Source organism: Desmodus rotundus, chromosome 6 (assembly GCF_022682495.2).
Source record: "Desmodus rotundus isolate HL8 chromosome 6, HLdesRot8A.1, whole genome shotgun sequence".
NCBI classification, from domain to species: Eukaryota; Metazoa; Chordata; class Mammalia; order Chiroptera; family Phyllostomidae; genus Desmodus; species Desmodus rotundus.
The window spans coordinates 89846990-89968885 of record NC_071392.1 but is presented as its reverse complement, the minus strand read 5'-3'; the positions used below and the strand labels follow the sequence as shown (position 1 = coordinate 89968885).

Genomic DNA, 121896 nt, shown 5'->3' with positions numbered 1-121896 from the left:
GAAGAAGGCAGAGATACAGGCATATCTGGACTCAAATTTTGCGGGCAATTCTATTGTGGCCTCCATATTCCTCCAGTGAACAATCTAGGAAGCACTCTGTTCCTCTCTCCAGTTCATGGATACTGGCCCCTACATGTGCCCTTGGCCGAAGCCCAGGAGGCCTGACACCTGGGTGGCATGGCCTTCAGTAGGAAACCTGGTGAATCAGGGCCTCAGGAATGGTGTTGGACAAGCCACTGGACCAGCCGCCTGGGCCTCCTCCTCCTCCTCCTCATTGACGTGACAACAAGGAACTCAACTCAGTTCATCTCTGGCCACCGAAATTATCATTCCAAATCTCTGACCCCCAGCTGCTCTCTGCTGAGTCAGTCCCGATGCTTCTGAGGGGCCTCCAAAGGCTGGGTCAGGACTTGGGGGAGAGGGTTTCAGGGTTCAGGAGGATAAGGAAGTAAACATAATGGAATATCCAAGGAACTCTGCTTTTCTACTGTAAGCTCCAAACCCCACTATTCACATCCAAGAGAGCTGCCTCTCCTTTCTTATTTTCCCTCTGCTCACTGCCCCCCTCCCGGATGCACAGCCAGGCTGCCCCCCGCCCCCCCACTTACCCTCTTGAGTACTGCTGGACAGACAAAATGAACAGCCTCTCCCTTTCTTTCTTTCTCTTCCTGTTTTTGGTCTTAAAGCATTTCTCCATTGATGATTCTGTGTGTGCGTGTATGTAGGGAAGACAAGACTATAAGAAATCAAAGATTTAACATCTTGGCCTCATAGTCCTATAATCCTTTGACAGGGTTTTCTTTTGGCTTTTGTTATTTTGGCTGCTAGTGTCTGGGCTCCCCTTCAAACCCACTCGAGGGCTGATGAGGGGACGATAGGCATCGCTTCTGGTCGGTTCTTCAGCCTCTGCCTCTCCTGCTGGCGCCCCTCCCAGACACGGAGGCGGGGCCCTGAGTGCCTTGGCTGCAGGTTGCCCAGGAAGGGGGTGTGCGTGCTTAGACAGGTGACTGACTGGGAGCTGGGACGCCTGGGGCCTGCCCCAACTGAGTCACTGTGTTGTTGTTGTCACTGTCCTGTCGAAGTCCCTGCTCAGCTCCTCAAACCTCTGAAGAAACAGCCGCAACTCCCAACCTTCCAAACTCTCAGGAGAAGCTGCCAACCTGATGGTGAGGCGAACGGGCTGGGGGGGGAGCAGAGGGCAGCTGGGGCGGTGGGGAGACCTGGGGCCTGGATCAGTGCCCCTCCTCCCCATGCCACTGCCTCCTCTCCTGCCTCCTCCGTGTCGGGGGCCTGGGGGAGGGAGGGTCTCTGTCTTCTCTCTGTCCCCTGCCCCTCACACAAGAAGTATGCCTTCCTCAGTTCCTCCTCTGGCTCTGGGGGCCCCCTGCCCAGCTGTGCAGGCCCCAGGGGCTTTTCAGCCTCGACACAGTGCCCTCCCCACCCCAGCCACACCCCCAAAACAGGTAGGGCCTGTGATGACACCCATCTCTGCTCCCCCCGCCTGGGGCTCCCATTTCGCCCCACCCCTGGCCTCGGTGACTCCCCCTCCTTCACGCCGATGCCCCCAGGGCAGTCCTGGGCTGCGGATAGGCCCTCTGATCCCTGAGCAGGATTATGAGCGGCTGGAGGACTGTGACCCTGAGGGGTCCCAAGATTCACCCCTCCATGGGGAGGAGCAGCAGCCCCTGCTTCATGTGCCCGAAGGGCTCCGAGGTGAGCGCGTGGGTGCGGGGCTGCAGTGGAGTGGGCTGGGGAGGGCCCGGGGGCTGAGGCAGCAGGTTGAGTTCGGGGAGAGCTCACACTGATGACAGCTGAGTCCCCACGCTCTCCCCTCTGTGCCCAGGCTCCTGGCACCACATCCAGAACCTGGACAGCTTCTTCACCAAGATATCCTTTGTGCTGGGCCTGGCGGCGGTGGCACAGGAGGGCCCCTTGGGGCTGGCACTATTCATGGCAGGGGTGACTCTGCCCTGAGGATGCAGTGGGTTGGGGGGACTTGTCAGTGGAGTGAGGGGGTGGTGTGCTTAGGAGAGGCCCGTCCTGCTGTAGGCTTATTTCTTGACACACGTGCCACATCTACAGCTACCACCAGCGGAACGGCTTTGCCTGTATCCTGCTGGAGGATGTCTTCCAGCTGGGGTGAGATGCTTGTCCTGGTAGTGCCTGCTGCTTCTAGTCCAGCCCGGGCCTTCCCAGGCAGCCAGGGGCTCACTGGGTGGGGAGGAAGACTGAGCTGGCCTGGAGGCTGGGTGGCAGCCCAGCCAGCTCTCAGGCCTGATCACTGAACTCCCGGCTCGACAGACAATTTGTTTTTATCATCACCTTCACGACCTTCCTCCTTTGCTGCGTGGATTACAATATTCTCTTTGCCAACCAACCAAATAACCGGACAAGACCTGGGCTGTCGCACAACAAAGTGACTCTGTCAGACGCCATCCTCCCGTCCTCCCAGTGTGCCCAGCGGTGAGTGACAGCTGGTGGGGGGAGTAGGTCGGGGAGAATAGCAGACAAGAGCCACCCACCTTTTGTCCCTGGACTAGATCACTGGTTCTCCAACGTTTGGGTCTCAGGGTAGCTTTTACACACTTAAAATTGATTGAGAAGCCAAGAGTTTTTGCTTATGCGAATCATACCTTATTGGAGAGTAAAGTGCAGGACAGCTATGAAAAAGAAACCTCAGAGCGCACATTCTGTTGGCTGTCAACGTGACGTCATGTGGCCTCTGGACAACTCGACTATACGTCCAGGAGAGAATGAGAATAAAAATGGCAGAAGCATTAGTATTATCTGGAAAAAGTTTTGACCTTGCAGACATTTGCAAGGGTCTTGAGGACCCCCAGACACCCCACACTTTGAGAACCGCTGGTCTTGCTAGACCCCCTCCATGACTTTACCATTACTCCCCAAGTCTCATCTCCCTCTCCATGGGGGTCCCACTTTCTCGCTCTGTTACCTCCGCCCCCAGGATCCGCTCCAGCCCCCTGCTGGTCTTCCTTCTGATCCTGGCTGCAGCCTTCTGGCTGATCCAGCTGCTTCGCTCAGTCTGCAACCTCTTCAGCTACTGGGACATCCAGGTGTTTTACAGGGAGGCCCTGCACATCCCCCCGGTGAGCTAGGTGGATGTGATTGTGTGGAGGGGTGCCATGTCCAGGGGCAGAGGACAGGGGAGGAGTAGGGGCTGCACAGACGGAAGGGCCCACTGAAAGGTGGACAGAGACCTCATCGACGGTGATCCTAGCCCCCGAGTAATGTCAGGAGGTGGAGTACCACCACTTACACAATACGGTCCCCATCCTAGTGGGGCTCTGTATCCCATCTAGATGGGTTACAGAAGACGAAGGGCAGTCATCTGGCTTTGCAATGCAGGAGGAATTGGGGTGGGGCTGGGAAGGACAGGAGCTAAGGAGGCAGGGAGACAATGAGCATCTGTGGGAGGAGATCGATCCACCAGCCCGCAACTCAGTGCTGAGGCCCCGTTGGGTGATCCCACCCCCCTTTCTGGCTTTGCCCCCTATTGCAGTCAGTCACCGCATGGCCCCCTTCACTGTCCCCAGGTCCTGCTTTGCCCTTTCCTCCCTCCCTGTCTTGCTCACGCTCCTTGCTCTGTACCTAAGTTCTTCCTTTAAGGCACTGCTCTAAGGCTACCGTATTCTGCCTTGTATAATGCGCAGCTTTTTGCCCAAGTTTTTCAAGGAAAAAATAAGGATGTGCACTGTACATGGGTATAATAATCCCGCGTATAATACGCACAAACCGTGGATGTGCATCATACACAGAAAAACACGGTACCTTCTGCAGCTGGCTTCCCTTGCTCCCCTTAGAAGTCTAGAGCCTTCGGCATGTCCTCCTGCATAGCCCAGGGAGACATTCTAGAAAGTCATTTTGAGGGGAACACTAGGCACAGTGTAGGACGGATCAGGGGGCCAGGGAAGCAGAGGCAGTGGAGAGCAGGAGTCAGACCACTGGCTCTGCAGGAGGCTGCTACCCTCCTCATCCTCCTTCCCCTTTCACTCCCCCCCCATTCCTTCCAGAGGAAGGGGATCCCATTCCTCTGGGATGGCCTGAGAGACTGGCCCAGAGGGACTTGACTAGGCTGGACTGGGGCAGCTGGGTGAAAGTGGGCAGAAATGAGGTTTGCAGGGGAGACCCACGTGAGATCCGACAGTCCCCACCCGTGCTGTGCACTCAGCCAGTGTCTTCGGGGGTCACTGCAGGAGATGGCCATCTCAAAGCCTGCGGGGGCAAGAGGCGTGAGGCGTCTGGACCCACCTAGGCGCCCTAGGAACTGCGGCTGCTCAGCGTCTTCTACGTGTGGGACTGCGGGTGGCTCAGGAAAATCTGCTCTTAAGGAGCTGAGATCAAATACCTGAAGAATTTAACTTATGAGGTGTCGCTGGAAAGCACATGACTCATGGCCTCAGGAATGGCTGGGCCACGAGGAACGATTCAGAAGAGGATGAAAGGAAGTAGGAAGTGCGTGGGTTGGTGACACAGTTAGGGAAGGGCAAGGAGGATAGAAAGTGGTGCCAGGTTTCTCACCTGAGGGACACTGGGAAGGAGGGTGGGGAGGAGGCGCCAGGGATGTAGCTCTCTGGTCATGATGAATTTGGGGTCCGTGCAGAGGAACCCAGGTCGCTGGCGCTCACCCACCCCGTGTCCTCAGGAGGAGCTCAGCTCTGTGCCCTGGGCGGAGGTGCAGTCCCGCCTCCTGGCGCTGCAGAGGAGCGGGGGCCTGTGCGTGCAGCCCCGGCCGCTGACCGAGCTGGACGTGCACCACCGCATCCTGCGCTACACCAACTACCAGGTGGCGCTGGCCAACAAGGGTCTGCTGCCGGCCCGCTGCGCGCTGCCCTGCGGAGGCAGTGTGGTCTTCCTCAGCCGCGGCCTGGCGCTCAACGTCGACCTGCTTCTCTTCCGAGGGCCCTTCTCGCTCTTCCGCGGGGGCTGGGAGCTGCCCGACGCCTACAAGCGCAATGACCAGCGGGGCGCACTGGCCGCGCGCTGGCGGCGCGCAGTACTGCTCCTGGCCGTCGTGAACCTGGCGCTGAGCCCGCTGGTGCTGGCCTGGCAGGTGCTGCACGCCTTCTACAGTCACGTCGAGCTGCTCCGGCGAGAGCCAGGAGCGCTGGGGGTGCGCCGCTGGTCGCGCCTGGCCCGCCTGCAGCTGCGTCACTTCAATGAACTGCCGCACGAGCTGCGCGCCCGCCTGGCCCGCGCCTACCGCCCCGCCGCTGCCTTCCTGCGCGCCGCAGCACCCCCGGCGCCCATATTCGCGCTGCTGGCCCGCCAGCTGGTTTTCTTTGCCGGCGCGCTCTTCGCCGCGCTGCTCGCACTCACCGTCTATGACGAGGACGTGCTCGCCGTGGAGCACGTGCTCACCGCCATGACCGCGCTCGGGGTCACCGCTACCGTGGCCAGGTGCGAGGGGAGCTTCCCAGGGAGGGGTTTCATTCCTCCGACCTGGGGCTGAGTTCCACCCTTATCTCGACCCCTCTGGCCGCCAGCGCCCCCTAGCCTGCCTCCGGCATCCGCACTTCCTCCTAACCGCGGGCACCTGCCCCACCCTATCTGCCCTCCAGGTCTTTTATTCCGGATGAGCAGAGCCAGGGCCGTTCACCGCAGCTCCTGTTGCAATCGGCCTTGGCCCACATGCATTACCTCCCGGAGGAGCCCGGTGCTGCCGGTAGGGCCAGCGCTTACCAGCAGATGGCGCGGCTGTTGCAATACCGAGCGGTGAGGGTCGAGTCGGGAGGGGGACTGCTCCTGCGGGAAGCTGCGCAGCAGCCTGGTCTCGGAAAGGGCGTGGGACCAATGGACCCGGGACTGGCCACCCTGGCAGCCGGGGAATGACTGGGTTGGAGGTTTCCTGCTCTGGCCAGCATCCCTGGGGACCTCCTGGTCCTGTCCGCCCTCAGCAACCCCTCAGCCTTGCCCCTGCCTCGCCAGGTCTCCCTCCTGGAGGAGCTCCTGTCACCTCTCCTCACCCCGCTGTTTCTGCTATTTTGGTTTCGCCCTCGTGCCCTGGAGATTATTGACTTTTTTCGTCATTTCACTGTGGATGTGGCCGGGGTTGGCGACATCTGTTCCTTTGCTCTTATGGATGTGAAGCGCCACGGCCACCCTCAGGTTAAAATTCTTCCCTGGGTGTGCGGGGTGGTGGTTGGAGAGGGGTTTGCCTCCCAGCTCCCTTGCTGACCACCTGTGACCTTGAGCTCATCACTTCCCTTCCCTGAGCCTTAGTGTCCAGTGTCCACAGGGCCGTGTGCGGTTACACGACACGGCCTGTGTATAATCCCAGTACCAGTAAATGGAGTAAAGGCCACCAGAGAGGCCAAGAAATGGGTTGGAGAGTGGATGGGGCTGAAGGAAGACCCACCTTCCCCAGCAAGGCCTGAGGCTAGCTCTGGGGGTCCTATGTGAGCAGGCCGGCAAAACACAGAGCCGCTGCCCGCTTCTAGTGCTGGGCCTGGACCCAGGTCCCGCTCTGCTGCCGTGTTTTTGGGTGACCTTGAGCAAGTGCCCATCGTGGCCTTGTTCTTTCACCTGGAGACTGGGGCTCGTGTTTCCTGTCCCGCTGACCCAACGAAGCTCCCTCGGCAGCTGTAAAAGCAGTGTCTGGAGCTTTTTCTTTTCTTTTTTCCTCAGTGGCTCTCGGCGGGACACACCGAGGCCTCGCAGTCTCAGCGTGCAGAGGACGGAAAGACTGAGCTCTCCCTGATGAGGTTCTCCCTGGTGCACCCACAATGGCGCCCCCCAGGGCACAGCTCCAAGTTCCTGGGGCAGCTTCGGGGCCGGGTACAACAGGATGCAGCCGCTTTGGGTGCCGCCTCCGTTCGCAGCCCTCCCACCCCCAGGGTGCTCAGCGACTCTTCCTCACCTCTGGTGAGCCCAAGCCTGCCTTGCCCCTGCCTTCACCGGTGGCCCCGCCCCTCTCCTCTCCCTCCGCCTCACCTTTTGAATGAACCTGCTTACTCACTGGTTCAGTCTTCTCCCCTGCCTTGATGAGACCTCCTCCCTCCCCTTCCACCCTCTCTTTTGATCCCCATCTTCTCCTGCTCCCAGCCGGAGACCTTCCTGGCCAACCTCTTGGTGCACCCCCTTCTGCCCCCGAGGGACCTGAGCCCCACAGCCCCCTGCCCAGCTGCAGCCACTGCCAGCCTCCTGGCCTCTATTTCTAGAATGGCCCAGGACCCCAGGTGAGGAGTAGGGGCCTGAGGTGCAGGGGAGCAGGAGTGGTGGGGCCGACCCTCTAGGAGGAGGGTGCAGGGCACTGGGCGGGATTAGGAAGGGGAGGTCTAGTCTGGCCTTCCCTGGAGGCTGCAGGGGGAAGGGCTTGTCTTTGATCTACACATCCTCTGTTCAGCTGTGTGTCCCCAGGAGGCACTGGGGGCCAGAAGGTGGCCCAGCTACCTGAGCTTGCCTCTGCTGAGATGAGTCTCCATGCCATCTACTTGCACCAGGTGAGTAGAGGGGCGGGGAGGGGCTGCCTAAGAGATTAGGTGGAGCCAGGGGATGGGAACTGTGGTGGGCATTTGGGGAAAAAGAGACACGTGGGGAGAAAGCAGCTGCCCAAAAGAGAGGCTGAGGAGAGGGAAGGAAGTACCCAACAGTAGCTGGGATGGAGGGTTCAAAGCCTTCTGCACCTAGCCCAGGGCCCGGGGCCTGAGAGGGCCCTCACTCCTCTCCCTTCCCTTTAGCTCCACCAGCAGCAGCAGCAGGAACTGTGGGGTGAGGCCTCAGCCTCCCCCTTGTCCAGGCCCTGGTCCAGCCCCTCGCAGACACTCTCGCCTGATGAGGAGAAGCCATCCTGGTCAAGTGGCGGTGAGGCGGACAGGGCGTGCAGGGGCAGACCCTGGGGGGTAAAGGGGAGCAGGGCACCACCCCACTGATGGCTCTTCCCATCAGGCTCCAGTCCTGCCTCCAGCCCCAGACAGCAGTGGAGAACCCAGAGGACCCAGAATCTCTTCCCTGGAGGCTTCCAGCAGACCACGGACACTCCGAAGGAGCCTGGCCAGGGCCGTGGCACTGACTGAGGGGCCTCCTCAGGGTTAGTGCTGTCTCACTGGGGTGGGGGTGGGGAGGGGCTGCCTCAGAGATTAGGTGGAGCCAGGGGATGGGAACTGTGGTGGGCATTTGGGGTCCGGGGGTGGGGTGGTGGTCATCTCTAGAACCTAATCCCCTGGACTGCTTGCTAAGGGCCTTCTCCTCCCTCAGATTCCCCAACTTCTGCAGCCGCAGGAGATCAGAAGAGGTGGAGTGGAAGCACAAGTCGAGTCCTTTTTAGGGACCGCCCCACAGATGCTTTAGTTGGGCACGATTTGAGGGTTAATGACAGATGAACTCGCCCCAGAGAGCAGAGAAAGGGCAGGAGAGCAGATCCAAAGGCATCTGGAAACAAGTCTTAGAGACAATCCCCAGAGGAAGGGGAGAAGGGGACACACTCCCCCCCACACCCTCCGACATCTAGCTGTCCTGGAGCCGTTTGCCTGGGAAGAAGTCCCCAGGTATCCTCGATATGGGGGTGGGGAACCAGGGCCAGGGCGGAGGCCAAGCTAAGTGTAAGGGAAACAGTGAGGAACGCGACTGAGCGGCAGTTGGTTCTCCAGGTTCCCATGGGATTTGTGGAGGGGGGCCCTGGGGAGTGGAAAGACTAACGAGGGCTGATGTTTTTGGAGTTCGGCATCGGCGTGACGTCTGAGGAAGTGGGTGTGGCTCCTCATCCTGTCTGAAACAAGCAGTAAAGCTTGCTCGCGGCCGCTTTGCACCGTCTTTGTGACCTCGTTCTCGGGCATTCCCATTCCTGGCAGCAGAGGGCGATACTTGATACTCAACCCAGAGCGAGGGAGCCGTGCTGCAGGACTGCCTGCCGCGGGCTCGGAGCCACATTGCTGGAGTGTGGGGTCAGAGTGGAGTGTGTGGGATGGACTCCTCCCAGAGAGTTACCGCCCCACATCTGCACAAGCAAAAGGACAGAGAGTGTGTCGTGCTGTCATTTTAATGCACAGGGCTGGCTTAGGCATCTCAGTGGCTCTCACAACACCTGGTCCAGTCTCTTACGGTGAATCTTCAATAATAAATATTTGAATGAGTTGGCGATTAGGTTTCAAGATAAGATACTCCTAAGAGAGGTAAGGGAAATCTAAAATTCACCTAGAGAACACGGAAGGGGTGACGGGAGGCCCTGGAATGCCATTGTTGGGAGGGGCCTTCCAGTTTTACACGTGGGTTGGGAAAGGGGCCTAGACAGAGAAGGATACTTCGCTCTTTCCCAGAGTTAGGCGAGACTCAGACAGATGTGGAAGGAAGGTCACCTCGGGAGGTGAGGGAGAGGTGGCTGGTTCCGGGCAGGCCGACAGAAGAGCGGCAGCACCAGTGTGGACTGACGGCCCCTCTCCAGGTGGAAAGCAAGGAAAAGGGCTCTCAGGGAGCCGGGGTGTCTGAGCCGGGCGGGTCGAAAGCCCAGGGCACTGCGCCCCGCAGATGCCGCTCCTGCAAGGAAAAGCTCTGGGTGCGTATGCGGCTCGTCACCTCCTGGGTGCGCAGCGTGAGCCCGAAAATGTCCTCATGATAGCGTTGCTGATCCTGCGGTGAAAATGAGACAGATTGGAACCTGAGGGGGAGATCAGCACCAGAGTGTGCCCCGCCCCTACCTGGACTCCGCCCCACAGGGGCGCTCCCAGGGAGACTGCCCCCAAGGGGACCGCGCCCCTCCAGGGCCCCGCCCAGCCCCGCCAAGGTCCCGCCTCTCGGCACCCGCAGCACGCCAATGACGTCGCCGGCCTCCTCCAGCTCCATGTCGCCCTCTGTCGCCAGGATGCGCTGCACCGTCTGCAGGACGCTGGTTGCCATGGTGACATCGCCGCAGACAAACATGTGTCCTCCTTCCAGGCACAGCACGCGGTGCACCTCAGCAGCCAGCTCTGTCCGAAGGACGTCCTGCACGTAGGTCTGCGGGCAAGTAGAGTTTCGGGAGAGCCAAGGGGACCAAAGTGAGTGGGGGCGGGGTCTAGAGAGGTGACTGGAACAGGGGCGGGGCTTGGGCGAGTGTGGTTGAGACTCAAAAGGGACATTGGGCACACCATAGGGCCGAGTGGGAGCGGATGCCTCAGTGCTGCTGGGTGGGAGTTGAGGGGTGCGTGGGGGCTGGGCCTGGGCCTGTGTCTACCGCTGGAGTGTGCATCGGTCCTTCCCATGTCCCTAGGTTCAGGTTATCCCTGCTCCCTTAGGGTCTCGCACCTTAGGGCTGTCGGGTTCCCGGGAGAAGGCAGTGAGGACTCGGCCAAACACCCCGCGCTGTTGGGCATCCTGCACCTCGTCGCGGTAGAGGTGGTCGAGCTGGGAGCACCGGCAGCCAAACACCAAAGTCATGGGGGCGGGCTGCAACCCTGCAAGTAGTGCGGCGGTTTGGGAGAGCCCCGCCTATTGTCTGCTCTGCCCAGGCGGACGTTCCGCTTCTTCTGGGCAGAAACAACCATGCTCCGCTATGTGGCCACTAGAACGGTACCCGATCCTGACTTGGGAGAAGCCTAAGCTCCCAGCAGGTGGTGCCTTTGCTCGTGGACCAGCCGGTGGTGGCTCGAGAACATGGGGCTTCGGACTCAGAATTGCCTTTGCACCCTCTGTCGCTGCATTTCTGGGGCTATCTGGCTCCTTCCCTATTCCAACCCCATATTCTCCCACATCTTCACCTCCCACACTTCCTGCCTCCCTCCCAGTCACCCCCCCTCCCCTTCTTGTGACTTACTAGCAACCCTGGGCACCTGTGCCCAACCTGAACACCTGAGGCTCTTGGGTCCTGGACTTAAGTAGGGGATGTCTGGCACAGACCAGAGTCCTCCTGAGGCATTTCTGCCTTCCGAGCCTCAGCCCCACCCCCTCCAGACTTCCACTTCCCTTCGTCCTTCATCCAGTGCAACCCCGACTTTGTGCCCAGCACCAGGCAGCCAGACCTGCAGGGCACTGCCCTGGCCTCCAGGTCCTCCCCTCCCCTCCGTCTAATGAGCTTCTCTTCACCTTTGTGGCCCATTCCTTGCCCTCTTTCCTACCTGGTTTCTGCATTCCAGCCCCCACCCATCTGTCCCTAGATTGTGTGACTCCCTCCTGCCTTCCAGTTCTTCCCTTGGCCCCCAGCCTCACCTTTGCTCTCAATGTCGTGCAGCCGCTCTTGCCAAAACCCCCGGAAGGGGGCGATGCCGGTGCCCGGGCCCACCAGGATGCATGGCAAGCTGGGGTCAGGTGGCAGCCGGAAGGAGGGAGCCCTAGGGCAGAGAGACACTCCATCAGGCCCCTTTTGCTTCCCCAGCTCCCATTCTTAATCAACCCCTGGGGAGGTGGAGAGAGGGGAACTCAGCTTCTGTCCCTGAGTTAATAACATGTCAAGTGCTTACTGCGGTGGCTAGTTCACAGTAAGCATGCCGTGGCTAGGAAAAGAACTCTGCTAGCAGGCAGAAGCACCTGGGGCCTCTGGTTTCTGGAAGACGAGCAAAGGAAACACAGTTCAAATCTGAACTGCACAATAGTTTGCCATCTCAGTTGAATGTGGAAGCTAGGGGAAGGGAAGGACAGTCTCTTGGTTTCTAATGAGTTCGCTGAGTGTGTTTGTTTTAAATCATAGCCTCCATATTGGTGTGTGGTTTGTATTCATTCAGCAGGCCGCCACAGCTTATTGTAAGTTAGCCCCCTGGATGGGTGGGGTCACTGGGCCTCGCTGGTGCCATCCTGGGGACTATTCATCCCCACCCCTGCCAATACTTTCGGCTCCTGGCTGCTGGATGGGGCAAGGCCTCGGAGCCCTGCAGGAGGGAAGGGTATCCTGAGTCCTCATTGACCCCACGGTACCCTGACCAGTTCCTCCCAGCTGAGTGGGGGCTTGTGCTTGACCGGGCTCAGTTCCTAGGTGCCATGCCTCCCAACATCAGACGGACTCCAAGGATGCAGTGAGAGGCACAACACATCTTCTAAAAGCAACAGGGCCTCCTCGTCGAACCCCAACCCCGTCTCTGGGAGCTGCGGTTCCAGCGCAGGGCCCTACATCCAACTCGGTGAAAGGCCCTAAGCTTAGCCCGAATTCTGCTGTGGCTTCGCTGGACACGCATCCTCGATACGTGAAGAGGGTCTTCCCTGCTCCCAATCCCATCCCTCATCAAAGCTTCCACCCTCACCCCGTGCAACTGCCACGAGTCCTCCATCTGTCCCGGCCATCCATGTGGCACTTTCTCAGCCCCCGAAGTGCCCACTTACCCTCGGATGAAGCAGGGTACAGGGTCCCTGGCCTTGAGCTGGCTCAGCCACGTGGAGCAGACTCCATAGTGCAGGGGACCCAGCCCATCTAGTGGGGGAGGAGAAGAGGCCAGTGAGAGCCCATTCTGGGGTCACTACGCGGCCCTGGCCCTGCCCCACCGCCCCAGCCTCACCCTGGGTCCTGTATGCCAGCACGGCCACTGTGAGGTGGATCTCCCCCAGGTGGGCGCTGGGCGCTGAGCTGACTGAGTAGTACCGGGGCTGGAGCAGGGGCAGCTGGGTGAGAAGCAGCGGGGCAGGCAGCGCCACCGATGGGAACTGCTCCAGCACCTCCAGTAGCGTGGGGCAACGGAACCACTTCCACTCCTCATAGTGCAGGGGGTCCTGCAGGGGGTGGGGGAGGCAGGGTGGGCGCGCTTGGAACCTCCCAGCCCTGCTTGCTGAGCTCCCTTCCTGACCCCACGCGAGCCCAGTCTTCTGGAGCAGCTTCTCAGTGCCCAGCTCCTTCAGACCTTGAGAATTCTGAGATGAATCAGCAAGTCTCCAGCTGGGTCGTAAAGCCCTGTTAGCCAGGTGGGCTCCCCACCCCCAGCACAGCTGGCTTCGGTAGCCCCTGCTCCCCACCCTGGGCGGCCCCCAACCTGGCTGAGGGTCTCGAGCTCCTGTTGTTCGCCGGGCTCTTCAGCCAGGGTGCTGAGCAGTCGAAGGAGCTGAGGGCTGGGCGGGGAAGTGATGTCCAGGAAGAAGGTGAGGGCCTGGCGCAGCGTGCAGGGGGGCAGCCGGGGGTCCCGCACCCAGCCGGGGGGAGGGCCACCTGGGGATGGTGCACAGGGGGGCTCTGAGGCAGGGGCCAAGCCAGAACTGCACTGTCTAGGGTGATGGTTGCTTCTTGGAGAGTACATGGGGACTAACCCGCCTTGTTTTACCGGTGACCTTGCCCTTGAGCAGTGGGGCTGGGCCTGTCTGCACACACCCCTGTGTTTCTTTTGGGTCCCCTGTCTGGGTTGGGTTGGTCTGGACCCCTCTATTTCCCCATCCAACTTATTTTAACCCCCAGCTCTGGTGTGGCAAAGTAGACCCCATTCTGGCTACAGAGCAAGCTAGATGGCCAGGGGAGCCTTTGAGGGGAACCCAGAGGAAGCAGACAGCCTTTGCAGAGGTGTGGGGACAGGTTCAGAGAAAGGAGCCACACTCTGTGGACTGTCCAGCTGAGTGGATGTGGCCACCCTCTGCCAGGGGATCCTGGGGCCATGGGGACAGAGCAAGCTCAGTGTCATGCCTCAGACCACGACCCCTCACCAGGGCTGCCCTTCTCCAGCTGCTCCACCGCCACTGGCTCGCCGGGTGGTGGTGGGTCCTCCACGCGGCTCAGCAGCGCCTCCACAAGGCCGGGCCGGTTGGGCGGGCAGATGCCTATGTGGTCCCCTGGCTGATACTGGAGCCCCTCCTGGCCTCCAGTGTCCAGGCGCACCAGGATCGTGGCCCGGCTGCAGGTGAGGAGAGGGGGCAGTTACAGGGGATGGGAGGCAGAATGTGGGGGCAGGAGGAGGAGGAAGGTGCCAGGGTCTGGGGAGGGAGGGGCTGGGACAGGCGTGGGGTGGGGGGTGTCTTCCTCACGTGGACTTGCTGCTTTGAAGGTTTTCCACTGAGAGGACGGTGGCCTGGAACATCTTCCTCCTGTGCACGTGCATCAGGCCTGGCGGGGAGGGGACAAGCGAAACAGAGCCTGAGCCAGGGAGCACGGCGGCACCTGAGGGTTGGTCTCGGGCCCCTGGAGAGTCAGGAGGGCCAGCAGGGTTGGGGTGGGGGAAGTCAGGGCGCACCTGGCAGCAGCTGGAGGCCCTCGGCCTGCGCACTCAGCCGGTACCTCTGGCGCTTCCAGCTCCGTTTGGGGCTGAAGATGTCCCGGGTGGCAGCCTTGGCATCCTCTCCCACGCAGAAGGTCTCACAGGAGGCCTGAGGGCCAAGGTGGCGAGGACTGAGGAACTCAGGGGGCCTGATGAGGGAGGTGGAACTGGCCCCTTGGGTCTCCAGGGGCCACCTTCCTGGGATAGTGGGAACAAAGGGGCCCGGGAGCGGGAGGTGCCATCTGAGGCTCACAGAGGACTGTGGGGTCGGCAGCTATGGTGACAGGTGGGGGACCAGGCCTGACACGGAGGCTGGGGCCCCTCGTTCTTCAGCCCGTGTCCTGCCTCGGCTGCTGTGCCAGCTGTGTGTGCCTCTGCTCGGATTTCGGTCACAGCCGCTAGATTCTTAATCTGTAGAGTTTTAGTCTGGTGTTCGGAGGAGCACAGTGGTTGGGGCGTGGCAGCACCCGGGGTCTGTGCATTCAGACCTGCATTCCTGTCCTGTTCCTGCCCTCACAGCAAACTGCCTCAGCTTCCCTGTCTTTATACCTCACTAGGTCCCACGAAGAGGAAATGAGATACTTTATGTAAAGCCCTCAGGGGAGATGCTGGCATGGGCTGTGGAGGGGTGTCTGGTGGGCCTGACCTACCCTGCACTGTGCACAGGGGCCAGAGGGAGCCCCTGCGGCCCAGCCCTGGGACGGTGCAGATTTCGTTTGTCTCTGCTCAGGTCCAAGCCTGGCAAACCGAAGGGCCAGTCCCCGGCTTGGAATCTGGGGCTCATCCAGCTGGGTCGCTCCCTCCCCTCCCACTCCACTTTGCCAGTCCTGCTAATCTTGCTTTGTGTGTGTGAAGTCTTCTATCTCTTCCTTCCTTCCTTGGCCCCCTCCCTTCCTTCCTCCCCCCCACTCCCCACTGTTACCACCCTAGTGAGCTCAGAGCCTTCCTGCTTCCAGCTGACCCTGTGTCTCTAGAGGAGGCCCCGAAACTTCGTGTGTACCCCTTCCTTCTCTCGTCCCACTCCTGACTCGCAGCCGCTTCCCCACATCAGGATTCTTTAGTCTGGTTCTCCACTTCCCCCTCTCTTCCAGTCTGAGCCTGTTCCTCCAGCTTGACTTGCTCCCCAGCACACCCCTGACCTGAGCCAGGCAGCCTCCCCAGCCCACCTCCTGGGATGCCCCCTCCTCTCCATCAGCCTACAGCTGGCAAGCTCAAGAACCCCAAACCCTGTCGGGACTGGGAGGAGCCCCCTTCAGGCCCAGGCAGGATCCCCAACCGGGCAGAGCTGCCTCTTCAGGAAGCCCGGCTTGGAGAGTCCCAGGTCTGGCAGCCACACCAGGTGCTGCCACAAGCCTGCCTGGCCTCTGGCTTCCCCTCAGGTCCGGCCCTCTCTTGATCCGTCCCCTCTCCCTCCACCCTGCCCGCCCAGGATCCCCGCCCTTGGGCACCCACTGAGGCCCGGCCCACCATGGCCTGTCTGCTGTCTTCTGCCCGGGCCATAGGGTCCACCACTCAGGACCGAGCCAAAGTGAGGGGAGCTTTTGGAAGGAAATGTCCAGGCTAGAGTGAGTCAGAGCTGGGGCCGGGGTGGTGGGGGGGCTCTGACGTCCGGATAGCCCAGGGGCTCACCTGGAAGGCGGCCTTGGCCCAGCCGCGGAAGGCCTCCTCCTGGCCACACAGCTCATCACCCTGGCCCATGGGTAGGAGCCGCTCCCCGCCCAGCTCTTCCAGCCGCGTGTCCACCGCACGGGCAAAGGCACAGAAGTGGGGGTATGCCCGGGAGCCCAGCCCGAACACACAGAACCTGGGGGCAGGGAGCCGTCACGGGAGCCCAGCCCGGCCCAGCCCCTGTGCCCAGGCAGCTGGCCCTCCCGCAGGCCTCCCCACACTAAGGCCCCCAGACCTGAGGGTCCCCAGGGCCCCCGCGCTGTCCGTGTTGCTGGACTCCTTCCTCTTCCGCCGCCAGGAGGACACCAGCGGGTCTGAGCACGAAATGCTGTTGAAGCGGATTTTGTAACTCCTGGCACAAGAGGACAAAGGCGAGGGTGACACAGGGGACTGGAGACAAGGCTCAGGCCCAGACAGAGCAAGGGGGCAGCTTCAGGGTCTCTGCACTGGGGACAGGAAGGGCCCTGCCTTGGGCTAAGCTTTGCTCTCAGGAGCTGTCTTGGGATGGAGGCTGAGGGACAGCGTCCCAGGGGGGCCTGGGGGCTCTGCTCTGCCTCCCCAGACCCTCCCCCCGACACCGATGGAGACCTCAGGAAAGACAGGCCTCTCCGAGGCCAGGGGACTGCTGATGGGCAAGCAGGTCAAAAGAAAGAGGACAGTGTGAGGCTGTGATGGGTCCCCACCTCGTCCATCTGCCCTCCTTTCCTTCTCTGCCTCCCAGTGCCTCAAGGCCCACGTGTCCCCCAAGCTCCCGTCCACTCACTTGTGCTGCTCAGGCCGGGGGGAGCTGTTGTAGGGGCCGGACATCTCCATCAGGGCCGCTGCGAAGCTCTGCCAGGGGAAGTGCCGGCGCCATGGTTAGTTTTGGTTTGTTTCAAAGTATACAGAAGGTTGGACCTTGTTATTGCTTGTAACTTTTCATTTTAATACTCTGAAAATCTCACGTTGGCTTTTTGGAAACATTCCAGAAGCGTGTAAGGTAATAAAAGAGAAAATCTGCTTGTATCTTCCCTCCAGTCTTACCCACAAGGCCTGTGTCCTGGTGACAGGGGCTTGACTCTCTAGCCTTTCCCATTGTTCTTACACACAGATCTACATTTATAGTTTTTTTTTTTAAAGTAGAAATGGGCCCTGGCTGGTGTGGCTCAGTGGACTGAACTTGGGTCTGCAAATCAAAAAGTCGTTGGGTCGATTCCCAGTCAGGGCACAGGGTTGCGGGCCAGGTCCCCAGTAGGGGGCGTGCGAGAGGCAACCACACATTGATGTTTCTCTCCCTCTTTCTCCCTCCTTTCTTCTCTTTCTCAAAAAAAAGTAAATGAATAAAATCTTAAAAAAGAAAAAGTAAAAATGGGACTACACTGTATTTACCTTCTGTTTATCACTACTCTGTCATGGACCCCCCTCCAGGTCAGCACACGGAGACTGGACGGCTACGCAGTCTCCCCTGATACGTACCTCTCACTTACAACACTTCCCCTCCGACCAGGGGCGCCTGGGTGGTCTATGGCCGAGGCTCAGACACTCCCTGCGCCTGCCCCCTCTGGTGGGGTAGTCAGGGGCCCTCCCCGCATCCAGGGCAGAGCAGCGCTTGTCCTGCACCGCTGTCAGCACTGCATCACCAGCCGGGCGGGCGGAAACGACGCTCAGTCCCCCCCCCCCCCCCCCCCCCCCGCCCCCCACACCGCCCGGACCACTGCCGGCGCTGCCGTGCAAACGGCTACAACCTTCACACGGAAAACACCCGGACACAGCCAGGCCATTGCGTGCAGCGTTAACTGTGGATGCGTTTGGCCGGTGGGTCTTCCAGGTTTGCCAGAGCTAGCATGTCCTACCTTAATTTTATTTCTCGAACATTTTACTGAAGTATAATGTACAGACAAGCACACGTCGGAAACATACAGCTTTCCAGGAACCCAACAGAATTGTGCCATCAGCATCCCATCCAGAAAAACCACCAGCACCCCAGAAGTCACCTTCGTGTCCCCTCTGGTCACCAACCCAACCACCCTCCTGATTAAAACACCACAGATCTGTTTTTGCCTCTTTCCGAACGTCATACTAAATGAATTCTACAGTGTGTGCCCTTCTGCGTTTGGCTTTTTTCACGCCACATTGTTCTGAGTCTCATGTCTCTGGCTGTGTGGTGGTAACCGGCCCAGCCTCATCGCTCTATCGCGTTTGGATATACCACGATTTATTTCTCCAGTCTCTCGCTGGTAGTCACTGGGGTTGTTTCAGTGTGGGGTGTTATGAACGATGCTGTTATAAATATTCTTGTTCCTGCATTTAGTGAATATACACCATTTTCCCTGGGGTATATTCCTAGGTGTGCTCTGTTTTTAAAAATCTGAGGTATGCCCCGGCCAGTGTGGCTCAATGGATTGAGTACGGGCTGTGAAACAAAGGGTCGCTGGTTCAATTGCCAGTGGGGGCACATGCCTGGGTTGTAGGCCAGGTCCCCAGTATGGGGCACTCGAGAGGCAACCACACATTGATGTGCCTCTCTCTCTCTTTCTCCCTCTCTTCCCCTCTCTCTAAAAATGAATAAATAAAATCTTTAAAAATAAAAATTTGAGGTAAACTTTACATACATTGAAATGCACAGAGCTTAAGGGCGCAGTTCAATCTGTTTGGCTGTGTGGCCGTTTAAAAAAAAAACAAACAAAAGTTAGTCCTGGCTGGTGTGGCTCAGTGTATTGAGCGTGGGCCTGCACACCAAAGGGTAGCAGGTTCGATCCCCAGTGAGGGCACATGCCTGGGTTGTGGGCCAGGTCCCCAGTAGGGGGCACGCAAGAGGTAACCACACATTGATGTTTCTCTCCCTTTTTCTCCCTCCCTTCCCCTCTCTCTGGAATTGAATAAATAAAATCTTAAAAAAAAAAACAAAAAAAACCACACAAAAGTTAAACATACATGTACCCGATGGCCCAGCATTTCCACTCTGAGGTGTTTTTCTAAGAGAAATGAAAACATCGGCCCACAAAAGCCTCGCACAAGAATGTTCATAACAGCTTTATTCATAATAGCCAAGCCCTGGAACCGGCCCAAGCGTCCGTCCACAGGGGAGTGAATTCCCACAGCGAGGCTGCTCAGCTGTGGACAGGAGCGTACCACTAAGACACCTAACCTCGAGATGACCCTTGGAAGCGGCTGAGTGACAGAAGCCAGAATAGCGTATGTTCCCCTCTCTGTGCCTCCCTAGAGTGCATGAAACTACCCCAGGAGACACAGGTCGGAATGGTGGCTGCCTCTGGAGGGGAGAGTGACGTGGGAGGGTGTGGATTGGGGGAATTGACGAGGGAATTTTCTAGGGTGGCACACATGTTCTAGATCCTTCCGGGGCTGTAGGTCACATAGGTCCAAATCCTTCTATACTGACGAAAGTTAGTGATTCTATTTTTCTTTAAAAGGGCTAAAACGGCCGGGGAGGCAGGGAGAGGCTGAGGTCTGCATTATGCTGCCCGTGCTAAGGTGCATTTCATCCCTGGAAGCCAAGCCCTAGGGCACCAGGAATGAATGGAGACAGAGGAGCTTAAAGATTACAGTTAATCAGGAAGGATTGAATGGCGGTGCTTAAGTTTGTTTGTTTCTTCTAAGATTTGTTCAGAAAGTGAAGGTACCTAATCTCTGTGGACATCTGAGCACCGCTCTTTCCTTTTGTTAAGAAGAAAAAGCTGAAGTTGCGTATTAAGTGGCAAATTCCTGTTTTTCCCATTCGTCAATGTCCCTGAGCAGTCCAACAGAAGTGCCTTTAGCATAAGCCCTTGCACTGGGAGTGGAAAGGACTTGGGGGCACAGTGAAACAGTGTGTGTCAGGCAGCTCCGGGTGGGCCCAGGGCTCCGGGGACTGTCATGCCTGCCCACTTGCCATCATGGGGCAGGTCCTGCCTTGCCCCCCACCCTGGCTCCAGTGTTGATTCTCCCCTCACGCCCAGGGGCCCCTTTCCTGCAGGCCTCACCTCTCCATTCTCTGGGGGATCCCCATTCCCAAATGTGCTGGTCACCACCAACACCAGCGTCTCGTGTTCAAGGGACACCACGTCATACTCATCCATGCACAGGACCTGTGGGCAAGGAGAAGACAGATGTCATCGCTGCCCGGTCCTTCCCACTCTGGCCCTCCCTGCGGCGGGGCAAAACTCAGGCCCCCACTGGGTCCCTGACTCCTGGTGGATCCCCGGGATCCGCATGGGCCCTGACTTGTCACCCGCTCTGGTCCTTCCGGGCACATCTGCAGATTCGGGCGCACCCCTCTTCCTTCCAAGACCCCTGCCTCTCTGGGCTCAGTCCTACCCGGGGGTCAAAAGCCTTCCGGAAGAGCCTCCCCAGCTGCTGCGCGTAGCCCTGGGCCCGGCCAGTCTCAGAACCGTACAGGATGGTCGCCTTCACGCGCTTGGCCATCACTGTGCCCATGAGTGAGGCGGAGATCTTCACCGCACTGAGGGAGAGGGTAGGGTGAGGGCTCCCAGGTGCATGGTCCAAGCAAGGTCTCAGGGCACTGAGTGGTGGGTGGGGTGGGGGGAGAGCCCAGAGCACAGCTGGGATGGCCCCCGGGTGTGGGGTGAAGGGCAGTGGTCCTAGGGCACCTACTTGGCCACTTCCTTAAAGGTCTTCTTCCTGGTAATGCCAGTGCCTTTGGCTGCGCTCCCCTTCCAGGGGTCTGGCTGCAGGAGAGTGGCAGGGGGGTGGAGGGGAAAGTGAGTGCAGAAAACAAAAGTTTGGAGGCCCCTGGGGGCTGCTTAGTTAGAGCCACCCTAGTGGGCAAAGCCAGTGGGGTGGTCACCTGGTAACGGAAGGCAGGGGACAGGAAATAGTTGACCATTTCCTGATGGAAGACAGGGGTGAGGCTGCCTGAGATGGGGGGCACGATCCAGGCCCAGTCGGCAGGGCAGCCCCCCCTCGCCTTCTGCTCATTCTCCAGGTGCTTCATGAAGGAAGATGTGGCAGCATGGTGGTCCACGATGGTCACTTTGGACAGCTGGGGCGAGGGAGGGGATGGGCTCGGGCTCAGTCTCAGCCCACAGGCAGCCCCAGCCCTTGTCACCCCAAAACCTGCTGTGCCCTGGGTTACCCCAAACCTAACATATGCTGTGTCCCCCCAACCACATGTGACCCCTACCGGCAGCGTGCATGGTCGAGCTCAAAGCTTAGCACACAATAGCAGCTCTGCCCCCCAACCCAATATCCTGAACTCTTGAGAACCCATAGAAGCACTCGACAGGTACTGGTCTCCCCAAACCACAATGCTCAGCGTGCTCTCGATGCTGGAATTAAGAGTTTCCAGAATTCAGTGGGTCCCACAAACTTCAACAGCCAATGTGCCCCGGGGACCAGAATTATGGAGCATGCACGAGTCAGCCAGGCTCCCGGCACATGCGAGCCCCCACCTTGCAGCACCCGCAATAGTATGTGCTAGGTCCCCAAAATGCAGGTGCCACATACCCCATGACTCTTGGACCGTGGAACTCCTTCCCGCTGTCTCTAACTCCTTCCTGCCCCAGCTTCTAAGCACCTCCCTCCCTCCCTCCCAGCCCTGGCCCTGGCCCTGGCCCTAGCCCTGGCACCTGGTAACTGTGCAGCACAGCCACGTTGATTTCCACGGCTGCTTTGTCTTTCCACAGGGACGAGGTTGTCCGGGTGTCCAGGTCCATGCAGACAGCCACGTCCTGGGAGCAGGTGGGGACGAGTCGGGGAGTGTCAGACAGCATCTCTTTCTCGGATTCGTGCATGGAAGGAGTGAGGGTGGGTGGGTGGCCTGACTGCAGAGTTCGGGGCTGGCTCAGGTTCTTGCTTGGGGAGGCACCACAGGGCGGAGGGACCCTGGGCCAGCCATTTCTCTGCCCTGGGCCTTGATTTCTCATCTCTACAATGGGTCTGTACATTTTGGGGGACAAGGTCTGCTTGGAGAATCTGATGAAAGCTGCCCTGACCAGCATGGTTCAGTGGGTTGAACGTCGTCCCTCAAAGTGAAGGGTTGATGGTTCAATTCTCACGCAGGGCATATGCCTGGGTTGCAGCATGATTGGGGTGTGTGAGAGAGGCAACGGACTGATGTTTCTCTTACACATCGATGTTTTTCTTCCTCTCTCCTTCCCTCCCCCTTGCTCTAAAAATAAATAAATAACCTAAAATATAAAAAAAAAAGGCCCTGGCTGGTGCAGCGCAGTGGATGGAGCCACCGCCTGCGATCCAAAGGGTTGAGGGTTAGATTCCCAGGCAGGGCACATGCCTGGGTAATGGGCCAGGTCCCCAGTGGGGGGTGCTCGAGAGGCAACCACGCATTGATGTTTCGCTCCCTCTCTTTCTCCCTCCCTCCCTTTTCCTCTCTCTAAAAATAAAAAAAATACATTTTTTTAAAAAAAATTAAAAAGGAGTTAAAAAGTGTCCACTAACACACGAGTTTCCCCCACTGACCCTGGCAGTTCAAGCCCCCCTTATTCAAGGGTCAGCTGTATTCCAGCACGCACGCACGCACGCCCAGCCCTGGGGCTCCTGCGCCCTCCTCCGCGGTTCTAGCTTAGGGGTCAAGGCTCCGGCTCCCACGCCCGCGGGGAGCTCACCTCCAGGATGTTGTAGCGGTGAGGGTCACACAGGTTCCGCATGCCGATCTCTGAGCTCATGTACCAGCCGCTGAAAGGGGCCGCAGGGAACTCCAGGCCCCCAATTTCCAGCAGCATGTTGGACACAGCGGGGAGGGCGTACCAGCGCAGGCCCAGGGCTGCGAACCACTCCAGCCTGGGGGCGGTGGGCAGCGGGCGGCACGGGATGCGCGTCAGGGCCCCGGGAAGCCTGGCCTGCCTTGCCACCCCCGGGCAGTCCCCTCCCACACCTGACCCAGTCCCTCTTGTGCTCACGTCGGGTGCTCCAGAGGCACCTCGAGGACTAGCTCGGGGGGCACAGTGAAGAGTTCTGGGGGCTCATCTGGGGCCTGGAGCAGCAGGGGCAGAACGTCGAAGCGGCCGTTGCCTGGGGTCCAGCCGTGCTGGATGCAGAGCTGTGGAAGCAGGGACCCCTGCATGAGCGACCTCCCATCCTGCACCCCAGGACCCCTCAGTGGCTGGATCCCCGTGCCCACCCAGGAACCCCTTCTTTGTCGTCACTCATCCCTCAACTCAGTGAGGTCCCCTCCCTCCTTCACTGGCTCCTCTTTGGCGCCCCCGTGCGTCACCCCAGAGCCCTAGCTGGATGGCGTCCCCCTCCGCCGCCTCTCTGTGCCCACCTCGGTGATCTCCACGTTGGCCGGGTCGCCCCGCACGGAGCCGTCCTGCTGCCTGTAGCCGGCGTAGCGCACCAACTGGCTGTTCCAGATCCGGAAGTCTCCGCGGCCCGGGGCGCGCTGGGGGAACACTGTGATGGCCGAGCTGGTGTGGGAGAGAGCCGGTCAGAGCCCCAACCTTTCTGCCGCCTGGGAGAGGGGCGGGCCTGGCAGGCTCGGGGCGCTCACCGGAGGTTGCCACGGTTGGTAGCGTACTTGATGTGGCTGCAGATGTAGGTGAACATCTCCTGTGCAGAGCTGCAGTCCCGGGCGTCAAACACCTGGCGGGGGAGGCCAGGGGACAGGAGGGTGAGTGGGTCTCGAGGACAGCCCCAGGAGAAGGTTTGGAGGCAGAGGAGGGAGTAGCAACCTCATCTGCATCCTGGTCCCTTAAAGACAGGGACCTGGCCTGGGGCCAAAGGAGGGATGTAACAGTGAGTGGGGTCAAATATGGAAGCTCCGATGGGGTGGAAATGGAGCTGGAGCGTTGAACGATTTCAAGGGCCATGCAAGTGTCAGACAGGATCGTTCTTATTTTATTCGAGACTCCTTCGGGATTGACTGAGTGCATGGCTTCATTCCAAATTCTTCCACGCTCAGTAAGAGTGAGGAGGCCAAGGTCAAGGATTCAGTTGCCCTGTGGGTCAGTTTGCTTCTTCTCTGAGTACCAGGGGCTGTTCCACTAGCCCAGGCTGGCTGAGTCACGTGGTGGGGCTGTGATGGGGGTGTGGGCTGAGGCAATGGGGGGCTGGAAGGGAGCAGGGTGTTTGGGGTGGGCTTTTCCGAAAGGCCGCTCATGTTGCTCTGACAACCCCCCCCCCCGACGGGTCACGGCTCCGCTGTCCCACCTGCACTGGTCCCACCTGCGCTGTCAGCCTGGGTGCTCCTGTGCTCCGGCACAGCTGTGGGGCTCCACAGCCAGGCGTTAGCTGCCGGGCGAGAGCTCCCAGGGGTGCCAGTCTCCGAGGGAGTGGGCAGGGATCTCCCCACTGCTTGAGACCCCCCAGGGAAATGTCAAGAGCTACCTGTACCCCTCCTCTCCTATTTTATGTCCCTGAGGCCCCACTCTGGATGTTTGCTGGCCAGCCACACCTGCAGCTTCCCCCACTGGATCCGGCCCACACAGCGGGGGGCATTGCGCCAGGCCTGCTTGGCCCCGAACACCAGTTCACTCTCCCGAAGCTGGTAGGTGCCTGTAGCTGCCACCTCAGCTTCCACCTCCTGAAGCCTCTGCTCGTGGGCCTGAGAGCCGCCCCTGTGAAGGAGAGGGGAGCAGAAGGAGGTCTAGTGGGGTGGGGTGCCCCCAAGGCCATGTGGGTGTTGGGGGAAGCCCGTGGGCGCTGAGCTTAGGCCCCTTGTGGGTGGTATCAGGATGGGGGTGGAAGTGGGATGTAGGGAAGGACGGGATGGATGGTGGTGTCAGGTCAAGGCCATACCTCTTGATGGAGCTGTAGTACTGGTTGATGAAGTCCCTGGCCTGGCTCAGCAGCTGCTCGGCGGGCGGGGGGCCCTGGCCGGGCCGGCTCTGCAGTTTCCGTGGAAATACCAGGGAGCCCAGGCAGCGTCGAGGGGTGCACGGCCCATCCTGGGTGGGAGTGGGGAGCAGAGGTGGAGAGAGCTGGGAGCACATGGGTCAGGACTGGGTCAGGGTGCAGGGGACCGGGGTGAGGGCGCAGAGGGAGGTATGGGTTCAAGGCCTGGGCTGAGACTGGAAATAGGCGTGAGGTTGGGTGGGTGAGGGCACGGGCTGGAGACTGAGAGTCACCAAAGTCCCCTGGCTGTCCCTTAGCTCCTCTCGTCCTTTCCAGTCTTGCTTCTTGGCCACTTTAGGACTTGGGGCGGGGCTCCCCCTTACCTGCTGCGCCTGGGCACTCAGGGTGTCGTAGGTGATGCTCCCCACTACCCAGTTCTTCACACGAGGGAACTTGGGCCCCTCTGGGGACCGGGTGTGCGGGGGGCTGTTGGGAGCAGGGGAAGTGTTTTCTTTTGGATGTACCCCAGAGAGCCCACTGACAGTACCGCCAGCCCCGTCGGTTTGCTGCTTGCCTGCCAACTGCTTCCTTACATGTTCTCTCCCCTCCCGACAACCCTAGGAGCTGGTCAATATCTGCATCCCTTTCACAGATGAGGAGCCTGAGGCTCGGAGAAGTGAAGCGGCTTTGCAGAGGCCCCACAGGCAGAGCGGGTCCGTCCGTACCCAGCGCCCCTGACTGTGGGCTGCTGGGCCACAGTGCTGGGCCCCTGAGCCCCTGGCCCGAGGCTGGGCCTGCCTGGCCTCTTCTTGAAATGGGGTGTCCAACCCCTGCCCCCTGAGGTTGCGATGCGCCCTACCTTGAGAGGCAATGGGGGGCTAGAAGGGAGCCTGTGCCCACAGGGACTCTCAGCCCAGATTCCCCTCCTCACTCACGCCCCTCCTGACAGGAGCCATCGTGTGAAGGGAAGCCTCGGAGGCCTTATCACTTCCTCCCAGAGCCGCCAGGCCGGCCTCTGGGAGGAAGGGAGGGCCTGGGGCCTCGGGTGCGCCTGTGCAGAGCCTTGCCCGAGTCAGAGCTGCCTGTGGCAGCCCCAGCCAGTCTCCCGGCCTGGCACCCCACCTGGCCTCCGGCTTTCCTCTCTCAGGGACCTCTGCCCCAGAGAGGCCTTCCTGGGAGCTGGGGCTGCCCCGTTAGTTCTGGGGTTGACGGCCACTACGAGGAAGGGCCTGGAGCAGGGGGAAGGGGCCCAGTGGCTGTGTCATCTCAGCCTCCCATCCCCATGACCTGCATCCTGCTTTCCCCTTTCTGTGAGACCTGTCGTCTCTCTCTCTCTCTCTCTCTCGTACCCCCCCCAACCCCCGCAACGTGCTTCTGTTAAATGATTATCACTGTTTGTGGAAGGCTTGTCGTGAGCTATAAACTTACAACAACCCCGTGGAGTAAGTACGCTATGTCCCTATTTTATATAAATGAAGGCTCAGAGAGGTTAAGTAACTTGCTCAAAGTCAAACAGCTCTTGGCGACACAGCAGCATTCAAACCTGGTGAGCTGGCACCCTTACCTCTGACTTTCACCTGCTGCCTGCTGGCCCTGACCTTGGTCTCTTGTCTGAGCCCCCTTGACCGTCCTGTTCAGAAGTCCACACTGACAGACCTCTTGCCTCAGTGGCCTGGCCCTCCTGGTGGGTTGCCCACTCCAGCCCTTCCAAGCTCCAGGCTTCGGGCCTGGACACCTGGCCTCCCATCACCTGGTTCTAGCTGTTGTGGCCCTCACCTGGGGTCTGGCGCAGGCGGGGGTGCGGGTGCAGGTGCAGGTGCTGGTGTCCAGCTGGGCTCAGATGTCGGGGAGGCTGGGCCCTGCTTGCCACACAGGCCGAGGCCCAGCCCCAGCCCCAGGCCGCAGGGTGGCCCCGGCTCCTGGCCCACACTCTTCAAGTTGCCCATGTCGACTTCACTTCAGCTCTGCCGCTCTGAGCAGAGCCCGGCCTTTTCCTTAGGAAGGGGAGGGGGCTCTCCGGTGCTGGCCCTTGCCCCGCCCCTGTCCCACACACAATGGGACAGGAACAAGGCCGCTGGGAGGCTCTGAAGCCTCGGCTCCCTGCCCACAGGCCCACAGGGTGGGGAGCGGACGCCAGGGTTCCGCTCCAAGAACTGGGGCTGATAAGTGGGAACCCAGGTGTCCCGCGGAGTTCTGGGGCCGGAGTGCAGAAGCTGGGGTGTGGGGGGAGGGTGCGGGGGAATGACAGGGTGGACACCTGGAGGGCCAGAAATTCCCTTCTGTGATGTCTGACCACGGGCGACCTTTCCCCTGGCCTGTGCTGGCCGTGCCCTAAGGGGTCCTGCAGAAGGTGAGCGCTGTGTCAGTAACAACAGGTGAGTCCCAGACTCAGTGACCACAGGGGCCTCTAGGGGCCTCTTAGGCACTCTCCTTCACCATCTGAGCGCCCCTGACCCCACCTTTGAGTCCTTTTGGATTCTTAGGGTTACAGGCCCAGCAGGGATGCAGTGACCTTTTGTCCTTGAGCCTGGCATTAGGGCATCCCTTCCCCTCCCGGCCCCAATTTCCTGGAACCCCCGCCCCCTGTGACTCAAGTGGGGGACACAAAATTGCAGGAAGCTGTCATCCAGGGCCTCCACCCCCCATCCTGTCATCCAGTGACGTCCGCTTCCCTGGGGGTGGTAGGTCGGCAGTCAGGGCCGGGGCAGGGACAGCTCACTGGGGAGAGCTTAGAGCCCAAGCAAGAGCATGGGGATAGGGAAACTACGACTCCCAGAATGCTGGTGACACACACCAGCCTTCTTCAAGCACCTCAGAGAGTAGTGCATGCTGGGGTTTGTAGTTCCAAGCCATCTGGGGGCTGCAGAAAGGCCACGAGCTGGAGCCATCTGGATCTGCAGGGGTCAAGCCTCATGGATTTGAGACCACAGAGGCCGAGAGAAACGGCAAGAAAGAAACGGAAGCTGAGAGACGGGACAGGCGGAGACTAGGAGGGGCAGACAGGCAGGCAAACAAACATGTAGATTTGTGTTGGCTGGACTCCTCTGGAAAGCAGTGAAGGAGAAGATTGGGTGGGCCTGGGTGGGGGGCAGCCAGTGGATCAGCCGGAAGGAATGGGCTGTGCTGTGAGCTCTGGGGTCATACCAAGGGGGGAGGGTCTGCTGGTTTGGAGGGAGGTGGGTGCTATAAACATGAACAAGCCTGAGCTCCTAGATGCCCAGAATGCTTTGCTGCTGGTCTTTCAGCCAACCGGCAGGTGAGAGGCAGAAACATGAGGTCTGTGCTTAGTCCAGACCTGGCCCCGAGGCCCCACCCTGCTCTCCCCCCTTTCCCTTGAGGCGGGAGATGGCTTCCAAGCCTCACGTCTCTGACATTTTCACCCACGCAGGCTGAGGCAGCAGACCCCATTTCTGGTCCCCATTCAGCCACCATCTAAATGTTCATGACTTTTTCCAGATTCCAGGTAATGGAGCTGTGGCTGGCCTCCTCGGGGACAAGGTGATGACAGGTGTCACATGCTGAGGCCCTCCTGACCGCCTCCCTGCACCACTGACCACTGCCCCTCCCGTGGTCTCCTGACCTCCGGGCTGGGCTCCCTTCTCCTCTGTGTTCCACACTGCCGTCAGGGTCATCTCAAAAGCAGGGCTTACCTCATGCTTTGGCTCTCTCTTTAATCCAAGCCAAGGCCACTCCAACACACTGTCCTGGCCCTCAGTTTTCCAAGTGTGCTAATCACAGCCTCTGTTTGAGACAAATGGGCTTCTTCGCGGATTCCCAAACAGTCCTTGTGTTTCCCTGCCTCCGGGCCCTTGCCCATACTGACCTTCCCATTTGCCCTCTGACTAAAGGAAATCTTTCTCTTCCTCATGGCTCAGCTTTGGCAGCTCCAGAAGTGTCCTGCCCAGCTCTCCCTTCAAGAGAGAACCTGTTGCAGCAGGTGGCAGACACCTCCCAGCTGCAATGCGTTCAGAATCTGCCCAGCGTGCAACACAAGGCCACCTGCTTCCTGGGCAGCTTTAGACCGTCGCTGAGCCCTGGGAGGCACAGGGGCTCACGGTGTCGGGCCAGCTGGGACTCCTCTACAGCAGTCTTTCTGCAGAGCTCCTGTTGGCCTGGCAGAGAGCTTCTCAGACTCTCCCCACCCGACCTTCCTCCTTTCATCCATGTCGGACCTGCATCCCTTCCCGGAGGCTTTTCCTGCCTCCCTGTTATCTTTCTCAGGCATCACCCCAGTTAGTCTGTTATGCCTCTAACTCCTTCTCCACGTGCTTCCAGATGGCCTGACCTACATACGCCCCCACACGATTCCCCTGGGGGGCTTGCTCAGAGCCCCTTCTCCACGTTCCCTAGGCCATGGAGCATCTCTTGGTTGGTTCCTCCTAGGGCGGTTTTGGGGCAGTTTGCTCTATATCTGCAATTTCTCTCCCCAGTGAACGCGTGTGCTCTGGAAGAACAGGGCAAGCGCTGCTCACTTGGGATCTTGCTGGGCCCCAGGACCCTGCACTGAGTAGGTGCTTCGTGAACACTAGCAGACAGGGGGCTCAGACCAGCTGAGGCTGGACGGGTCTGTGTGGGCAAAATGAAGGGGTCAGGCTGGTGAAGAGGTTCGCTCAAAGAGGGGGCATTCTCCGGCCACAGGGAGTCTGGGGACAGTCCGGCCCAGCCACACTGACGGCACGAACCAGCTGGGCCTGAACTGGTGTTTGTCTGAACTGTTCCTTTTCGGAAGAGTCAAAACGCAGACAGAGAAAGTTGGAGGCGGCACTTTTTGCTGCGGGGATTTTTCCTTCCCGCAAGGCCTTGGGGCTGCTGCCGCAGCACACCGCCCCAAGTGTCCTGCGCATACTCAGGGGTGGAAGGCCGTTTCGGATCCTTTTGCCTCTGGGGTGGGCTTTCCCTCCCTCCGTGGCCTGCAGAGTTCTCTCTGTCGGTCTAGCTCTTTGTCCTGCTGGGGTGCCAAGGCTCCTGCGTCTCAGTGGCTGACCAGTCTGATCAGCAATTGCATTTTAAAGAGTAATTTCTGAAAAAACGAAATTTTCAAGACCCGCAGATTTGACATCCCACTGATAGGGAAGAACTTTGACTTAGTTTTTATTTTTAAGATTTTATTTATTTTTAGACAGAGGGGAAGGGAGGGAGAAAGAGAAGGAGAAAAACATCAACATGTGGTTGCCTCTCACGTTCCCCCCACCCATGGGCACCCGCCCAGCAACCCAGGCATGTGTCCCGACTGGGATTCGAACTGGCGACCCTTTAGTTCGCAGGCTAGCGCTCAATCCGCTGAACCACACCACCCAGGGCAGAACTTTGATTTTAAAGGGTGGGATTTCAAGTGGGCAAGGGCTTTGGAGAAGATCTGTTTGGGAGCCCAGTCCCTCGGTTCCTGGCAGGGGCTGGGGAGGTTGGCCTGGACCCCAGCCCCCATCGGCCCTGGTCAGTGAGGGTGACAGACCCTTGTGTGGGTGAGTGGCCTGGCCCCTGGCTCCTCTTGCCCCCGCAGAGGGCGGCAAACCTTGCCCACGCCTCCCTCCGGGAGCACAGAGCAGTGCAGGGCCTGAGGTGGGATGCCTGGACCGTGGGGGCGGGGCGTCCTTGGCCCCAGGGGTGTGTGCAGGGTTGCGGGGCTGTGGAGGGTGGCGGGTGACGGGAGCGGAAGGCCCTGACTCTTTATAGCTCAACCCGGGGTTGTTCAGTGTGAGCTGGAAGTGCCCCACCCTCCCCACTATGAACAGCTTCCTTCCTGCCTGCTGGCAAGGCCTGGGTGGGGAGCCGAGGGGACAGGAGGGAAGGAAGGCGGGAAGTGGGCAGAAGGGAGGGGAGCAGCCGTCTTCGGCTCAGGATATAACTCATGCTGTATTGGCACATCGGAGCGGAGAGGTTTGCTCGGCTACCAGATTGCAAGGCGGGGCCGGAGGTCTGGGGAGGGGCTTCGGGCAGGGTCTGGGGTGATCAGGGCTCAGGCAGGGGAAGGTGCTGCCCGTCTGAAAGGGGCTCCTGGCTGGCACGGCGGAGCCATCAAGCAGCCCCGGCTTTTCTTGAGGTATCCGCTTGGGGGCAGCAGAGAGCCAAACAGAAGAGATTGGAGCAGAGGCCTGGGCTCAGACACCCAGAGACAGACAGTGACGGCCTGCGCGTGCCTCTGAGCCCCGTTGGGTGCTGGGTCAACCCTAGACCTCCGGGACCCTGAAGTGGTTTCCTGATGGTGACTCTGTGACCAGCCCCTGCTTCTACACAGACCACGCGGGTGCGGTGAACTGAAGACTCAGGGGAGCCCAGGGCGCCCTGTCCAACACAGCACGGGGCGGCAGCTGCTGGGGAGCCGCAGGAGGGAGCACGGGTCCCCTCGTTCCAGAGGTGGGCTCCTGAGGACAGCCGGTCCCTGTTCTGGACACTCTTCTGCCGCCTGGTCCTCAGCCTGGTGGGAAAGTCCTGGGGCCTAGAGGCCTCGGAGGACTCTCAGTCCTTGCCCCCGGGTAACGGTGCCTGCGCTCGTGGGGGTTTTCACTAACTTCCCGAGGGAAACTGGCATCTCCTGGCCTCGATGGTCCCGAGAGTTGGTCCCGTGTGCCTGCTGAATCACATCCCGAGTGGGCCCTGTGTCTGCTGGGGATGTGTGTGAGTGTGCACAGGTGTATATTTATGTGTGTGTGAGCATATATGTTTGAGTGTATATGTATGTATATGTGAGTGTGACAGTGTGCATGTAGGCACGAGTGTGCAGGTATATGTATATGTATATGTGTGTGTGTGTGTGTGTAAACACACATGTGCAAGTGCCCTTGGGCAGTGTGTCCTGGGGCTCACTCCTTGACCTGACTCCTTACCTCATCCTTTCCCTCCAAAACTAATTTGGACTGAGAACACTGGTGTAGATATGAGTATTTTCACATCCATGGGACATGAAATTGTCCTTTGCTCCTGGGATCCAGAGTGAAAACAAGGGGTTTTTAGGGTCAGGTGGAGGTCTCCTGAGTGACGGCCATGGGGACCCCTGTCTCAGGCCGCAGGGACCCTACGCAGAAGGCCACAGTGGTCAGGGATCAGTCTCACAGGCCCTGCCCCCTCCTCCTCTCCCCTCCCCCTCTTCTCTCTTGCAGCTCCTCCAGCTGGCTCCGTCTCCTGCTGTGGCTGCTGGGTCTCTTGGGAACCAGGGCTTTGAGTAACAAGTGTGCCCAGCCTGGAAATTCCGTAGCAACCATCACTGGGGATCAGCTGGGCAGACAGCCGTCCCCTGCCTCTTAGGTGCTCTGGGAGGGGCCAGAGTCCCTCTCCAAACCAGGGTGGGAGGAGATGCCTTTAGATCCCTGCACTGGTTTGTGAGATATGGGGACCCTGGTCCCAAGTCCTGATGTAAAGTCAGTCATTGTGTGGCACTTTTCCTGTTCTCCCAGGTGGATTACAAGCCCCCTTGACTCCCAAAGACCAGCAAGTAGGATGTCCCTGGTATATTTACTGCTGATAATGATCTTGACCGTTCCTGGGCTCCCCCGTTCTGTTGTCTGGTTTTCTAACCCCAGCCTAGGCTGCTGAAGGACTGGCAGACCCCAGTTCCTAGAAGATCCCGATTTAGATGGTGTTCTGCTTTGAGGATCCAGAAGGGGGAGCTTTCTGAACCTTTCTTTTTTTTCTTTTCTTTTTTTTTTTTTTTCAGAGGAGAAAGATTCTTCTCTTCCTGGACGTCCTGGGCTCTCACAGGGTGCCTGGCCTCTGCGCTCATCTTCACACCTCACCACTTGTACCTTCCTGTGGGAAGGCTCCACCCTGGGCTGCTGTTCTCCAGACGGATGGAGACGAGGTGTCCTGGCCTCTGTTCTCAGCCAAATTCTCCCAGAACCCTGCTCCTTTGTAAAGACTCCCCCCACCCTTCCAGCCTTGAAATGATCTATCTCTTCCTACTCTGCAGTCAAAGCATTCACGGTCTGCACCACTTCTTGGTATTTGGGATTTAGGCACTTCTCTGTTGGCTGCCATTAGTCATACTTGGCTCTTACAATATTGTCTATTCACAAGTGAGCATTTTTTCTTCCCAACTTATTGAAAACTTTTTAAGGCCCAGGGGCTGGATCATATGCCTTATATCTATCTCTCTAGGGGTCCCACGCAGCCTGGGGCACATGGAAAGTCTGCGAGCAGGCTGGGGAGATGATGGACTTGGGGTCTGGGTGGACGTCAGTTCTCTCTTCTGGCCTGTCATGTTGGCTGGTGAATCGTGGGGTGGGGTAGATACCTGCCGGATGTGGAACCAGCGTCGGGTGAGCATCCACATGCTCACCCCCCACCCAGGCTGCGGCAGGCTCTGAATTCTTCCTGGTGAGTTTAGCGGAACGAGCAGGGCATAGTTTTGGAGAGCTGTGGGAGCCACCTCTGTATCTAGAGCTCTGTGGGACTGCAGGGCTCTGAATCTTGTTTTCTTTCATCTAAGATATGAAAGTGTTTCCTTCTGGCTCTACTACTCCATAAAGCAACAGAACACCCTGCACCCCACCCCCCACCGCCAAGGGAAAGCCCACGACTTACAAGTGCAAAGTTCAGAGAAGGAGCTGTATCTTTTCCTTGATGACTTGGGTGGGAGTGGTGGGGAAGGCGCATTCTGGACATACAGAAGTGAGACCTTAGGCTTCTTAGCACCGGTTGGCAAAGCCAGTCCTTGCTTCACTATAAGGTCATTCCTGAAGCTACTGCCCAGCTGCAAAAGCATTTTCACGGTTTGGAGTGACTCTAATTCCCTGTGTCCCAAGGACGCCCCGGTCTCAATCACCTGAGCAGCCAACCCTCCCTGGTTTCCCGCCGGGCTTGTCAGGAAGGGCTTTCAGCACCTTGGACAGAGACGGAGCTCCCGCCCCGCAGGACCTGCGCTGCCAAGAGTCTGGGATCCCCTTCCAGGCCAGCTTCCTTGGTGGTAGGCACCAAAGCGTGGTTCTCTCCTTCATATTTTTCAGACCCTCAAAAACACCCTAAAACAAAGCATTCTACTCTCCCTTACACCCAGGTTCCTGTTCCCCATCAGTGCTCCCTTTAGAGTAATTCTAGAGCTTCAGCTCTCTAAGTTCTGGAGCCTGGCTTAAGCCCCTTCCTGTGTCTGAGGAGGCTGAGCCCCTTCCTTAAATCTCAGGGATAGGTGGCTGTTGAGTTCTGGGGCAGAGGAAACTGAAACTGCCCCACCTTCTCATTTGGGGGTAAATAGGTCAGTGGGAGGATGCCACACCTGACCCCCTCCCCTGCCCCACGGGATCTTGCTTTAGGAAGATGTTCACTCCCTTCCTCTGTGCCTGAGAAAACCCTTACCATCCAGGAGGGGCCAGCCTTCGACAGGAAGCCGTCCTGGCTGCCCCAGCCAACCCAGCGCCCCACCTCCTCTGGATCCCCTGCCGGGATTGGCAGTTACAGGGGGTCTGGCCAGATAGTCCTCAGGACATTTCATGCCCTTCCGTTCCCTCTCCCCAGCTGGATTATGAGCTCCCTGCAGGTGGACTCCATGCGACGTGTCTTCTTCCAGTGATGGGTACACAGCAGGGTGGAGTGGGAGACGGCTGAGTCTGAAGGTCTTCTAACCTGCATTAAAGATCTCCCACTTCACGTTTAAAATCCTGAAGTCAACCTGTAGGCCGGACCAGGGTGCTGTCTGTGGAGTAACCACTGGCCTCAGTGGCACCGAGGATCTCAGGGGGATCCCAGAGACAGGAGGTGGAGGTGGAGATGCGTACTGAGGGAAAACGGAGGACGCATTGATGGGCGCAGAGTGTGACTGTGGAGCATTAAGGAATCACTCACTGTTGGGGCTGGGAGGGACCTCAGAGATCAGCTTGTTGGCTCTCCTCACTTTACAGGTGTAAGGAAAGTGGCATTTAGTGAGCCTCCTAAAGTTGCACAGAAAGCCAGCCCCTTTCCATCACCTCTGATCTGGTTCGAGACTTCGGCATGCCTCTCCTGGATGACTGCATAGCCCCGTGCGGCAGCTCATGTTTTTCCAATAGGTCCCCTCACACGTGCTTTTCTTATTCTGTATTAGTCACACTCCTCCACAGAGAGGTGGCGTCTAGGTTCCTCTCTTTGAATCAGATTGGCCATGCTGGTGGCAGAAGTTATTTTCTGTGACTTTCGAGGCTGAGCTACTAAAGGTGGTACAGCTGCTGCCTGGAGCTCTCTTGGGACATTTGCCCTTGGAACCTGGCCACCCTGCTCTGAGGAAGCTGGGCAGCCACGAGGAAAGTCTTTGTGTAGGTGTTCTGGCCCTCGTCCTAGCTCGGTCCCAGCTGACAGCCGGAATCAACCAGCAGACTCGATGAGTGAACGAGCCTTTCAGTCCTGAGCTGAGTGGCTCAGACACAAGTGGTTCTGGCTGCACCCTCCCTGATGGCAGACCCTTGAGCAGAATAAATGCTGCCACTGATTTAAGTCATGGGGTTTGGTGTGGCTGATTTTATTGATTTATTTATGGACTTATTTATTTAGTTTCGGCAGGGGGGAAGGGAGGGAGAAAGAGAGGGAGAGAAACATCAGTGTGAGGGAGAAACGCCAATCAGTTGCTTCTCGTATGTGCCCCGACTGGGGATCACACCCACAACCTAGGCATGAACCCGGAATTGAACCGGCAACCTTTTGTTTTGCAGAACGGTGCCCAACCCACTGAGCCACACCGGTCAGGGCACCACTGTGCCTTTGCACACACAATAAAAGCACACTCCTCAGCCCTGTGTGAATGGCTCCAGCCTACAGCTCCACCGATATTACCCCAGACTGTTTTGTCCACAGACTCCGTCTCTCTGCCTTTGCTCATGTTGTCCTCTCCACCTGCCATGCTTCTGCCCTGTCCCATCTCGACCTTCAGGGACCTGCTCTGAAACCTCCTCTAGCTGAACATAATCAACATGTCCTGGTAACCCCATGGCAATCAGCTCAGACCGCCCTGCTCTGCCTGCCCAGCGCCTCTCTCCACCTTGGTAGACAAAGTTCCCGGAGCAGAGATCCTCGGTTACCCCCTGTCCCTCTCCACCCTCACCCCCTGGTGTCTGGCACAGGAGGCCCCCAGTAAACCGTTGCTGATGTGATGAGTAGTGGAACCCAGATGAGAAGTCACATCCCCTGAGTCCTACTTGCTGGCACACCTTACTTGCTTCTTTTGCTATCACCACGGCAAGGAGAAAGCCCCACCACTGGTGCACAGTGGGGTGGTGGGAGAAGCCCTGGGTTACGACCCTGGCTGGGGGTTCGAGGCGGGTCCCTTCCTCCCTCCTTCCCTTTTTGAGCACCCACTGCTGGAGGGGAAACATGCAGATTCTTGGATCTTTCTCTCCTCCAACCCCAGTTCCTCTCCAAAAATGCCTGCATCTTCAGGCCCCTGCTGCCTGGAAGAGCCAGACACTGCTGCACAGTCCAAGCTGCACCTTGCACATGGAGGGCTTCAGCGTGCTCCTCCTCCCCAGGGTTTCTCGGGAGCCATTGCTCCCCAGGCTGCCTCTCAGTCCCCTGTGATTGCCGCGTGCTCTCCTGGCTCGATTTTGGCTGTCTTGCCCGGCCCGGTCCTTGGGGGTCCATAGCGGGGGCGGGGGCTGTATTTTCTTTTTCCCCACCCAGGATGTCCTGGCTTGACTCCTTCAGACTGAGCAGGAGCAGAGGGTGGGGTAGGCAGGATGTTTGCCACAGACTTTTCTCCTTAAATTGTGTCTGGGAGCTTGGAGGAGACTAGTGTCTCACTGTCTATACAGTGAGGGTCCCTCAGCCACCGGCAGGGTAGGAAGAGCTCTCCCCGGGAACAGCTCTGTGAGCTGAAGTTGGGGTGGAGCAGATTCTAGTTCCGCTGGGTGTTACGGATGGGCACTTGCCTCTTTCTCCTGGGCCTGGGGGGAGTGGAAATGGGAAGATGATGGGCAGGGAGGCTTCAGCTCATCTGTTGCCCTTTACCTTTTGGTGCCTGGCACCTACAGGCCCAGGAAGGATGCTTTTGGGGAGAGCTTGTCCCCATCTGACAGCCTCTCTTCCTTGTCCCAGTTCTTGGTTGTGGGGGTGGCTCAGTGAAGCTACCTCCAGGCTCTCCCCTCAGCCTCCAGGAAGAGTGTGTGTGTGTGTGTGTGTGTGTGTGTGTGTGAGAGAGAGAGAGAGAGAGAGAGAGAGAGAGAGAGAGAGAGAGAGAGAGAGGCAGCTGCCTCCAAGGGGAGGGCTACTTTGGGCCTTGTCTCTTCTCTTTTGGGAGGCCCAAGGGCCCCTCTGATCTCTTCATCCCCCCCATGGAATGAGAGCAGAGGCCTGTCCTGGGAATGTGGGTACTGAAGTGTGGACAGCTGGTGGCCAGGCCAGATGAATAGCTGTCATGCTCCCCCCATCCTGCCCTGCTTTCCTTCAGCCTGGCTCTCCCCCACCCTCGGTCTGGAGAGAAGGGGATGCTACCTGCAGATGTCTCTTTTGTGTACTCTGTCCCCACGCCCGTCCTTACTGCAAGCCCTTTCTCATTCTCTAAACCCCCCAACGTGGAGGGGAAAACACCCCATTCAGATGGGAATCACCGTGGCTTTTGGGCAGGCAACCCAGCGTCCGGGGAGTGGTCACAGGAGGTGGAGGTGCTGGGCTAGCCATAGCCTGGGTTTTTTGCCCAGCATCCAAGAGGGGCTGATGTCCCTGATGCCAGGTCACAGAGGAAGGGGAGTCTGTGCCCCCAAAGACTCTGGGACTCTTGGAGGGCAAGCGAAGGTGCAGTGGGGAAGCTGCTGGAGGTGGGAGGGCCGAAGGGATGAGATGACTGTACAGGCAAGAGCCTCTGGACTTTTTTAGCATCGGCTGGTAGAGCCACCTCCTTCTCTCCCACTGGCTGCCTCCCTGACTCACTGCCCACCCACCAGCAAATAAAGAAGGGGTGTCACCTGCTGGCCAGTGGCCCCATCTGGCCGCAGTGTTGGCATCTTTTTTGCTCCTGGGTGGAAAGTGAGAGTTTGGGTGGGAGACCTTTTCCTCTGGGCCTTTCTCCTTCCAGACTCTGCTTCCTCCTTTGCCCTTTGTTCCTCCACTCCCCCCACATCCCATGACGGTTTTCCCTGGTGACAAGACCCACCCCCTAGCTCCAAGGACAGAGGCAGCTGCAAGCCCTCAGGGGCCCTCACATGGCCCCATCCATCTAGCCGGGTCTCTGATCCCGGCTGCAGGGGAGGGGACCGGCTGACTGCTCAGCTGCCGACTCCTCCCTGCTGCCCTGCTCAGCTGTCAACACTCCCTTTCTGCCCTGGCCTTCCCGGGGCCCTGCCTGGCTGCTCAGGCCCCGGGCCCCCGCGCCCGGAGACCCTCACTCAGACCCAGGCAGGCAATGGGCAGGCGACAGGCAGACACCCTGCCTGCCCTTGAGCATCCTTAGGCCTCCTTGCCTAAATAAGGGAGGCGCAGCTGCTGCAAGCCAGCTGGCCAGGGGGGAGGGGCCCGCGGCTAGGCCAGGGTTTTCCGAGGGGCTGGGCCGTCGCCGCTCTGCAGGGCCCCGAGCCCGCCGATTGGGCCTGCGTGGCTGGCCCCGCGCTGCAGACGGAGGGCGGGCTGCTCACACAAGGGGATCCCCAGGCTGGAACGTTGCGCTCAAGGGCTTTTCTTTGATGCCGCGGCTGGGAAGCCGCAGTTCCCGTCAAAGTGTCCCTCTCTGTTCTGGAGGGCCCTGGATAACCCCTGAGAGGGCCATGTGTGTATGTCGGTGTTGGGGGGCGCCCCCGCTGTAGGTGCGTGCCCCTCCAAAATCTCACCCACTCTTATCTCAAATCTCCGCTGACCTGGGGCCTCCAGAGTGTCTTGCCCTTCACATTTTCCGGGTCTCCCCTGACCCTGGGCTCGTCTTCCCCGGGCCTGGGCCTCCCCTGTGTCATCTGCAGCAGGCCTTAAGCGCGTGCTGTGTGCACCGCGCCGGTGCTTGGCTCGGTGGGGGACTAGGGCAACAAGGACCCGCCCTCTCCCTTCAAGTCAGGTTCCCCAGGCCTTCTAGTACAGGGGTGAGGTTAGAATCCCCAGTCCCCTCTTTGGCCGGCTGTCGCCCCTGTGCTCACGGTTATCCTACCTAAGGGTCCCTTCCCCCTCTTGGGGGGGGGGCGCGAGTCCGGGGGTGCTCCAGGGCCGAGCGGGGGTCTGGCGGGGGGAGCCTTCGACGCGGCTCAGCCAATGGGAAGGACGGGCGCGCGGGGTGTGTGTAGGGGGGTGGGGAGAAGGCGGCGCTGCGGGCGCGCGGCACCGGGAGGGGGCCGGGAGGCGGGGGCCGGAGCCTGAGGGGCGCGCGCCTCGTTAACCCTTCCGCGGCCGGGCCGAGCCGCAGGCGCAGCCCGAGCCGCGGGCACCCGAGCGGCTGTCGGCGCGGCGGGTGGGAGCCGGGAGCCCCGAGCTCGGGCGAGCAGAGCGCAGCGCCGGGAGGCAGCGGAGCGGGGCCCCGGGCTCGGCGGGAGCCGGCAGACAGGTGTGCGGGCGGCCTGAGCTCCGGAGGCTCCAGGCCCCGCCCGCGGGCCGAAGCCGGGAGCCGAGTGGGGACCCCGCGCCCGCAGTCCAGTCCCGGCCCCGCCCGTGCTCTGCTTTGCCGCGGGGTGCGGCGACCACGGCCGGGTAGGGCTACCCAAGCCTAGTGTTGGGCCGGGCTGGGCCGGGGTGGGTGGGGGCCCGCCCGGCCCGCCCATGGGCTCAGGATGCCGGTGCGGAGGGGCCACGTCGCGCCGCAGAACACCTTCCTGGACACCATCATCCGCAAGTTTGAGGGCCAGAGTGAGTGGGGGAGGGGGCCGTTGGGGAGGGGGCTGGGGAACGATCGGGTGAGCTCTCCCGAGTGTGAATGGGGGGTGGGCGTGCCCGGGGCCGTGTGAGTCTGTCTAGCGCGAGTCAATGGGGCTGGTGTCCTCCAGGCGCCGGCCAGGGGTCGCAGGGGCAAGGCTTGGTGATGGTGGCTGTGGGCTTGGGGCCAAGGGGCCTGGCGTGAGGGCGCTGGGTGGGAGGCTCAGCTCAGTCCCCGGGGACTGGGGAGTGTGTGGGACACTCTGAGTGTGCAGGGCAGGGAGATGGGACGGGAGTATGCAGGTATCCCCAACTCTGGGTGCCTGGGTGTGGATGGTCCCTGTGTGGGTGCACGGACAGGAAAATGGATACGGACCGAACTGTGGGACCCCAACAGGACTGGACATGTGCCCACCTTGACTGTACTGTGACAGGCTGACACCAAGCATGCAGGGTCAGTGCCCAACCTGCTCTTGGGCGTGGGTGTGTGTGTATGTGTCACTCAAGAGTTTGACCCTGCACGGGCAGTGTGGAGGTGCCCCAGACGAGGCTACAAACAGCGCGGTCTGGGGTGAAAGGGCATCACGGGCTGGAACCCGTTTTTGAGGGCCTAACAGCCTCCATGCAGTGCTCCCCTGTTGTGGACTTTCCTGTCCCTGCGCCTCTTTGTGGGGACTACAGCCTCTCTAAACTGTCCTAGTAGGGGAGGCTTCCCGCAATGTCCCAGGCTAGGTGAATGTTCTGGGCATGGGCTTTGCACCCGCCCAGAGGGCATGTGCCTGTCCCCAAGGCTGCATGTGCCACAGTGGGTGTGACTGCCAAGGGCCCTGGGAGTGGGGAGCTGGTGACATTCCTTGCCCATGACCCTAGAGCACGGGACAACGTGTACTTGTAACGGTGGTGGGCGGAGGGAGGGTCGATTAGACAGACCGCGTTGTCTGATGGAGGAACAAGATGATCCTGGGGGGAGGGGACTGGCTCCTTGGAGGGCCACCTGGCAGGGGCTTTCCCTCCCACAGGCTCCAGGAGGCTGTGCAGGGGTGGTGGTGGGGGTGCCGGGCTGGGATCTGGGGGCCTGGCTTCTGGGCTCACCTCTGCCCCTGATTGCCCTGTGACCTTGAGTGACTCTCTTGCCAGTCTGAGCCTCAGTTTCCACATCTGGCAAGAAGGATGGGCCTGAAGGAGGCTTTCAGGTCCCTTTCTGTTCCGTATTCCAGGAGCTCCGTGAGGGGGTGGGGGTGGGGCCTGCCTTCGAAGAAACTCACTCTTCTCTGCCGGCCTGGCAATGGGGCCAAGCCGTTTCTTCTTCCTCTGAAGCTGGTGCTCTGGACTGCCTTGGACTGAGGTGGATACGGAGGCCTAGTCAGGGGTGTTTATATGTGACAGAGAGCTCTGACTCCTAGGGTTGACCGCTGCCTGGGAGTTTTGGGGGGCCTGGGGAACTGACCTAAAGATGACCCAACTTCAGAAAGTAACTTCCTGGAGGCGGGGGGTAAGGGATGGCTGAGAAAGGCAGGAGCCTGCCTGCCTTGCGGTGATGGCCTAGGCCTTGTCCCTGGGATTGCCTAGGGCTGCAGCCCGAGGCCTGTGCTCGCTGGGGAGGGAGGGGGCAGAGTTCCGACTGCTACTGAAAGCCCCAGCATTAAAGGCCAAACTGGCCGGAAACTTCTGTGTTTATAAAAAGCTCTTATCCCAGGAGCATCTTCCCTGGCATAAGCTTCTGCTGCCTGCCTGCTGCTCACCAGCCAGCCTGGCTCTCAGGGCAAGTGTGGAGGGGGTGAGCCGAGTCTAGCTGGAATGGGTCCTTCCGGCACCTCTTCCTTGATAGGGCAAAACTGAGGCAGCCCTCACATCCCTGGGGGAGGTCCCCTTCCTGGATCTGCCTTCTTAAAGTGGGCTACAGTCTCAGGACGGCCTGCACTCCAGGTATTTCCAGGGTTGGAGCTGTAGGTCCTTTCCTTGCTCCCTATGACCTTGGGCTTCTGTCTGTGGCCCTCAGCATATTCCTTCACCTTCTGCCAGAACTGGGTCCAAAAGCTGGCTCTGTCATTTACAAGTTGCAATCTGTGGGCATGGCTCTGAAGTTCTTTGGAGCCCCACTTTCTTCATCTAGAATACGAGGATGACTACTTTCGGGGATTGTCAGTATTACACGAGATAAAGCATAGCAGGTGCTCACGTGGTACTTTCCTCTCGGGCGCACCCACTCCCCAGCCCCTGACTGCCCCCCTTCAGGGAAGTACTGATATTTGTGGGGAGTGATTTCCTGGGGATCCCCGGAGTAAGGCGTGCTCAGAGAGCGCCCCCAGTCTAGAGGGGGGGCGTCAGGAAGAGAAGCTGAAGGAGACAGTGCAAAGGGAAGGCTGGCCGCCATCTCTGGCCCTTCCCGGTCTCCCTCTCCAGGCTCAGTGTTTATGCCTCCGCCGCGGCTGCTGACACGCGTTGCTGACACCCGCCCAGGCTGGCCTCGGCCCCAGGCGCGGAGGGGGCGGCCGGCCTCTGGCCGCCAGCCCGGGGGAAGCCACGCAGCCAGTCCGCAGGCCAGGCGAGGGAGGGGGCTCGCCGTTCGCCAGGCCAGCGGAAGCACCTGGGTCGGTACAGCTGCGTTCGCCCCCTGCTGGGGACCCCAGGCCCAGCTGTGCTCCCTGGGGCAGGGAGTCCCCGGGCGGGCGGCATTGTGTGACAAGGGAATGTAGGGAAGGGCTGGGAGCCCTCGAGGTAGGGGTCCATGCTCACGTGCCTGCTTATCCCTGCACCTCCCTCCCCAGGCCGCAAGTTCATCATTGCCAACGCTCGGGTGGAGAACTGTGCCGTCATCTACTGCAACGACGGCTTCTGCGAGCTGTGCGGCTACTCCCGGGCGGAGGTGATGCAGCGGCCTTGCACCTGCGACTTCCTGCACGGGCCGCGCACTCAGCGCCGCGCCGCCGCGCAAATCGCGCAGGCCCTGCTGGGCGCGGAAGAGCGCAAAGTGGAGATCGCTTTCTACCGGAAGGATGGTAGGCGGGGCCGTGACGGGGGCGGGGCCCCACGGGGCGGGGCCAACGGCGAGGGCGGGGCCGAGAAGACCGGGTGTGGGGCTGAGAAAGTGGGGTGGGGGGCAGCTGGAGCATGGCTGGAGCCCAAGCAGGTTCTGTGGTGCCAGGACTGCAGCTGGGTCCATTGCAGTGGGCCAGGTGGGAGGCGAGGGCTGGCCAGTGGAGCTGCAGGCAGTCAGAGTCTCTTCACCTCACTCACTCACTCTGGTGGGATGGTTTTTTGGGGTAGCCAAGGGGCTGCTTGGCCGTGGGCCTGGCACCTCTGGTTTCTTCCCCCCTGGGAAGATGCTGGCACGTTGAGCTAGGTAGGCTGGAGTTTGGCGCGGCCGTGATGGCAGATGTGTGCGTGGACATAAATAATGGGTCAGGCTGGTGGCTGGGCACCCACCTCTGGTCCCAGGCGTCTAGCTAACCTAGGGCAGACCCTGCCATGTGACTGTGGTCTGGGGAAGTCACCGAGGGCCAAGGTGGGGAGGACTGCAGGACTCTGGCTCGCTGTCTGCTGCCCCTCCCCTGTCCCCTTTCTTTTCTGCACTTCAGCTGCACCTGGCATGAGGTGTGTGCCTCTCCCCAACCTCAGTTCCCTTTGTCTCATCTGTTGAGGGCCCCGCCTGCTGCCTTCCCTTCCTGCGCCAGGTGTCTCAGCTCAGCCACAGCCTCCTAGCCCAGCTGCTCTGGGCTTCCGGAGATGGAGATCAGAGATCGAATAAACAGAACTCTGGGCGGGGCTGTTCCCCGCAACGTGTCTGTCATGGTGGGGTGGGCTTTGCTCTGGAGGTTCAGCGCAGCAGGCCTTTGGGAGGTCTGCGGAGGGCCGGGCAGGCGACCGCCCGTGGTGCCCAGACCTTGCCGCTCACCAGGGTGTATCCGATGAGCGTTTACCGAACCCAGGGTCTCACAGGTGGACCAGTGTACAGTACGGGGCGGGGGGGGGGGGGGAGGGGGGCGGGAGGCGGGAGGGGGAGATTACCTGCTGTAGACAACATGTTCTGCCTCCCCCTGGGGATAGGCAAAGGGAGCCAGCAGCCCCATGCCCCTTGCCTTGCCTCTTGGGACCTCCCTTGTATGCTCAGGGTTGCCTGCCGCTGCCCAGTCATAACTCGTATCCACCGATGGCCCTGCTTTTGTAGGGGCGCCCGGCCGGTGACATCACTGCACTGTCACTGTTGGTCACTGTCACTGGAACCCTGTGGAAGAGGATTTGCTCACAGCACGTGGGAGTTCTGACCAGGAGGCAGGGGCCACGGCCTAGCTGGAAACTGAAGGCAGGACCTTTGTCTGCCTTCCCACTGATGCCTCCCAGAACCTCAGAGCAGATTCGTGTTTGTATCTGCCTGGCCATCTAGTCCTAGCTGACGTCGGTGGGCGGCTCCGATGTGCTGGACGCTGTGCTAAATGTTTCACTTGCATTATCTCCTGGGATCTTCACAACAACCCTGGGAGGTAGATACATTTTTCTCCCCCTTCCATTTATGGATGAGGAAACAAGGTCAGAGAAATTAAGAAGCTTTTCCAAAGTCACCCAGCTAGTAAGTGGCAGAGCTGGGAGTGGAACTGTGTCTGCTGATCAGAGCCCTAGCCATCCTGCATTGTCGTCATTTATTAAAAGGAGCACCAGCTAGCCACAGGGGCACCGATAGATGCACTTTACATGCGATTTTATTCTGCAAGTTGCAAACCGTTGGTGTAACGAACAGAATGGGAGCACATTGAGTCCTGGGTTCGGGTCTAGCACCGGGGAGTCATAGGCTATGGGGTGAGTGGGTTGCCACCCTGAGTCTGCTTCTAATTCTGGGATAATGTGCCTGCTCGGCTCCTTGGCATCAGGGGCCTGCATACTTTTATCTTCGCTGTAGTGCCTGGGAAACTGACCTTCCCTCCTGCTCCAGGCTGGCTCCTGTGGGAGGGGATGGCCAAGGGCCCCCTCCTGCAGAGGTACTATTATGGAATCTTGGTTGCTTTGAGGATCACTTAATCTGGCCCACTCGAGTTACAGATGGAGACACTGAGAAGCAGAGGTCTGGTTACCGGCGAATCAGTGGAGGGAGTGGGACTAGAACCCAGGCCCCTCGTCCAACTTCAGTCTCTTTTGCCTCCTTCTGGTTACAACTCCAAATGGGGCCGTGACCCAGAAAATCCTGTGCCAGCCATCTCTGCCTGTCCCCTTCCCGGCTCTCACATAGTTTCCATAGGATCAGGTATCTCCTGTTGGCCAACAGGCCAGCCTGGGTCCTTGGGTCATGTGGGTCCCCTCTTCTCCTGGCTCTGGAGGCCTAGGATGCAGACAGATGTCCTCAGCCTCCCCTCCCCTGCCATGAGACACTCAGTCCCTTGGGACGTTCCCTGTGGTCTGACCTGGGCTGTGAGCATAGACACTGGAGCTCACACCTATGCACCAGGGTACACTAGGGAGGTGTAGAACGCCAGGGCCACCTCTTGTTTCTGTCCAGGCTGTTCTCAGGTCTCTGCCTGGGCCAGCCATGGAGGCGGGGGTCCCTGGGCTTGGCCCCAGGGAGGTGGGTGACCGGGCAGGAGGCGGGGCCTGTAGCTGGCAGGAGCCAGTGCAGACAGCTGTGCCGTGTCGGTGCCTCTGGCCTAACTCTGTGCAGTGTCAGGGCCTGGAGCCAGACAGCTCCGTTACTGACTTGCTGGGACTGCTGGGAGGCAGGGGGGCTGGACCAGGGGGCGGTGGGGGCTGGAGGGAGAGTCTTGCGGTGCCAGGGGCCAGCTCGCTGCTGGCTCTGGGTCTGTGCCCCTTATCGGCAGGCCCAGGATTAAGGGGGCATTGGGAGCAGAGCCTCTGAGCAGTGAGGCTGGCAGCTGGGCCCTGGAGCCAAGGCTGGGCAGCAGGCTGCTGGTGTGCACCTGCAGCCTCACATGGCTATGGGGGTGGCCTTGGGTCCCTTTGAGAAGGCTCCTCCTCTGCCAGGCCTGGTGGAGGACCCTGCTCTCTGTCCCTTGTGGTCCCTCTGCTCTTTGTTTCCGCCATCTCTCTGCACACCGCCTGCCACAGCCTATCTGCCTGTGCCCATGATCTGTGCTGCTTCCCTCGTCCCCAGGGCTCCCTTTCTGCTGACTCTCTGGCCCCTTTGTCTTTATCTCCTTCCTGCCTCTGTCTCTCTCCCTCTTTCCACCGGCACCCCTGAGCCTTTCTCCCTCAGGGCTCTGTCTGGCTCCCTGTACCTCTGCCTGTACTGGCCTGATCTCCATTTCCCTGTGTCCCCAGGAGCCCCGTGCGTGGGTGGAGATGGGGGTGTCTCTAGAGAAGAGTCTGTCTGCTTCTCTGCTCCAGCTGCAGGCTGGTTGCCATGGTAACAGGGTCAGAGGGCCCCCACTGCAACAGCTGAGCTGCAGGCTGGGGGAGGGGTGGAGACCAGCCTGCCGGCCTGCGCCCTGGTGCCCCCAGTGCCCGTGGGGAGCCTGAGCCCCAGAGCTGGCCCCAGATCCACTGGTTTACTGTCCCCAGACTCAGCCTTTAGCCTCCAGGTGCCTGTGGAGGCACTTCTGGCACCAGCACCACTTCTACGGGCCTCCTGTGACCCTCCACACACCCCCAGGCCATTTCCTCAGCTCCTCCCTGTCCCCTAAAATCAGATTCCTGCTTGTGACACTTCCACACCCCTCCTTCTCCAGCATGTCTGACCCCTCTGCACACTCAGACACTTGCTGCCCTCCGCCCTCTCCAGGCCCTGGCCCTCAGGCCTCTGACCCTACCCAGCAGTGTGCCGAGTTGCTGGTGAGCGGTACCCAGCACCGGGTCCTGGTGAAGCGGCCCTAGGGTGTATGGAGCTGGGCAGGCGGGGCGGATGGTGGCTGGTGCCTAGGTGTGTCCTTGGCTTGGGAGCAGCCCAGAGGACAGGGTTAGTCGAAGGGAGCACTTGTCCAGGGGTGGAAGCCACCAGGGGCTCCTCCGCCTTGGCCCTTCTGAGACAGGGTAGGGGAGAGTGCCTGCAGGTGCCCAAGGCTCTCTCACCCAGCACCTTTCCTCAGAGGTTCCAAGAGGAGGCATTCCTAAGTGAGAGCAGGGTGCCCTGGCCTGCGAGGGGGCTTCCTGTCCCCGGAGGCAGAAGCGAGGCAGGCTCTCCAGGACAGCTGGGTGGGGCCGCTCCTGGCCCCCTCTGGGGTCTGGAGCCTGTCAGGAGGGTTCCTCTGTGTTGTGTCTGCTGTAACCCCCGGAGAGGAGCTATGTAAATATTTGCACGGGCTGGCTGCGCTGGGAGCAGAGTTTGACGGTGGCCCTGTGCTCTGGGGAATGGGGCTCTGGGCATCAGATGGTCCAGCATGGGGGCAGGGGTGAGACCTGGGAGACTGAGCCTCTTTTCTGCCCGGAGGTGGCTTCCAGGATGGTGTGTCTTGACAGGTTCCAAGAAAGCCCTTTCACGCTTAAACACCTTCCCCGAGCGTGTCTGACATACCTCCGTTAGAGAACCTTTCGCTTGGGTGGATAGTGAGCATTTTTCTTTACAAACACATTCTCTCCCATCACCCCGCCCCCGCCCCATGTGCAGGGAGGAAGTGGAATTATCTAGCCCCTAGTGTGTGTTGGGGGGGAGTTTAACAGAAACTTTCCCTCCTGCCCTGGGAGGAGAGCCCTGGGGTCAGGGCCAGGGTGTGGGGTATGGAGGGACACCTGGGACAGGTGACTCGTATGGGAGCCGGCCCCCACCTGTCCTTAGTGCAGGGCCCATGAAGATCCCTGCACTGTGCACAGTGGTTGGCCTCAAATGAACCTCTCTCTAGTTAGGTGACACGGAGCATGTGGAGGGCTAGCCAGGGTCTTCTCCTCGGCCCACCATGTCCCTTTGCTCACAGTTCTGCATGAGGTCACCGTGTCTGAATTCTCCCACTGGACAGTGAGCTCCGTGGGCGCAGACGGCAGTCTGTGGTGTTCTCTGTGAGTCTCTGTGTCTGGTGCATAGTAGGAGCTCAGTATGTGCTTGCGTGCTTGTGTGCTGGATGAATGAATGAATGAATGAATGAGTGAGTGAGTGAGTCAGTGAATGGACAAGGTGGACAGTGTGCTGGTGCAGAAGCCTATACAGGTGTCAGTGACTCTGTCTGTTGGTTGGGAGCGGGTTCTGGCTCCGTGACCCAGCTGCTGTGTGACTTTGAGCAGATCACTTTCCACCTCTGGGCCTCCATTGCTCCCTCCGTGAAGAGCCTCAGCCTCACAGAATGCAGTGGCCGAGGGGGACGGGGATTAGAGGCTGGGGAGGCTGTCTGGGCCAGAGGAAGGTGGGCCAGGGAAAGGTGACCTGAGGGGCCTGGGAGTCCTCCATCCCTGCTATGTGTGGGGGATGCTGTGGGGTGCAGGGAAGGCACCTGGGATTCCCAGCCTCCCCCCACTCGGAGTCAGAGCAAGGAGGCTCGGGGGCAGCGGCAGCTACATGGGCAGCACTCACAGGCACGGACGCGGTGGCCGCACTTCCACTTTGCAGGTGGGACGTGTGCTCCCTGGCAGGCAGTCCGCATGGCTCTCTGAGAGGTGGGCCTTCTCTCCACCTTCACAGGAGGGACACTCTGGCTGGGAAAGGCGAGGGGACTTACCCGTGGTGACCCAGCTGCTGGGCGCCTGAGTGGGAACTCGAACCCAGCTTTGCTCTTCCTGCCCTGGAGCCCTGCCCTGTACAGAGAACCGCCACACAGGTTATCTTGCCCCTGTGGGGTGCGATAGGCTCAGGGCCCCTGGAAACATGGGTTCCAGCTTGGTTCCAGGGCCGCAATTCCTCATTTGCTGAGTGGAAGCAAACACCTGCTCTCCCAGGTGCTGCTGGGAGAGGTGACGAAAATCAGACCGTAGATGCCAATGAGGCAGAGCCCAGTGTCAAGGCTCATTCTGCTTGCCCGAAGGTGGGTGTCACCCCGGGGGCCGCAGGTCCTGGCCAGCCCTGGGGAAGGGTCTCAGCGTCCCTGTGTCCTACAGCGCTCTTCCTTGACCTGTGTCCTGTGCAGGGCCCCTGCCTACCTCGTCCTCCTTCTCCCTAGGCTTCCACTGACCCCTGCTCCTGCCTCTCCCCCAAATCACGGAAACCACAATATCTGTGTTATTGTTTTTTGCTTTCTCTTTCACTTGATTTTTTTCTTCTTTTTCTCTCACTCCATAGTCCCATTACCCTCCCTTTAGGCAACCATTCAAACGTACTTCCTGCGAATGTGCCTCTTGCATATGTTCTTGCAAAATGTGTATTTTGTCTGGATGCATATAGGTTTAATTTATGTAAATGGCATGTGCTAGCTATTGTATTCTGGTGCTCACTTTTCCTACCCAGGAGAATGCCTTTGAGTCCCTCCAGGCTGCTACTTGACTTCTAGTCTGAAGCTGCATATTCCATGGGGTGTACCCACCTCCTGTTGGTGGTGGGGCGGCAGGGGGCGCTCCAGACCGAGAGTCTCCCTAAATAATGCTGCAGTGACCACACTCGCCCCTGGCCCCTTGGGACTCATGGGAGGGTGTGTTCAGGCTACATCCCCAGGAGCGGGATTGCTGGGTCACAGGGTCTGTGGACACTTCATTCAACTAAGTCCTGCCCGACTGTGCAGGTGGATGGAAACTCCCGGTCCCCCAGATCTCTGCCACAGCTGGCCTCAGCTACCTCTCTAATTTTTGCCAGTCCAGTAGGTGAAAGCGATATCTGGCAGCTGGAATTTGCATCTCTTTGCCTTCACTCACCCAGCGTCCACCTCTTAGGCTGGAGAGCCTCTCGGGTTTATGTGCCTGTCAGTCACCCGCCCGTATCCTTTGCTCACTCCTCCGTGGAAAAAGCCACCGTCTTTTGTTCCCGTTGGTTTGCGAGAGTCGCTTGCACGCATGGAAACACACACACACACACACACACAGAGTTAAATATTCAACATGTAAATTCTGGATATCAGTTCCTGCTGAATCAAGATACGGCAAATCTCTTCTCACGTTCAGTTGCCCTGTTAAATTTCTCCGACAAAGAAACTTAATTTTGACACCAACGTAGTGAGTGTTGGCCTCGTTTGCACCTTTGAAGTTTTGTTGAAGAAATCCTTCACCATCTTGAGGTTGCGAAGGTCTACTTTTTCTTCTAGGTGCTTCATTGTTTCACCTTTCCCAGCTGGGCCTTCAATCCACCCCGGGCCTACCTCTGTGTGCCGTGTCCGGGAGGGATCCGGTTGTATTTTTTTCCGTGTAGCGAGCCAATTTTCCCAACGCATCTAGGAAACAGCCTGTTCTTTTCCGTTGATTTGTGGGGCCACCCGTATCACTGGCTCACGACCCAGGGATATCTGCGGGTCTCTCTTCGACCTCTCTATTCTGTTCCAAATATTTATTTATCTTTCCTTGCATCAAAACCTCATTGGAAAAAAAAAAGCAGTGACATTTAGTGTATCTGGGTGCCTGGGAAAGCAAACCTTTTCTCTTTATTCTTCATTCAAAAGGTTGACGTAGGTATCTGTGGGCCTCTCTTTTTCTTTATAAACTTTAGAGAAACTTCATCGAGTTCCCAGAAAGAAAAACCCCGTTAGCATCTTCACTGGGATTAGATTGATTTCATACATGAATTTGGGGAGAATGGACATCATTATGATATTTGTCCCACCCAAGAACCTGGGCTGTCCCTCCATGTATCATATTTCTGTGACCTTTCTTAATTTAAAGTTCTGTTTTGTTCTCCCCCGCCCCCCTTAAAGGCCTTGTGCATTCTTGCTCAGTGTCTGGCTATATTACCGTTCTGCTGCTGTTATGAAGGAGGTCTTCTCTGCGACCACCGGCTTGAACCGCTCTGTGCTGGCGGACGCAAGCGCTGTCTGTGGCCGTGGGCTGATGCTGGCCCAGGCAGCCTTACTGAACTCTGTCGTTGGTTCTGCTAGTCGATCTGTTGATCTGGTTGGTTTTTCAGGGAGAGGACCCTATCACCCATGCACAATGCCAGATTTCTCTATGTTTGGGTCACCGTCACGTGTTTTGAGGCTCGAATGTTCCCTCGGACTTTTCAGGAGGCGTTCCTGTGTGCCTATCTCCGTCGGCGTGTCCCGGTGTCCCGCGTGAGGCGGACAAGTCCCGGAGGGATGACAAGTTGCATGATTGAGAAGCTCTGGCTGACCAAGAGCTGGAGTTAGGGTGGGCTGTCCTCAAGGCATCCCCAGGTGTTCTGGGGTATGCTGAGCACAAAGATGGGGCACAGTTCCAGAAGCTTGCAAAGCTGTGGGGGAGGGCAGGGCCTGCTGGACGCTGCTGTGTGTGTGGGGGCTCATGGGGAAGCAGGATGGCAGGGGTCTGAGCCTCAGACATGCCACGCCTGTGAGTCTCCCGCTCAGCTGAGTGGCACCCAGCAGGCTGGTGCAGGGCAGGGCTGGGCCCCAAGCTTTTCTAGGAGAAGCTCTTCTCTTGAGGCTGTTGCTGTGGTTGGAAAGGGGGATGACGCAGGCAGGACACACGCAGTGCGTTTGGGGGTCCAGATGCCTGTGGGTAGGCCCCCCGAGACCCTTTGCATGGCGCTCTAACCCCCTGGGAAGGTGTCAGGCTGGGAAGGGGTGGGGGGTCTGTCCGGGGACCCCCTTCTGTGTGAGTCAGGGTCTGGATCGGGGCTTCCAGCTGCTGCCTTGCAGTATGTCCTCCCTGGGGGTGTCTGCTTCACTCGGCCCCCGGAGCCAGGCCGGGAAGATGGTCTCTGTCCGTGTTACACACACACACACACACACACACTCTCTCTCTCTCTCTCCCCCGCTCTCTCAGGCACATGTACTCATTCACTGACTGGCCTCTCAAGCACCCCCACTCTGTCCCCTGGTCCTGCAACATCCCTGGCTGTCCTAGGCCCCTAGCTGTCCGTGAGAGCTGTGTTACTGACACGGTGGCCCCCGTCCAGGAGCTGCTCCTTCTGCATCTTCCTGTCGCCGCCACCAGGCTAAATATAACCTGACACTGCACAGCCCCGGGCTGCACGGAGACAGCCTCTCTGCCTGTGGGCGGAGGGGGGCCCCAGCCTCCTGCCCTCAGCATGACTTTGGGTTCAGCTCCTCCTGTGGGGTGTGTGGCAGGGAGGGGACCAGAGCTGTCTCCCCGAGGTCACCTTCCCTGCAGGGCCCTGCACCCTGTCTCATTATGGCTCTGGATGCTTCCACTCTAGCCATCTGTCATCTCACCTGGCACTCCGAGCGGGAATCACTCAGCCCTGCGGCACCCCTGGGGAGTCTGATGCTCAGGGAGGTGAATGACCTGCTCACGGTCACACAGCAGTTGCCCAGGTTTTCTAAGGGTTGGGCAGATCAGCTCTGCTCCTCGGGGTCCGTCCCTCTGCCTGGGTTCTCTCTTCCTCCATCTTGCCTGGGCTCTGAATTAGGGTCCCGCTGACTCCCTGGTGCAGTGAGGGCAGGTGCCGGCCCACTTCGTTCATGCTGCCCTAGCACCTTACATGGGTGCCCTCAGTGAATGCTCGTGGGGGAAGAGGAGCCACCTCTCAGGAGCCACAATGTCACCTAGCTTGCAGACGGAGATCTGACCTGGAGGCTTGCTGAAGGACGCCCAGCATCCCAGCTGGCTCCCACCCCAGCCCATGCTGCCCTGATTGATAAGGCCTGCCCATGACACAGCCAAGGCCAGGGGTACCAAGGGTGGGAAATCCGGTTTGGGACTGTGGGTGGGGCCCACAGCTGGTTGGCCCCAGATGAAAGTCCTCCAGCGCTGTGTTCCGATGCATGACAGAGCCCTTCGCCGGGGTCAGGAGGAGCTGTACCTGCTGCACCTGGAATGTGTCCAGGCCGGGTCCTCCCCCAGGGCCCCTCCCGCTGTCCCCTCACCCTCCCTCCGCAGTGACCTGCGGTGGGCTGCACGACTGTGTCTACTTTCCCCATCTCCATCCCTGCAGGGCCCAGGGCATCCCAAGCCCCAGGAAGTAGGCAAAGGCTGGGCACCCAGCCTCCTCACCGGGAGCCAACGGTCTTCAGCTGGGGCTGAGGGTTTGGGGGTGTGAGTGAGGTGTTCTTGGCATCAGCCACTTGAGCCAGGGGGCCCGGGGCCTCTCCGTTGCTGATGCCCATCCACCTGTCTCTCCCTCCCCGCCTCTCCCCATATCAGGACCGACCGCGAGTCCTGTTCCTGCTTCACACACATCATATCATTCATCCTTCCAGCCTCGTGGGGTGGGCTCGACCTCCCCGTGCTGCAGACAAACACTCTGGGGCTCGGGGACGGGAGGTGACTTGCCTAAGGTCATTCTGACACAACGAGCAAAGGCCACATGACCCCGCCGCCCGGGTCCCTCCACCCCTGCCCTACCACCAAGAGCGCTCGCTCCGGCGCTGGCGCCCCAGGACCGCGGGCCGCGCCTGCCACTGTGTGGCCGCCCGCGGTACTGCAGCATCATTCTGCTCCGCCGGCCAAAGCCAGCCTCCGCTCCTGGGGGAGCCTCCCTGGGGGCAGGGCAAGGGCGGAGGCCGAAGAGGCTCGAGTGTTGGGCAGGTGCGGAGCTGCTGGAGGGCGAGGCACTGCTTTGTGTGCGCGTGCCGGCGCGGGGCTACCGGAAGCACCTCGGCGCGGACTAATATCTCTGCTGTGTGCGGGTTACAGCCCACCTGCCCGCAGGCTGGGATTTGCTCCCGCTATCCCTGTGCCTCACCCCTGGCCTGGCTGACCCTCAGCTGCCTTCAGGGACCCCCGCCCCATACTCCCAGCCAGGATGGAATGGTGTCCGTTGGCAGGTCTGGCTGGAGGTGGGCGACGTGCAGCTCACAGAAGACCCAACCGTCCGGCAGAGGGGTGGGGGGCAGAGCCCTGGCTGACTCGGGCCACCCGCTCTCCTTCCTCCCCTTTCCCCTTGAAAGTAGCAGCTGGCGCCGCCCCTCCTCCTGCCACTTCCCGCAGCCATCAGGCACGGCTCCAGGTCACATATTTGGAATAAGCTGGGCCCTGACAGGGTTATTTGAAAGGAAAAATTCCTTGAATGTCACAAAGCGAGAGAGGGCCGAGGGGCCCTGCGTGCGAGTGCGTGTTGATGGGCAGGGGTGAGCCTGAGCCCCACCGGGGCTTCTAGTTGGAGTTCCTGCAGCCTGGCAGGGGCTGGGCTGGCTGGCAATTTGGGGTGCCAGGGTTTCTGGGCTGTCCCAGCTGCAGAATGCAGTTCTGGTCCTTCTTGTTGAGAAGTCTGAATGGAGTGGGCGGGGTGCTGAGGCCTCCAGGCCGGAATTCCCAGACCGTCCTGAAAGGCTGGCTCCTCCAGGTTCCAGACTCTGGACTTCCCTGGGCTGGGTTTCCTGGTGAGGAGTATGGGTCAGAGGCCTGGGTCACTGGGGCTCCCGGGGGTCTCCAGGGCTAAGATTTCCTGTCTCTGGCCTCTCCGAGTCCCCATGAATGCCCGTCCCTGTCCAGGCCGCTGCTGGCCATCACCATATTAGGGCATAAACTCTAGGCAGGCCATCTGGGTGCCAAACAGTCTCCAGCTGGGACTGGCCCCCTGCAGCTCCCGACACCACAGCTGTGCTTCAGTTGGGCCATGTCCGAGGCCAGAGGTCAGGGGACAGGAGAGGCTGCTGGTGGGAGGTCCAGACAGAAGCTCCAGCTCAGGTTCCCAGGGCGGAGCCAGAAGGACCTCAGCGTGGCGGAGAATTCCTGGCCGGCCCCTCCCCTGGCTCAGCCCCCTCATCCCAGTACCACCCTGTTTCAGAGGCTCTCCTTCAGTGAGAGGAATTCCACAGCTGTTAGAATTGCTGGTCTGCAGGAATCAGGCCCTTCACAGCTGGTCTCCTCGGGTCGTTGCCCATGCACTCCCCAAGGCTCAGCCCCCAGGGCCTGGTGGTGGCACCAAACACTGTTCCCAGCCCCTCCAGGTAACTGGCCTCTCCCTGGACTCAACTCATCACCGCCACTTCCTCTCCACCCCTCTCTGTCCTTGGCCCCTCCCTCACCATCAGCACTGCCCCAGCACTAAGCCCGCAGGGCAATGCCTGCTCCTTGGTGTGTCGTTCTAGGTGCCAGGCCCGGCAGAGGGGACGCAGACACTGGCGAGTTAGGCCCCTGCAGTTCAGAGAAGACAGGTGGGCAGGGGGAGTGAGACAAGGAAAGAAGCCTCTGCCCCTCACCCCGAGGAGAAAGGGAGATGAGGGACAAGGCTGGAGCCCACAGGACCCACGGAGAAGGAGGAACAGCAGGCAAATAGGTGTGTCAGGGTCTTCCTCAGAAATCAGCAGTGGGGGGAGAGGGGGGAAGGGGCTGTGTGCCAGACAAGGAGCAGAGGTAGATGGGGCCCATCTGGCCTGGTGGCCTGCCTTCACCTGGTGGCCAGACAGAGAGAGAGGAGATTGGGAGAGAAAAGAAGACAAGGAGAGAGAGACAGAGATGCAAGATCTAGGAGCAGCGCGCTTCGAGACTCTTCGGTGAAGGGTCGCATTTCTCCATTTCTAATGCGTCACAGACCCATACCTCTGTGAAATGCAAACTTGTGTGCTTGGGCAGCACTGCAATGTTGAGTTGCTGTAAAGGTTTGAACCTCTTGCTCTCCACTTCTGAATGTATCTTGTTGTGGGCGGACACAACAGCTGGGGGCTAATGCGGAGACAGCCTGGATGGGGACAGGGAGGAATCACTGACCCGGGGGGGTGGTGTCCAGGGCACGCCAGGCACCGCCCTAGGTGCTCAGCGGACGTTGACGTAATCTTTACAACTCTCGGGACAAAGGGACTATCATCACTCCCACTTTATAGATGAGGAAAATGAGGCACAGGAAGGGAATATCATTTAAGCATTATGCATAAATGACTAAGCAGCAGGGGTGGGATCTGACCCCAGGCACCCTGGGCCTATAGTCTGGGGGCATCACCGCCACCCTACACTAGCATGTCTGAGGGAAAGTGAGGGGAAACTGTGAGGCGAGGGGAAACTGTGAGGCGAGGGAAAGCGAGATGAACAGGTGGGGGCAGAAAGGAGCTTGAGCCAGGTCCAGAGAGGGGCACACAGGGAGAGGCTTAGAGAAACGGAAAAGCCCAAGAAGTGGAGGGACCGGCCAGCGGCGAGCTGGAGCGGGCAGCTGAGGGCAGCAGCCCCACCTGGCAGATGCAGGGCCGGAGGAGGGTGGGGCAGGAGGCCCTGGCATGAGGGTCGTGGGGGAGGAAGATGCGGACAGGCCCCTGCAGGGTTCTGCTCTGCCCACCCAGGGGCTTTGGTGCCACAGTGGCGTGTCCCCCATCCCGCAGGGAGCTGCTTCCTGTGCCTGGTGGACGTGGTGCCCGTGAAGAACGAGGACGGGGCTGTCATCATGTTCATCCTCAACTTCGAGGTAGTGATGGAGAAGGACATGGTGGGGTCTCCGGCCCGTGACACCAATCACCGCGGCCCCCCCACCAGCTGGCTGGCTCCAGGTAAGGGTGGCCGCACTCGGGCTGGTGCAAGAATACGAGACTCCCCTTTTCTGGGGACCTGAGGCTACCCAAGGCCATGGCCCTGTAGGAAGGAATGGGTGTACGGGGTCCCTTCAGAGGTTACTGAGGATGTGGCCCGGTCCCATCAGGCTCAAAAGGAGCCGACAGAGATGGAGTGACAGACTGAGTCCTGGTTCACAGGTGCTTGGGGCAGGATCGCAGCTGGTGTCCTAGCTGTACCTGCTTGGGCTTCCTCTGAAGTATCTCCCAGCAGTCCTCTCCCCAGGCCCAGGGATGGGGCATGCTCCCTTCCAGATGGCCCTGGCCACCTCGGAGCCACCCCCTTTGCTGGCCAGAAGGCCCCATCTCTCAGCAACTCAAATGTCTCTCTGGGGAACTTCTGCCCCTGGTCCTTGTCCCTGGACCGGCCAGCTCCCTGCTGCGGCCTGGGCTAACTGAGAAGACGATTTGAGGGGACGGCTCGCCATGACTGCAGACTCGGGGGCCTCACCTCATCCCCCATGACTCCGGCTGAGATACCCCGCCTCTCTGTGGGTTTAACTCTAATTGGTCCTTTAGAGTCACGGCAAAGGAGTCCACCTCGTGGTTTCTCAAGTTCTAAAACGGCAGGCTGACCTGTGTGGCTTCCTGGGTTGGGTGGCGTCCTGCAAAGCGAAAGGTCGCTGGTTCGATTCCCGGTCAGGGCACATGCCTGTCAGGTTTGTCCCTGGTTGGGGCGCTTTGAGAGGCAAGAATGGATGTTTCTCTCCCTCTCTTTCTCCCTCCCTTCCCCTCTCTCTAAAAATAAATAAATAAAATCTTTACAGAAATAAAAATAAAATGGCATTGTTCATACCGCTGGGGCCACGTGGCAGGAAGGCCAGCGGCAAGTCACATGCACATTTGTGCCTGCGTTTCCTCCCGTCTGTAGCGGGGACACAGTTGCCCACCGTGGCAGTTTGGAGTCACCCACGGTTTGCCTAGAGTCCATGGTGGTATGTGGCTCAAGAAATAGTTTATTATTTTCAGAGCCTTAGATAAGACTGTATTCTAGAATTTTTGGGGGGACTTGAGTTCTGTGCAGTGAAGGCTGGCTGGCAGGCATTCCCTCTGCCCCCCCCCCATCCTCTGCTGGGTCCAAGTGCTGGGCCTGCCCACATTGAACTGCTCCTGGCAGACCCCCCAAACCCTGGACTCCCGCCACACAACTCTTTCCCCGCAGGTCGCGCTAAGACCTTTCGCCTGAAGCTGCCCGCGATGCTGGCTTTGACGGCCCGGGAGTCGTCTGTGCGACCCAGCGGTGCCGGCAGCGCGGGCGGCCTGGACGGTGCCAGTGCCCCGGGGGCCCCGGGGGCCGTGGTGGTGAACGTGGACCTGACCCCCGCGGCTCCCAGTAGCGAGTCGCTGGCCCTGGACGAGGTGGCCGCCATGGACAACCACGTGGCGGGGCTCGGGTCAGCGGAGGAGCGACGCGCCTTGGTGGCCCCCAGCTCCCCGCCGGCCTGCGCACAGGGTCCGCAACCATCGCCCCAGGCGCCCAGTCTCAACCCCGACGCCTCCGGCTCCAGCTGCAGTCTGGCCCGGACTCGCTCCAGAGAGAGCTGCGCCAGCGTGCGCCGTGCTTCGTCTGCGGATGACATCGAGGCCATGCGCGCAGGGGCACTGCCCGCGCCAGCACGCCACGCCAGCACCGGTGAGGGCGCCCTTCCTCACCCGCCAGGCCTGTCCTGTTCCAGGACCTGCGCTGCTTTCCTCTCTGCCCTGTCCTAGGTGCCTGGGAGATGGAAATCCCATTAAGCACTTATTTAATCCCACCAAGTGGCCTTTTACTCCATTAAATGTCCATTCGTCCTGTCAGGTGCTTGCACTCCCAGAGTCCTTGAGCCCCGTGGAGCTGGCTCCCTGTGGATGTCCTGGAGCAGGGAGGGCCAGGGGGTGTCTGAAGGGCAGGAAAGGCGTCTTGGTCTCTGCCCCCACATGGCCCTCTGGCTGGTCTCTGTGCCTTTGAGCAGACCCTTAGGGAGGCTCTTCCTCCTTCGCTGTCTCCTTGTTGCATCCTGATGCACTTCCTTCAAGTGGGAAGGAGGCTGGCCTTGTTTCTCAGTGATTCTGCCCCTCTCTCCTTTGCTAGCTTCGATGGCACAGTGACCCCAGTAGCCTGGCTCTGCAAGGCCTGGTCTCTATCTCAGTTTTATGTCTGCCACTGTCTGCCACCCTGACCCCCCCCCAGGGGCCATGCACCCCCTGCCTGACACCCTGACCCTGCTTCCCCCCCCACCCCAGGGGCCATGCACCCCCTGCGCAGCGGCCTGCTTAATTCCACATCAGATTCGGACCTCGTGCGCTACCGCACCATTAGCAAGATCCCCCAAATCACCCTCAACTTTGTGGACCTCAAGGGCGACCCCTTCCTGGCTTCGCCCACCAGTGATCGGGAGATCATAGCACCCAAGATAAAGGAGCGGACCCACAATGTCACTGAGAAGGTCACCCAGGTAGGTGCCCAGTCCCTGGCTCTCCCCTCAGCTTGGAGGAGCTTGGAAGGGGTGGTTGAGGGCTGTGGCCAAAGATGGGTTGAGGGGGCCTGGTCAGTGAGGGCCTCTTGAGGGTGGGCAGGGCTGCTGGCTGGGGGTAGGAGCGGGGGTTTCAGAGCTGGGGTGAGAGGACAGCATGGGAGGTCCTGGAGAAAGGGGGACTGGAGAGGAGGTGGCCTTGGGACAGGGTAGGTACAGCAAACAGGTTATTGGGGCACAGGGAGGACACTGCAGTGGGGGCTGGGCCCCTGAGAGGGCAGGGGTTGGGGGGAAGGCAGCCATAGGGGTGTGACAGTATCTGCCTCTGGGTGTGGAGAGGGGGTGCTGGGGGGCTCTGAATTAGAAGGGGCCACAGAGGTCAAGACTGGGGGTCCTGATTCTTCAAGGTGATGAGCCAGGAAGAGGGTGGCCTGGAAGTGCCCACCCATGTTCCCCAACCACATCGGGAGGGGAGGGTGTGGTGGTGGGTGTACAGATGTGGAGGAATCCGGTCCCTGGATCCTGGGCCAGGGAAGACCACCGGCCTCTGAGGCAATGCCCCGCACTGCCCGGAGGGCAGGGCCAGCCTGTCTGCTGCCCCCTCTGGCGGCAAGATCTCCTGTAGCTCCCCCGCCCCTGCTCCCCCAGTCCAGCCCAGCTCCTTCTTCAAGCCTGGTACAGAGTGAGAAGGACAGTGGGGGCTCCTGTCCCTTGCCTGCCACTCCTCAGTCCCTGTTGCTGCCTCCAGCTCCTTCCACGGCAACTGCCCCAGTGGGCCCACGGGAGAGAGCCGCCAGCACTGGCCTCCTCAGCCCTCCTCCTGGCCCTGCTCCCACTGCCTCTGGCTCTCTGGGTCCTTGCCAGGTGTCCAGCCCCTTGGCCCGGAGTCCACAATGTTCCCCCACAGCCCAGGCCCCATATCTGGCTGCCTGTCCCCCTCCCGCCTGGCCCTGGCTGTTGTTCCCACCTGGAGCCGGGGCGTCTGCCTTGCTCCTGTGCCCACAGCAGTGTGCTTCCGTGTGCTTGTGGCCTGCGTGTGTTTGTGTGTGTGCAGCTCTGTGTCAGTGCGAGTCTGTGTTCTGGCTCTGCCGGCCCCCCGGCAGTCTCTCCATCTCTGGGTGTCTGTCTGACTCTGCCTGGCTGGGCACTGGGCCGGCGGGGCGGGGGCGTTGGGGAGACCATTAATCTGTGGTGACAGGCCAGGCTGCCCCAGGGAGGGGAGGGTGTGCGGGCTGCAGGAGCGGCTGCAGCAGGAGCCTGGAGCGGTTGCGGGGGAGGGGGCCCGCTGGCCAGGCTGGCCGGTGGGGGTGGGGACCTGGGAGGAGGAGGGGCAGGCCGGAGAAACCCAGGTTCCGACCGCGGCGCCGCCGCCGCTGGGCTGGCGCGGGCAAAGCGCAGCACCCTGGCAGCCCGGCCGTACCAGGAGGCCATGGGCGGCCTGAGCCCCGCAGGCCGCTGTCCACGCTCAGTGCCAGGGTGACCCCAGCCCTGGGGCCCAGCCCCAGCAACCCTGGCTTCACGCCAGAGGCTGCCCCAGGAGCCAGGCCACCAGTCCCTGGGGCGCAGCCTTGGCGGGGACTGCTGTTGGAGCGCAGGTGAGGCACAGGCTGGCCCTCGGGCCCCAGGGCAGGCAGGCTGGGGGGAGCCAAGTCCTCCATGGCGGCTCCCGCCAGGAAGGCAAGCGGACCAGGGGCTCTGCAGCCCAGGGCCCAGAAAGGCCGGGTAAGACGGGCAGTGCGCATCTCCAGCCTGGTGGCCCAGGAGGTAGGTGACTCCCGGCCCCTCCCTCTCCCTTCCAGGGCTGGGACACTGATTCAGGACGCAGCCCAGAGGTCTCTGTCTGACTCTGGCTCCAGGCCAGAGAGGGCTTCTGCAAGGCAGGACCGTTTGGGGAGCCAGAGGGTCGGTAGCCTTGTTCATCCCACTCCTGGCTCCAATTGGCTCCTCCCCAGGCCCTCCGGGGCTGGGTGGCCAGTGCCTTTCTGGCCAGGACTTCCCTTTCCCCGGGTTCCTGTGGCCCACAGTCTTCTAGCTCAGCACGCTAAGGGAGAAGAAGGGCAGGAAGGAACCGGGTGCCCAGAGAGGATGGCGGGGGACGGGGGGAGGAGAGGAACATGCCTCCCCCCACCACACCTCTTCCAGTGGGCATCGGCCAGACCTGGGCTGGGCGTTGGGCTCCACCACTCCGGTTCTTCACCAGCTGGGGGTGGACCTGAGGTGGCTGCTTCAGAGGGTCAGGTTTCAGGGCTGGAGTCCGAGGAGGGTGGGGTCAGAGACCACTGGCTGGTGGTGAGGGCAGCTGACCTGAGGCACCTGGTTCACCTCTGCTGGGATAGCCTGGGGTGCTGGTCGCTGCTCCATGGTCGTGGTCGTGGTCGTGGTCGCCTAGGCTGATGACTCCGTAGGCACCTCCTGGGAGCCTCCTCTCTACCCCGAGGTCAGAGAGCCTGGAGCAGCCTGGGGGAGGGGCAGAGCAGGGGGTGTTGGATGTGCTCAAGGGTGAGTCTGAGTATCCCACCGCTGCCACCAACACCTGGCACCTGAGTCCTCGGCCTTGGCTCATATTCTCCTCCCAGCTGGGGAACACATATGGGGAAGATCCTTCCCACCCACAAGTGAGGACCCAACATTTGGCTTAAATGAGCTTCAGTATTCTGTGGGCACCAGGTCAAGACACGTAACACACTTGGCCCAGGACCATGCGGCAGTAAGCTGGTGGTGGGTGAGCCGGGGCTGCCTCCTGCGGCAGCAGGTCTCAGGCTTGCCCCGCACACGGGCCGTGCCCGCATCGTGGCGGTTCTGGTCCTGCTGTGGACAGAGCCAGGGGCCGGGTCGAGGCTATCAGGTGTGGTTCAGCCTCTCAGGCACTGGAAGAACACCCATCCAGGGGCAGTTACCTTCCTCTGTCCCTGTCTGCAGGGGCAGGGGGCGGCCATAGGGGAAAGACAGAGGCTCCTGGGGCAGTGGGAAGCTGGCCTCGGCTCTTTCTAGTTTGGCTTGGGGAGGAAGAGTAGCGTGCCTGCTGCCACCTGCTCCAGGTGGCGAGCTTGCCCCTGCCTGCCTATTGAGGGGCAGGATGCGAAGGTGAGCCTGTGCTGGGTGTGTCACTTCCGGACATCTGCTTGTGTGCCTGTCCCTCTGTGTTCATGGAGGCACGCCTGTGGCTGGGTTGGGTCCTCTGTGTGCCTTGGTAGGAGTGAGGGAGGGCTGCCCTGGGCCAGGCTACAAAGGGGCTGCAGGAGCAGGGGGGAGAGTGTTTCAGTCTCTCTTCCCCCCTGGGGGATGAGGGGCCTGAGTGTGGATGGCCGGTAGCCTTGGGCCAGTGGAATGGGCTGAGGCCATGGGGTGTGCGTGTGGTGGTGGTGGTGGGGAGTGTGGGCGAGATGCAGCAGTGGGAGTCGCACCCTGAGGTAGGGGTCTGCTCTGATGGAGGGTGGCAGTACTGATGGCACCCTGGACTCGGAGCCCGCTAGGAGGCCCCTGTGCTGTGCAGGAACTGTAGCGCCCAGAGTGAGGAGCAATCATTGGCTGTGGCTGCTTGGCTGAGGGGTGGGCATTCTGAGCAAAACATTTTGGCCTCCATGACCCCGTACTCTCCTCACCCCCAACAGGGATGTTGCCTGCTGCCACCCTGGAAGTCCCACGGCCTGTCCTCCCTTGCTCCCGACTCCAGTTGGACATCATCCCCTCACCTCCATCTCCCATACCTGTCCAGGTCCTGTCCCTGGGTGCGGACGTGCTGCCGGAGTACAAGCTGCAGGCGCCACGCATCCACCGCTGGACCATCCTGCATTACAGCCCCTTCAAGGCCGTGTGGGACTGGCTCATCCTGCTGCTGGTCATCTACACGGCTGTCTTCACGCCCTACTCGGCCGCCTTCCTGCTGAAGGAGACAGAGGAGGGCCCCGCGGCCCCCGACTGTGGCTACGCCTGCCAGCCGCTGGCCGTGGTGGACCTCATTGTGGACATCATGTTCATCGTGGACATCCTCATCAACTTCCGCACCACCTACGTCAATGCCAATGAGGAGGTGGTCAGCCACCCTGGCCGCATCGCCGTCCACTACTTTAAGGGTTGGTTCCTCATTGACATGGTGGCCGCCATCCCCTTCGACCTGCTCATCTTTGGCTCTGGCTCGGAGGAGGTGGGTTGGTAGGAGAGGAGGCGAGAGGCTGAGGGGGGGGGGGGGGGCGCCGTGGAAGGGTGAGAAGTGGTGGGAGGTAGTGGAGCAAAGGGGCGGCTAGAGAGAGAGGGCGACAGGGGCCTGGAGGCTTCTCTGGTTGACCCACGCCAGCCCCCTGACCACCTAGCCACTCACCAGGTGCAGAGGTCCCCAGGGGGCACTTCTATCTCATTTGTCTCTCCAAAGAGGCCACTGTCTTCCAATTTGTGCAAAAGTGCCCTGGAAGCTAGTGGGACCTCTGGCCAGGCACCTTAGGGTGGGGGTTGCACCTTTCTGAGCTCCAGTTTCCTGATTCTCACCATGGAGGCCACGTGCCCTTGGTCACAAAGCTAGTGCAAAGAGTGACAGGACTCTGCTGGGCTCAGCGTGTGGAAGGCGCTTGGATGATTAGGAGGAGGTTTGGGAGGAAGTCTTTGGGGACCTTTCCTCCGATGCCCACCCCCTCCCCCCCAGGGCTGCAGTGCTGCAGTGCCTCCACTTTTCATTTGCCCCACGTGGACTGTCTCCTCCCACCCCAGCTGATTGGGCTGCTGAAGACCGCGCGGCTACTGCGGCTGGTGCGGGTGGCGCGGAAACTGGACCGCTACTCGGAGTATGGGGCGGCAGTGCTCTTCCTGCTCATGTGCACCTTCGCGCTCATCGCGCACTGGCTGGCCTGCATCTGGTACGCCATCGGCAATATGGAGCAGCCGCACATGAGCTCCCGCATCGGCTGGCTGCACAACCTGGGCGACCAGATCGGCAAGCCGTACAACAGCAGCGGCTTGGGCGGCCCCTCTATCAAGGACAAGTACGTTACGGCTCTCTACTTCACCTTCAGCAGCCTCACCAGCGTGGGCTTTGGCAACGTCTCCCCCAACACGAACTCGGAGAAGATCTTCTCCATCTGCGTCATGCTCATTGGCTGTGAGTGAGCGCTGGGTGGGGGCGGGGAGATGGGAGGAGCCCCAGGTGGAGCGGAGGGTGCATGTTAGAGGGGCCAAGTGGGGCCTCGGGACTTCTAGACTCCAGGGCCACCATCACTCTGTTTGGGGGCGGGGAGACCAGGGTAGGGGCAGAGGCAGGTCCCAAGGGCGTGTGTGCCTGGGCTTCTGTGTCTGAGACTAGTGGGTGTGTTCACACGGAGACGTGACTGCGTGTGTTTTTGACTGGTGCAGGGGCGGGCGGGTCCCTTGGACGCTGACGGCCCCACTCACCCCCGCCCCCAGCCCTCATGTACGCCAGCATCTTTGGCAACGTGTCGGCCATCATCCAGCGGCTGTACTCGGGCACGGCCCGCTACCACACGCAGATGCTCCGAGTGCGGGAGTTCATCCGCTTCCACCAGATCCCCAACCCGCTGCGCCAGCGCCTCGAGGAGTACTTCCAGCATGCCTGGTCCTACACCAATGGGATCGACATGAATGCGGTGAGGCCACCAGGCTGCCTGCCCGCTGGTGGCGGGCTGGAGGGAGTGGAGGGGTGGTGGGGACGCCTCCAGCTGCCCTGAGCACGTCTCACACTCTGTGGTTCAGGTGGTCACAGGGAGAGCTTATAAGGACCCTGAGAGTGTCACCCTCACCCTCCTTTTGCCCTTGGAGCTCATGTACTGGGAGAGCCCTCACTTTGGGACAGGCAGTGACCAGGCCCTTGCTTGTAGGCCATTGTGGTTAATCCTGTCAACTAGCCCCACCAGGAACTGGGCTCCACACCTGACACATAAGCAAATGGTGGCCCAGGGCAAGGAGGCGGTGTCCCCAGGGGAGCCCAGCTAGACGGGGTGGAGTGGAATAGGTATCCAGGTCCTCCCCGCCCTGCACTGGACCCTGAGGCTTCTCCCTGGATCTCTGGGTGGGGTGGGGTCCCTGGAGAGGCGTGCTGAATTCCCCGCTGCCCGCAGGTGCTGAAGGGCTTCCCGGAGTGCCTGCAGGCTGACATCTGCCTGCACCTGAACCGCTCGCTGCTGCAGCACTGCAAGCCCTTCCGAGGAGCCACCAAGGGCTGCTTGCGGGCCCTGGCCATGAAGTTCAAGACGACGCATGCGCCGCCGGGGGACACGCTGGTGCACGCCGGGGACCTGCTCACTGCCCTCTATTTCATCTCCCGGGGCTCCATCGAGATCCTGCGAGGTGACATCGTCGTGGCCATTCTGGGTACGGTGGGGACTGGGCGCTGGGCCGGAACGTCCGCAAAGGCCTGGAGAGGCTCAAGCCCTTTGAGGACACAGTTGTGGAATCTGTGGACCAGGGCCTGCTTACGCGGCCTGGGGGTCCTTTAATTCACTCAAGCCCCGTGTAGGGCAACGGAGAGGAGCCCCACAGGGGGCAGGGTGGCTGGACTCTGAGGGTTCCCAGGCTTGGTTTCCCTTCGGGATCTCCCCACAGGTAGGGATGCCGGGATGCAGGGCTTCCTTAAAGCAGTGCCAAACCCTGCTCCAAGGTGGGCAGTGGAGTCTGGTGGGTTACACATTTGATTTTACTCAGGGAACTTACTAAAGCCCCTGCAGCCTCATGTGATACAACCAAGCCCAGCAAAGCAAAGGGAGTCCCGCCCCTCTTCCCCTCTTGCCCTTTCCTTTCCACCCTACCCGTACACCTGGGCAGGTGTGCCTGGGCAGGGCACCTGCTGCCCTCTGCCTGTTCTTCCCTTGTCACGGTGGGCCATTTGAGATTTCTATTTCTCGGTTCACAACCACCCCCAAACACAATGAAGCCAGCTTCTCGACATGGCGCTCAGCCTTACTAGGTTTCTGTCTGTGCCGAGGCGAGCTATGCCGGCCTATTTTCTTTAGTAAACCAAATGCGGTCGGGAGTCTGTATTGTGTTCTGATCTGTAGTTTGGAAAACACTGTTATGAGGGCGCAGGCATTGGCCAGGGAGGGGGCATTTGGGACATGGATTTCCGGGGCGGTGGCGGGGGGTATTGAGAAGTGAGGTTGGAACCTAAGGATGCGTGGGCCATGGGCCGAGCCGGGCATCGGGCATTGGACTGGCCCTGCTGGCTGCCCTTTCCCCCTCAGGCACTGCTGGCAGCACTGCGCACCTGCCTTTGGGAGCTGAGGGGGGATGGGCCGGCTGGGGCCAAGTGTGAAAATTCAGGAAGACAGGCACTTGCTGCCGCCCCAGGGGCTGAGCCGCCCTCTCTATGTGTGGCCTCCAGGGAAAAATGACATTTTCGGAGAGCCTCTGAACCTTTATGCGCGGCCTGGCAAGTCCAACGGGGATGTGCGGGCCCTCACCTACTGCGACCTGCACAAGATCCATCGCGACGACCTGCTGGAGGTGCTGGACATGTACCCTGAGTTCTCCGACCACTTCTGGTCCAGCCTGGAGATCACGTTCAACCTGCGAGACGTGAGTGGGCTGCCCCTGCCAGCCGCACCCAGGTTGGCTGCCCTTGGGCTGTGTGACTTTCTGGGCTTGCTCCCCTGCCTGTCAAATGGTATGGAGTCCCAGCCGCAGCCCTAGTCAGGGGGCAGAGCTCACGACTCTGCGGGGAGCCTTTCCCCGGGGTAGAGCTCCCCGCCTCATCATCTCCATTAACAAAGGGGGTTGGAGCTTGAGCCGGGCGGGCGGGTGGTGCAGAAGGGCCCTGATGCCTCCCTCCTGTTGGTTCCAGACCAACATGATCCCCGGCTCTCCCGGCAGCGCGGAGCTGGAGGGTGGCTTCAGCCGGCAACGCAAACACAAGCTGTCCTTTCGCAGGCGCACAGACAAGGGTGAGGTGGGGGAGGGGCAGGGGCGGGGTCCAGGTGATGAGGAGGGTGGAGCTCCGGGTCCAGCTGTCCGCTCTGTTCAGGCTCCGCAGACATTCCTGCCCTTACCTTCAGTGGTCCTCGCTCCTCACCCCAACTGTCCAAACGCAGCCCATCTTTTCAGGCCCGCTTGAACTGGCACCTCCTCCAGGAAGTCTTCTTTTGCCCTCCGTGGCAGGGGCATGCCTGAGCTGCTTTGGCCCTCCCAGGGATGGCGTCTGAGTGGGCGCTGCTTCCAACTGATGAGGGGAGAAGAGACAGGAGGACAAAGGAGAGCAAGGGGGCAGGGGACCGTGGCCCAGGGCCCAAGCACACAGAGCCCGCCCAGCAGTGCTACTGCCCGTGATTGGGAGGCCGGTGGTCAGAGATGACCTGGTCCTGTCCCCCCCAAGTTCTCAGTCCACTTGGTGGGTGGGGAACAGAAGACACACCAGGGCGTCCCGCCACATTCCAGCTGCTCTGGTCCCTTCTTCTCCCCTCCCATCCCCGCTGCTTTGTCTCCTCCCAAACTCCTGCCCTCTTTGAGGCCCGTTCTCTGTTTTCCACAGACTCGGAACAGCCAGGGGAGGTGTCTGCCTTGGGGTCTGGCCGGGCGGGGGCAGGGCCGAGTGGCCAGGGCCGGCCAGGGGGACCGTGGGGGGAGACCCCATCCAGTGGCCCCTCCAGCCCAGAGAGCAGTGACGATGAGAGCCCAGGCCACGGCTCCAGCCCCCTCCGCCTGGTGCCCTTCTCCAGCCCCAGGCCTCCTGGAGAGCCACCCGGTGGGGAGCCCCTGGCGGAGGAGAGCAGTGACACTTGTAACCCACTGTCAGGTAGGGTGAGTGCTGGGGGGGCGGGGCCCGGGGGCTGGCATGGGTCTCAGTCTCCCTCACCCAGCTGTCTGGCTCCAGGTGCCTTCTCAGGAGTGTCCAACATCTTCAGCTTCTGGGGGGACAGCCGGGGCCGCCAGTACCAGGAGCTGCCTCGATGCCCCGCCCCCACCCCAAGCCTCCTCAACATCCCTCTTTCCAGCCCCGGCCGGCGGTCCCGGGGTGACGTGGAGAGCAGGCTAGATGCCCTCCAGAGGCAGCTCAACAGGTGAGGGCAGCCCCTGAGGTCCCGTCCAGCCCCAGTGGTGTGTGCGGGAGGGTCTGTGGGTGGTGCTGTACTGCGGTGTCATCTCTGGGTTCCTGGTGGTGCTGTAGAGAGAATGGAGAGCACCCTGTGTCTAGGCCTGCCCATGTGCCCAGCAGTGAACTCCTTCCACTCAGAGCTGAGCCACACCTAGGGCGAATAGTGGGCCTTGGGTTGACCAGCTGGCCCATCCACAGAGTCTCCTACAGTCACCGTTACCCGTATCTCCACTTTCCGGAGACCCAGAGCATTCTCCTCCTTCCTGACCCAGGCTGGAGACCCGGCTCAGTGCAGACATGGCCACCATCCTGCAGCTGCTACAGAGGCAGATGACGCTGGTCCCGCCCGCCTACAGTGCTGTGACCACCCCAGGCCCCGGCCCCACCTCCACCTGTCCTCTGCTGCCCGTCAGCCCCATTCCCCCCCTCACCCTGGACTCGCTTTCTCAGGTAAGGTCCAAAGCCCCCTTCCCACCATGACACCCCAGCCCTGCCCTTTCGGAGCCAATTCCACCCAAACCTCCTCTGTTGCCCTTTATGCTCGGCCCTGGGCCCCAGCCACCTCCCTGACTGTGCTGGAGGAGGGCTGCCTCAGGAGCTGGGGGCACAGGCAAGGCAGGAGGGTACTCCCAAACCAAAGCCCTCAGACAGCTGGGCAGAGGCACTGGCAGGCTGAGTGCCGTGAGCACCCCTTTGTCACCGGAACAGCCAGATCTGCTCATGGTGCCTAGGTCCTGACCACAAGTGGTCTGCAAGGGGGCACTGATGGAGACCGAGGCCTGGTGGCCGGTGCTGCATGCCAGTGAGCCCTTGGGACTGGGTCCTAGGTCCCTGGTGGCAATGTACCCCCAGATCTGACTGTGGCGGCCAATAGCTGTCATGCTGGCCACCTTACAGGGCTTTGACTAGTTTCTAAGGTGGCACATCTGGTCCATATCTTTCCCCTCCTGCTGGAGATGGGCCTCTGCCATCCCTTGTCCTCTCCTGAGTGGCCTCCTGACAGAATAGCTGTGTCCGGGCCCCAAGAAGGGGCTCCTCGGGTGACCAGAGGCGTCCTGGGATCTGTCCTCCTGCCTCTGGTGCCGGCTCCCCCTCCTGCATGCCGCCTGCTCCTGTTTGCAGACACAGAGCTCACGTCAGCAAATGTGCCAGTCTCCCTTCACAGCCTCCCACGCACAGCTCACAGCAGGCTCGTCAGCCCTGCAAACCCTGCCACCTGCCCTGGCACGCTCCCTGGACTGCCGGGGCCTGGCCGCCAGCCTGCCTCTGCATTCGGTCCCTGAGTTCTTTCTAGATTGGAGGAAGGAACCTCGTGTTTCTCTTTCTGTCCCAGCTCAGGGCCCCTTATTCTGAGTTGGTTTGGATTTAGCTGCCAGGGTCCCTGGGAAGGAGGGGGCGTGGCCTTGCGTACTGCCCCCCCCCCCCCCTCCCCGCAACACACAGGGGCTGGGCTGCTGTGAAGGACCCTCCCACCTGCTTGGTTTGGCTCTTGCCCACTGGCATTTCTCTACTTTCGCTGTCAGCACCTCCCTTGGTGGCTTGGGTCCTGCTCTGTCTGCCTGGGCCCTTCAACGTGCCCTCTGTAGCCCCTTTCTGTCCTGTCCTCTGTCACCAGATTCTCTTGACCCTCTCTGAACTCTGACCCTCCTCTCTAGCCACTTGACTGCCCCTCCATCCCCTGCCTTTCCCTCTGAGGGCTCCTTGCCTCTTACACTCTCTGTTCTTTGCAGGTTTCCCAGTTCATGGTGTGTGAAGAGCTCCACCCGGGGGCCCCAGAGCTCCCCCAAGATGGCCCTACTCGACGCCTCTCCCTGCCGGGCCAGCTGGGCACCCTCACCTCCCAGCCCCTCCACAGACATGGCTCAGACCCAGGCAGTTAGTGGGGCGGCCCAGGGCGGACATGTGGCTCACCCAGGGTTCAGCGCACTGCCTGGGCCCCTCCCCTCGAGGCCCCGCCCTGGAGGCCCTGGCCACGATGGGGAGAGGAACTCGAAGGCACAGCCCCTCCCCAGGCCTTGGGACCATCTCCTCCTGCAGTCCCCTGGGCCCCTGCGGGAGGGGCAGGGGTGGGGCTGGGCAGTGGCAGGGGTCTGGGGTCCCCCCACTGCCCTGGGGGCAGTAGCTGGTCTAACTGCCCGGAGGCACCGGCCCTGGGCCTTAGGCACCTCAAGGACTTTTCTGCTATTTACTGCTCTTATTGTTAAGGATAATAATATTAAGGATCATATGAATAATTAATGAAGATGCCGATGGCTACGAATAATAAATAATTATCCTGAGGAGACTCTGGTGGTGCTGGGAGGGTGCGGCCCCAGCACGCTGCTTCCTGTGTTCACGTTCACTCGCGTGTGCATGTGCCCTGGCCTCTTCAGGAATCCACACGCAGGGCCTGAGGGTGCTGCCTCCGTGTCTGAGTGTGGGGCGCCTGTGGTGGAAGGTGCTCCCTGGGTGCAGGGGCAGGTCACTGGCAGGGCTTCCTGCCCCCATGGGGCCCTGGGCTCAGGAGAGCCTAGAACCACCTGGACGGTTTTGAATGGGGAGACAGTCTGAAGGGGGTGCAGGCCTGGGCCCGGCCCCTCAGGGTCAGGTTGCTTGGCTGGCTGGTACTGGCTCCCAAGCCGGCCCTGCCCGGACCACTAACGCAGCCATACTCTTGTCCCCTACACAGTTCGTGAGCCCTGCCCGCACCGACTGTAACCTGCGGCTGTGTTTGGCCTAAGTCCTGGCCCAGACCCCCAAACCCCTGACTTGGCCTTATCTTGACCTTACTCCAGACTCACCCGGCCCCTGTCCAATTGGGCCCTCACACGGGGCACCCGGTTCCCTAGACGTGCCCAGAGCTCCCCTGGGGTCTGGCTGCAGGTGGGCCTCCCCTTGATCACCTGTGATTCTCAGTCACAGAGGAGCTGCCTAAAGAGGGGGGCTCATTCCCGTTATTGGGGTAACAAGTCAGAACATATTCCAGGGCCAGTGAAGGGTGGTGCCCTCGTGTGTTTGCAGGTGTGGGTGGGCACCCCGCCTCCCAAGGAGTGCGTGCAGTGGCTGACTCTTTGGGTAGGCAAGGCTGCCCCCAAAGGCCTCCAGAGCCCCCCACCCCAAGTCCCACAACCCCTGACCCTTGGAAGTGAGTTTGTTAACCTCTATGTAAAGCCAAACGCGGCCACTCTCATTGCCTGGGATGCGGCAGGTAGGGGAGGAGGGGCCTGGGTCTCTGAGCAGCCTAGAGGGGTCTTCGCTGTGCCCAGGGCAGGTAGGAGAGAGGAACAGACTCTCCCCTGTTCAGACGGTTGTGCACCAGGGCACAGAGATTGGGAGAAGGGTGAGACCCCGGGATCAGGGGTATAGAGGGGCAACAGAGAGAGGCAGGCCAGGCAGAAGGGGTGATAGTAACCTGTGAGCCTGGGACAAGGGATGCCTAAGGGGCACCTGGTGCCTGGGCCTCAGGAAGAGAGGACAGAAGGAGGTGTGGGGCCCGCTCTGCAGCCACTCTGCATCCCAGGACAGTCCCTGGGTAGGCAAATGGGCTGTGTCCTCTACTGGCCTGAAAGCAGTAAAATAAGGAGACAGCGTGGCTGGGGCTCGTGCGATCCTGCAGGGCCCAGAGTGGTGCCTGCCACTGGAATGTGCGCCATGTTGAATGAATGAATGAATGAATGCAAGCAGTGCCTGCCTCCCCAGGATGGAGAACTTTGGGCTGGATAGGCAGGGCTGGCGGCTGCAGGGAGCAGAGGGGCATCTTCCCAGGGCTCTGGCTCCTCATCCTGGTGACCACCTTCTTTGTGTCTGTCCTCATGTCTGCACCAGACCTGCTTCCTGGCTGCCACTGTGACCTGGGCTTACAGAGTGACAAGGACTTTGGGGGTGGGTGGGGCTGGGGTGGTGCCATAGGGCCCTCCTCTCCTGCAGGGCTGGCTCCAAACTGCTGCGGGGCTGTTGTCCAGAGTCCCCCAAGGCTTCTCCCAGACTAAGAGGGCCAGAGAGGTGGGGTGGGAGCTGGGGGTGCTGTGTTGGGCAAGGAAAGAGCTCCATGAGGTTATCGGCACCCAGGAAAGATCTGGAGCTGCCCCACGGGCTGGGGGTGTGGTCTGGAAGCACAGGAGCAGGGCCAGGCTGCCTCCCCCACCTCCACCTGTGCACCCCGGGCCTGGTAGCTGGATGAGGCCCTTGTGGGGTGTTCTGACCTCGTGACTCAACCACCACCCAAGGTCCAGGTGCAAGCTCGCCTCTGCACCTGCGCTCCCCTGCTCCCCTGGACTCCTGCCCCCGCTCAGCCCAGGAAGTCCAGCTCCACATTTCACTGGCAAATAGGAGGAATGGATACTCACTGAACCCGTCCTTTGTGGCCAGCATGATTCCCATTGCCTGAAACCAAAGCCTGAGGCTGCCCCTGAGGCTGCTGAGCCCTGCCTGAGCCCGCAGCTTCTGACAACAGAGCTGGAGCTCCTGAGCCACCACCTGTGGCGCTTAACCCTTGTGCACACACGGCCTTCCTTGCTCAAGGGACAGTGACTAGATCTTTGCATGGTTCTGGGGTTTCTAGAACCTTCTCTCCTCTGTAGATGTCTGTACCGCCTGTTACTTTGCCTGGAGCCCCCTCTGCTTGGTGAATTCCTGCTGGTCCTCAGGGGCCTCTTCTAGGAAAGGCTTGGAGCTCCCCTCACTTTGGCTGGGAACTCTGTTGAGTGACTATCCCACCCTCTGCTGTCCCCACGCTCTCTCTGTACCCTAGACTGCCGGATCTGGGGGGCTCATGGCCTCTGTTGTACAGTCTGTCTCCCCTCCCCCACCAAGCAGAGCGGCTCCTTGACAGCAGGGACTCGGCAACTTAGGAAATTACCTCTGCGGGTTTCGGTTTCGGTAGTGATTAGCAGTAAAATCCTTAACATCATAAAGGCCTGCGTGCTTGACTTTGTGTGGGGGGTCTGTGTCTTCCTGTGCAGCCAGGGTGGGGTGTAAGGGCTGAGGAAGGGTCTCTGGGCTTCTGGCAGTCCCCGGGTGCCCTGTGTGGATAGGCAAGCGTGGGGTCCCATACCCCAGGGGGAAGGCCCATGCTGTTTGCATCATCCACCTTGTTCTGCCGCTCATCTCAGCATGTGGGGCTTGGCCCTTGCTCTAAGTACAATCAGGGACCTGTCTGGTGCCCTCTGGGGCTGGAATCCTCTCAGGACACAGCCGGACATGCTGTGATGGCCAGTGCTCACCTGAGCTCGCCACCCTCTCAGATGGTGCCACCAGCCTACTGTCCCTCCAGGGCCAGCCCCTGCAGCCCGGCCGACTTCCTGGGTCTGTTCTGCCACAGTGCCCGGGGAGGAGGTCTGTGCCAGACCCCTCCTGCCACCGACCTGCCCGTGTTGCATAAGCAGATGGACCAGAGTGGCCCAGGCCCTGAAGGGGCAGGTGGACTTCTCTTTGCCCACAGGACAAAGCCCTCCATGGCACAAGAGTTCCCATCTTCCTTTCCAGTCACTCCTTTCTCCTGCCACATGCCAGACCCCCAGCCACACGGGGCCACGTCCTGCTAACTGCTCACTGTGCTACTTCTCCCTCTGCATTGGCCTCGTCTTCCCTCTTCTTGTCACGCAAATTCTGTCCTTCGTGGTCTGGAGAAGCCCTTCCAGCCTTCAAATCCTGTCTCAGTGTCCCCTCCTCCAGGAGGGCTTCTCCAGCCTTCATAGTTGATCTGAACATCTGGGAGCATCCAGCTCAGACCCTTGTTAGAGCTCTGCCCACCATTTCCCCGGTTCCCTCCTCTGTCCTCTGGAAGATGATAGGCTGAGGAGCGGTCACCTCGCACCGCCTGGAGATGCCTCTGTGGAGGAGCCGAGAGATGCCGACCCTTTGCCCGGACGTCTTCCTCCGCGTCTCCACTTCCAAGCTGGTGTCTATGTGGAGGCCTCCTGCTCGTGGCCCCGTGTGGCTGCTCGTTTGCCGAGGCTGAAAGGTTCCTCCCAGACCTTTTCTGTTCCACCTTCGGGTCCGAGGGACCCACCTTTCCCCCAGGTGGTGGATAGTCCCTGGGGAACGGAAAGGGGCTGGGCCTGCTGTTCAGGTGACACCTCACACCAACACATGGGAGGAGGCGTGTTCCTGGTAGGTGTCCTGGCGATCTGACCACAGGGGACAGAGAGAAGGACACAGGTAGTGGGTTGGTCTGCCTCCAGTGCTCGAAAATCTTGAAAGGAGTTCGAAGCCCACGGTCTGCCAAGGAGACTGTTTTGAGACATTTTTAGGTCATTGCAGATCACAAAAGCAGGGTGGGTCTGAAGATTAATGAGGATGTAGTTAAAGACTGAATTGTAGTAGATCCGTTAAAGCGGCATAGGCACGTGATATTAAACCCTGTAAAAACTCGCTTTATCTTGATCATACCATTGCGATCGCCATTTACATAAAGCGGTTCTTGATAGTCCAAGTACAGTTCAAATTGTTTTTGTTAACGCTGTGTTCCAAAAAAAAAAATATTCCCAAGCAGTTGTTTAAATAATCAGCTTTATTATTTTATAATCATACCTTATAGGTGAGTTGGAAGTCTGCAAGAGCCATCGCTAAGAAACCAGAGTAGGAGAATGTAGCAGGATGTTCTACCATTATTTTAAAATTAGCTGTAGCATAAGGTCTGGCTGCAAAAGACTTAGATGCTAACTGGCAAGCCGAGCAGTCCTCAGGGAAACAGCCTGTAGAGCCTTGTGCCCGGCGGTGGCCGTGGGAGTTGGCCATGCTTCCCCTTTGTGCCCCGCCAGGTGACAGCAGCCGGAGATTTGGAGGGACCTTGATGATGAGGGACACGGGCGGGGTCAGACGAGGCTGTTCTTTTGGTCTTGAGTGGCCTCAGTGCAATGAAACTCTTAGCAGATGGGAAAATGGCCAAGTGCTTTATTTAATGTCAAGCTGCCCTGGGCGCTCCCGAATTGTGACCTCCTTGCTTGCAAGGTTGGCATTCTGTGGGGCTCTCTTCTCAGGGCCAGTGGTGACAGGAGCGTGGGTGGACTGGGTTAAGCAGTGATTGGCACGTGGCCCAGCCGCCCTCTGCCCTCCAGCCCTGGCTCAGAGGTTTCCCTTAGAATCGGCTGGAGCCCCATCCCGTGCAGAACAGGGCATGCCCAGTGCACACCCTGTCCCGCTTCTGTCTCGGATGATGAGGCTTCTGTTCTGGGTCAGCCCCCTCTGTGTCTTGTGTCTCTTCAGGCCCCTGTCCCTTAAGCATGCTGTGGCTTCTGCCACCTCTGTCCCATGCCACCTGACTCAGGCAGGACACTCCCCACCTCCTTCGTATCCCAGAACTCCACTAACCACAGGCTGCTGCTTGCAGCAGGTGACACATGAAGATTTTGGTGGCCCCCGTGAGTGCTGGGGAAGTGACCTCGCAGCACAGCCCAGAAAAGGACCGCAAAGAGGCTCTCAGGTCTTCCAGCTTGACATCCTTGGCCACCTCCCTCTGCCTTTCTCACTGGCTGGGCTCCTTCCTCGTTCTTCCAAGACCTTCTCAGTTTGTTCCTGTCCTTGAAAAGCCCTTCTCTGCCTGCCCCCAGACAGTCTGATCTCCCACTTGCTGGATGGACAGATCCACTCAAGTTTCTCCAGGATGCTCTCAGCTGACCTTGCCCAGCATTCTACCCTTCTTCTTCTCAGTGGCCCTGCCAGGCTCTGGGGACACTAACCAGACATTACTCTGACGGACCCAGAACGTACAGTGCCCCTAGAAGGGAGCAACGCCCCAGGCCACGTTTTCTCCCTCCCTCCTTCCCTCCCTCTTCTCTTTCTTCCGATTAGCGATTAGCAAGCACTTTCCCCACTATGAGAAGTAGTGATTGGTAATGAGGCAGGAGGAGGTGGAGCGTCCTGCAGGGCTGAGGACAGCTGGGCTGCATCCAGTGGCTGCTGTCACTGTCCTTCCGCACAGGTGGTCCTGAAGGGCACGGGAGGGGGTGCTTGATTTTAGGCAGAGTGGCTCAGTCCAGGGCTTAGGCAAAGCCCTCCAGGAGCCACTAAGCTTCTCTCCCGCAGAGGCAGAGGCTGGAGGGCAGCCCGGGCGGCCCTCTTGTGACCTCGGGCACTCAGTGGAGGAGCAGGGTCTGGAAGGGACTGTCAGTGCTTATTAGAGATGCAGCTCCCACCAGACAACGCTCTGGGGATGGAGGGGCTGGGCAGAGAGTGCTGCTGGCTGAGGACAGATGCCTCATTTCCTGCTCACTTTTTTGCCAACGGTCGGGCAAGCATTGAATGTTCTGGGTAAATGTCCAATTTGTGGCTTGGAAATGAATAAAATGCAGAAGAGCTTCCAGTGACTTTGGTGAGGAGGCAACTCCTTTGGCTAAATGCTTGGCGAGCTGCAGGGTCCAATAGGACGAGGACCTGTCCCTGCACTGGTCCTCCCTGGTTAGGAAGCGGCTGAGATGCTCTCCTTGGTAAAGACACGCCCCTTTCCCCTGGCTTCTCACCTGGAGGAGGGCAGGCAAAGCCTTCCAGCCCTTCTGCATGGAGGGCATTTGGCCGGGGGTGGGGGGTGAGGGGGTGGGGGGGGTTGTCCCTGGAGGGGCGGGGGACCAACTGTGATCCATCTGGCGTCCCCTCATTCCGCCTATCCACACGCAGCGATTCCCAGTCCCCTCAGTTCCCGACTTGCCCTCTGGATGCAGAATGCCTTCTGACCCGCAGGGAAGGAAGGGCGTGGGTGCTTTCTCTCTCTCTAGCTCGGTGTTGGTCAAGTGCAACTTGTAATTTGCCCGGGGTGAGGGGATGCCCACTCTTTCTTCATTAGCAGAGGCTCGCCCTAACTGTGATGTCTCTGGTTCCAGTCCTTGGGGTCCTTTCTCCCCCCAAGGAAGCTGGAAGTTGCCCCACAGAGGACCAGGGGTCTGCATGCCTTAGAGCGTGAGAGCAAAGGTTTCCTGGACCCACACTGTATTCTCTTTGCTCCAAGGGGAATATAGTGAGTGGGGTGGGGTTGCTAGAAAATCCAGTAGAGAGCCCCTGGAATGAGAGTTCAGCCCCGGGGAGTCTTAGCCCCTGTGGGCTGCTATAACAAAACATCCTGGACTAGGTGTATTATGAACAACAGGTATTTATTTCTCACTGTCTGGAGACTGAGAAGTCCAGGATCAAGGCACCAGCAGATTCAGTGTTCATGGACTGGCCATCCTCACGTGGCTGGAAAGGGTGAGAGAGCTCTCTAGGCACTAATCCCATCCATGGGGGCTCCACCCTCGTGACCTAATCACCCAAAGGCCCCGCCTCCTAATAATCACTTTGGACATTAGATTTCAACAAATGACTTTGGGGGGCAGAGACACAAATACTCAGTTCACAGCAGAATGGACCAACCACAATAGGATGGTGCCCATTAGGCCAACCGATGTGCCCTTATTTGGACCTGCCAGCCATGTTTTCCTCGGCCAGCGGGGGAAGGAAGAGCGCTGGGAAGGAACTATAAATGATGGATTTGTTCTTTTGGTATTTTAAAGTAGAATTTAAAAGCTCGTGTCAAGGGTTATAAATTATGAAACAGACCTGGAATAAACCAAGTTATTTTGGGGCTACATTTTACTGGCTGCTGTTGTGGCATTTTTCCACCTTTGGCAAAACAAAATAGAAATGCGTGCTAGTCTTGACTTCTCAACACAAGCACTAATTGCTTAAAGGCAGGGCTGAGACTGAAGTGGAAATGAAGTGAGGGGCCGTCTGAGAAAGTCTCTCACCAAAGGAGCATGGGAAACGCACAGAACAAGGTTACCTGTCCTGTCCTTGATTGGGACAGGTATGGCTTTCTCTAGCCTGTGGTCCTCAAGCAGGGGGGACTGTGCTTCCCAGGATGTATTTGATGGTGTCTGGAGACATTTTTGGTTGTCAGGGTAGTGGGTAGAGGCCAGGGATGCTGCCCAACATCCCACCAGTCACAGGGCAGCCGCCCATGACCACGTCACCCAGCCTAAAATGTTAACAGTGCCGAGGCTGAGAGCCGCTGGCCTCGCCTCCCCCTTACCATGTACTGGGAAGAAGAACCTCACAGCCTTCCCTCTCCCACTCCATGTGGTAAGTCACTGTTGTACCTAATTTGACTCCTACTGCGATGTTTTCTCATTAGAGGTAGAGACAGCCTTCCTATCCTCCTTATGTAACAGAAAAACTATTTTAAAAAGATGGCTATAGTTTGAGCTGAACATCCCAGGAGGGAGGCAGAATATTCCTGTTAGGATGAAAATGGCTCCTTTCATATAGAAATACCTCGTTGGGCCCTTTCGGTTCGTAAAGATGAGGTCCTTAGAGAGTGGCCTGGCTGAGGGAGCGCGCGGCAGGGATGGAATGACAGAAATAATTTATGGGCATCCTGGGAGGGAGGGTCCAGGACCCAGAGGTGAGAGGGAGAAGGATCCCGAAGACAGCCAGGGCCTAGGAAGACACTGGCAGTAGAAATTATTTTGGGGTAGGCAACGGCCAATGAATTTTTCAGAAGATTGATGCTTGGCCTTCAGTGCTGCAATATTTCTTACCTGTAATAAAATTACTCTCGGTTGCTGCACAGGCCTTTAGTAAAAGTCTGCTATGCACATCACAGTGTGAGAGAGGGGCTTTGGGGAAGGAAGGAAAGGGGCATTTCTGGTAGGACACAGAGGCAAGGTGGGCAAGGCAGAGAGAAGAGAGGTGGTCAGGAGCCAGGCCACACCCCTTCCCCTCTCCTGTACTCTCCTGTCATTGGTTCTCATGGATGAAACTTAGCAGGAAGCCAGCTGGTGAGGAGTCTGAGATGAGGTTTCCAGACCCCCAGCCCTCACAACCCAAAGGCAAATGTGGGAATGTGCGTGTGGGTCTAGGACCAACACACAAATAAGTGGCTCATGGAGGAAAGCGATTTTTAAAAAAGATTTTTTTTTAAAGATATTATTTTAGACAGAGGGAGAGAAACATCAATGTGTGGTTGCCTCTTGAGTGCCCCCTACTGGGGGCCTGGCCCACAACCTGGGCTTGTGCCCTGACTGGGAATCGAAGTTGCAATCAGGGCAGAAACCGAAGTTTTCAGGGCTCAACTTTCCAGATGAGTCTCACTCTGAGAATATTTTTTGTTTTTTGAAATTAAAATATAATTTGTATATGGAAACTTTTAAACATTACAATATACAAAAGCGCTAAGAACAGCATACACATCCTTTATGTATCTACTGTGTAAATTCAACAATGATTAGTTCATGTCTCATCCACACCATTCAATCCCCTGACATCACTTTCATACAAATCCCAGAGACCATATAGTTTCATCTGCAAGTATTTCAGTATTTCTAAAAGATAAGGACTCTTAAAAAGAATCTCGAAAGGAAATAGCCACAATAGCATTACCACACTTAAACTATAATAATTTCTTGATTTCATCAAATCTCCAGTTGGCGATTAAACTTTAGTTGGTTCACACATTTTTGAAACTGATTTTTCTTTTTTAAAGATTTTATTTATTTATTTTTAGAGAGGGGATGGGAGGGAGAAAGAGAGGCAAAGAAACATCAATATGTGGTTGCCTCTCATGCGCCCCCTACTGGGGACCCAGCCTGCAACCCAGGCATGCGCCCTGGTGGGAACCGAATCAATGACCCTTAGGTTTGCAGGCTGGTGCCCAATCCACTGAGCCACATGAGCCAGGGCTCTTTCTTTCTTTTTAAACTTATTGATTTTAGAGAGGGAGAGAAAGAATGGGGGAAAGGGGGAGAGAGGGAGGGAGGGAGGGAGGGAGGGAGAGAGGGGAGAGAGAGAGAGAGAGACAGAGAGAGAGAGAGAGAGAGAGAGAAAGAAACATCAATTTGTTGTTCCACTTATTTATATACTCATTGGTTGTTTCTTGTATGTGCCCTGACTGGGGATCAAACCTGCAACCTCTGTGTCTCAGAATGATGTTCTAATCAACCAAACTACCCAACCAGAGCAAGAAACCAAATATTTATTTGAATGAGAAGCCAAATAAGGTCCATACATAGCAATTGGCAGGTAGAACTCTTAAATACCTTTTAATCTATAGGGCTCTTCTCCATATACTTTCCTTGTTTTTTTTTGGCTTTTATTGAAGGTTTGAGGTGGTTCATCTTTTAGAGTTTTCTCCAATTGGATTCTGCTGATTTCATCTGGTAATGTAGTTTAACTAACGCTATGGTGACCGACCAACCCAGTTCTTAACCCAGGCAAATCCCAAGCACACCAGGACGGTCCTTCATCCTACATTTTTCTCTGTCACCTATTTTTCTCATAAGTTGGTAATTAAATCTAGAACCTTTGTCAGGCTCAGGTTTAGTTTTCTGGCAGGATTGCTCCCTACGTGGTGGTGCGTTATTCCAACAGGGGGCACAGAAATGGCTGGCTGCCTTTCTTTTTTTGTGGAACTAGCTGCTATTCATGACTATCGCTTACATCCACTCATTCGTGAGGGGTTGTAAAATGGTGATGTTCTAATTCTACCTTCCCTTCCTACTTGTTACCTGGACTTCTTTCTAAAATCCCTTTTTATTGTGATATAATTGACGTATAACACGGTGTTAGCCTCAGGTGTATAACGTAATGATTCTACATCAGTGTATATTGTGAATAATCTCTAAGTCCACTTTACATCCCTCATTACACAGTGACTATTTTTTTGTCTTGTGGTAAGAACTTTTAAGATCTACCCTCAGCAACTTCCAAGTATACCATCCAATATTGTTACCATTAGCCTCCAGGCTCTACCCACCCGCAGGGCTTACTTATTTTGTAAGTGGAAGTTTATAAGCGGTGAGCCACACCGACCAGGGCAGAACACATACTCCTTTTAGGAGAGGAACATTGAGTAGGTTCACACTGCTATTGCTCAACCAGATTCAGAACACAGAGATGTCACTGGACCTCATGGATCTGACGTCTTTGTCGCCTGTTTCCCACACTGAGAACCCTGACTCCTAATGGGACCAACATAATTACTGATTTGCTTCATCTCACAGCAGACACACATACAGAGCAACAGTACCAACCACCACAGCTACCAGTGCGGTTACAGGAAACAGCTTGTGACATTTCCGAAGTTCTTTTTGGCCCTGAGAGTGAATCCCACTAGGGACAGATAGTCAAATTACTGTGTTTAAGTTCCTGGGAATGATTCCTGCCTGGGTGGTTATATTACCAACTGGTGGTTCTGTTACATAATTATGGTTCGTTTGTATAATTTCCCTTTTCATTTTTAGGGCTTAGTTTTTTTTTTTTTTATATAAAAAAGATTTCATTTATTTTTTAGAGACAGGAGAAGAGAGGGAGAGAGGCGTCTATGTGAGAGAGAAACATCAATGGGTTGCCTCTTGAACACATCCCGACTGGGGACTGTGGATGTCCTGAGTTCCCTTAACCAGCCCCTGTTCAGTGTCCTTTCTTCCCAGTCCTTTGCTATTATAACGAAGTTGTGCTCCAGTAAATAGCCTTGGCTATACATCTTTTCATACATTTGCTTGTCTACCTTTGGGATAAATTCCCAGGTTTGCTGGGTCAGAAGGTTACTGCATATATAATTTTTTAAAAGGATTTTATTTATTTACTTTTAGAGAAAGGGGAAGGGAGGAGAGAAACATCAATGTGTGGGAGAATCATTGATCAGTGGTTGCCTCTTGCACGCCCCCAGCCTGGGACCTGGTCTGCAACCCAGGCTTGTGCCCCAACCAGGAATCGAACTTTGGTTTGTGGGACAACGCCCAACCCGCTGAGCCATACCAGTCAGGGCTGCGTACGTAATTTTGTAAGACGACTAACGTTCCCACCAGCAACGAAGGAGTACTTCTTCCCTAACCTTGCCTGCAGAGTGTGGGGTCACAGGGTTGGCTTTGTGTCCAGTTTGGTGGATGAGAAATCACATCTCAGTGTATTTTTAGTTTGTATGTTTCTGTCGCAGATTCAATTCCCTGGAAGCAGACTCTGAGACAGAGGTTACCATGCAGGGCATATACTAAAGAATGGTGTTAGATGAACCCCCGTGGAAGGGATGGCGAGGAGGCAGAATCAGCCAGAGGAACAAGTTGAACAATCTCAACAACGGACTAGCCCGTAGGGGGTGCTGGAGTGGGGCGGGCCGCTCTGAGTTAGTTCAACCGTTCCCACATTAATTCACCATTGGAAACCGGAGCTGTTCTGGAACCAGGACTGTCCTTGGACGAGGCACCTTTCTTCCGTTTTGGGCCATCTTCTGGGGGGCACTTGCCAGAGATGGAGGATCCATTCTTTCATTTCTGAAGGAAAATAGGTGTCACACCACTGCACCCACCTGTGTCTCTTAATTTTGTCTTTCTCAGATCCACCGGAATGGTTTTGTTTTGTCAGCTTTCTACAGGAAGCCTGGTTTTTATCTATTTTATCTACTGTCTCTGTCTATCCAGTCGATATGTCCTGGTTTGAGACGGATATGCTAAATTGTCTTGTTTTTTTAAAACATGTCTTTCTGTGTATTTCTCCTGTTGCATCCTCCCATCTCTGCCTCGTGAAAGCCGTTGCTAAGTCATTGTATGCATAAATAGTGTTACTGTTAAATCTTTATCGGGAACTGCGGGCTTCAAATTGTCCTGCCTTATCTCGCTCCATGCTCTTTGGCCTGAATTCTACCTCTCTGGATAGCAAGATGGCAACCCCTGCTTTCTTTTATTTGCACTTGCCTGCTCTATCTTTTAATTCCTTTAATTTTTTTCTATCCTTTTATTTTTTAACCTGTCTCTCTTTGTATAAGGAGTGTCTCTGATATGTAGCCTAGGATTCGATTTTGCCTTTAAAGGCAATCTGAGTTTTTCCTTTCGTAGAGGAGTCAAGTCCAGTGACGTGAATTGGCCGGAAGGATGGGTTGGACCTCACCGTGTCAGTCACATTGGTTATGCAGAGACCTCGGTGGGCTCGCTCCGTATTTAGGAAGGTTTGAGTGATCGTCCTAATGAGTGCGTTTATTCTAATACCTTGCCATAGTTCCCTGCTAGGAGCAATATTCAAATGAGCTAGTAACATCTTCTCATTTCTCACTCCCCTTTGTCTCCCCCAGCGTATAGTCCGAAATAACACTCTTTTGCTTCCTGTTTCCACCTACAAGGCAGCCAGCGAGCCAATTCTGTGTTGTGCATCCTTCCCCCTCTCTCCCTCCACCCGTTGTTGACAGTTGTATTGTAGCTACAGCATCAGGGAGAGCCAGGACCTTGTCTGTGGTCTCCCACAATTATCATTTAGTCTTGGTACCGAGCCTGCTGCCCGTCCTTATCCTGCTATCTTCCAAGTCACTTCTCTTGCTTGGGGCTTGTTCTCTGGCGAGTCTTTAGTAAGAGCTCACTAGAGGCACAGTTCCCAAGTTCTTGAATGTTTATGACAGTTTGCCTGGGGCCTTTCTGCTTAAACGTTGGCTGGGCTCACATTTGCTTTTCTTGAGTATCTTAAATATTTTCCTCCACTGTCTTCTGGCATGCAGCGTGGCGCGGAAGAGCCTAATGCAATCTGGTATTCTTTCCTTGTAAGCGATGTGGACTATGTAAGCAGTGTCCAGAGAGACCTTTCTTCTGTCGTGTCCGTTTGTCTAGTGTGTGTCAGCTGTGCGGGGTGATTTTCCTAAGGGCACAATGTGCCCGTTAAATACAGTTTTAACTATTTTTAGTTCAGAAAAACTTTCAGACTTTTAGTTTTGAGTATTATTCTGTTTTATGAATTTGGTGTTCTTCTGGGAGATTCTATTCTATGAATATTTATCTGACCTTCTTCATCTATCTCTGGTTGCTTTCTCTGGAATTCTTTTTATTTTCTAATTCATTCCTTTTAACTAAAGCTTTTTCCTTTTTCATCTTTTGTTTTGCTTAAGGCATTCTCCAGTGTGTTTATTTGCATCTGTGCTTTTTCTACCTTTGTCTTTATTTCTTTAAAAAAAATTTTTAAAGAAAATGTATTGATTTTAGAGAGAGAGAGAGGAAGAGAGAGAAAGAGAGAGAGAGAAACATCAATTTGTTGTTCCACTTATTGATGCATCCACTGGTTGCCTCTCGTACGTGCCCTAACAGGGGATCGAACTGGCAACCTTGGCGTATCAGGACAATGCTCCAAATGAGCTGCCTGGCCAGGGCTTGGTCTTCATTTCTAAAATAATTTTTATTTCCTATCTAATTCTCCCCTCTCTTTTTATACCTTTCTTTTCTTCAGTCACCTCCTTTCTGAGCTTTTCTGATTCCTGATGTTTTCTAGCTTCTGTCATTTTACTTATTTTAGCTTATTTTGGAATGTTAAGTGACCAGCTTTCTTTTGCGCTCTGACCTCATCACCCTGGTCTGCCCTTGCTGGCTGTGGGGGTGTCACGACACCCCTCATCCCTTTTCTCTCAAACTAACTTAGGGTGATAGTTCAGTGAAATTCTTCCCGCTGCTCATGTTTAAGTAAAATGGATTTTCTGTCCTTCTAGAGAAGGTTGGACCAAGGCAGGACCAATTTAAGCGTCATCACTGGAGAGCTGTCGTTTGTTCTTTTCACAGGGTTTATTTATAAAACAAGCGCCCCACCCTCCTGGCGTCTTCTCTGACACTTCCTCCCCCCCTGTCCCCACCCCCGCCGGGCCAGGCTGGGCCTTCTCTTCCCTCTGTGCCTCTCTGCTTGGGGACCTGACCAGTTTTGAGAATTCGTAGGGCCTGAGTCGCTCTTCATAGTCCCATCGTCCGGGCGCCCCTGTTCCTACCTGCGCCTCGGAGCCTCGGAAACCCCCGCTCGGGTTTGGCCGCTATCCTCAGCGGTGATCCGTAGACACGACCAGGTGAATTTGATTTTCACGATCACTGGGACCATCGGACAGGTGCAGCTGCTTTTCCTTATCTGCCTCTCGAAACTCAAACTCGGGGCACCTGTACCTGTCAGCAGTTTGCCCTTAGGCGCTCATATTTTGGGTTGGTGGGCTACCTTGTCTCCGTTTTCTTTTTCTGTCTTTTTTTTTTTAAACGATTTTATTTATTTATTTTTAGAGAAGGGAAGGGCGGGAGGAAGAGAGGAAGAAAACATCAATGTGCGGTTGCCTCTCGCACGCCCCCTGCTGGGGACCTGGTCTGCAACCCAGGCATGTGCCCTGGCTGGGAATCTAACCCACGAACCTTTGGCTCACCTGCAGGCACTCAATCCACTGAGCCACACCGGCCAGGGCGCCTTTTTTCTTACAGATGTTGGTCATGAGGTTTCCGTTTTGCTTTTCTACTTCTGTTCTCTTTGTTTATGTGTAGATTTGGGATGTTAAAAATAAAACACACCCAACTATGGGCCATTAATATTCATCTTCTGTGTTTTTCATTAATTAAAATGATTAAGAAACTTTAACTGGAAATGTTATGGGACAGGGACCTGGCCCGGAGAGGGTCTGCCTCAAGCCGGCCTGTAGCATGTGGGTTCTTGACTTTGTGCAGGAAAAATTCACAACACAAGTCGAGGTGGTTGTCAGAGTATGTTTCTTAAAGCTGGGGACGGTGAAAGAAGGAAGGGCCTAGGATAGAAGAAGCAACAGGCGAGAGCCCAGGCGGGGCTGCTTTGGCTCCCTGGAAAGTCAGAGAAAAGGGGCCTAGGAGACGGGTCGGAGGGGTTAGCCCGAATGCACTGCCGCTGCCCAGTGCTCCCCTGGACGCGAGTCCCTGAGAGTTGAGGAGAGAGAAAGAAAGAAGTTCACGGCTGAGGAAAGGCATGGAGTGCTTCAGAGAGAGAGCCCGTGCTGCGTCTCTGTTTTGAGGGTTTTTATCCGTCTTCTGTGGGTGGGAATCCTCAGGGAGGTCTCAGGGGAGGGTCTTAGCAGAATATTCATTAGTTTTCCAGATGTGTCCTTCCATGTGTTAATTCATTAAAATGAGTGTACAGAGGGGTCAGGGTCATTGTCTGGTCAGTTTCCTCTTTAAAGAATGTCACTGAAGAGGGCCAGGGACCGAGGCGGGTCTGCCTCTGGCAAGGTCTGGGATGCGTACACCGTTTGCCCCCACGTGTCCTTGGTTAGGGAAGACAAGACGTTATGATTCACTAGCTGGCTGTAAATTGCTCCGATTGTTTGGCCTTGTTTAATTATTTTGCTTCAATTTCTCTCATCCGACTTGCCAAGGAATTTCCCTAGCTTCTTCCTGTCCTGTCTCAGAAGTGGTAGTAACAACAGGTACCTGGTGGTATTAATAAAATGCCAATGGCTGTATTCTGAGTGTCAGAAATGCCCTATCCGGGGCGAAGGGCCCAGAGGACAGGCACTGAGCAGGCATTACAGAGATTTAGGGGTTGCGTTCATTTCCAGGGCTGCTGGAACGAAGTTCCACACGCCTGGTGACCTCCACACTCTGCCCCATCTCACGTGGCGTGGTCCCTGTGTGTGGGGGCCTGTGTCTCTTCTGTCCCTATGAGGATACCAGTCACGGGATTAGGGCCAAGCGCAGTGTGATCTCATCTTAACTTGATCACATCCACAAAGACTCTCTTTCCAAAAAAAGCCACACTCACATGGCTTTTTGGAGATGCTATTCAACCCAGTACAAGGGTGTTAGGCTAGATTCATGTATGATGGGTCCTAGATAAAGAGGAACAAAAATCTTCTTCGTCCCCAGAAGAAGAGAGTCTGAAGATTTAAGCCCCATTCCTCCCGTCTTGGCCATCAAGCATGAGGCATGTGCCCTATGAGTCAGCCAGGGCCATGGTGACAAGTGCTGTCCAGTCAGCTCAGGGCTCCTCCTGAGGTCCAGTGTGCCCTTGGCTGTGTTCTGTAGGCTAATGCCCACATGTACCTTGCCCCAGCCCAGGCGTAGGGGTCACTTTGGTTCAGACAGTGCTTAATTGCCTGCCATCCACCCGTCAGGAGGCCCAGAGCCGGAGAAGCTGTCAGAGCCGAGCCCTCTTGCTCCAGACCCAGTGGGTGGGAGCGGCAAAGGGCCGGCTGCTCTGTGCTCCCTCTTCTGACCATTGAATTCATATAAATGAGCTGCTCTTTCAAGGCCCAAAACCCCCACAGTGATGGAGGAGGAAACAAGGAGTCAGAATAGGTGCCAAGAGCTATAAATTTTCTCTGTCTGGGGCCATTATTTTGTGGCTGCAGGTGCTCCCTGGGCTGCTCAGAGCACATCAGTCGCATCCACCAGTCTGGGTGGGTGCCCTGGTTAGTTAATTAATTGGATGTGCCGAGTTCAGGGTGCCAGCTCTGCCACGGGGCCTCCACCAAATTCTCAGTCGTCTAGAACAATCCCAAGGAACTTTTCTGATGTGTGAATAGAATCATTGTAATCATGCCTCTGTTGTTCTTCAAAGCCGGCCTCTCAGCAGTCTGTTTTAACAGCAGCATCAACAACAGTAACAACATCAGTGAGTCCATTCCAACGCCCCACTCCTGGACACTGTGTTATATCTTTAGAGCATTTGTGGCTGCTTTACAATGACTATGGGGGGGAGCCTCGTAGCTCCTCAACGTGGTCTTATGCCCTTCGCCTCCCTGTAGCATTTAAAAAGGATTCGAGGAGCTTTTTCAGGAGCTTTAACTCCATTGGAAATCAACTCTGTTTTGTCTTTGCAACCTTTTCTGTACATCTAAAATTATTCCCACATAAAAGGTTTATTTAAAAAAATACATCTTTAAGAGAGGAATAACGCTAAGCCCCAGAGGGGAAGGAGATATTTGCAATGCATGGAACCCAGACTCACCTTTCGAATACGCAGAGAATCCTTATAAACCAGTAAGAAAAAGTCAGAGGAACCAGCAGGAAAATGGGTCAGAGAACAAGCGCATTGCAAAAAAGGAAAGCCAAGTGGCCACTAAAGAGGAAGAAGCGCTTTATCTCATTTGGGACACGCAAATGGACTACTTCTGAAATACTTGTTGTTCCGTTGCTTTTCCTGTCCAGACGCTCCAATTATCTGTGAGCTGGAGCCCTTGTACTTTCTCACATCTACCACTTCCTCCCTGCATTTGCCGTTTGTCTTGCTTGCCTTTCTAATTTGTGTCCTTGTCCCTTGCTGTACTCAGAGGCGTTTGTCCCCTCTCGTGCTGTTTCCAGTGTCGTCTTCATTTCCGGGACGATTTTATTTTTGATTCGACTCTTTCCTGAGTTTTGACAACTCGCCTTTTCAGATCCTTCTGTTTTCTCACCCTCTCTGTCTTGAGCTGTGGCTTCACGAAGTTGAACAAATTCATGGCAAAATATTTGGATACAATTTTTATCTGCTCCTTGCAGCACATTTTTTAAATGTGTGTTTTGCATCTGCCATTTTTCTTTCATTTTTATGCTGCCGTGGTTTTGTAGAGGTTTTGTGCCGACCTAAATGCGATCCGTAATGTAAAGCAGGTGAGGTTTTCTTGAACCAGCTGTACTCAGAGGGCTCACGAGGATTCGGGTCCAGGGGCACTCCAGACTGGCAAGAATTAACCGTCTAAAATCTCAGAACCTCAGTTATTGCCTCTGTAAAATGGGAGTGAGGTTACTCCCCCACACGGGGCTATGAAAATTTAAAGGGTCGGTGAAACAGCCAATCATCGGTTAGGTCAAGCGATGCTCTCTGCCAGGGCGGGCGGACTCCCGGATCTCAGCTTGACCCACCACGGCTTGTTTCTTGTTGGTGCAAAGTCCAAAGGCTGCTCTGCCCCATGCAGTGACAGGGCTGGAGTTGCTGGCATCTGTGGCTCTGTCCTCTCACCGCACGGTCTGCACAGTTGCTACCAAGTGGCGCTGAAAGAGGCTCATCTGCTCTTTGTGCCTTGGGTGGAGCTGGCCGTGCAGGCCCCGCCTGGTCGCAAGGGAGGCTGGGAAATCCAGGCAGCACGAGGGGGTTTGGGGGACGCTAACATTTACTCACACAGCTCAGTGCCTTTCCCTTCGATTTTGCATCTCCCAACAATCCCTTCCTTGTCGCCCAGCATCACCTCGGCTGTCACTTCAGGAAGGGGATTTTCTCACTTGGAGGCTCGGGCCAGGACTGGGGACGGACCAGGGATCACCCAGGGGATGTGGTGTCCAGGCTGGCGGCAGGAAAAGACATTTCTAAAAGAAATTGTAAAACTATCTTATAAAAGCAAAGGAAGCAAGAACCAGGCTGAACTCTGTTTTTAGGAGAGCGGGAGAAAACTGGAGCTGGTGGTAAATACAAATTGCTTCCTCTTGGAATAGTCCACCGAATCCACACAAAATGGACACCCCACCACCGCATCCCAGAGCTCTGAGCAGGACTGAGCTCCACTTTATTGGGCAATGTCTGTTTTGTGTGTGTGTGTTTAAAGATTTTATTTACTTATTTTTAGAGAGGGGAAGGGGGGAAGGGAGAGAAACATCAGTGTGTGGTTGCCTCTTGCGCACCCCCTACTGGGGACCTGGCCTGCAACGCAGGCATGTGCCCTGACTGGGATGGAACCGGTGACCTCTTAGTTCACAGACAGGTGCTCGATCCATTGTGCCACAGCAGCTGCGTCCAAACAATGTTTGTTTTTACGATAAACCATTGTAACTTCCATCTGTCAGTCGTGTTTCTTCTTTTGGCAGCCCTGGCAGCCCAACCCCATGACAATGACCTGAGGGGTTAGGCAGGTGTTCTGTCCCCCTCAACCTTTTCCTCTCCAAGCAGAGCAGCCCCCAACCTTCTGGTTTCTGCTTGTGGGACGAGAAGTTGAGCTGCCGACCACAAACGGCACCACAGCCCTCACCAGTGGCCTGAGGGTGCTGGCTTCATTAGCTGGAGAGCTTCAGCCTGGGCCACCCCCATGGCGGGGAAGTAGGAGCCCCTCGAGACTATGACAGCTTCATTGATAAAATCAACACAAATGGGAAGAGACAGTGCACCTTGGGCCAAGTATGAGCCAAACAGATGTCATTACTGGAGCTAAAGAAATGATGTGACAGGCAAAAGGGAGATTCGGGCACAGACGCATCACCAAATGGGGAGTCAGAGATGGCCCAGTGGGGCTTCCTCACGGCCTTTCTGTGGCGAACCCGGGCCCCACAACAGCCGGTCTAGCGTCCACATGTCGTAAGCACCTAGTGTATGGGCTGAGTTGTGTCTCCCCTCAAGTTCATGCGGTGACGTCCCAACCACCCCCGTGCTTCAGAATGTGACTGTATTTGGAGACAGGGCCTTTAAAGAGGTAATTAAGACAGAATGAGATCATGTGGGGTGGCCCTGATCCAAAAGGACTGGTGTTCTTATAAGATGAGATTAGGACACAGACAAACGCAGAGGGAGGACCACGAGGGAGGACCACATGAGGACGCAGGGAACCGTTGGCCGTCTGTCCAAGCCAAGGAGAGGAAAAGCCTCAGAAGAAATCAACCTTGCTGACACCTTGAGCTCTGACTTGGAGGCGCCAGGACGTGAGAGAATAAAAGTCTGCTGCATAAGGACCCAGTCCGGGACTGTGTTACAGCAGCCCGAGGAAGGGAATAGAGACCCCCCCAACCCCCGTTTCTGGACCCACACTGAGGGGAAGGTTCCTCCTCTGTAGACCCAAATCGGGCTTGATTCGGGTTGGTTTATAAGGCAGTGTAAAACCTTCAGCTTTCCAAGGGAGACAATAGAATAGACGTCCTTAACAAAACCCCTTTATATTCCAGCAAAGAGGACATTGAGAAAAGTGGAGTGCTTTTGCCTGTACCGGAGTGGGTTCACCGGAGCAAGCAGGCTGTGCAGGAGCTCAGTGGTCCTAACTTTGGCTCTTTAATTAGCTTTCACCACAAACTCAGGAAAAGTCGCCAAGCCCAACTGTCCCAATTTCCTCTAGTCAACAAGGACAATGTTGTTGCCCTATGCTATGGGGGATTTTAAAAGACTGGGATAAAAAAATAAACAAATAAAAAGGAGCACTCTCAAAAAAAAATCAAAGCAAGCCAGTTTCCTTGTTGATAAGCAACATGTACTTCAAAATGGGGCATGACAATTATTCCCCCATTTGGGATTATCTGTGTGCATTTTATTGGTCAAGTGGATAGGACCTCCATTCGGAAAAGTTAAAAAAAAAAGAGCATGTCGTGTAGCAGTCAGACACCAGCCTCAGCGGCATTTGAGCCTCTGTCTTGCAAAGGTCTCTCTCCCTCTTTGCACAGTTCTGTAGTCCAGCTCCCTCAGCCCCCCTCTGAGGACAGATGGACCAGGAGGGGTTCGTCCGCAGGCCACCCCAGGGCTTTTCTCCAGCGAGACTCGCTTGTCCCTGCCCAAGCTGATTGACAGTGAGGACGACGGGTTTCGGTGTTTTGTCCTCACTGGGGGGCTGGAGAAGAGGGTTTCCTTTGCCCTCACACACAGGTGTTGCAAAGTGCTAGCGGGCCACGTTTTCTACTCAAACGATGTAAGACATGGAGACTGAAGAACATACAGGCCCTGTTCTATTTATTCACTTGCTGTCGTCCACCTCATGTATCTTGTGGGGCCAGGATGTTCAGTGTCTCTTAGCGATGGTTTTCGAAATGCAAACATGCACAGGTGAAGGTAACCTTGTGATTGACAAACAGCCAAGGGCCATCCCCCGATCTGTCACTTGTGCAGGTTCGCCCTACTGTCCCCGGCTCACCAACTCTTTTATTTCCTCCTGGGTAAGAGGAAAGGGAGATTTTTTAATTTGCTTTTTGTGTGTGTGTTTAAAAATGGTAGTAAAATACACAGAACATAAAATTGACCATCGTGTTTACCGCTGAGTGCACAGTTGAATAGAATCACCTACACTCACATTGCTGTGGGACCGTCACCTGTGTCTATCCTCGTACTCTTCCCGTTTCCTGAAACTGACACTCAGCACCATTAAACAACATCACCCTCTTCCGCAGCCCCTGGCCACCGCCTTTCCACCTTCTGTGTTTATGATTTTGACTGCAGTCGGACCTCATATGAATGGGTCACATCGTACGTGTCCTTTTGTATCCGACTTATGTCACTTAGTGTAATGTCTGCAAGGGTCATGCATGCGGTAGCCTCGGTCAGAATCTCCTTCCTTTTAAAGGCTCCATAGAGTTCCAGTTCATGCATTTGCCGCCGTGTGCCTTTCTCTTCCCCCACTAATGGGCATGTGGGTTGCTTGCGTGTCCGTAGCAATAACGTCGCTAGGAGAGTGGGTATGCAGGTATCTCTTCGAGATGTTATTTCCAGTTCTTCTGTGTGGACACCCAGACGTGGAATTGCTCAATCACATGGTGATTCTATTTTTAACTTTTTAAAGAAGCACTGTGTTGTTTTTCATAGCGGCAGTACTTGTTACAGTCCCACCAACACCGCACAGGGCTCCGGTCTCTCCACGCTCTCGCCAACGCTTGCTATCTCTTTGATTTCTAAGGGGTGTGTTGTGGTATCTCATTGTAGCATTGGTTTTCATTTCCCTAGTGATTACGGGTATCGACCACCTTTTCATGTACTTATTCGTGTTATCTTCTTTGGAGAAGCGTCTATGCAAGCCCTTTACCCACTTTGGAAGAGGGTTATTATTTGTTTTTCGGTTGTTGAGATTTAGGAATTCTGGATATCGATTCCTTATCAGATATATGATTTACAAATATTTTTCTCCCATTATCTGGGTTGCCTTTTTACCCTGTGGATAGTCTTTTGATGTCCCCAAATTAAAAAAAAAATTCCTAAGTCCCATTTGTCTATTTTTTTCTTTTGTTACCTGTGCCTTAGTTGTCCAAGAAGTCATTGCCAAAGCCAATGTTGTGAAGCCTTTGCATTTTGTTCCCACATGGCTTTCCCGACTTTCCCCACACCTTCCTGTGGTTCTTTGTGCAGCTCTAAGACGGCTGTTTTAAAGGCTTCGCCTAGTATGTTTGCCGTTAGGTCTTTTTCAGGGACGGTTTATGTTGAATTATTGAGTAGACTATACTTTCTCTTTGAGTAGACTATACTTTCTCTTTGAGTAGACTATACTTTCCTCTTTCTTTGTACGCCCTGTGATTATTTTGTTGCTGTTGAACACTGGACATTTGAATCTAATAATGTGACTTTGGCAATTTCCCCCTTCCCCAGGGTGTTTCATGATTTTATTGTTATTTGTATGGCTGTCGGCGGCCTGGGTGCCAAGGGTCAGCCTGAGGTGCTAATGTCCTCTCAGGCCTTTTCCGGGCACACACAGTTGCTTTCTAAATCTCTGTATTTGTGGGGGCTTTTCTATGTCCTAGTCTTTTGTGTCAGGCTGATACAAGGGGGAGATAGTCTTACTTATGAAACCTTCCCTGAATTCAACCTCAGGTATCACACATATTATTGTATGTTTTTTCCTCTCAGTTTTATAGTTACATCTTCCCCGTTTGGATCTTTGATTCACCTGGAACCCACCTCTGCATATGGTAGACAGTAGGAACTCAGCTCCCCCCAATGTAAAGACATAGTCTGCCCAACAATTATTCGCTGACCAAGTTCTTTCTACACTGACTTGAGGTGGCTTCTCTCTCATGAACCGAATTCTCGTACTACAGGGGTCTATGGCTCAGCTCTCAATTTCGGTTGATGGTGCCAGAACTTTACTGTTTTATTATTATGGATGTGGAGTGTGTCTTTATATCAGATAAGATCAATTTCTTTTTGCCCTTAAGTCCTAAAATTACCTTAGTAATTTGGGAACATTTATTCTTCCTTATGAATTTTAGAATAAGCTTAAGTTCCTAAAAAAGTACAGTTGGAATTGATTAGTGTTATGATTATGATAATACTTGGGTGGCAGTGACATTTTTATATTAAGCTGTCCCACCCAACAATATGGATTATTCCATTTACTTAGATCTTCTTTTGTCTCATTTAAGAGAATATAAAAATTTCCTCCATCAAGGATGATGCATTTTTGTTATATTTTTAGATATTTTATAGGTTTTGTTGCTGTTATGAACGGTATCCTATTTTCTGTTATATATCCTAAGGGGTTACAGTGGTCTAGAGAAAGTGCTATTGATTTTTGTAAGTTGATCTTGCATCCATCCAACAACCCTTTTATTAGTTCTTAAAATTTGTCTGTTCAAATTCTGCATAGATCATCATATTGTCTGCAAATAATGACATGTTTATCTCTTTCCTCCCAATTCCTATGCCTCTTATTTCTTTTTCTTGTTTTATAGCATTGGCCAGGATCTCCGGTTCTTTGTTACATAATAGCAGTGCCAACAGGCATTTTTGTCTTGTTGCTCATCTTAATTGTTTCTAATCTAATGTTTCTTCATTAGTTATGATATTTGCTGTGGGTTTTGATACACAGCCTTCAAAACTTGAGGTCATTCCATTCAAATTCTAGTTTTTAGAATTGCTCAGTGACTCTGTGTCGTGAAGGGCAGTCTTTCCCCATGCCCCCAGCCCCCACGGCATGGCCTCACTTCTGCCTTTGGCTCCACACTGCAGCTTCATGACTTAACGGCTTTTTAAGTAAAATAGTGTCTTCTCTATAGATGTTCCTACTCATGAGAAGCATCCTCCATCGTGGTCCTGGAGGGACATACCTCAGCCCAGGTGGAGAGTGGTGACATCTTCCTGTTATGCAAAAAAGTCACCTGGGCCACACCTGGTGTGCAGATGGGAGGGTGTCATGGACAGAACACTGGCCATGAATCAGGCCATCTTGGGTTCAAAACTGGGACCTGCCACTGACTGGTTATGTGACGATCACTAGTTATTTAACCTCTCTAAACCTGGGCTTCCTCATTTGCAAAATTGGGGAAATAATTGTACCTACTTCCCCGGGGAAGCCACATGGGAGGCTGTCAAATAAAATCACCCAGAAAAACATGTAGCCAAGGGTTGTATTAGTAACCCACCCAAGGAATATCACTGAGACATGAAAAGTCTCACAGAACTTTTAATGACATGCAAAATGCCTCTGATAAAAGATTAAGTGAGAGCTATAAACAGACTTAGTTGACACTTGTTTAAAAATCTTTTTAAATCTGTGTAAAGAAAAGACGGAAGAGAAATACATTGAAATGAGGGATTACAGGTGATTTTTAAATGATCTTTCTATTTTTTCCATGTTTTCCAATTTTTCTCTAATGAGCCCAGGGTGGCTGCTGCGATCTTTAAGACATGTTTTATGGAAACAAAGCACTCAGAGTGACTCAGCTCTGACAAGGCTGCCAAGAAAGCTAGTGGCATCTCCGGCCACCTTAGGGAACCTGAGTGACCGGGATGGGAGGGAGGGAGCGGCCGCAGGCTGGGCCCCGCCTGGATCAGCCTTTTGTTTAGCTCTGAGCACAGGTAACCATGGGGACCTTAAATGTCACGGAGGAACAAACATGTGGCCGGCGTGTGAAGGCCTCAGAATCTATGGGGAAAACAGGGAGTAGTGACATCCCATGGGCAGGAGCAGAGGAGCCCCCAACCAGGGTGTGGGGGCCAAGATGCCACATGGGGGTGGGGTGAGGGGGGAGGAGAGGGAAACAGAGATGAGGAGGGAGGAGAGAGAGATAGAGACAGACAGAGACAGAGGGAGAGGGGGAGGAAGGGGAGGGAGAGAGAAATATCAGTGGGGAGAGGAGCCCCTCTGGCCCAGGGCCCACCCACTGCTTTGCTCGCACCTGGTGCCTGGAACATACTTTCGAGCACTGACTTGCCCCATCCCAACCAAGTGTTTCTAGATCCCGCCCACTGCCCCCCGTGGTCCATGGGTCCTGGCCAAGAGCAACCTTTCTGGGGAGCCTGCAACCTGGCCCTGGCGACAGGATGGTCCCCCCTTCTCAGGCGAGGATGAACTCACCCTGGAGGGCTCAGGCACCAGGCTGCACACTGAGTTCTGGCGGTGGACCATCCTCCTCCTGGGCCTGGTCCCCTAACCCACCCGCGCGCAGGTTTCGGGGCAGGTTTCTGTTCCCTGCACCTCGACGTTCAGGCTGGGTTTTATCACTCGAAATGAGAAAGGTCCCGAGGCGCACAACGTGACAGATGTTAGTGGCAAAGAGGAGCTAAAAGGGGAGGCTCCGAGAAGGTGGGGAGTGAGAGACATTATGAAAGACGTGTCACCTGCCCCCTCCAGTGCCCGCGATCTGCCTGTCCCTCTGTCCCTGTCTCTGCCTGTCTCTCTCTGTTTCTCTCTTTTTCTGTCTCTCTTTGTCCCTGTCTCTCTGTCTACAACAGGCTCCCCCGCACCCCTCCCCCTTACCCCATGTCCCTCTCTGGGTGCTGGTACCATCCCCAGCCCAGCCTTGAAGCCCTGAAAGCTTCTCCTTCCTTCTCTACCTCCCAAGCACACCCCGGTGCTTGGCCTCTTGGATTGTTCTGGAATCTCCCTCTCCGTTCTAACCCTCCCACCCTTGTCCTGATTTAGTGCCTTATCATCTCTCTCATTAATGTTTCCAGGGTTTTAAATGGTCTCTCTGCCTCCACTCTTGCTCCTCCTAAATCCATCCTCCTGGCAGTCACCAGGGCTAGCTCACACAGTCACAGATGCCCCGCCCCGCAGAGGCCCCATCACAGGGAGTACATCTCAAGGTCACTGCTCCCACCCCCACCCCCAGCCCATGCCAGCAACTCCCTGCCCTCCGCATCCTGCTCCGGCCCCATGGCCCAGCTGCAGCTCCCTGCTCCGAGCAGGACGCTTCTCTTCTCTGCGTCTTTGTGTCTCTACATCTCTGCCTGTCACCCTCCGTCTGAGCCCTTCCCCCGCTGCCTGGCCCTCTCATTTAGGTCTCTGCCCCACGCCCTCCGCCCGCAGTAGCCAGACCCCGCCACACACGTGCGCCCACACACACGCAGGCACAGATGTGTCTGCATTTCCACCACCATTTCCAGCGATGCTCTCAGATTTCGGTGCTTCCTGCCGAGGGGGCGCATCGAGGGCCAGGCCTCTCACTGCGCCTCACTGGAGTGTGGTCCAGAGCCGGGCGCTGAAGACACTCAGCAAATGTCAAAGGCACCCACCAGGTCCAGCACTGCGTGGGGAGGCTGTCCGTGCCAATGCCATTAACAGTGTGTGGGCTTCGCTGCCCTGGACCTGGCCTGAAGGACTTGACAAATCAGGTTAACGAAGTCAGATTTCCCCCCATCGGACAGTGGGGAGCTGTTGGGGCTTTACCCAGGAGGGTGACTGATTTGCTTCGGATTTTGCAGTGGAAGCAACACTGAGATGGTTTGGAGGAGGGGATTCTGGGGGGCACCTCGGCCTGAGGTGAGCAGGAAGTCACGGCAGGAAAGGGAAGGTGGCATGCACCCAGGAAGTGTTGAGAAGAGGGATCTACGGGGTGAGGAGACGGAGTAGCTTGTGGGGGGTGGGCAGTGGGTACCCAGGTTGGCTTCTGGCTCTTGGCGTAGGTGGCAGGGACACGATGGTGGGATCCTCCAGCTGGGGGCAGGGTGAGGGGGGCTGGCTCAGAGGTGTGGGCTGTGAGGGTCCCTTAGGGCACTTGGGCCTCAGAGTTTAGGAGACTCTGGACATGAACACGCACTCTGAAGCCTGCCAGCTAGAGAGGGGGGCAGCTAGGGAGGCCTCTGTTTCCAGGGGTTGGACAATACGCTGTGTGGGTATGAAGGAATTTCTGGTGGCACATAGTAATATGTGGCCGACATTGCTAGTTGCTTTCAGCTCTCTTTTCTCACATTCTTCTTCTGAACAAAACCCTGAAATTATCTGGGGTAGCAATGCACCGGTAAACGACGCTCATCCCCAGCCTCCCTATCTGGCCAATGACTTGTAAGTGGAAGTGATTCTCTGAATTCTGGGAAAGTTCCTCAGAATGTGGGGCCATTTCTCTACCTTCCTCTGTCCTACCTACAGCCTAGCACTCAGATGTGATGGCCGGAGCTCCAGCAGTCACTTTGGACTAGGAAACTGAGGGCCACATCCTAGGTGGCTGTGGTGAAGAGGAAGTGGCTTGGACACCTTCATGGAGCTCCTATACTACCAGCCCCAGGCTGCTTTTTACATAAAACAAAACTCTCTTGCTGAAGCTACTGTTATTCTTTTTCTGTTAAATTCAGCGGAACTTGGTCCAAATGAAACATTGTAATCCTGCAATATTTGGTCAAGCTACAGCCTGTCTCCTGGGGGCATTTCCAGGTTCTGCTGTGTTCATCTCTGGGGCGGGTACCAGGGAAAGGCCTGCCAGCTGTCCCAGGGAGCTGACCGCTAGGGTGCCCTGCGCCACCTGGTGGACACATGACTGATAGCACATCTTTCAAGGAAGACGAAACGCAGAGCTGGAAGCTGGGATGCTCTGCTGGGATGCTCTCCTGGGCTGCCAGGCTTTCACCGAGAGATCCACACCCCAGTTTGCTAATTTGACCTCAGCCCCAAATCACCTTTAACCAGCTACAAAATGAGCACTCCAGAGTCCTGAATGTTCCAGAGCCTCCGAGAGCTCCAGGAATTCCCCACTGTCCAGAGACCCTCAGAACCAACCGCGGGTAGGGGGCGGGGAGGGGGAGGGTTGCCTCTAGCGACCTCTGGGTGTGCTCCCCTCCCCCGGTTGAGGGTTTCTGTACTAAATAAAGGATTCCATGTGACCTTTCATCCTTCAGACTCTGATCTCAGGGCAAGAGTTAGAAGGGGAGGGGCGGGGTGATGACTCATGGGCTCAGGAGCAGGAAATGAGCATGGAGGGAGCCCAACCTGGCTGTTGGCCTGGAACGCAGGGATGTGCAGGCATCTGAGCCTCAGGCGAAGTGGGCTCTGGTGGGCGTGGGCCAGCTGATGGTTGCTTCTTCCTGCCGACCACAGGTACAAACCCGGCACGTCCGGCAATGTCCAGCAATGTCCGAAGGAGAGTTCCCATTGCCAAAACCAGTCTTGGAGTCTCAGGAACCCGAGAGGCTTAGTGGAAAGACCCCTGGCTCCTGGGTACACACGTGATCCCTAGCCTGCCACCCATGGTGCATGACTGGTGCCCACCTCCTCTCTCCAGGCTTGCTCCACTGGGTGCCGGAGGGGGCTGGAACACCTGAACAACTTCCAGCCCTGACATTGTGTCAATGCCGGCCCTTTGCAGTGAGCGTGGCCCTACGTCACTCAGGTGACAGCAGAGGCTTTGGGGGAGAAGCACACACAAGAACAGGAGGAAAATGGCTTCTCCAGCTTTCACCCCAGAGCAGAAGGGGGAGGCCTGCGTGTCTGCGGTATGTGTGTGGGGAGGTCCATGTTCTGTGGTAAGGGGTGGGATTCAACAGGTTCACGGCCATCCTTGGTTCTCTCAGGAGGGCCCTGTCTGCCTGGGCGGGGGTGGGAAGGAGACTCACAGGCATCGTCCGGGGCAGCTGGTATTGGGAAAATGGAGCTGGAAGGGAGGATGAGATCTGGGGGTGGGGGAGGGGGATAAAGAGCGCCCCAGTCCAGAAGCTGTGGATCTCAGGGCTGCAAGGAAGGACCTTAGAGTCAGTCCATTGTTTAATGGTGGAACAAACCGGGTCCCAGAGGTTACGTGACCTGCGGTTTGTTGACAGAGCTGGGGTCAGGCCAGGCCCTCCATGTGCCCTGGTCATGGGGGTTCGAGTCCCGCTTGCCTGGAATCAGCACTCAGACAATGGGGAAGCCTTGAAATTCTTCATCCTTTTCACATTTAAAACGGCAAAAAGGGTGTCCATGTGTTGGCCAACTGAAATGGTCTTTCTGCTTCCCTTTCCCGCCTTCCCAAAGCTCCCCTGAATTTGACACCCCCAGTAAAGGGCTCTAGAAGCAACAGGTTCTTGGTTCCCTAAATTGTCCGGCGTTGTCCTCCTTATAAAGCAACGGCGTTCTCCCTCAGCTTTCCGCATTTGCATCCACCTGGAAGCCGGGAGCCACAGACAAAATGACGTCCTGTTCTGTGTGTGCCCTTGTGTGGTGGTGGTGGTGGTGGTGCTGTGGAGGGACGGGGTGGGGAGAGGGTGTAAGTCCTTTTGTGTCTCTTCTCTTCCTTCTCTTGGGTCTTTGTGGTCCTCTGCCTAGAAGGTTCCAGAAGGCTGGAGTATCTTTTCCCACTCAGAGCCCAGTCCCCTGCTTTTCCTTCCACCACTTCCCCCTGGGCCTGGCATTTCGGCCTGTCCTGGGGGAAATGCACGAGACCCCCAACCCCTTCCCAGGGCTGGAGCCTCTTGCAGGGATGAGTAAGCAGAAGTATGTATAAGGGGGGTCTCCCTCCTGTACATCCTCAGCCCACAGGCGAAGCACCCAGAGACATCCAGGCTGCCCTGAGAGTGTCCCTGTTGCTGCCCCTATGTTCCAAGACCTGTGAGCTGCCAGAGGAATGGGCCAGCCTGGCCACATGGAGGCACCTGTGACCCAGGCAGAGTAGTCTGTCCACCCCAAAGGGAGTGGTCAGCGTCCCCTCAGGGGGCTAACCAGTGTGACTTCGGGTCCAGACCACCCTGGCATCAACTGAGCACTGTCTGCTCTATTTCCTGGGGCCGATGAGACTAGGAGCCTGTTTACGGAATGGTCGGAGCTAGCGGGGTGCAAAGTACAAATGAAGGTTCCTCCTTTCCCATTCTCTGCTCTCCAACCTGCCCCACCGCTCCAGCTGAGGACAGCCAGAGCCACAGATGGGGGTGGGGGTCCAGCCTCCACCGGTGAGCCTGGCCCCTGGGCCAGGAGCCAGCTCCCCCTCCCTCCGTCCCTGCCCCCGGGCTGGATGTGGCCCCTGCAATCTCTGTCTCTGGAATGCCTGGCCCTGCTTGCTTCTCAGCCCCTCGGTCCCCTGAGCCATCGGGTGCCTGACTTCATGGGTCTCTGTGCTCAGCACCCCACATGGCTCTGGCTCCCAACACCCACATCTGACCAGCTCTTCTATCCTGGATCTCAGCCAGGGGCAGACCCTACCATCAATGTGTGATTATGTTCAGGTATGAAACAGCCTACTGAGTTCATTTAAATCCAATTCAAAGTTTTCCTTCCCAGTTCAGCCTGACCTCCATCCAAGGGTCCTGCCTGGGACGGGCAGGGTCTGCTTTCTACTCCTTGCCTCCCCTCCTGCTCAGGGTCCTGGGGGGGGGCGGGCAGGGCAGGCAGGGGTAGCAGGAGACAAGCCCTGCTGGCCCAGAGGAGGAGAAACCTGCTAGGCTGAGGGCCAGGCGGAGTGCAGCTGGCTGGGTGGGAGCACCACTGGAGAGAACGGGGCCTCTCGGTTGGGCCTTCGGGCCGGCGATGCTCCAAGGCACCCAGGAGTACAGGACTTTCGGGCTCGCACACACTGGGTGTTTCGCGGTTCCAGCACTGGGGCTTCATGCAAGATTCATAGACACAGACAATGTCCCATTCAACGACCTGTTGCCTCTTTCTCACCTTTCTTTTTTAACTAGCGACCCTCACAGCGAGAATTCAGGCATCTGCTCAGGCTTAGGGTCAAGTAGCAATCTGCTCAGTTACTTCTTGGCACTAAACTGACCTGCCATGGGGCCTGACCTGCCGGGCCGCCAACACTGGACGCTCGGCTGGGTGGCTGGCAGCCAGCCCTTTGGGTTTGACTCCCATCCTGAGGGTCCCTCTCTGTGGTGACACAGATTGTTTGTGGACGGCGGCCAGGAACCCCAGCTCAGGGGCAGAGCTTGCGGTGGCTTGAGGCACAAGTTATTCCTAAGGCCACATCCTGTGAGAGGCGCTAGAAGGAATGAAGAGGGTTCCAATGCTTGCTCCCAGAGCAAAGGGACCCCCTGCCCTTCCTCCCTCTTTAAAAAAAGTTAACAGCTTTACTGAAATATAATTCACCTACAATACAACTCACCCATTTACAGCGTGCACGTCAAGGATTTTAAACACGTTCTCAGAGTTGTGCAACCATTGCCACACTGAATGTTGGAACATTTTTCATGTCCCGATAAAGAAAGAGGTTAATAATACAAGATGTCAGATGTTAGAAATGATGTTAGGACATGGGATGCTATTAATAGGCACACTAGCTAATGTTGAAGACACTCAACTTTTAACTCAAGGAAAACACCACTAGAAACAAAAGAACTTTTAAAGCACAGCGACCAGCCTCTCCGGCAAGGCTGGAGGTTAAAATACAGAATTACAAAGCAAACACACTTCCTGGCTTCTCTTCACAAAAGCCTCTTTTCTACCGAGCTGCTAACCGTTTTTACTTAGGAAGATTAGATTTTTTTCCCCCTAATGCTAAAAGAGTTGCTATTTCCCATTCCTTTTATGGACATTCACAATCCTTTGTCTTTTGGTGGTTTCAAAGCTTTGGAACAATGTTTAGACGATTGCAAAAATTAAAAAAAAAAAAAACAAGATAAAAATGGTCAGTGTTTTAAATACAGTATCAGTTGTTATAAAGGTGCTTTGTCAAATCCCGGAGTGTTTGTCTTAATGTCAGGATGAAAGATTTCAGGTTCATCTTATTGACCTACAAGTACAAGGTCTTCCGACCGGTTTCTGGGATATTTAGCAGAATTGAAAGTTTGTTCACTTCATCAACACCCCTCGGACACCAGAGGACCCAGAATAATCCTGCCCCTGAACATGGCCACACATTCCCACAGAGTCTTGAGGCAGGATAGAGACAACCAGGGTCAAAGGCGAAGGCAAGTGAGGTCACACGGATGGTCAGCAGGGCACGGGCTCCAAGCCTGGTGGGGGACCCCACGCAGCTTCCCTTTAGGGGGTGATGGCAGGTTATGGAGGACAGCTCTATGCGACCCCCTTAAAGCCCAGTCTCTGACCTCCGCACTGGCTGGTGCTCAGAAAGGAGAGAAGTCACTGATGACCAGGGTGCTGGGCTGCTCCCCCCCCACACCAGTGTGGATGTAGGATGAAGGACCGGGTAGGGGGGAGAAGGTGAAGCCAGCCCCCAGCAGAAGCGTGGTGGAGAGGGAGGAGAGGGCTGCATCTCATTCCTCCGTCATCTCCTCTGGGAGAACAGAGTAGAAAGTCTGGGGAGAGGTGGGGATCCAGGACGAAGCGGCCTCTCCTCTCACTGGCGTCCTCCATCTTTCATTGTCCCTTGTTAACCTGTAGAGTTTGGTTGGCCAAGTCTGGTTGGCCAGGCGTCTGGAAGGCTGCAGAAGAGTTTCGCCTGTCCCTTCTGAAAGTCCCTTCCGTGATCCTGGCCGGGGCCCCTGGCTGGGCTCTCGGGACCAGCGAGATGGGGAAACTGCATGTCACACTGAGATTTCTGATTAGTTCTTTGGAGGCCCAAACTCCCACTACCCAATTTTCTCCGTAATGGCCAATGACACAGGCAGGGCGCGCCGCGTGCTGACAATTCGCTCTCTCTTTACGCTCAAGCTGGTTGGAGATGGTTCCGTTACTCCAGGTAAGGAAAAGAGGAGACTAATCTACAGAATTAAAATGATGAGCTAATTCAACGCTCTCCTTGCTAATCAGAGAAGTGCTTGTGCTTTTTGGGGGTGCTCTTTCCTGAAAACGTGTTGTTTGCCCTTCCGATTCAGCAGTGAGTCACTGGGGATCTGAGACCACCTGGGAGGTTTGGGAAGAGGAGGTGAAGTCCCAGTCTTCCATGGGGAAACCAACGGGGCAGGAAGTAAGGGAGTGAAGTGTGCAGATAAACCATGTCAGTGCCCCGGGCTTTGGAGTAGACACTCCCTGCAGGAAGGCAGGCATTTGGCCACTCTGTCTGTAGCTTTTTAGCCCTCCCGATCCTCCCCAGGTGCACCTGTCTGGACCTTGAACTTGCAAACTGCAGGGCAGCCTCCAAGCCTCAGTTCTGGCCGGGCTCGCAGCAGCTCAGGGGCGCCACCTAGCGCCCAGCCGGTGCCAGAGCCGGGAAAACTCCGCGCTTCCCATCCGCCACCCCAAAAAAGCAAAAAGAAGGGGGGCCCAGAAACAATAGATCTTCAGTGCTTGGAAAGCCCTAGTAGAGGGAGGGCATGGAGGTGACGAGGAAAACAAGCTTAGGAACAGCCTGAGACCCTTTCTCTTTTGACATACATATATACCCTTGAATTCATATGTTCTTATGACATCCGGTTGAGATTTTAAAATCCCGCTTCTTTTCTCTTTGCTTCTTCAGGGGCCTCATCACTCTGATGAAGTAGTCATTGCTGGATCACCTGGGGGCAGTGTTTTGTCCCTATGGTCCAGCTCTCGAATGGGTGCGGTGGGGCGTTTTTGAGATATCTCCACTGCGATATTTGTTCATGCCATACACCTGTCTTTCGTTTTAAATTTTAATTTCCGCCCTTTTCCTTGAGCTATAATTGACATGTAGCACCACCTTCGTTCTATATAGGTGTATGTGTGACGACTGAACACACGTAAAGATTGCAACATGATCTTCACAACAAGTCTAGTTGACACCCACCAGCTCACAAAGTTACAACTCCCCCCCCGCCACCCCCCGCAGTGCGCACCTTTAGGATCTACCCTCCTGGCAGCTCTCCAGTGGGCGAGACAGGTGTCAGCTACAGTGACCGTGCTGTGCGTCACCACCTCCCAGGACTTAGCAGTCCTCTAACCAGACGCCCCATTTCTGGCAACCACCCATCTGTCCTGTGCTTGTGAGTCCCACATCCTTTTCAAACAACTGACAGATGAAGGGAAAAGAAACCTGAAAAAGAAACGAGAGTTCTGCTCTCCTTTGCTTGAGGATGGGTACCTGTATTTTTTCCAGATTAAAAAAAATATATCCTTTTACTTTGAAATGGTTATAAACTCACAAGGAATAGCAGAAATAGCACAGGAGTCTGAGTTCGCTTCGCCCCGATTGCCCCAAGGGTGACATCTTACGGAGTCGTAGTACAACATCCCAGCCAGGACCGTGACCCTGGCGCACGACTGTGAACTAGACTACAGAAGTTACTCAGTTTCCACCACGTGTATCTCAAGTGTAGATTTCAGTATCTGCCACTGCAGTCAACGTACAGAATCCCCCCTTCTCCAGGAAAGAACTCCCCCCCACCTCTACCTCTTTTATTCTCACCCCTCCCCTCCCCTCACTCACCTCCTCTCGTCTCAGTGGTTTTCTCCTGCCGAGATGCCATCTGAATGAAATCATACTGGATGCAACACTTGCGGTCGATTTTTTTTTCTTTCCTTCACTAAGCATAGTGCTTGAGGCCTATCCAGCTCCTTCTCTGTATTAGCTCATTCCTTTTTACTGCTGACCAGCGTTCTGTGGTGCCAGAGTTCGCTCCGCGGTTTCTCTACTGAGGGACGTTTGGGCCGTGTCCAGTCGGCTCTGATGGATAATCTGCTGTGACCTGCAGAGCGTGGGGTTTTGTAACGTGAACACAGGAATCCATTTCTCTGGGCCAGGTGCCCCCGAGTGTGATTGCTGGTCCGGTGGGAAGTGTAGGTTTAGTTTTATCCATGTATCTAAAATAGAAGTTAGAAACTGCAGATTATGGGGTGTAGATTTGGAACTGGCCCCAGGTCAGAGGATCATTGAGTGCGGTGGAGCAGTCCCTTGTCTCACGTGCGGTGACGACTGGCAGGCGTCTCGCCCTAACTTGGAGAGCAGAGAGAGCTGGAGAGATTAGTGAGACAATTAACACACGTGCTCCGAGAAACCGCCTGCAGCTGGCCAAGAGTTTAGGATTAGTCCTTGACGAATCTCCAGTTTCACCGATTGTGTCTTCTTAGCAAAAACAATGTTTTCTTCCATGATAACCTAGGGTTAAGTGTGTAATTGCTGCAATTTGCATAAGCTTGAACTGAATTAAAATGACGAATTACAGCGATGGGCATATTGATTGAATATTTATTTCCTTTTAGCAGCCTGCACTGGGGGAACGGCTGAGGCCAGCTGTGAGGCCAGCTGTGGGTGAAGCGGGACCAGCCCCTAGCACACGTACACGTGGCCTTAGTTTGGAGGGCTACGTTGTCAGCATATTATTCAGATTCTTTTATTTATTTATTTTTTAGAGAGAGGAGAAGGGAGAGGGAAAGAGAGGGAGAAAAACATCAATGTGTGGGCACCTCTTGTGCGCCCCCTACTGGGGACCTGGCCCACAACCCAGGCATGTGCCCTGACTAGGAATCGAACCAGTGACCTTTGGGTTCTCAGGCTGCATTCATTCCACTGAGCCACACCAGCCAGGCCCCACAGAGGAGGTTTAAGGGTGCCCAAAGACTAAGAGGAATGGCAGCGGAGGCTTGGTCCACAGGGCAATCTGGCGGGTCAGACGAAGGCTACCCATACAGTCTCAATGCCCCAGCTCAGAGCCCCAGGAGGTCGGGTTGACACCCCTCCAGCAGGAACCCTCCAGCTGTAGAGATTTTGTCTTGCCTGGGCTGCCTTCAAGCCCTGTGTGGGCTGGCAGGCTGTCATTAAGAAGTTCTGGTCCCCTGGCTGGCTGGGCAGGCCATACTGTCCAGCTGGACTTAGGGATCGGGGGGGCACAGAGGATCAGTTTGACTGCTTGTGAGGATTCTAGGGTGTTGCTGTCTTGAGTTAGGTTCTGGGCTGTGGTGGGATACCTAATGGTCTTTCTCCCCCTCCCGCCCCCCAGCCCGGAGAAGGGCCTGACGACAGGGCCACCTTCCTGGACTGGGATGCCGCATGCTTGAGAATGCTGGGGTCACACTTGGCTCAAGCTCAGCCCTGACTTCCTGTCCCTGCAACCAGATGACCGTCTGAGGACGGCACCCTCAGGCTGCACCGCTCTGTCTCTCTGGTCAGGGCTCTGGGGTTTTTATAAATCAATATAAATACGTGTATATCTATGTGTGTGTACTTCTAAATAAATGTGCATGCTCCTCTCTTTCCTTACACGAAAGGTAGCACACTGTGTATGTTGTTCTCTAGCTATTTTCTTTTCTTCCTTCGGTGTTTCCCCAGATCAGTGGAGAGAACATCCTCATTCGCGCATTTCTCTCACGACCCCCGGCCCTGCGCTATGTGGACGTGCTACAGCTTATTCAGAGCTGCGCGCTGTCTCCCCTGGGTGGCCGTCCGCGGTGTTCCCAGACTCTGCCCTTACAAACTGCCGCAGTGAATCACCGCGCACACGCGTTTTTCTGTGTCTGCAGGTTGGTCTCCGGGATGAGCCCCCAGCCATGGGGTCCGGGTGTCCGAGGAGAACGGTGCTGGCAATCGTGCTGGGGCTCCCCACAGCTTCTCCCTACGGTTGCCCTCCTTTGCCTGCCTGTCAGTGACATAGGGGGGGTTCCCGCCGCCCCCCCACCCCTGCCCAGGCTCCCAAGGGGGCGCTGTCGATCTCAAACCGATCTGAGCGGCACATCTAATATTACAGAGAGTGCCATGCAGCTCACAGACGGAGCTTCCTCTCGGTGGAGTGGACCCAAGTGAGTGGAGGCCAAGGCTGGGTGTGTGTCTGGCCCACCGTGCCCCGCCCCGTGGGGAGCTGAGCACTGAGGGGTTTATTATCTATCTCTGGGTGGGGTGGGGGCTCAGGCTTCTAGATTGGAGTTAGCTGGGGGCAGGGCACCCTTCACACAGGCGTGTAGGTCCCGTTGTAGCTGAAGGGGGGAGGTGCGAAGCAGTCCCCATCCTCCTCAGGGATCCATCGCTGGACGTAGTTGGAACCATTGTCCTCAGGCCACACGATCACAGTGTCTTTGGATGCTACAGATGGGTCCTCTGAGAAGAAGTTGAAGGGGCGGATCAGGAAGCCCACGGAGTTTCCCGGGGTAGCCGTGTTGGGCATGTCCTCTGCGTGGGGGATGTGCAGGAAGCCCACTGTCACCCAGGCCACCAAATCCTGTGGGAGAGAGGAGTGGGTAGTGCTGAGGAAGCTCAGAGAGGAGAGGGGTGGGCGATCCCCGCAAGCCCCCTTTGAAAGGAACGGGCAGATCCCAGCACAGGGCGCAGATCCAGCACAGGGTGCAGATGTGGTCTCGGGCTGGGGCTGGAGGAAGGCGGGGCCCGTACCTCTTTGTCAATGTTCTCATTGTTGTGAAGAAACTCCTCAAAGACCACAGGCGGGTCCCAGGGGTTGTTCTGGTTATAGATGCTGCTGCTGTGTAGCTCGGACTCCCGGTACTTGGTCACTGCCAGGGGGTACCTGTGGGTGGAGAAGCCAGGCCCTTCCAGACACTGGGAGCTTCCCAGCCCCTCCCAGGGTCCATGAGGTATCTCTCCCCCAGTTTCGAGATTATCTCCTGGGAGTCAGCCAGACTCACTGAGTGTCCACTGGGGCTCAGGTGTGCAGAAAGGGCCCTCCACGCCCCCTCCCCAAACAGAGCCACGCCCTGGAAACACACATGCACACATGTGTACTCATGCATGCACACACATGCACGTACACATGCAGATACACTGTCACACAGACTTGGCGTCTCATAGACAGAAACATAGGCATGCCAGACACAGGAAGACACAGGGAGGGGCCTCCAGCCCTCCTGGGCCTCCTTACCTGGCCCAGGTGACAGCCCGCTCCTCCTTGGAGCCAGGGGGCAGCACCTGGTGGGCCATGGAGTTGAGCTGCAGCCGGTAGCTGCGCTTGTGGCCCCAGGGGTTCTGCGTGGCGCTGGAGAAGAGCAGGTACTTGGGCAGAGTCTGCCCGAAGCGGAAGGCTGCCTGGCGTTCCCGGTGGTAACTCTTCTGCTCTAGAGCCGGCACCATCATCCAGTGTTCCGGGCTCCAGGGGCTGGTGATGTTCTCCAGCTTCATCCCCAAGGTCTGGAAGCTATTCCTGGACCCTGCAGGTGTGCAGGGAGATGCAGCATGAGGATCCAGCACCCCAAAATGACACACCCCCATTCTGCACTGGGATCTCCATCCCAGGTCACTCCCAGCAGCAAACCATCGGGGCAAAGGGGAGACAGAGGGTATGCGCAGAGCCAGCTGTGGGGAGGAAGGAAGAGATTAAAAACAAAAAACAGGGGAACCAGAAGACAACTCCCCTTTATCGGTCATGGCAGCCACAGTGGTTCTGGTGTCAGTCCGGGCAGTTCCTTCTGAGACCCGTGTCCCAAGCCTGACGGCTGCGCTGCAGTCCGAGAGAAGGGATGGCCCGTCTTTCCCAAGTGAGGACTCTGTCCATTGCCCTCTGTGCCCAGGGGGCCAAATGGGGCTGAACCCGTCGGGGAGGGGAGGGGCGAGGAAGGGAAGCCACCTCTCTGGTCCTGAGGGCCTGTTGTGACATGGGATTGCATGCCAGGCCAAACCCTGTCACGATGCCTGTATCATGGTGACGCCATGAATCCAGGAGACACAGTAGCTGTTCTCGATGACGCTGCATTCATCTCAAAGTGCCGGCCAGCAGTGACGCGTGTTACACACTGAGACATCATCCTCTCTGCTACCCTGAGCGTACCTTTCCACCCAACCCCCCATCTAGAGAGGTCAGCGGGGTCCCCAGAGCCAGGACAGGGTCCACGCTGCCACCCCCAAGGCAACACCGGGGTGCTGTTCACCTGCACCATTTTTCAGGGGCACTCCAGCTTGCAGCCCTGCAGGTTTCAGATGCAGGCAGGGCACACTCCCCTGACAGTCTGCCTCCGGGGGAGCACCACCATCTGCCACGGGTGGGAATTAGCATCTGGATGGGGATGTGTGGTGGGGCCCGAGCCTTACCTGCCACGTCCAGGTCGATGCGGTAGTGAGCCAAGTGAGTGTGCATGTTGCCGAGCAAGTGTGTGTGCACGCGGGTCCCGTAGCGCAGCCCCTCGGGGGTGTAGAAGGTGGCGTGGATGTAGCCGGAGGCGTACATCTTGGCCTCCATCACCCCGTTGGGGTAGAAGAGGAAGTCCCAGATGTAGTCGTAGTTGTAGACTGTGGAAGTCGTCCGCAGCACCAGCACCTGGCCCTCCAGCCCCGCATAGAAGTTGAAGCCACCGTCGAAGTCGGAGTTGAAGTGACGCCGAAGGGGCACCCCCGTGGGCATCTCGAAGAGACACAGGGCGCGGGGGTAGCGGATGGGGGCGTCAGCATCGTAGTAGTGGAAGGCGTCCAGGAAGGTGGCGGTATTCGGGCAGTCGATGCCGGGGGCCAACTCGTGGGTGAGGGAGCCCAAGCCCCAGCCCACGTCGAGGTACCTGGTCTGCATGCCCGAAGGTGTGTGGCCTCCGTACAGTGAGGCGGCCTCCTGTATGCTCACCTCGTAGGCAATGCGCTCCCCCTGGAAGAGTACGTTCAGGACCTGCAGCCCCGAGGAGGACCGCAGCCTAAAGGCGAAGTTCCATCCCCCATAGAGCACCGTGTTGCCCTCCAGTCTGTAGCGGGGGCCCTTGGGGTCGACCACGTGGGGGCCCTGCGCGGTGATGGGCTTGGCGAACTCCCCGCGCGGCTTGTAGGAGGAGAAGAGGGGCGGCTGCTCCGTGCCCTCTGCCCCCTTGCCTTTGGGAAGCGGGTCCTCCAGCACCACAACGTCCACCTCTCCGTCCTCGTACTTCTGAGCCAGTTCTTCTGGGCTATGGTAGAACTTCCCATTGTACCAGACCTGCTCCACCACCCAGTCCTGGGGGTTCATGCTTTCGTGGTCCACGAGGAGCTCCAGCCCCGTGGGGTGCAAGAAGTAGCCTTCCATGAAGAGCTGTATGATGAGCCAGGAGCGGCGCTGGCCTGAGGCAAAGCCCCGCGGGGCCACGTCCGTGAAAGCCAGGCAGCGGTTCTGGCAGTTGAGGAAGGAGAAGCCTGTGGTATTAATGAAAAACTGGTGCAGGGGCTTGGTGACCTCCTGCAGGGTCTGCCTCATGAGGGTACTCTCCACCGAGGTTATGGGCCTGGAGGTCCAGGAGGCCCGGTATCCAGGCCTGGGGGACAGCTCACGCATGTAGTAGGGCTGTGGCAGGGGTCCCACAGCAAACTCCGTGATGTTGGGATGCTCCTGGGCTCCAAAGAAGATGACAGCCCGTGCCTCCCGCACGGGTGGCCTGTGCCCTTTGTCCAGAAATTTCAGCACTTTTTGCTTCTTGGGCAGCAGCATCTCGATGAGGAACACGGAGTTCTTGGCGATGGTTGGCTCTCTGGAGGGCTTCAGTCTCAGCTCCTTCTGGGACCAGAGGAAGTTGCGCACAGCCTTCAGCTCTTCGGCATTGAGGTCTGCGAACACCGCGGCCTTGCTGCGTGGGGTCTTCAGGGCGGGACTCGCCGTGGCCAACGCCTGCAGCATTAGGACGGCGGCCGCCGCTGCGCCGAGGGCCAGGGTGTCTCGCCTCATGGCTCTAGGATGCAGAAGAGATGAACTTCATTGGTTTATGGGAGGACATGGGCTTCCACCAGGCTGGGCCGGGGACCACGATGTCCTTTGGCCCCGTAGTTTTCCTACAGACAGAGCTCCCTCCTCACCCCAGCTGGGGCCCCACGCAGCTGAGACCTGTGCTTTCCATCGATTCTAATTCTGTGCTCTCCTCAAGCGAGGCTTGTCTGTAAGCCCCGTCTAGTCCTGCGGCTTTCCTTCCCTACATCAGCTCCCGTGTCTGTGCATGATCCCAGCCCGGCTGCATCTCCATCTCGAAGTTACTCAGCCAGTGCCTGTGACTCAGGGCACTCCCTCCAAATGCCAGTGAGTGCTTCTTGTGCCCTGGGTCTGGACGAGAAAGGGGTGCTGTGGTACCTCATAAATCCCTACCTGGGCAGGTCGTGCGGGCGGTCATGCCCGGGCCTAAGACTTATTTAGTGAAAGGTGTTTAAGCGGGCCCTGCCCATTGTCCTCATCCACTCAGGTGAACACACCTTTGAAAAGTAAGAGTATTCCTCTTTTTCGGCACCTCAGAGGTATAACCCGCCTCAAGGGAGCACATCATCTTGTTAACTGACTCCTGCCCTTGCTTCTCCCATCTTCATGTAATCCTCCTTAATTCCAGGTGTCTAACGGAAACCACAAACGCCATGCTCGGAAGCCTTTGAGATCCTGCTTCCTGTCACTTGTCATTGGATTTGGCAATGACAAACCCTATAAAAATCGCCTACGGGTTGGGATGTGTTTTACATCGACATGGGTATTAACATCAGAACTACATTTTTGAGACACCAGAATATTTTCCACGTAGATAAAGTCTGAAATGTAGGCCCTGGCTGGTGTGGCTCAGTGGATTGAGCACCGGCTTTTGAACCAAAGGGTCACTGGTTCGATTCCCAGTCAGGGCACATGCCTGGGTTCTGGGCCAAGTCTCCAGTAGGGAGCATGCGAGAGGCAACCACACATTGATGTTTCTCTCCTTCTCTTTCTCCCTCCCTTCCCTTCTCTCTAAAAAGAAATACATAAAATCTTTAAAAAAATTGAAATGTAGTGAAGAAGTTCAAAGAGTGGGCCCTGCAGGCAGACTGCCTGGGTTCAGGTGCTTGCATGTCCCACCGCTAGGTCCAGCTGTGTGGCCTTGGGCAGGTCACTCACACTCTCTGGGCCTCCGTTTCCTCAATCGTACGACGGAAATAAAAACCACAGTGCCGACCTCTCACGGAGGTTTCGAGAAATCAGTTGGACGATAGGAAGACGTGTTCAGAACCCGCTTCCCTTCTCAGAAGCGCTCAAGAATCCCCAGCTTCTCTTCTTTTTAAAGCCCACCCTGAGGAGACGCTCAGTGGTACCATTTTCAGAAGACCAAAACTGTAAGCAGTATAGACTGATTTGACCGAGGTTAGGGTGTAAGCCTGGGGCTCTGAGGGAGAGAACTCGGTGGCCGGTCCTGTCCCAGCCGCTTTGCCCCTCTGGTGGGGTGCTCAGGTCGTGGTTGCTTGACCCTCCAAGGCTCCTAGGAGGGCACCTCAGGGTGGGGCTATCCCAGGGGGTGATACAGGGAGATGCCCTTTCCCTTTCTTGGGCATCTCCCCGTATCACCCCCTCCCATTTTGGGGGTGGGTGTGGTCAGGGTCTTCACTTCATAGCCCGCCCCCCAGAGAAGCCAAGGCAGTCCCTGATACCTCGTCCTGCCCCCCCAGCCCTGGGGCCAAGGCCGGGGACTCACCTGACTTGGCGCTGTCCAGCCTGAGTGGACTGGTGAGACAGGGGCATTGGGCGAAGCCGGAGACACAGAAGGATACGGGATGAGCTCTTGTTTTACTATTCAGTTGTGGTTCCACCTCCCTTTTTCTTTGTTTTTATATAGACTTGACTTTTCAGAGCAGTTTTAAGTTCACCACAAAATTGGGCAGAAGGTAGAGAGATCCCCCATCTGTCCCTCTGTCCCCCCACACGCCTAGCTTCCCTACTACCAACACCCCCACTAGAGCGCTGCATTTGTTACGATCTGTGAGCCTCCACTGGCCCATCATTGTCACCCAAGGCCCGCAGTTTACCTTAGAGGTCACTCTTGCTGTTGTGCCTTCCCTGGGTTTGGGCAGATGTACGGTGACCTGTACTCAGCATTATAGTGTGTCCGCGGCGCTAACAGTCCTCTGTGCTCAGCTGTTCGTCTCTCCCCACCCCCAGCCCCCTCCCGAAAGCCCTGGTCTCCGTACCGCTGCCTCTTCCAGATGGCACAGGGCAGGGCTCCTACAGTCTGCCGCCTTTTCAGAGGGGCCCCTCTCAGTCAGGAGCACCCATTCAAGGTCCTCCACGCTTCTCCCTGACCGTCTTTCTGCTCTGGTGAGGAGGGAGAGGACCTGCCTATTCCTTTAAGCTTATCTTCCCAGGGACAGACAGGTGTTCAGGGTCCACGCAGGCAGCTGGGGCGCGGACTATGGCACTGCAGCCACGGGGGGGGGGGGGGACCTTAGCGACCAGTCTGCGCATCCACCTCCTCTCTCTACCTTTCCATCCGCCCCTGAGTGGTTGCTCGTGCTTTCGGGGCCCTCCATCTGGTGTCTTCGTTTCTCCGGGCCCCTTCCCCACACCCCCAGTCATCTTCTCGACTCTCCCGAAGTCCCATCAGAATATACCTGTGTGCTCCGCTCGCTGGGCTCACCTCACCTCTGCTGTCAGTCTTTGCCTTGGCCTCTTCCTGGAGCTTTATGGCTCTCTGGGACCCCGCCCTGGAGGGAGGGGCAGGGTGAAGGCTGGGCCAGGCGAGGTGGGGACCCACGTAGGGCTCAGGGGGCTCAGGGGCCTCCACTGTGGCCAGGGGCTCTGGCTTTTGTGGCCCATACATGAACCCACATTGGGGAACTCCCCAGTCCTCCCTCCTTCAGCAGCAGGGTGCTCGTCTTTTTGCCCCAACGACACACGTGTCCTAGGTGTGTTTCTGTCACTCAGAAAACTATGGGATGCCCTAATCTATTAAAGTAAATATTGAGTTTCAGAGGCCGGAGATAAGGACAAGAGGAAATTGACTAGCAAGCAGTCCCAGCTGACATGGACACATGGACAAAGGCAGAGGCTGGTAGAGGTGGACACCCACATCAAAAGCAGGGAATTTGTTTATTTGGTTTTGATTTTTAAGTGGGTGTGGCTACATGCCAATAAAACTTCGTTTATAGACATGGAAGTGCAAATTTCATATAATTTTCATGTGTCGCAACATTTCGTTCTCCTTTTGAGTTTTTTCTTCACTATTTTAACACACAAAAACCATTCTTAGCTCGTGGGCTGCATACTCAAAGGTGGCGTGCTGGGGCTGACCTGCAGGCCGAAGTTTGCGGGCACCCGCTCTAGACCGTTCTCACCCTGAGTCTGTCACAGATCAGCCTGGTGAAAAGCAGGGTGTATGACCCATGTGGAGCACGGGGAGCCAGAGACAGAGAAGTTTGGGGAGTATGAAGCCACTGAGCTGAGACTCTAGGAGGAGTCTTCTTAGTGTCTCTGTGGCCCTGGCAGAATTTGGAAAGGAGAGAAGAGGTGGCTGGGGAGAAAGTACTCAGGATGGCTGTGATGAGAGAGGGGAAGGGACAGGAAGGGTGGGGCGTGGGAGAGGCACCTGTGCAGTGGGGGGACTTGGAACTAATCCGCTTAGTTCGATGACAAAAGCCAGTTTAGGCGAGGGAAGGAAACAATTGAATCAGGATTGGTGATGGCTTGGAAGAAAGAACCAAGAGATCCTCATCCCATTAATCTAGTTAATCCTGACAGTTTATTCTTTTGTGATGATATGACTTTTGTATTTTTCATCATTAACCTCCTGCTCCTTGTCGTGCAAGTGATGTTGGTGTTTATTGGAGGACAAAGGATTTAGTCAGCCTGATACTTGTTGGTAATCCCAGAAGCTTGTTGGGGTCTCCAAGGAAGGCGGTTGGCTTTAAATGCATGAAGGACTCCACTTGTGTCTGTCACCCTCGGCCATGGGGTCACCACCCCATGGAGACTTGAGGAGGTTTGGATCCCAAGAGACTTCTAGGAACAACTTGACGTTGAGGAATGCCATCTGTTTCTGTCCCACAGAGGACCCTGTAACCCGCGTGATGGAGTGAGGACAGATTGGGGGAGGATACTCGTAAAGACGGAAAGAAAAGGGGACCACACGCCAAGAGTGAAGTTTGACCCTTAGCTCACACCAACACAAGAATTAACTCCAAGTAGATCAAAGACCTAAGTATAAGAGCCAAAACAATAAAACTCTCAGAAGAAAACATAGGAGTAAATCTTTTTCTTTTTTTTTCCCAAATCCTCTCTCAAGAACGTGCTTACTGATTTTGTAGACAGAGGACTGGGGTAGGGGCAACATCAGTGTGAGAGAGAAACATCAATCAGTTGCAATAGGGCAGGTGCCACGACCTGTGGCAACGGCAAGGCCAAGCCCCGCAAGGCCAGAGTTCTGTCTCCCTGTGCTAGACTCCTGGGGCTGCCCTGACAGAGACCCCAAAATGGGGAAGGTGGGGCGTGGCAGAGCTTCAAACCACAGAAATGTATTCTTTCCCACTTCTGGAGGCTGGAAGTCAGAAATCAAGGTGTCCGCATGGCTGTGCCCCCTCTAAAGGCTCCAGCGTCGGGGTGCTCTCTCCTTGTCCCTTTCAGCTGCTGGTGTTGCTGGCAATCCTGGGCACCTGTAGGTTCCTCGGCTTGTAAATGTGCCACTCCAGCCTCTACCCTTTGTCACATGGCCGTCTCCCCTATGTGTCTGTACTTCTGTCCCCTTATCGTGATGACAGTAGTTGGATCAAGGCCCGCTCTACTCAGGGATGAATTCATCGTAACTAATTATATCTGCAATGACCCAATTTCCAAAAAAAAGGGCACATTCTGAGGTTCTTCTTGACATAGGGTCGGGGAGGGAACTGATCGGTGACTTCTGGAATTCGGGCCTGTTAGCCTGCACCAGCTCTTTTCCCCAGCTCTCCACGCTCGGGTCTGTACACTGGTCCGTGGCTATTGAAGTAGACCTTGATTCTGGAGGTGTGACTTCTCTCTTCGTGAGGTTAATGATTGGTGGCTACCACAGAGAGCACTTGGGCAAAGACTGTGACCTTTAATTTCTGGGCTGTCTGCCCTTCTTAAAGGGGCAGAACCGGAGGCCTTGGGGGTGAACGTATCGAATGTCACGGGCAGGACGCCCAGTCTGGGGGAGAGGCAGTGTCACACGTGAAGATCAATTCGGTGTCTGGGCTTCCTGTCCAGAGATCTCAGCTCACAGCTTCCCTACTGCTAAATGTTGATATTTCGTTTTCATGAAGTCACCATACATCAGAGATCATGGAAGTAATCTAGACAGTGGGATTGTTTTCATGGAAACACGGGAAGGCCCCCACGGGGGCCTGAGGGTGGGCCGGAGAAGTCCCTCGATTAAATCTCCAGGCTAAAGAAGTTAGGATCATAAATTTCATCTCTGGTGAGGAAAGGCTGGTTAGGAGAAACTCCCACCATTTTTCCAAATGCAGGGCCTCTGGTCCCAAGGGGCCCTGGCTGTGTGGATGTTTTGAGCCCGGTAGCTCTTTGTCGTGGGACCGCCCACTTGCGCATCCCAGGAAGTGTGGCAGCTCCCTGGCCTCTACCCACTGGATGCCAGCAGTGCCCCGCGCCTGCCACCCCACTGACGAGTTTCACTCATTTCATGGCTGAGTAATATTCCCTTGTGTATATATATGCACCACTCCTTTTCTTTGAAAAGATTTTATTTATTTTTGGAGAGAGGGGAAGGGAGGGAGAGGGAAAGGGAGAGAAACATTGATGTGGGAGAGAAACATCAATCAGCTGCCTCTCCCATACCCCCAGCTGGGGACCTGGTCCTCAACCCAGGTATGTGCTCTGACCTGGAATCGAACCAGTGACCTCAGTGGTTTGCAGGATGACACCCAACCCACTGAGCCACACCAGTCAGGGCTGCACTACTTCTTCAGTATCCATTCCCTGTCAATGGACCCTTCGGTATGTTGGCTATTGTAAATAATGCTGCAACGAACACAGGAGAACATAGATCTCTTGGAACTAGTGTTTTTGTTTTCTTCAGATAAATACCCAGAAGTGCAATGGTTGGGTGGTATGGCAGCTCTATTTTTAATTTGTTGAGGAATCTCCGTACCGATTTCCATAGCGGCTACACCGATTTGTAATCCCACCAACAGCGCCCGAGGGTTCCCTTCCTCCTCATCCTCACCAGCACTTGTTATTTGTTGATTTTATTTATGAGAGTCATTAGCTGTTCACACCTCTGTCTCTTCCACCTCTTCCTTGAAGAAAGGAAACATATTTTAATTTCTTTAACTATACAGAGGCCAGTGCAGTGCCAGGCACAGTGTGGGGTCTTATGCTTTGTTTTCAGAGTAAATGAATGAAAAGATCGTATAGATGAGGGATGTTAGGGGGGTCGGTGACGCAAGCTGTGAAAGAGAAGAAAGTGTAGAGTGTAAAGTTTTTATTGACTGTCCAAGAAAGGACAGGGGCATGGTGTGGAGAGACATGCAAGCCTTGTGCTTTTGAGTTTTTATTGGATTATAATTGGATTAAAAAAGAGTGGAGGGTCGCCATTACGTGGCCCCTGGGCTACTGGTGCTTTGTAACAGAGGCTGCAAGTTTGTTCCGACGTTATCTTCCGCCTGTGGCAGTAGGGAGCCGTTAGTTCTGTTTTATTCCCCGGCAATTTCCAGACCTGGGGACATAAACTCAGATGAGTAAAAGGACAGTCGTGTTTAACACGGTCACAGGCCTGCTCACAAATGGTGCCACAGTAGCAAATGGGGCTGGCTTCGTCCTTGTATTCCCCTCCCTGGTTTTAAAATGAATTTATTTCTAAAGACCTGGCCCAGTTCTGGTTTTGGGGAGTAGGGATGAAGGTTTCTTCTGTAACTACCTCAGGCAGGCTGGGGGTATAGAGCTGTCCCTGCCTGTGGGCCTGGGTATGGGTCATTAAGGAGAAGAGGGTGGGACTGGACAAAAAGCCCAAAAAGCAAGAGCTGTGGCTGGGGGCCATTTGAGGAAAGAATCTTTCAGAGCCAGGAGGCTCTGTTGAATGAAGGGTATGAGATATTTGAGGAGACAGGGCCTAAAAACAAGAATAAAGAAAAGGCTGCTCTAGGTCCTATGAGGGGAATTACTCAGGAAAACCAAGACCAGATAGTGAATTTAAAATCCCAAAAAGGGAGAGGAGGAGTGGTCGGTGAATTCTATACCGCTGACACTACAGCAGTAGTTCTCAATGATTCCCAAGTCAAAGGATGAAAACAAAAATGAAACATTAGCTTGGAAGAAAACTAGGAAAACTAGGATTCGATCAGGTTGTGGGTGACAATTGGGCATTGTGATTTCCACTGAAACACGATTTCTCTCCCTAAAGTCACCCTCACTTTATTAAAGAGACACTATATAAATTTAGCTTCAATTTGACCTGATTGTTCACATAACATAGCAAGAACAGCAACTGATCATATAGGTTCTTTCAAACCTGCTGTGCGGGAATTTCACGAGGGACCTTCAGACTGAGCTTTCGGCAGCCTCCCAGGGCAAAGAAGCCAAGCCACAGGGTTGCCATCTGGCTTTGCCCGAAATACCCAATAGTCTGAGTGGATTCCTCAAGTTCTTGAGGTCCCCAAAATGTTTTGAGGTTCCTTTCTTGCCATCTGTCAGGAAAGCAACCTTCGTTCCTTACCTGTTAAGACTGACATCAATCATGTGACAAAGCGAGGTACCAGGCCGTCTCTCCAAGGGGCTTTTAATGGCTTCGAAAGTCCATCTTAATTCCTTAAAGCTCTCTGGTGACATCCAGAGTCCAGGGTTGACCCTTTTGATGATGACATTACTGACAAGGCTTGGTTAAAAAAGCCACATTTGGAAACTGGCGCTATTACAAAGAGAACAGATTCTTACTGGGTTTAAGCAAACAAACAGATTGCCGTGAAGATAACATTTACCTATTAAGAGTTGCCGAATTCTGGAGGGATTAGGGAGGGAGACAAATATAAATGTTTCAATATTGCTTATGAAGGTATAATTTGCAAATTGTTCTAGGGGGAAAAATGTTTCCTTATATGCAGAGAACAGAAAGATTTAAAATCAGCCATATTTTGAACAAAGTCATAAGAATAACAGTTAACTTTAGTTTCTTTAGTCCCATAGAGCCAATTTTGTTTGTCTTGATTATTTACCAATATTTCCATGAATTCAGTTATTCCTTAAGGTTCTAAAAATATTCATTTACTTGAAAGATATGACCTATCTAGATACCTGTAATTTAGAATAAGTCAGAGTGTTTTTCATGAACCCAGTCAAAGATACATTCGCCAATGCATTAGAGTAAAACAGTGACTGTTTATAAGCAACCAAATTAAAAATGGCAGTTACAGATTCGATTATAATGAAATTGATGAAGAATTTTGCTTTTCCGTAAGATATGACATTCCAAGATAACAATTTCTTGGTATATAATAATTACTATGAATGACATAAAAGAATAATATAAAGCCCATATTCTTATATTTAACACGGAACTTTAATGTATATGTAAAGACCAAACAGTCTGCAAGGTTTTAAAATGCTGTACGGGACGTATTGGAAGCGTGAATTGGAAAGAATCCCTAAGTCCCCGACGTGTGGGTTGCAAACACCCAGAGTAGCACAGCTCGATGTCCCCACAGGGAACGATCACCCTTGGCTCGTCCCGCATCATTGATAGGACACCTGGTACCCCTGAGAGCTTCCTGTTTGAACTTGATTTTAAATCTTTGCAAGTTCCTCCCTGGGGCAGGTTGAAATTTCTAGAAAATCTATGTTGATAAAAATATATGTATCCAAATAAAATAGTTATTATTGTTCTGTTTGGCAAAGCTTCCCCTATAATTTTGAGCATATTAAATTGGCCTAATTTGTTCAAAAACTTACTTTTTTTGTGAGGAGAGAATAAATCCTTGAGGTACTCCAGGGGCCCATTGGAATAACTCGAAGTCATTTCTCAGTTTTTTTGTTTTTTGTTTTTAAAGACTTTATTTATTTACTTTTAGAGAGAGGTGGTGGGATGGAGAAAGAGAGGGAGAGAAACAGCAATGTGCAAGAGATACGTTGATTGGTTGCCTCTTGCACGCCTCCAACTGGGGACCCGGCCCGCAACCCAGGCATGTGCCCTGACTGGGAATCCAACCAGCCACCTCCTAGCTCACAAGCCAGCGCTCGATCCACTGAGCCACACCAACTCAGGCCATTTCTCAGTTTTTAAACTTTAAACTTTAGGAAGGTTGTCAAATATACTTAACCAAAAGGTTGTAATATGAACTTTTTATAGAACACTTTTCATAGAACACTTTTCTTGTTAATAACCCTAAAAGACATTAATTAAACTTAAAACTGGTTTTAACATCAAATATTTTGTCCGAAGCACAGGGTTCTGTTTAATTTATATTAGTATTTTATTTCTTTTTTTTTAAAAAAAGATTTCATTTGATTTATTTATTTTTAGGTAGAGGGGAAGGGAGGGAGAAAGAGAGGGAAAGACACATCAATGTGTGGTTGCCTCTTGTGTGCCCCCTACTGGGGACCTGGCCCACAACTCAGGCATGTGCCCGGACTGGGAATTGAACCAGCGATGCTTTGGTTCACAGGCTGGCACTCAATCCACCGAGCCACACCAGTCAGGGCAATATTTAATTTCTTTAGACCACTAAAATATTACACTGTATGTATGCCGTCTGGAGGCAGAAAATGCATCACATGTAACACATGGACAAATAAATGCATATCCCATACAGACCACACACATGAAGACTGAACACATAAAGACCATACATGTAATTTGAATTACTAATTTTTATAGAGAAAGTATAAGATGTCTCTTACTTGATTTTGACAGCTTTCAAGAAGACTGGGAAAGGGACGGAAGGTCCTAAATACCAAACAAGAAGACCTAAGAGACTCTTAATAAAAGCTCTAAGGCCTGTTGATGAGTGGAGGAAATAGTCTCAGCTCCAGGGCATCTAGCAGCAGGGGAGGGCCTGGGTGGGGCTGTTTTTTGGCCCCTGAAAGGTCACAAACCTGGCAGCAGGAGATACCAGCGGCAGATGGAGGACTGGGAGCTATAGTCCATACCGACTGAGAAATACAGAGATGGATGTTCACCCTGTGCCTGAGGGCGGCCTTGCCAATGACCAGAGCACCAGCCAGATGCCCTGGGAATGGATTTAACCCATGCAGACAGGAGACTCCATAGAAAGCCCCTTTGAGAGAGCCACACCGGCAGAAAGAGAGAAAGTGTGTTTGAGAGCCCGTTTGACCTGTGGATGTGTTTACCTCATGCCCTGAGAGTGGCCTTACCAATGACCAGAGCACCAGACAAAGGGAAGGAATGGGTCCCTTCAACATCAGGGGTGATCGATTCCTGACTCACTGGACCCCATGTCCCAGGTGTCACTTGGGGACGGTTGTGTAGGATGTCCCCATGTCCTTACCTTCTATCTCAGCATTGACAAAATGCATCTTGATGAAGGACTTACTCCACAACTAATGAGTAGGTTCCCCACACCAACGAGGGCAAGAGAAAGTGTAATGGAAACAACTCCAGGTGCCACCAGAGTCATCAAAGAGTGTCACCAGAGAGAAATTGGGTGGAGGAAGGGGTACCAGAGCCTGAGGTTTCTTTCTTCACAAATTTAAAGTGTTCACAACCTTTACAACCCTTTCTGCAACTTGCACAAACTTTCTTATCCCTTTAGAAATAACCATTCTTAGAATAACTCACTTTTAATTTCTGTCTTTCAAAATTGCATCTCCATGCCTTATGTTTTCTGTTATTAAAACCATACAATTTATTTCCAACTTAATTTGAACTTAAATTCTAGAACCTTAATTTCCCATAATGATTAAAAGTAAGCAACAGAGACTTCTGGCCAAGATGGAGGCGTAGGTAGACACACTGTGCTTACTTGCACAACCAAAAGAAGGACAATAACACATTTAAAAACAAACAACAACCAGAACTGTTAGAAAATTGAACTGTATGGAAGTCTGACACCCATGGAGTTAAAGCAGAAACATTCATCCAGACTGGTGGAGGGGTGGAGACAGGCAGCCGGGGTGGAGAGGACTTGTGGCAAGGAGGTAGCTGGCGGACCAGGTGAGGTGGCGGCTGGTTGACCGGGCGGTCCCACATTTGTGTGTGGATAAACCAGGAGGAACAACTGGGGAGCGAGACAGACCAAGCACTCAGGATTCCAGCACGGGGAAATAAAGCCTCAAAACCTCTGACTGAAAAAACCTGTGGGGGTTGACGTAGCAGTGGGAGAAACTCCCAGCCTCACAGGAGAGTTTGTTGGAGAGACCCACAGGGTCCTAGAATGTACACAAACCCACTCACCTGGGAATCAGCACCAGAAGGGCCCAATTTGCTTGTGGGTGGCAGGAAGTGACTGAAAGCTGGCAGAGAGCTGAACAAGCAGCACTGTTCCCTCTCGAACCCCACATACAGCACCACAACGCAGTGATGTGGGTTGCCCCGCCCTGGCAAATACCTAAGGTTCCGCCCCTTACTGCATAATAGGTGTGCCCAGACAAAAATATGTGGCCCAAGTGAAAGAACAGATCAAAGCTCCAGAAAAAATACAACTAAGCATTGAAGAGATACCCAAACTCTCAGAGGCACAGTTCAAAACACTGGTAATCAGGAGGCTCACAGAAATGGCTGAGTATGGTCACAAAATAGAGGAAAAAGTGAAGGCTATTAGAAGTGAAATAAAGGAAAATGCACAGGGAACCAATAGTGAAGGGAAGGAAACTGGGACTCGTATCAACGGGTTGGACCAGAAGGAAGAAATAAGCATTCAACCAGAACAGAATGAAGAAACAAGAATTCAAAAAAATGAGGAGAGGCT

The 121896-nt window shown here is 56.3% G+C and overlaps 4 protein-coding genes and 1 long non-coding RNA gene across 15 annotated transcripts; 3 read left to right on the top strand and 2 right to left on the bottom strand.

The window, feature by feature from the left end:
- The first annotated feature begins 614 nt into the window (after window positions 1-614).
- On the top strand, window positions 615-8352 carry ATG9B (autophagy related 9B). Of its 3 annotated transcripts, XM_053926297.1 has the most exons (15): window positions 615-1166; window positions 1569-1713; window positions 1844-1889; window positions 2077-2139; window positions 2302-2463; window positions 2966-3107; window positions 4622-5418; window positions 5580-5733; window positions 5947-6126; window positions 6646-6882; window positions 7063-7196; window positions 7364-7460; window positions 7698-7821; window positions 7906-8047; window positions 8215-8352. In XM_053926297.1, exons 1-14 carry the CDS (start codon window positions 1164-1166, stop codon window positions 8031-8033), a joined length of 2412 nt encoding a protein of 803 aa, XP_053782272.1. In that variant the 5' UTR covers window positions 615-1163; the 3' UTR covers window positions 8034-8047; window positions 8215-8352. The 3 variants fall into 3 exon arrangements, with proteins under 3 accessions (XP_053782272.1, XP_024420326.3, XP_053782271.1); XM_024564558.3 differs by having other exon boundaries at window positions 615-1713; window positions 4664-5418; XM_053926296.1 differs by having other exon boundaries at window positions 615-1713.
- Window positions 8353-9147: 795 nt separating this feature from the next.
- NOS3 (nitric oxide synthase 3) lies at window positions 9148-26453 on the bottom strand. Its single transcript, XM_024564485.3, has 26 exons — window positions 26259-26453; window positions 24866-24968; window positions 24447-24595; window positions 24103-24265; window positions 23200-23291; window positions 22975-23116; window positions 22610-22749; window positions 22316-22490; window positions 21320-21421; window positions 20539-20733; window positions 20346-20419; window positions 20049-20193; window positions 19715-19819; window positions 16519-16586; window positions 15991-16107; window positions 15717-15891; window positions 14064-14196; window positions 13858-13936; window positions 13540-13727; window positions 12882-13054; window positions 12414-12624; window positions 12241-12328; window positions 11137-11258; window positions 10237-10385; window positions 9754-9948; window positions 9148-9582 (listed from the first exon to the last, which is right to left on the bottom strand). The coding sequence occupies exons 1-26, from the start codon at window positions 26426-26428 to the stop codon at window positions 9421-9423; spliced, it is 3615 nt and encodes a 1204-aa protein (XP_024420253.2). The 5' UTR covers window positions 26429-26453; the 3' UTR covers window positions 9148-9420.
- LOC123480182 (uncharacterized) lies at window positions 13641-15765 on the top strand. The gene is made up of 3 exons (XR_006656082.2): window positions 13641-13733; window positions 13878-13996; window positions 15517-15765. It is a non-coding gene; the product is annotated as an uncharacterized lncRNA (long non-coding RNA).
- A 12245-nt stretch (window positions 26454-38698) lies between the features above and the next one.
- Window positions 38699-69380, top strand: KCNH2 (potassium voltage-gated channel subfamily H member 2). 6 transcript variants are annotated; one of them, XM_053927081.1, is made up of 16 exons: window positions 38699-39191; window positions 41966-42196; window positions 55391-55555; window positions 56778-57248; window positions 57839-58050; window positions 61784-62212; window positions 62770-62915; window positions 63072-63157; window positions 63460-63659; window positions 64131-64383; window positions 65390-65583; window positions 65849-65948; window positions 66533-66796; window positions 66875-67061; window positions 67369-67546; window positions 68827-69380. In XM_053927081.1, the coding sequence occupies exons 1-16, from the start codon at window positions 39116-39118 to the stop codon at window positions 68974-68976; spliced, it is 3342 nt and encodes a 1113-aa protein (XP_053783056.1). In that variant the 5' UTR covers window positions 38699-39115; the 3' UTR covers window positions 68977-69380. The 6 variants fall into 6 exon arrangements, with proteins under 6 accessions (XP_053783056.1, XP_053783055.1, XP_053783054.1 ...); XM_053927080.1 differs by having other exon boundaries at window positions 38700-39191; window positions 57884-58050; window positions 62770-63157; XM_053927079.1 differs by having other exon boundaries at window positions 38700-39191; window positions 62770-63157.
- Window positions 69381-106202: 36822 nt separating this feature from the next.
- On the bottom strand, window positions 106203-112854 carry AOC1 (amine oxidase copper containing 1). 4 transcript variants are annotated; one of them, XM_045198668.2, is made up of 6 exons: window positions 112621-112737; window positions 111708-111727; window positions 108376-109964; window positions 107213-107498; window positions 106729-106861; window positions 106203-106558 (listed from the first exon to the last, which is right to left on the bottom strand). In XM_045198668.2, exons 3-6 carry the CDS (start codon window positions 109958-109960, stop codon window positions 106289-106291), a joined length of 2274 nt encoding a protein of 757 aa, XP_045054603.2. In that variant the 5' UTR covers window positions 109961-109964; window positions 111708-111727; window positions 112621-112737; the 3' UTR covers window positions 106203-106288. The 4 variants fall into 4 exon arrangements, with proteins under 4 accessions (XP_045054603.2, XP_045054604.2, XP_045054602.2 ...); XM_045198669.3 differs by lacking the exon at window positions 112621-112737 and adding an exon at window positions 112039-112333; XM_045198667.2 differs by lacking the exon at window positions 111708-111727 and having other exon boundaries at window positions 112621-112854.
- Window positions 112855-121896: the final 9042 nt, after the last annotated feature.

Excerpts from the sequence above, each read along its gene's own strand:
- ATG9B (XM_053926296.1), top strand. The coding sequence starts at position 1,164 with ATGGTGAGGCGAACGGGCTGGGGGGGGAGCAGAGGGCAGCTGGGGCGG. Across the intron at positions 1,714-1,843 it reads TGTGCCCGAAGGGCTCCGAG|GCTCCTGGCACCACATCCAG; the intron begins GTGAGCGCGTGG and ends CTCTGTGCCCAG. Across the intron at positions 5,419-5,579 it reads GTCACCGCTACCGTGGCCAG|GTCTTTTATTCCGGATGAGC; the intron begins GTGCGAGGGGAG and ends TCTGCCCTCCAG.
- NOS3 (XM_024564485.3), bottom strand. The coding sequence starts at position 26,428 with ATGGGCAACTTGAAGAGTGTGGGCCAGGAGCCGGGGCCACCCTGCGGC. Across the intron at positions 21,422-22,315 it reads ACCGCTACAACATCCTGGAG|GACGTGGCTGTCTGCATGGA; the intron begins GTGAGCTCCCCG and ends ACCTGCTCCCAG. Across the intron at positions 14,197-15,716 it reads GGGCCAAGGCCGCCTTCCAG|GCCTCCTGTGAGACCTTCTG; the intron begins GTGAGCCCCTGG and ends CTTGGCCCTCAG.
- KCNH2 (XM_053927079.1), top strand. The coding sequence starts at position 39,116 with ATGCCGGTGCGGAGGGGCCACGTCGCGCCGCAGAACACCTTCCTGGAC. Across the intron at positions 42,197-55,390 it reads CGCTTTCTACCGGAAGGATG|GGAGCTGCTTCCTGTGCCTG; the intron begins GTAGGCGGGGCC and ends CCCATCCCGCAG. Across the intron at positions 67,547-68,826 it reads CCCTGGACTCGCTTTCTCAG|GTTTCCCAGTTCATGGTGTG; the intron begins GTAAGGTCCAAA and ends TGTTCTTTGCAG.
- AOC1 (XM_045198667.2), bottom strand. The coding sequence starts at position 112,829 with ATGTATGGGCCACAAAAGCCAGAGCCCCTGGCCACAGTGGAGGCCCCT. Across the intron at positions 109,965-112,620 it reads CCAGCGAGCGGAGCACACAG|AGCCATGAGGCGAGACACCC; the intron begins GTATATTCTGAT and ends TCTGCATCCTAG. Across the intron at positions 107,499-108,375 it reads CATCGACCTGGACGTGGCAG|GGTCCAGGAATAGCTTCCAG; the intron begins GTAAGGCTCGGG and ends GCACACCTGCAG.